This window comes from Nomascus leucogenys, chromosome 3 (assembly GCF_006542625.1).
Source record: "Nomascus leucogenys isolate Asia chromosome 3, Asia_NLE_v1, whole genome shotgun sequence".
In the NCBI taxonomy this organism is placed as follows: Eukaryota; Metazoa; Chordata; class Mammalia; order Primates; family Hylobatidae; genus Nomascus; species Nomascus leucogenys.
In genome coordinates, this window is record NC_044383.1 from 12,078,734 (window position 1) to 12,222,912 (window position 144,179).

The following is a 144,179-nucleotide window of genomic DNA, read 5'->3' on the forward strand; positions in this document are numbered from 1 at the left end:
CGGTTCTTCCACACAGGGTTCCAATAATCATTCTTAGATTTTCTCATCTTTCCTCTACACTCATTTCTTAGAGTATGTGTGTATGGGAGTGTGGTTTGGGATTCTTCCTTAAGGACCCACAATTGTCTCAGTTAACTTGCCTTCTAACTCCCTTTTGCCCAACCTGGGAATCTATCCAGTATCAAGGGCACTCAGACTCCTTGTTCATGCCCCAGTCTGGTCCTCTCAGGTCTAAGCTTTTGAGGTTCCCTTTCCTTCTGCTTTCTGACTTAAAAAATTATTACACACACCAGACGCGGTGGCTCACTCCTGTAATCCCAGCACTTTGGAAGGCCGAGGCGGGTGGATCACCTGAGGTTAAGAGTTCGAGACCAGCCTGACCAACATGGTGAGAAACCCCATCTGTACTGAAAAATACAAAAATTAGCCAGGCATGGTGGCAGGTGCCTTTAATCCCAGGTACTTGGGAGGCTGAGGCAAGAGAATTGCTTGAACCCCGGAGGTGGAGGTTGCAGTGAGCTGAGATTGCACCCTTGCATTCCAGCCTGGGCAACAGAGCAAGACTCCATCTCAGCAAAAAAAGAAAAAAAAAATGGTCGGGTATGGTGGCTCACGCCTGTAATCCCAGCACTTTGGGAGGCCCAGGCCGGGGGATCATGAGGTCAGGAGATTGAGACCATCCTGGCTAACATGGTGAAACCCCCTCTCTACTAAAAATACAAAAAAATTAGCCAGGCATGGTGGCGGGCACCGTAGTCCCAACTACTTGGGAGGCTGAGGCAGGAGAATGGTATGAACCCGGGAGGTGGAGCTTGCAGTGAGCTGAGATCGCATCACTGCACTCCAGCCTGGGTGACAGAGCAAGTCTCTCAAGTGTCTCAAAAAAGAAAAAAAATTATACACACACACTGTTACTAAGATATAGTTTACATATCAAATAATTCACCCATTGTAAATATACAGTTTGATGAGTATTCATGAATTTATAAGTTGTCCAGCCATTAGCACAATCCAGGTTTATAACATTCCCATAACCCTCAAAAGTTTCCTGGGTCCATTCTCTGTCAATTCCACTCTCCTATGGCCCCAGGCAACCACTGATCTGCTTTTTGTTTCTATAATGTTGCCCTTTCTAGAAATTCCATGTAAATGGTATCATATGTAATATGTAGTCTTAGGTATCAGGCTTCTTTCTCTTCTGCTCGGGAAACAAGTTCCCATTTAAGAAGTCTGGCTTGGCTGGGCGCGGTGGCTCATGCCTGAGATTCCAGCACTTTGGGAGGCCGAGGCAGGCGGATCACCTGAGGTCAGGAGTCCGAGACCAGCCTGACCAACATGGCAAAACCCCGTCTCTACTAAAAATACAAAAAAATTAGCTGGGCATGGTGGTGGGCGCCTGTAATCCCAGCTACTCGGGAGGCTGAGGCAGGAGAATCGCTTGAACCCAGGAGGCAGAGGTTGCAGTGAGCCGAGATTGCGCCGTTGCACTCCAGCCTGGGCAACAAGACCGAGACTCTGTCTTTAAAAAAAAAAAAAAAAGTCTGGCCATGAGGGAGGCTACAGATATGATGGTGGCTGGCAGTGGCAAGGGAGGGAGGGAAGAGTTTGTTTTAAGATGTAAGATACTTGAGGGGCTTAAATGCTGACAGAAAGAGTCATTAGAGAAAGGGAGGTTGAGGATCCAGGGTGAGGACACAGATGCAGGTATAGGGTGATGAGCTGACAGCAAGGGGCTTCTAAGATGGGGAGGAGTTGGCTCTAGAACTTGGGTGAAGATGTTCCCCTTGGACAGGAGGACTGTGCCGTCTCTCTTTTGGTAGGAGGGAAGGAGTGAAGAATGGGCAGCTTTGGAGAAGTGGTGGACATTTGGGACACTTCCCTCTAACAAAGGATACTCGTTTCTCCGTTACCTGCTGAAAATGAGGAGGGTGGAGAGTAGGGAGGATGTTTGAACACAATGCCAGTTAGAAATTATTATTATGGAGAATGGAAAGTTGAACTGACCAAGGAGATAGATACAACCGGAGTGCCAGGCAGAATGAAAGGCCCAGGTGGTGTTTGTGGATGTGACTGCAGGGTGACACTGATCTGTTTGAATGTGGCCTTTACTCAACAATCCTGGGTGCACGTGGTGAAGATGAAGCATTGAGTAGATGTGGTATTCAAGTTTCACTGAGTGACAGCCATGGAAGAATAATGGGCAAGGGATTTAGGATGTTGGTAGGAGAAAGTTTGAATAAACCCATGTCGAATATGGAAAGTAAAGATAGGGAGGGAGGGGGTGAGTGAACAGAAAACAGGACAAATAAGTGGAGTATTGGGAGTCACTGAAAGACCAAGCCAGAGGGAAGAGAGGCAGTGATCTGAAAGACAAATATCTGAATCTGTGATTTCAGAGGTGGGGCACTCTGCAGTGAAGGCCACGGGATAGCTGAATGGGAGTGGAGAATCAGGTCAGTGGAAATGGGTGGTCAAGGATTGGAGCAAGCAGGTGTAGGAGTAGATGTTTGTCGCCTCCAAATCTCATCGTGACATGTGATCCCCAATGTTGGAGGTGGGCTTGGTGGGAGGTGCTTGGGTCATGGGGGTGGATCCCTCGTGAATGTCTTGGTGCCATCCTTGTGGTAATGAGTGAGTTTATTAGTTCACATGAGAGCTGGTTGTTTAAAAGAGCCTGGCAGCTCTCTCGCTCCTCTCTCCATGTGATGTGCCTGCTCTCCCTTCCCCTTCTACCATGAGTAAAAAATTCTCGAGGCCTCATCAGAAGCTGAGCAGATGCTGGTACCGTGCTTGTACAATTTGCAGAATTGTGAGCCCAGTAAATATCTTTCTTTTGTAAATTACCCAGCCTCAGGTATTCCTTTATAGCAACGCAAAACAGACTAACACAAGGAGGCTGGTCCCCATGCAGAGAAAGCTGCTTACAAGGCCATAGTGGGGCTGAGGGCAGAGAGGAGGAGAGGTGGAATGACCTCATGGGCAGCTTGGGACAGAAATAGGTGGGGGTAAAGGGTGGAACAAACCCATTTACCTGACAGTGGGGGGATGGTGGTCTGGAAATTTTGAGAGGGTCAAGATGTCCCTGAAAAAGCTGCATAAGGTGCAGAAGGCACAGTTTTCATTTGACATGAAGCTATAATGAGGTTATAGGTGTCACTGGAGTCAGATTCCAGATAGGGCCAACAGATCAAAGCTGGGGATAAGTAGGAGCTTGCGGGCACCTCCTCCTGACTGGTTCAGGTAAACTGGGGTTGAAGAGCAAAAGTCAATCCTAGGTGTAAATTCCCTTCAAAAGGCTGGGCACAGTATAATCCTAGCACTTTGGGAGGCCAAGGTGGATCGCCTGAGGTCAGGAGTTCGAGACCAGCCTGGCCAACGTGGTGAAACCCCCATCTCTACTAAAAATACAAAAATTAGCTGGGTGTGGTGGTGGGCACCTGTAATCCTAGCTACTCGGGAGGCTGAGGCAGGAGAATCACTTGAACCCAGGGGGCAGAGGTTGCAGTGAGCTGAGATCACACCACTTCATTCCAGCCTGGGTGAAAAGAGTGAGACTCTGTATTAAAAAAAAAAAAAAAAAGTAATCCCTTCAAAAATTTCTCTAAAATTGTCAGGTCAGCCACACTTTAGAGCCTGGGGGAGTTGTCTGGTTCTACAGCTGCTGTTCAGAAAAGAATCTTTGGTGTTGCTTTACCGTTCAGTTCTGCCTTCTGCTATTGAAACTTCCTCTTTGTTGCCCTGGATGTCTACAGTGGGTGCTGCTGCCTGGAGGACAGGCAGGTTTAGACAGGACTGCCTTCAGCCAGGCAAAATGGGCTTTTCATTGTCACAACTGTTTGTATAGAGTCATTGGCTGTGATGACTTGTTCTGACAGATGATACAAAATCACTATTGGAAATTCTTTATGAAAGACCAAACAATAAAAAAAAGCTCTTTGTTTTGTGGAGGATAAATGCTCCATGGCATCCACCTAAATGATCTTTGCTTTTGAAAGTTTAGTGCTATTTAACACTTCTGTTTGTCCTTCTTAGGTCAAAGAGCCTTAATCTTTTAAATATGTTTCATAACCTCCCAGCATCTGAAAACACCATATTATCTGCAACTTCTGGGCAAGGGAGAAAGGGCTATGTCTACCACCTTTTATTTAATGGATCCATGTCTCAAAGTGACTTTGCAATGGAAGGTGAGAACCTGCGCGTCCCCACCTGGCTGCCATCCCTGCTCAGCTCTCTTAATGGGGCATCCCGTGCTGAGTGAGATGACAAGGCTTAGAGGTAGGTAGGTATTTGGACTAAATATGATGTTTATTTCATGCTCTGACTTTGAAACCCAAATATTATATGCAAATCCATTCCAATTTTTCTGGAGTCACAGAGATTCCATTGAGTTCCTTCCCATTGTCTTATAGAGGCACACTAATGAGGCTGTTGTATGTTAAAGAATATAGGACCCTTCATTGAGTCTCTACTCTGGGACCAAGGTGACATTGATGGGATTTTCTTCCTGATGTCCCTCTCCCTCATTATCCTGGGGACACCTCCCATCCCACATCTACATAGCTACTGCATGAGCTAACATGTTCTTACATAACCTGCACTACTGGTGAGTTGGTATTGGGTGGCCTCTGACCCAAGCTGGACCAATCAGTCCTTACCTTTGAATGTGAGAACACAGTAGGATGACCAACTTCTCCCAATTTGCCCAGGACTGTCCCAATTTTAGCACTAAAAATTTCATGTCCTGGGAGACCCGCCAGTCCCTAGCAAAGGGAAGTCATTGGCTACTCTTGGCTGGAGAGAACATCAAAGCCAGTTTCTTTCTGGTGACTGCAGCTCTGAGCTAGTTTGTAGTGAGGGAAAATGTGCTGATGTAGAAACCTTGGTAGAGACTGGAGACCAGGAGAGAGATTCTAGCTTCATCTCTGCACTTCCCATGCTCCACGCATGACTCTTCAAAGTCCACCAATCAGTGCATTTCGCTTGTGGCCTGATTTACGTTAAATGGAGCTTTCTTACTTCAACCAAAAGAAGGCTGGTGAGTGGAGCGCTCTTCCTGGAGCTGTGCTGAACCTTCCTTCTCATTTCATCTAACAGCCTGGGAGCTGGACAGCAGTGTGAAACTTTACAAAGAAATGAGGAATCAAATATTTTAAAGGACAGGGTCAAGGCCAGCATGCTACGAAGACAGAGAACTGGGAGTCACACCCAGGTCCAGAGACTCCAAGTTTATGGTCTTATTGTCACACTGCAGCTGCCTCTGCAGCTGCTACCTGAATCTGTTAATATTGGCAAGGTATTGGTCAGTCTGGCATCTTTTCTAAAGACATCAGAAAAGGTCAGTAGACCACCTTATGGTCACTTCTTCAAGTGCTATTTCCTCCTTTTGCTGGGGGAAATTCTTAGCAAAAGCAAATGGTTCTCTCACATTTGCCATGGATCAGCGTCTTATGTATATGAACTTACTTAATCTTCACAGCAGTCCTACAGGGTATGGACTATTACAGCCTTACTTTACAGGCAAGAAAACCAAGGTCCAAAGAAGTTCAGCCATTTTCTAATAAGCAGCAGAGTTGGGGTTGTGAGTCCTGGCTCAGGTCCCTGCACTCCATCACTTCAGAACTTTTAATGATGTTCCCAGAACCAGGCTGGAAATCAAGATGCACCTCACTTTCTCCTGCACTAGCTACTGACTGCTGTGGGATTTTGGGAGGTTTTTCACCAATTTGACTTTCTCCTTTTTTTCCCCATCTGTGAGGATTAAATGAGAATCATGTAGATTGCCAACATGTGGTCCTGGCTCGTGGTGAGTGCTCAGTATATGGGGGTGGATCTAGTTCAGGCCTTCTCTAGATGTATCATTCAAGTTTCAGTTACAGAGAACAGAATCAACTCACATTGTTTAAGCAAGTAGGGTTTTATTTTGATTTTTTTTCCCCCAAAGTGGCAAATGGCTTGTAAAATTGTTCTGAGGCTGAAGAAAGAGACTCAGGCTGACCATTCAAGAAGAAATCCCAAATCTAGAGTGCAGAACTGACCACCCGGGAACATGCGGGCTCTTCTGCGACAAGGAAACCACTGGCTCCTGAAGTCCAGAAGGCACCCTGGGCAGGAGGCCACTACTGCTTCCACCAGCTCCAGAACAAGCCCACATCCACTATGATCCACACCAGCAAAATGGGTGCCCCTGCTCACTGACACTCACAAAGCCGGACACTAACACCTGCTGCTGAGAGGCTAAATGCTCCAAGCCCATTCTTATCAGCAGGGAGAGTCAACAGAATCATTACTTCAGCCTTACTTCCACTTTCCTCATCACACTTGCTTGCATCTGATTGGCTGAGATGAAATCACAGCCATACTGAGATGCAGGGGAGTCTGGGAAATGTAGTTTTTAGCTTTCTAGCCTCTACAACTCACAGAGGCATGCAAGAGAGACGGTAGGACTGTTGTTGGGTACCAATGGACATTGGGCACCAATCCATCAAGCTAGGGTTGTCCCCTAGGCCAGGCAATCTACAGGATGCTGAATGGTACTTCTGGGTAGAACTGCTAATATTCCTGATAAGGCTATTGGGTGCTCGTGGGCATGGCAGGAGGCCAATCTTCATGATCCTCCTCTGCCTGCACGGAACTATGAGTATGGCTGCTGTGCAGCACACACCCCGGGACACATCCTTCTCTGCACTTCACGTGACAGGCGGAGTGAGCAATATGTGTGGTGCGAGGTGCTCTGGACCAAGGTTCTGGTTGCCCTTGTTCACCAACAAGATGTGACATTGAGCTTGCTTCCTCCTTTGTAAACCAGCGGGCTGGATGTGACTCCTCATCACACTTAGCAAGCTCTAAACTTATAAGAAACAGATTCATATGTGGTAACTTCATTCCAGAGGAACATTGAAGGAATAAGGTATTTCTTTTCAGTATCAACAATGTCAAAACCACAGTATCTGGGTCTGCATGGTTTCTGGTAACACAGAGGCTGTTAAAACTCCGTCAGTGCAAATGTGGCCGTAAATAGATAATAAATCTTGATAGGTATATAGGACTGCTATATTTGGACTCAAACTTGTTAACCCTCACAAGATAAAATTCAGTTTGATGGCTCAGCTCTCCAAACTGGGCAAAGGTTCAGAAATGGAAGGTTTGTGGATTTCATTGCTAAGAAAACAGTAGAAGTAGCAATCTAGAATGTCAATATTGAAGCTGAATTTTACGTTGGAGCACAGGCCAAAGTTGGGCCCTTATTTTTTGGCTCTGTGGAGATCAGGCGTGAACTCCTGGATTCTGTTTGCCTGACATTTTAAGGGACTAGAGCCATTTTAAAATGCTGAATATGCGTGCAAAAACTAACATGTAAAAGCTAGCATTTAGACTCTGTTAAAAACTTCTAGGAGCCTGGGTGACCTTCTTAGGCAGAGGTCACCTGTGTAAGAAAGCCCAAATTCAGAAAAGCCTGACTGGTGGCTAATACAAGACTATTTCCCTAGCAAAATCCCGAGTATCTTAGCAGCTAGTTTCGTCCTGAGTTTTACATAAATAAATCTTTTTTGGCTCTCCGGAAATTCATCCTTGATGGGGCATGAAGCCCTCCATACCAGGGCAAAACTTTTCTCTAGGAATGTACATTTTCATGGTTGCCTGTGACATTCATGGTTTTATTTTCTTAGGAGGGTTAAGAGGCCCTGAGGGCTAGAGAGACCTTTTAGTTCACTCAGCTCAGCTCCCCAGTTGCGGGGACAGGTGAGGAATGAAGTCAGTGCGAGAAGGTCTAAGTCAGGGGAGCAAGTCTTGACTGTCATCTGTCAGTCCTATTCGACCCCTCTCCTGTCCTCAGCTGACAGCGTGTCCGGTAGACATTGACGTTCTGTGAGTCAGTCAACTTCTCCTAATTCCCATCTCACCCTCCATTTTTTTCTTGCTTTCTTAAGCAATCTATGTTGTGTTTTCTCATTTTTGTAGCTGGCAGAATCCTTTCAAGATTTACCCAGCGACCAGTATCTTGGACATTTTACTCAATTGGCTTTGACATTGTTCAGCTTAGCTTCATTTCTGAGTCTGATCAGTTCCCAAATATTGATCCGTCAATGACCAAATCCCCTCCCCTCTTCCCTCTACCCTCCTTCCACACCAAATCATGAAAATGAATGACTCTTGGCTAGACTGGGGGGCCTGGGTTACTGTGAGTAGCTTCTCTCCAATAGCACCAAGGATGCCCACGGGAGCTAGTAGCAAGGGGGACAAAGCAGGAACCTGTAGATCCCCAAACCAAAGGAGCCACGACCAGATATTTAAGGCAGGAGACTAGACAATGAGAATATAAGAGAGCAAACTTGAATGCATGAGTTCGGGGCTTGCCTACCACAGGATTTTTTTTTGTGTTAACCAGCGTGAGTAATAGATGGTCAGCTTGGTTTACAGGCCAGCATCCACCATGATCTTAGCACTGTGTGTGTGTATGTGTGTGCTTGTACGTGCAGGAGCCTATGAGCGATAGGAAGCATGAGATATAGTCCTTAGTGACGGTTTACAGTCCATTTGAAAATATGCAACGGGCCCATGCAACATAGCAGGCCATGGATTAACTGCTAAATAACAGTGGACAGAGAACTAAACTGGTAATGAGGATGCCAGTTCCAACCCTCTATCTGCTTTTTAAACTTGGTTGTGTGGGTCTCGGTTTGCCCTTTTGCAATGTGAATGTATCTTAGCTTGGGCTGCTATAACAAAAACCACATACTGGGTGGCTTGGACAACAGAAATGTATTTTTTCACAGTTCTGTGGGCTGAAAAGTCCAAGATCAGGTCCAGCAAGGTTTGGTTTCTGGTGAAGGCTCTCTCTCTCTCTTCTTGGCTTGTAGACAGCTGCTTTGCCCTCACATAACATTTCCTCTGAGCATGCACACACCCAGAGAGAAAGCTCTCTGGCGTTTCTTCTTATAAGGGCACTAAGTCTGCAGGATCAGGGCTCTGCTCTCATTTAACCTTAATTACCTCCTAAATGCCTGCTATGCTCCAAATGTTTGTGTCCCACCAAAATTCAAATGTTAAAACCAGATCCCCAATGCAATAGTATTCAAAAGTGGGGCCTTTAGAGAGGGCAGAGCCCTCATGATTCAGATTAGCGCCCTTATAAAAGAGGCCTAAGGGAGCCTGTTTGTCTCTTCCACCCTGGGAGGATGCAGCCAGGTGCCATCTATGAAGCAGAGAGTAAGCCCTCCAGAGGCTGACTGCTGGTGCCTTGACCTTGAACTTCCCAGCCTCCAGAACCATGAGAAAATAAGTTTCTGTTGTTTATAAGTGACCTAGTATAAAGTATTTTGTTATAGGAGCCTGAATGGGCTAAAACAAAGCCCTATCTCTAAATACAATCACACTGGGCATTAGGGCGTCAACTGATGCATTTTGGGGAGACACAATTCAGTCCATAGCAGAAGGGATGGGACTAAACAATTCTTAAAAAAAAAAAAACTTTAAAAAATAACATGGATACAGGAATGTGCACAGAGCATGTGATTCTCTACAAAGCAAACACTGAGGTCTTTGGGTATCAATACCACCCACGTCGAGAAATAGAATGATGCTCGCACCCAGGAGCCCTTTGATTGCCCTCCTAATTGTCCTCCTTTTCTTTCCTGGGGACAATCAATGTGGTGTACATAGTTTTTGAAATCCCTTGCACATCTAGCATGGGTGACTCTAGATATAACCACCATGGACAGAAGATTCCCACAGCCCTGGGCCAGAGCTGTTAAAAAACTAAAACTCTATGTTATCTAAGCTCTGTAAATCATCTAACAACAGCAATGAGTACTTAGGGCCCAGATTGTTCTTTTGGCCTTCAGAACTCTAATATTTTTTAACAACTGAGGATGATCAACTGCGTTTCCATATCTTCTTTCTCTGCTGAGTACTTGGCATAGTGGTTCTGAGGTTGTTCTGTGGGTCAGAAAATTCCTGCTTTCATCCCAAAGCTCAGTGCCAAGCTACAGAGCTGTTTTTTTCTGGTGGTGCAAAATTGAGCTGGGTGGGTACATCATGGTGCTAAGCTGTTTCTCAGGGCTGCCAAACTGGGACTTGGCTTGTGTACTTATGCCCCTAAAAGGTTTCCGCTAACATAGAAAAAGGCTAAGCATTGTGATTTCACACACACACACACACACACACACACACACACAGCACTGCCTCCAGACCCTGAACCACATAATATGCACATGATGCATCCATTCAAATGATGTTTGCAAAAGGAAATGGGTTTGAAAATTCTTTGAATGGAAAAAATGGGTCCTGGATACTGTTCAGAGACAAATGAGTACACGAGGTTTTACTAAAAAGCTGGTTTCCAGCAAGGCTTAGAATCATTTCGCTGTGGCTTTCACTGTATTAGAGGTTTCTAACCTTGTTCTGTTGGTGACGCAGTTGGAGGAACTTCTGGTGATTCACCGGGGGAGTGAGTGACCTTTTCTTGTCTCTTTTCATCTACCCATCAGCTCAGTCCTGTTGGATCATGCCTGCCACATGCTCCCTGCCTAAGTGCCCAAGCACATTCACTCACGTATATACATGTGCATGCACGTACACACACCCCAGCTGCCCTTACCGTCTCTGCAACCCAGCTATTGCCCTTCTGCCTACCGGTTGGACATGAGGTCATAGCTGGCCTGATCCACAACTTGCAAGTTGGAAAAATGTTGAAGAAGATGGTCCTATGGATTTCCTCCTGACCCCTGAGCCTGAAGGAATGGTGGCTCTGGTGAGCTAAGTGCCCACTCTGTTTCTTCCCCTCTAGGATTTAAATAATTCTCACCACGTGACATCTTCTGCTGGGCAGACCACACATGGAGCTGGAGCAGGTGTTCACTTAGGGTGCAGGGGCTGAGGCATGGGGAAGTCCCCGGCTCCTCCATTTCCCTCTTTTTCTCCATTTCACCTGCCTGTCCAGTGACCAGAGTCCACCTGCTGAGACCCATTCCTGGGCTGTGGAGGCCTTTTGGTCATCAGGAGTTTCTCATTAAGAGGCATGAGCTCACGCCTTCATGGGCTAATACCTAGTAGAGATTAGGTAACACCAGTGAGGAACGTGTGGAGAGGGGTCACAGGGGGCAGAAAGCGGGAAAGGAGGGCCTTTGGGAGAGGGGCAGCAGAGGGCCAAAGACCACTTTGCTTCTTAACAGCTATGGGGAAGACTAAACATCAGAACTTCAGCAGGCAAAAGGAGACATTCTGCTTTTAGATAAGCACTGATCACATCAAAATGGCCCAACAGGCTGAGAGTTTGAGGATTCACTAGTAGAGAGGACTGAGGCCTCTGGTTACATTAGGCACAAATGAAGTTTTAAGGACAATCAGGTTAGCAGCTAACTCAGCTCTGACCTCCTGCTTGTTAATTACTTGGTGCTCCTATTTCTTTGTGGTGAGAATGGACACCTGACATTCTGCATTGGCTTAGCCCCAGGTGTAGACTCCAAGTTTAGGAATACACGAAAGCTTCCTCAGTGCCCTTGATTTGCACAAAGGAACATGCCTGCCTAATACCAAAAGAGTCACAGAGCCCAGGAATTCATCACACAATGGAGCCTCCTGATGTGCATGAGGCAAGCCCTTACAAAAACTTGGAGGTTTTTAAGAGACATAAAAGTAAAGTAGTTCTTGAACGTTGAGTCCATGCAAGACTGCAAATGAAAACAGAGTGAAACTTGATCAAACCTGGTGTTCTCCTCACAGGCTTCCTCGGGGCGAAGGAGATTGCTATAGACTGGAAAATGTAATTTCAAGGGGGCCTGGAGAGAAACAGCAATAAAGACCAATTTGTTTTATTGCACATTTTGAGGCTTAGGAAGTGCCTTAATGGATGAAATGAGAGATGGTTCTAGAAGACAGAGCTTGATAAAAGGTGGGCGGCCCAAGCTGTCAACAGGAGAGATCATGCTTTATTAATTTGTAGAAATCCATGGAAGTTTTACTGTACTTGCCACAAGGTAAAAATTATGGGCTGTTTGAGTTTCCATTTATCGTTGTTGATGAAGCAGAGGTGAAAAAAAGCTGCAGCTAGTTGTCAAATAAACTGGTGTGCTGGTAAGTGCTAACAACAGGCTCTGGGGGTGGAGGAAGGGGTGGAGGTGGGGGAGGGTGGGAGAAATCCTGACCTGTCGTGCTTGCCGATTTCCATGGTGTAAATACTCCCACTGTGGCTAACTTCAAGCTATAAAAGAGGTGTCACTGAACACAGAGTTGGGAAGAAATCTGCACAGTGTGTGTTCTGGTGAGCTAGTGAGAGCCAGGTCCACACAGCCCTGCTTAAACAACCCAGCTAGCTGTTTCTTTGGCTTTGATGTGGGGAACAGGGGGAGGGGAGAGCAGCTGATCTGGTTGTCCTTCCTCAGATGAGACTTGACAGCCGGCTTCAGGATGGCAGGCCAAGCTGTTTTAGGTGGCACAAGACTGGGGCTGGGGGAGGAGAGCCAGATACAGGTCACTTTCTCCTGAAGCCGTTATTTGAAATTCTAATGCTTTAAAATTATTCCCAAGGAATCTGAAATGCTTCAGAGAAATTCCAGTAAGCCCAGAGGATTCTGAATAACACATGATGCTAATGGCAAAAGAATATTGGGTCTGTAGGGGAAAGTGCCCATTATTTGAAACGGACTCTTTTTAATGATATGTGAGCTGACCTTGGGTAACAGGATCAACAGGGGTCGTGGGGTCATCCCTCTTGTAGCTGGTGAAGATTACTTAGAAGGGAATGGCTGCTACTTCCCTCGGAGCTCATTACCCACATTCCACGTGTTTAGCATTTTTGAAAAGACCAGACCTGAATTAAAAAATCGCCTCTCAAAGTACAATCATATTTGCCAGACCAAGTGAACAATGCTTATTCCTGTAAGGATGGTCATCTCCCGAATGAGGCAACTTTTCTTTGAGTGTAGGGTTTCAATTCTTTGGTCCTAAGAGTATTGAAGAGCAGTCCCTCTCCTCTTGCCAGAAGCCGCAGGGAAGGGGATGCCAAGTGAGTGTCCCTTGACCCCTCTGTAGAGCAGCCCTGCATTTTGGATGTCCGAGTCAGACTTTGAGTGAAGAAAGGTTTCTGTAGCTAATGAAAAAACAAGTAGTTAAAAAACCAAAATGCAAATACCTACTCACCAAAACAAAACACGAAACTATACAAGGAAAAATCTGCTATTTAATGGCTTATTCCTGCTTGCTTTTTTTTTTTCCATCGAGCTTATCCCATGCTTACTAGATACTTATGTCTTTTACATTTAAAGACTGGAAAGCCAAGAAACCCATTATACAATTTGATCTATGAATATTTATTACTAAGTGCTAGAGAAATAAGTAAGACCTGGTTTCCCTCTACTCAAGACACTCGTTATTTAATAAGGAATACAGTGACTTGTAGGAGTTAGAGCCTCATTCGGGAGGCTGTGGGAAGCCATGGTCAGCTTGTGACCAGGGCAGGATCCAGTCAGAGCTGTGTTTTTAGAAGGCAGTGTGGGAAAGGAGGGTTGGGAAGAGAGACCATGAGGAATGTAACATTGTCCATGCAGGTAGAGATAGTGGGAAGGGAAGAGGAGATGTGTGTGGGGTCACTAGTTTCAGGAAGAGAAACACAAACATTAAGAGAAACTGTTATAAGGGCCAGACGGTGAGCCCATTTGAACTCTTAGGCTTGAGAGGAGACAGGAAGAAATTGATGTGTTCTCCATGGGTCACTGGTGTTGCTGCACATCTTGTGAGCAAAGGCACAGGTAGCCTTTGTCGTAGGTTGCCTTTTCAAGGATGTTTGTCTAGTGAACACCCTTGGATGACAGTGTTTTTCCATGAGCTAGAAAGTAAGTTTGCAGGCTGGGCACGGTGGCTCACGCCTGTAATCCCAGCACTTTGGGAGGCCGAGGCGGGCAGATCACGAGGTCAGGAGATCGAGACCAACCTGGCTAACACAGTGAAACCCCGTCTCTACTAAAAATACAAAAAATTAGCTGGGCGAGGTGGCGGGCGCCTGTAGTCCCAGCTACTCGGGAGGCTGAGGCAGGAGAATGGCGTGAACCCCCGGGGGGCGGAGCCTGCAGTGAGCAGAGATCGCGCCACTGCACTCCAGCCTGGGTGACAGCGAGACTCCGTCTCAAAAAAAAAAAAAAAAGGTAAGTTTGCTTGTTGTACCATAAAATAAATGTAATATCTCAAAGGTCACACAGGTTTATTTGGAGCCCACTATAAAAAGGAAGCTCATGCTGCCTGCTGTGCTGAGTGCAATGAAATCTTTGGTCTCTGACCCACGAATCTTGTGTCTTCTAACATTCATGAGACTGGGATCAGGAATACAGGCCAGCAATGACAATGCCCTCATGTGAAAATGTATAGGAATTAACTTTTGGCTTTTGAGTAATAGTCAACGTGCACTGAGCTCTTACTGCTTACCAGTGACTGTCCTAAGCATTGTGTGTGTATTATCTCATATGAGGCTCCAATGACTCACCCAGGGGTGATCAGCTCATATTTGAAAGATTATTCCAAAGGGCACTCTTGAGAGGTAGCTACTGCAAGGTATTAACTATTTTTACAATCAAAACCAGAGATTTTTGCTAATAGCATAACAGATGGGAAAAATTTCTTTCTATTGATAAACTATACGTTTAATGTGTGTGGGTTGGCCTGTGATATTATACAGGCATCTTTCTGCTGCATGAGCAGGTAGAAGAATCTATAGGGAGCCCAATAGTTCTACCCTTTGGAATGATGCCCCAGGCTTGATTCTGAACTGACTCAGTCTAGCTAATGTTTTGGAGGGTTCTTGCTGCCTGTGTCCAAAGCTTGAATATTTTGACATTGACCTTGAGTGAGTGACCTTTTCATGCAAGTGCAATTGAAGCATCTGAAAGGACAGCTAAGAGTTTGTCAAGTTTACCGAATAGGTTGTGTTTTTATGCTAGCTTGTTAATAATGGAATCTATCTAGAAGCGAGGTTGTGGGGAACAGACTATAGCCCCATCTGCAACTAATTGTTGCAGACTACGAATATTTACTCAAAAGGACATACTAATTGAAAATAACCAAATTGACTTGTGTCAGGCTCCAACTCTCACATAGGAGGTGAATATTATTAATATCTTCGTATTACAGATGAGAAAACTGAGGCACAGGGAAGAACACTGTCTCCCCAAGGCCACACAGCTAGGAAATGCTAGCTCCAAGATTCAAAATGTCACCTTTACTTGTTCTGCCAAAGCAAAATGTAGGTGTCATTCTTTCCTCATCATGAAAAATTAATTTGCAGCAAGGAAGAAGTGGAGATTATATATGTGAAGTTTGCTATTTAAAATAGATGACTGTCGGAGGTCTGTATTTTTAGAATTCATTGCCAGGGGCAGACAAAGTTGTGCATAGGCCAGGCCCGGCCTTCCGGCTTTTGCTTGTCTCTTCTAGCTCTAGGGGATCCAAATATAGTTTTTAACATGGGTGCCTTTCCCTCGGGCTCATTCTGATCTTATTTTAAGGGCAAAGAACACTGAGCTTGGCTTGGGTAAAATTGGAATTCACCTGCCTGGTGCCTTTTCTTCTTATAAATGTCCTGCTTCCAAGAAGGTAGGTTAACAAGACTTCTGTGGGAGATGCCTTCCCAGAGCAGTTCTCTCTTCTTCCTTGATAAGGTTTCAAACACTTAAGTTTGTTCTAAACCAGCCATGGGAAGTCCATCCTTCTGTGCTGGTGAGTGGTTTATAAGGGACTCTATAACCCAGTCCTGGCCAATGATGGGGAGTAAGTGAGCAATTTTGGACATAACTTTCCTTCTGATAAAAGGTAGAGGGCATTATGAAGAGAAGCCCCTTTTGCTCCCGCCCTCTTCCTTTCTGCTTGGGTGGGACACTGTCATGTGAGGACTCAATGTCCAGTGCTGCAGTAGTCATCTTGTGACCAAGAAGGGAGACTCACCAACACGTGAGGGTGGCAGAGCAGAAGGACAAAAACAGCTGAGGTCTTTGGTGGCATTGTTGAGCTGCCTAACCAACCTCCAGATGGCCAACCTCCAGCTCAACTCTTATGGGACACTAACAGTATAAGCTACCTTCAGTTGGGCATTCCATTACTTGTAGCCGAAAGCATTCCTAACCAAATAAGTGTTAATTAGTAAAGAACAAAACAAGGGAAGAGTGGCTAACTCTCTGAAAAAAGAGTCCACTCTGATGTTCAAGAAACATGTGCCCTGAGACCTTAATTAATCCCATAGTCATAAATCAATGATAAGCCCATAAAATGCAAGAAAGTGTTACTAAAAAAAAAAAGAGACTTTTTATTCTAATCCGGGACATTTTGGTCGTGAGTGAAAAATTAACAAAAGGAATGAAAGTATTAGCCTAGTAAGTGAAAGGTGGAAACATAAGCTTCAGATACAGCTTGATCCAGGACTCAAATTTTGTTATTAAGTCTTGATCCATCCTGTATCACTTAGTTCTGATCTTGTTTGAGTTGACTTCATGTTCCAGCTCTGAGTGGTAGCAAAAGGCTGCCATCAGCTTTGGGGCCACAGCCTTTATTGTCAAGTCCAGCAGTAAAAGAGCAAGTTCCCCTAAAGTTCCCGGCAAGACTCATTATTTCCATAGCTGTGCTTGGGCTCCATGTCCCCAGGTGAATGTGATGCTTTGATTCAGACCTTAGTCACCTGCCTTGCCTTGCCTTGGCACGTGGTAGAGTCAACTTCACCTGAAAGTCCATAGACTGAGGATAGGGAAATAACTTCTTTTTTAGAAGAAATCAGGGACTGTTATTGGAAAGTGGATGAATGTTTGGTTGCAAAATTGGAGATGTTCACTCTGTTCCCTTAGAACAGACTTAAAAAGTCTGTTTTCTGCTTAAAAACCATCTCTTTATTCAAAATTCCTTTTTTTTTTTTTTTTTTTTGATTGAGACAGGTTCTTGTTCTGTTGCCCAGGCTGGAGCACAGTGGCATGATTATAGCTGACTACAGCCTCAAACTCCTAGGCTCAAGCGATCCTCCTGCCTCCAATCTGATGCCTTCCCACCTCTGCCATTACCACTCCCCACATCCCCTCCAGTGGCTGAGACTGTGGGCACATACCACCACACCATGCTAGCTTTTTGATTTTTAGTAGAGAGAAGGTCTTACCATGTTATCCAGGCTGGTCTCAAACTCCTGGGCTCAAGAGAACCTCCCGTCTTGGCCTCCCGAAGCTCTGGGATTTCAAGCATGAGCTGCTGTGCCTTTATTCAACATTCAACATCCATGCACACACCCACGTTTTTAACTTCCATCACAAGCATTAGCAATCAGCTGCCTTTTCAGAATCATTTTGCTAGGAGTTTTTACATACAATGCACAGAGAACACAAGCCACATAGTTATTAATGCAGAGATGTCTGCCGAGACCCTTGCCAGACTTATAGTATACGTGATTTAAATTCATGCCTTGGAGACTTATAAATTGGTGCAGGGCATGCAGCTTCTGGTTTTACTCTCAAGTGGCTGGAAGGACAAGTTGGTGACCTGGCAAAGAACTACAGTGGTGAACATTTTATCAATAGTGACAAAGGGCCTCAGCAGAGAAGAAAGCTGGTGGCCTGACCCCATTTGTGACTTCATTTGCCACTCATTCATTGCAGAAAACAAGGAATGCCTCTTTCCTTGACAGCTGTAACAAGGCATAGGGTGTGTCTGGGAGGGGCCACTCCCCACACACATTTGTCCTCCGGGAGTTGCCACTAAAGACCCTCCCACGAAGCACTGAAGGCAATGGTGTCATTACATACTGCAGTGTCTTCCAGAATGTGGGACTCACACCAGGGGAGAAATACTTTATGGCATTAGGGACAACACAGATAAGCACTTCTTCGCTTGAACAGCTATTCAAGTATTCCTTTGTTTAGATTTATAAGAACTCCACACGGCTAGCACCCCACACTCTGATTTTAGTGCTGTTGTTGCTGAAAGCAAGGCTGAAGCAAATAGCTTTCTGGTATCTGTCTTATGCAGACCTCATTAATCACTGGTGCAGTGCCCAGGTAGAAGGTAGACGCAGTGGAAGTTGCAAAGAAAGACAGCAAAAGGCAGAAGTTTGGGAAACATGACTCCTCAAAATGCTTTTACATTAAAAATGTTGTTTGCCTTTCTATTAGTTTTCTGCTACTGCATAACAAATGACTACAACTTTGATAGCTTGAAACAATATACATTTGTTCTCTCACAGTTTCTCTGTGGGTTAGGAACTAGACCTGGCTTTGCAAGTCCTCTGATCAGGCTCTCACAAGGCTGCAGTCCCGGTGTTGACCAGCTGAGCAGGCTCATTCTCTTCCTGAGCTCAGCATCCTCTTCCAGGCTCATGTGGTTATTGGCAGAATTCAGCTCCTTGTGGTTGTAGGGCTGAGGTCACTGCTTTCTTGCTGGCTGTCAGCTGGGGTCTATTCCCAGAGCCCAAAGGCCACCCACAGTGCTTGCCATGTGGCCCCTGCAGAGGTCCCCTTTCTAACATGGCAGCTAATTTCTTCAAGGCCGGCAAAGTCATCTCCCTCCAGTCTGCTAAGATGAATCTTAAATAGACTAACATAATAGTAGGAGTGACTATCCCATCTTTTTTACTATGTCGTATAAGCTAATCAAGAGAGTGACTCTCTCATTACATTCACTGTTCTCGCACTTAAGGGACAGGGCTATGCAGGGGATGTATGCCAGGGGGTGGGAATCTGGGGACATCTTGGAACTCTGTCTACTGCAACATTTAATTTCTCCCTGTGATAGTTAATTTTATGTGCCAACTTGACTGGACCCTGGGGTGCCCAGATATTTAGTTAAACATTATGTCTGAGAATGTCTGTGAAGCTGTCTCTGGATGAGATTAGCATTTGAATTGGTAGACTGAGTAAGCAGATTGCCCTCCTGAATGTATAGATGGGCCTCATCCTATCTGTTGAGAGCCTGAATCGAATAAAATGTTGAATAGGAAAGGATTCTTTCTGTCTGCCTGCCTGTCTTCAAGCTAAGGCATCAGCTTGAGTCTTTTCCTGTGTTTGGACTTGAACTGGGACTATACCATCAGCTCTCCTGGGTCTGGACTTGTCAGCCTCTGTAATCACATAAGCCAATTCCTTATAATAAATGTCTTTATATCTACCTACACACACAAACATACACACACACACATACATACAGACAGGCATGCACCATGCACACACACCATGCACACACACACACTGCACATACACACCATACACACACACACCATGCACACATCCTATTCTGTTTCTCTGGAGAACCCTAATACTCTCCTATTCCTTTTGTTCATTCACCAAATATCCCTTTGGTGTTGCATATGCCTGCCACACACCATGCTAGCTACTAGATATACAGTAGTGATAACAGAGACCCAGTTCCTACATTTAAGAAGTTTACATTCAATCAGAAGATAGTCCCCAAGTGAGGTTTGTATGCTGGGCCCTCCACACAGGGTCTGCAACAAAGAGGATGAGCCAACTCTCAGTGCTGCCGCCCCAAGCACCTTACTGTGGCTAAGATGTAGGGCAGTAGTTGATGTGTGCTATGGATGGGCTGTGTGTCCATCGTGTATGTGGAGAACTGGGTGCTGGAGGTAATTTTCTGTTGGGATTATGGTGAGAAGGTTGGGGTTTGAGCTGGCAGACACCTCCAGTATGTCAATGCAGGAGGGCCTCAGGGTGGCGGTCTCAGTGAAAGGACCATGGGGACTAGTCTTGATGTACACCCAAAGCAATTTTATGTAGCACATGCATAAGAAGAGCATCGCTTGAGAAAAATGTCTGTTGTCCGTCTCAAAGCACGAGAGCTGCATGAGGAGAGGCTGGTCTGGGTACAGGCAGAGATGCTTGTGGGCAGGGGCCCCTGTGAGTGTCCTCATGGCCCTGCCATGGAGCTGGCTTTTAGAGGAGGTGGTAGTTTGATGGGGAGAGAGGTCAGGAGAGAGGTCTGAAGGAAAATGCGGTTCATCACTTTCCTAGTTTTCTACCTCTCCAAGTCATAATTTGTGCATGATAAAGTGAGACAAAGTCCATCTGGAGAATTTAAAATACACAACTCATACATCGATGTCAGTTCAAATTTGAAAATGTTAATTCTTTGGAAAGGTATATGGTTGTGACCAGAATGGTGGCATTGGCTTTGGGCCAAGGTAGGGGAGAAGAGGAGGCGGTAGAGGAGGGTGGCCCCCAGTCATCCTCGCTGGGAACAGTGGGGGTGAGTGGAGGGATGGACACAGCTTACTTCTCTTTGATCCCTGGAACCTGTCCTCCTTCCTGTGGTTCCTGCCTGGGCTGGCAGGGGCCTACTGAGCCTGGGGACCAGGCCCCTGATTATGTCCCTTCACCCCAGGCACCTTTCTGTCTCTTCCCTGGTATTTGTCAGTAGAGTGCTCCAGCTGATTTCTTGATGACATTTAAAACCCAAGCAAGAGAGAGAGATGCACAGGCCCCTCTTGTTTACTTGGCGTCGAAGGGAAGCCTGGCTGGGCACTTGCCCCTCTGGGGGATTTAGAGCTTGAAGCTTGGGCACACCAGAGAGCCAGTGGGGGGTGACTGGAAGGAGAAAAGTTACTAGTGCCAGAATGATCAGAATTCGAATTCCAGCTCTGTTACTTGCTAACATCTTGGTAACCTTGGTAACCTTGGTTACCCGTGTTGAGCCTCTGCGTCTTCACCTGCCCAAAGGTGGTGGTTTTGAAGATTTGATGAGGCAGGGAACCCAAATGACCAGGGTATTGTCAGCTGCTTTATAGTTACTCGCTGAATGTCAGTCCTCGTTCCCTCTTCTCCACTGGGGTTAGGATATTTTAGATCTTTTAAGCAGTAGCATCCATACTGTACACTTAACTAACACCCTTCATGCAGCTACGAGTTATCATTTCATCTTAGGTTCAGAAAGTTCTTCAGCATTTTATAGTCTCTTTTGCTAGAGGTGGAGGCAGGAGGTCATTGGTGGGAGATGACGGGGAGTCCTGGTTAGTAGAACACAGAATGCCTGAGAGCAGAGAGTCTGCAGTGCCTGGGATTTTGTGGCTTGAGTACATGTGGTTCTGTGCCTGTTTGTGACACATGTGCAAACCTGTGTGCAAGAAAAGTGATGTGGTCTGGCTGTGTCCCCCCCACCCCCCACATCTCACCTTGAATTGTAATAATCCCCACGTGTCAAGGGCAGGGCCAGGTGGAGATAATTGAATCATGGGGGTGAGTTTTTCCTGTGCTGTTCTCCTGATAGGGAATAAGTCTCACGAGATCTGATGGGTCTTAAAGGGGAGTTCCCCTGCACATGCCCTCTTGCCCGCTGCCATGTAAGAAGTCTATTTGCTCTTCCTTCCTTCGTCTTCCACCATGATTGTGAGACCTCCCCAGCCATGTGGAACTGTGAGTCCATTAAACTTCTTTCCTTTATAAATTAACGCACGGTGAGAACAGAAACAACAAGTGTTTCCCATTGGCGTGTGGGCTGTGGGTTGCCTCTCAAGCGCTTAGCTCAGGATGGTTGGGGCAGAGCTGGTTTGTGGTCAGAGGTTTGCTCTGACTCCCTGTTGACTGTGCCCATTTAATTTTATTCTTTATCTTATACCATAAAGTTTTTTCCTATTGCTTTCCTCTCCTGGTCCTTAAACATGAGGTTTGGTTTTGCTTGTTTGCTGCCTCTGGGAGGTGGGGCTTCTGATTGAGCAGCAGCAGCTGGCAGGAAAAAGCTCTCTGGCCCTTGGCCTTTAGCCACTGCATTTATACCTGAGCCTTTTCTTGAGAGCTTGTTTGGAGGTTCTAGCAGGGGAGCATAGCTACTCATATACCCTTGACTGAAGATTGGTCCTCCTCTATCAGGGATGGTCTTCCTCTTGGAGCACACAGCTTCGGGAGGGATGCACATAGAGCAGTGAGGGAGGAAGGGGACACCTGCCTATCCAGTTCGATTGGCCGAATCAACCCTGGAGATCAATGGGGTGACAGATGTTGCAGCCAGATCACCCTCACATCCCTTGAGCCTTTTCTTGAACTTGAAACTGTAGGTCAAAATGTTTGGTCTCAAGAATAGCCCAGAGAATGTTGAAACAGGCAGGTCCAGAGATTTTTCGGTGAAAACTCTTGGAGTAGAAGCAAGAGATCAAATTATGCAGGTGTCAGGCAAATGGCACTTCATGCAGCACACTGGGCAGGACGGAAAGTGTAGAATCAGGCGGCTTCGCAGGCCTGTGACCTGGCAGTTGCCTGGGGCCACGAGAAAAATGAGGAAATGTGTAAAGTAGAATGAGCGTTTTTATCACCTGGAAGTTGAGCACCTGTCTGTGATGGCAGAGACTCCTGGAGTGGTTTCGTGGGTTTGGGGACTCGTCATTGAGGTTTCCTGCCCAGGATTGCTAATTCTGGGTGAAGCAAAGGGAACTCACTATGTACCAAACGCTGTGCTGAGGATAAATAGATGAGTAGGACCAAGAAGTCCATGGCCCAGTGGGGAATGCAGACTCCTAAAGAGAAGAGTATAATATAAAGCAATGTGTTGGGTCAGGCGCAGTGGCTCACACCTGTAATCCCAGCACTTTGGGAGGCTGAGGCGGGCGGATCACCTGAGGTCCGGAGTTTGAGACCAGCCTGACCAACATGGAGAAAGCCTGTCTCTACTAAAAATATAAAATTAGCCGGGCGTGGCGGTGCATGCCTGGAGTCCCAGCTACTGGGGAGGCTGAGGCAGGAGAACCCGGGAGGCGGAGGTTGCAGTGAGCCAAGATCGTGCCATTACACTCCAGCCTGGGCAACAAGAGCAAAACTCCATCCAAAAACAAAACAAAGCATGTGTTGAGCTCAGGAGTTATGGGGTAGTGCAGAGGTGATCTCCAACCTTCTAGGTAAGGGGGTGGAAGAGTAAAGTTACGGGGGACTTCTGGAGGAGTTGATGCCAGAACCAGGTCTTAAAGGACTGACAGAGGTTAGCCCAGCAAAGGGTAGTAATGTAGGTGACTGTGTGTGTGTGGGTGTGGGTGTGGGTGTGGGTGTGAGTATGCTGTGGGTAGGGATGATAATCTAGGCAAATGTAACCATGTGAACAGAAGCGTAGAGGTAAGAAAGCATGGTGCATGAGGGAATCTATAAGCATTTTGTAACTGCTGTAGCAGAAAGAATTTGGTGGCAGCTAATGCTGCTGGAAGGACTGATGACGGAGACCTTCGCAGCTCTGTTTTGTTGATTAGGGCATTGCTCTGTAGGTGGTAGGGAGTTGTCCACGTTATATAACAAGGTAGACTGATTCTCAGAGAGGTTTGCTAACCTGCCCAAGTATGCAGAGCTAATTAGTAGTAGAACTGGCATGCAAGTCCAGGCTTGGCTGCCTCCCAACCAGGCTTGCCAGATTTAGCAAATAAAAATACAGAATGCCAAGTTAAATTTGGATTTCAGACAAACAACAAATATATGTATTTTAAGCATAAGTATATACCAAGCATTACTTGGGACATACTTATACTTTAGAAAATTATTTGTTGTAATCCTAGCTACTTAGAAGGCTGGATGGGAAGGATCACTTAAGGCCGGGAGTTCAAGGCTGCAGTGAGCTATGATTGTACCACTGCACTCCAGCCTGGGTGACAGACCCTGTGTCTAAAAAGAAAATAAAATTATTTGTTGCATATATAAAATTCAAAGTTAACTGGGGATCCCGTGTGTTTGTTAAATCCAGCAACCCGCCTTCTAAAGCCTTTTGCTCTTTCTTCTGTCCCACAATGGTCCTAGTGCTCTCCATCCCAGGAGGGCCTTACAGAAAAGGTGAGGTTTGGCACAAACTGAGGGATGAAGGGGAAAGGAACGTCCAGAATATGCAGAGTTACAATTTAAATAGATATTAAAAAATAAGCCTTTCATGGTTGCCTATGTCAGTGAGATGGGATTTAATGGGACCAGGGCTATTGCTCCACTACCCATTGCCTCCCGAACACTAAGTGGAGGATTCTCCAATTTCACACGCAAATGAGGAGGCAAAGAAGTAGATTCTTTGACAACTGGGATTATTTTGTCTTTTCTCATTCATTATGTTTCAGGAGTTTTAAAATCTTTCAAGACAACTTTGGGGGCAAATGGGGATGTCACTTATACTTTTAGGTGTTTTCTGTGGTGTGGGAGAAAAAGGAATTCCCAACATGGAAGATTGTATTCTCCAGTGCTGTAGCCACTTTAAATACCCTTCAAAGATGTGCCAACAAGAACAAGAATGAAGAGTTTTTAAGTCTCTCTTATTATGTTCTTGCCTTCTTAAGATCTTAACGTGCTTGTGTCAGATCCAAGAAGCTTTTTACTATCATCTTGAAACAGAATCATGAGACATTTACTCTAGAAAAAATGTGGACTCTTTTTTCTTTTTCTCTAAGTAGAAATAACACATTATGGTTAGCACATGTGTCTCTCCCTTTTATGTGCTCCTTTTGATCATGTGTCCTGTCTCTCCAGGTCTTTGCAGTTGAAAAAGTGAGGCTTTCCTTATAAATGCTGGAGTCCCGCAGAAATGGCTTGGAAGGCATTCCCCCAGAAGCGTGTCTGTGGCGCTGCCTGGCTTAGAGTGGTCAGTGCTGTGGCATCAGGTCAGGTGTCTCCAGCGCTCTCACCTCCAGGCTGTGGCCCATCCATCCATCCCTGCTGTATTGCAGTGTGTCTTTTTCCTTTGTTTGGAATTGTTTTCAATCAGAGGAATGACTCTGATTTTTGTTCCTGGTGGTGTCAACTTGAGTGACATTCTTGGCTATTTTCAACCCACCTATCCTCATCTGTAAGTCACGTGTATTACTACCTACCTCTCAGGGTGGTTGTGGGGCCTGAACTCCAAATGCATGTCCAGCTTGTATTTGTTTCCAGGGGCCTCCAGAACAGATTGCTACAAACTTGGCTTTGAACAACAAGCATTTATTCTCTCTCAATTCCAGAGGCTGGAAGTCTAAAGTCAAGGTGTCGGCAGAGCCACGCTCCTCTGAAGGCTCTAGGGAGGAATGCTTCCTTGCCTCTTTTAGCTTCAGCAAGCTCCAGGTGTTCCTTGGCTTGTGGCAGCCCCGGTTCCAGTGCCTCTGACTTTGCATGGCTTCTCTGTGTGTCTCTGGTGTCCTCTTTTGTCTCTTATAAGGACAGGCTCATCGGCTTTGGGAAGTACCCTAATCCAGTAGGATCTCATCTTGATCTTTAATTACCTCTGCAAAGACCCTACTTCCAAATAAGGCCACGTTCTGAGTTTCTGGATGGACCACACAGGTCATAGTGCCATGCTGGTCTTTCACATAATGAAGTTCCCTGTGCCACCTCTGCCATCCGGGTGCATGTTAACTTAGCCAGGATTTTATGTAACCGTCTCAATTCCCCTCTAAAGAATAGGCTATTTACTCAAGGCCTCAGAAAATGTCTTGGAGACTCCCTTGCCAGGTGGTTCCTGCCAGGTGATCTGTGCCAGATGCTAGGAGCCAGGGGCTAGAAGACAGTAGTCCCAGCTCTGCAGGAGCCCATGGTCTAATGGAGGAGAGTGACACGTAAACAAGTAATTACAATACCCCTATTTATTAGGCTGGTGTGCGCCCAGGACTCCATCCAGAACAGTGCTTCCAGCGTGGTTCAAGGAGCCAGTCCTGCCCTGGCGGTGGCTGCCTGCTTCTCGGGCCTCACCCTGCTGGCCTCGGCAGCCAGAGTTGGCAGGTAACTCACAGGTTAATCTCTATCATCACCCTCATCTCGATTCTTGTCTCCTCTGTTTCTGGCCTCTATCTTTATTGGAAGCATCTCAGCTGGCTAACTGCTACTTAATTTTTTTTTCCCCTCGTGATAGATTTCTACACCCCTTTTCAAAAGACAAAACAAATTGTTTGTTTAACCTCCCCAGGAATAAGTGGGGTACGGGTGGCGTGGGAAGGGAAACACACTTATTATTCTTGTGGGCAGACCTTCCTGGGTATTTCCAAAGAGATTCCTGACTGACTCACCTTATTTTATTTTCCCCACGTATTGAAAAAGAACTTACCTCTCTAATTCTTCCTTATCCATCTCCCTTTTTTCTCTTTCTTATTTTCTGCATCCCCACACACTTTCATTATAGAATGCAGCCGACTTACAGATTTATATGGCTTATTTTTGTATTTTTAGAGAGATCGGTGCATGGGATGCAGTAGGCGTGAAAGATGACATTTGTTGATCACTGAGTGAATGTCTTGTCGGTTGAATGGGTTCAAGGGCTATGTTAGAAGCTTGAGCCTGTTTGGCAAGGCTGGGAAGAACCAGTCTTGGAAACAAACTCCTAAGGTTTGCAAAACCAGTGAGTACCTTGGAATCACCTGGGTGGAAGATACTTTCTAGAACTGGAAATGCTCAGTGCCTCCTGAAGCTTCTGATTCCTCAAGTCTTGGGGGGAGGGCTCAGCAATGGTCCTTTTCAGAAGCTCCCCAAGTACCTGACACTTTGGCAGCCTTGAAATTCTGATGCCCAGGCTATACCCAGACCAATCCTATCAATCGATCAATTAAATCAGAATCTCTGGGGTGAGACTCAGGTGTTACTGTTTGGGGTTTTAAATCTCCGCAGGCAAAACCAATGAGTAGTCCAGGGTGGGGAGACCACTGCCCATGTCCTGGCTCATCCCGACTCTGATTCAGCAGGTCTGCATTTGAGGTCTGAAAATGTACACTTCTAACAAGTGTCCAGATGCTGCTGCTGCTTGTCTGAGAGCACACTTTGGGATCCATGGCCCGTCAGCAGAGTGACTTTCCCCTAGGTAACTTGCGGCTCTCGTTTTGTCTACTCTTTCACTGTCACCACCCTCTCCCTTCACCTCAGTCCTTTCTCCTGAAACTGGGACCCTGGCATTTCTTCTTGGTCCCATTGGCAAGGGTTTCTCCACTAGCCTTTCTGCCGCCAGCTGGCATCTGAATCAAGGGGACGTGTAGCTGGATCTACAGGGGAAGAGAGACCTGCATTCACAGCTTGACTTGCATTGGTTTTCTTTTTCTGACTATCACCCTGGGTATAGGTGCAGTGAGTTTCCATGGAGCCAAATCCCCCCTTCCCATGGACTCCTCCTTTCTCCTGGAGAAGGCTGGATGGGGCTGGCCTAAGCCCCTAGGCTCCAATGAAGGTACTGTTAGCACAGCTCAGGGGTCCAATGTGGACATGTGCCAGGAAGCACTCACTGAGCCTAGACAGCTGTGGAGTGCTGACTGCTGGGGAGCTGGGGTAGGTTGGCTCTGGGCTGCATAGTCCACAAATCTGGAGCTTTAGGAAATCAGGAGCACAGGGGGCCTACCACTTGTGGATGTTCTCCAGGTTTTAAGAGAGACATATGGTGATACAATCTGGAAAAGAGAAGGGGACATGAGAAGGGCTCTCTGTCTCTCTGTCTCTCTTTTGTCTTTCTCCTCCCAGGGTTATGAGTTCACTCAGGGCAGACAATTTGCCATTCAAATCTGTGGCCCAGAAGCCACTTAGTTTAAAGGACGTGATCTTGTAGTAATCATAGAGGCTTCTAGTGTCCAACCCACTTTTAGCCTGTACAAAAGCAGTGAATGTCAAAGGCTGTGCTCCTGGTGGAGCATAAGGCCCTCTTTGTTAGGTGCCGGCTTATCTGGGAGCACTTTACAATCTGAGGCAACACGCCCACTGCTCCTGCCTGTTTTTCTTGGGCCAGGCAAGCCTCAGCCCTGGAACCCTCTGTTCAGGAGTTGGGCCCTGCTTGAGGGGATGCCAAGATGAGCTGCTCTCCCAAAGAGGTCAGAGAGGACACTTGGAATGTCTCAAGGCTCCCAGGCCATGGGATGTCTTGCTCAGGTATCGTTTCTTATGGGGTCTCAGTATCCCTTAAGGCCTCCACAACCAGCATATGGCACCCTTGTGTTGGCCTGCCCAGGGGATCTGGCTTTGCTGTAGCAGAGTCCATCTGTCCTGAAGAAGCAGTGAGGATAACTTTTCTGAAAACAGACCCACAGTTTGTCCTCCAGGAGGGCTGGAATTCAGGGGAAATAGCTTCAAAGAGTGTACCTTCTTTAAGAGAAGAGGGTTGTCCCCTCTTCAAAAACACTTCCCCAGCCAGTGAAGCAGACAAATGACTGAACTGCTGTGTGTTTCCTTCCAGTCACTCTGCAGATGCCCGCTGCAGACCTGCTGTGCACTCAGTTTTGGGTTGGGTGCTGCTGATGCCAAGAAAGAAGAAAAGACAGGATCTCTATCCCCCAGGGCAGCAGTTCTCAAACTTTTTAGTTTGAAGACCCTTTTTCACTCTTAAAATTTAGGACTCCTAAGAGCTTTCATTTGAGGGTATTTATCAGTATTTATCACATCAGAAATAAAAACTGGGAAATGTTTACCACTATTTTTCTTTCTAAGCAGTTTTATTGTGTTATAATTGATATAACAAATTATCCACATTAAAAATATATAATTTCACTTTGAGAGGCCAAGGCGGGCAGGTTGCCTGAGCTCAGGGGTTCGAGAGCAGCCTGGGCAACATGGTGAAACCCCCGTCTCTACTAAAATAAAAAAAAAATTAGCCGGGCATGGCGGCATGTGCCTGTAGTCCCAGCTACTTGGGAGGCTGAGGCAGGAGAATTGCTTGGACCAGGGAGGTGGAGGTTGCAGTGAGCCAAGATTGCACCACTGCACTCCAGCCTGGGTGACAGAGCGAGACTCCATCTCCAAAAAAAAAAAAAAAAGTATATAATTTGATGTCTAGTATGCATATATACCCTTAAAATCATCACAACAAATCCACTGCTTCAAGAAGTTTCCTAATGCCCCTTTGAACCCCTTCCTTCAGTCCGTCCATGCTCCCATACCCCTACCAATAACCATGGATCTACTTTCTGTTGCTATAGTTTGTATTTTGTAAGGTTTTATATAAATGGAATCATGTAGCGTGGTGACTTTTTGCTTCTTTCACTCAGTGTAATTATTTTAAGATTCACTAGTGTTTTTATGTATATCAGTAATTAATTTGGTTCTATTGCTGAGTAGTCTTCCCTTCTATGGATACACCAGAATTCGTTTATTCATTTATGTTCTGACAAACAGGCTGTTCCCAATTTGGGGGTTTACAAACAAAGCTGCTGTAAATATTCATTACGAGTCTTCGTATAGACAAACTTTTCTTTTTGGTACAAATCTAGGAGTGGAATAGTTGATCACACAGTAGACATACGTTTAACTTTTTAGGAAACTGCCAAACTGTTTTCCAAAGTAGTTGTACCATTTTGCATTTCCATCTATAGAATGTGTGAGTTCTAGTTCTTGCCTGTGCTTGCCAATACTTGGTATGGTCCGTGTTGGTATGTCCCAGCCATTCTAATAGGTAGTTTTTTCTTATTGTGGGTTTAAGTTGCAATTATCTAATAATATTGTGGATCTTTTATGTAGATTTCATGTATATCATCTTTAAAGTGTCTAAGTCTTTTGCTTGTTTAAAAAAATTTGGCTGCTTGTTTTCTTGAGTTTTGAGAGTTTTGGGGTTTTTAAGTATATATATGTATATATTTATATGCACACACATACGCGTATTTTCTGGATACAAGTCCTTTATCACATACGTTTTGTACAGTTTTTCTCCCAGTTTGTGGCTTGTCTTTCATTCTATTAATAGTGTCTTGAAGCTGAAGTTTTATTTTTGATGAAGTCCAATATATATGTTTTGTTATTTTTTGGATTGTACTTTTTGCTGTCCAAGTTTACAAATGTTTGCCTAATTCGAGGTGCAATGGACTGAATGTTTGTTTATTCTGAATTCACGTGTCGAAATCCTAACTGTTAAAAGTGATGGTGTTAGGAGGTGGGGCCTTTGGGAGGTGATTAGGTCATGGGGTGGAGCCCTCATAAAAGAAACCCCAGAGAGATCCCTCACCCCTTCCTACTTGTGAGGTCACAGTGAGAAGATGGTTATTTAGGAAGAGGGTCCTCAACAGCCACCGACTCTGCCGGCACCTTGATCTAGGACTTTTCCGGCTCCAGAACTGTGAGAAATAAATTTCTGCTATTTATAAGTCACTCATTTTATGGTATTTTGTTATACTGAGTAGACTAAGAGACAAGATGACAAGATTTTCTTCTGTTTTCTTTTTGAAGTTGTATTGTTTTAGGTTTTACATTTAGGCCTATGATCTATTTTTATTTAAGCTTTTAAAAAAGTTAAACTTTTTTTTTTTGAGACGGAGTCTTGCTCTGTCGCCCAGGCTGGAGTGCAGTGGCGCAATCTCGGCTCACTGCAAGCTCCGCCTCCCGGGTTCACGCCATTCTCCTGCCTCAGCCTCCTGAGTAGCTGGGACTACAGGCACCTGCCACCACGCCCGGCTAATTTTTTTTTTGTATTTTTAGTAAAGATGGGGTTTCACCGTGGTCTCGATCTCCTGACCTCGTGATCTGCCCGCCTTGGCCTCCCAAAGTGCTGGGATTACAAGCGTGAGCCACCGGCCTGGCCAAGTTAAACTTTTTATTTTGAAATAATTGTAGGTTCATATACAATTGTAAGAAATAATGCAGAGAAATTCCTTATACCATTTACCCAATTTTCCTCAATGGTAACATCTTGCAAAACTAAGAATACAGGCCGAGTGTGGTGGCTAATGCCTGTAATCCCAGTACTTTGGGAGGTCGAAGTGGGTGGATCAAGAGATTGAGACCATCCTGGCCAACGTGGTGAAACCCTGTCTCTACTAAAAACACAAAAATTAGCTGAGTGTGATGGCACATGCCTGTAGTCCCATCTACTCAGGAGGCTGAGGCAGAAGAATTGCTTCAACTCAGGAGGCAGAGGTTGCAATGAGCCGAGATTGTGCCACTGCACTCCAGCCTGGCAACAGAGTGAGACTCTGTCTTAAAAAAATAAAAATAAAAAAAAAAAATCACATCAAAGATATTGACATTGATACAATCAAAATACATGTTAAAAGAAAAACTTTAGTTGAATTAAATTTAACAGAGTTTAACTGAGCAAAGAAAATTTGCAAATTGGGCAGCCTCCAGAGCCAGAGTAAACTCAGAGACTCCACTGAAGCCACGTGGTGCGAGAAGATTTATAGTGAGAAAAAGGAAAGGTACAGAAAATGGAAATGAGGTATAGAAACAGCTGGATTGGTTACAGTTTGGCGTTTGCCTTATTTGAACATGGTTTGAACAGTTGGCCACCTTTGATTGGCCAAAACTTGGTAATTGGCACAAGAGTAGGCCACAGTCTGTTTACAACTCCATTTAGGTTATAGTTCACAACGTACAGAGAAACCTTTAGGCTGGACTTAAAATATGTCAGGAGGCAGCTTTAGGATAAACTTCATTCAACACACAGGACACTTCCATCACCACCAGGATCTGTCCTGTTCCCTTTTATAGCCACACCCATCTCCATCTCTCTGCCTCCCACCTTAAAACCACGACTGTGTTCTTCATTGGTATAATTTTGTCGTTGCAAGTACGTTACATAAATGGACTTATGCAGTATATAACCTTCAGGAACTGGGCTTTTATTACATAGCATAATTCCCTAGAAATTCATTTAAGTCATTGTGTAGTGTATATCAATAGTTAGTCCCTTTTTCTTGCTGAGTAGTATTCCATGGGATGGATGGATCACTATTCATCTGCTGAAGGATATCTGGGTCATTCCAGTTTTTGTGAAAGAATGTTATAAATAATGCTGCTATGAACATCTATTTGGATGTAGGTTTTTGTGTGAATGTGACGTTTTGTTTTTCTGGGATAGATGCCCAAGAGTGTAATTGCTAGGCCACATGGCACTTGCATGTTGAGTTTTATAAAAACTGAAAACTGCTTTCCAGAGTGGCTCTACCCTTTTGTTCTCCTACCAGCAATGTATGTATGATCCAGTTTCTCCATGTCCTTTCCAGCATTTGGTGCTGTCACTATTTTAGCCATTCTGATAGGTGTGTAGTGATACGTCATTCTATTTTAATTTGTCATAGATCCTAAAGGTTTTTTCCCTATGTTGTTTTCTAGAAGTTTTATAGTTTTGTTTTATCTTGAGGTTCATGTTCCATTTTGTGTTACTTTTTGGATGAGGTGTGAAGTTTAGGTTATTCACAGCTCATTTTTTTGGCCTATGTATGTCCAATTGCTCCAGCACCATTTGTTGTAAAGGTTATTCTTCCTCCATTGAATTACTTTTGACTTTGGTCAAAAATCAGGCGAACATGTTTCTATGGTTTATTTTTGGATTTTTCTATTCTGCTCCGTTGATCTACATGTCTGTCGCCCACACTGTCTTGATTATTGTAGCTGTATAGTAGGATAAAGTGCTTCTTCCCACTTTCTTTTACAAGACTGTTTTTTTAGCAAATTTAGGATCTGTTACTCTTCATACAAATTTTAAAATAAGTTTGTCCGACAGACACATGAAAAAATGCTCATCATCACTGGCCATCAGAGAAATGCATATCAAAACCACAATGAGATACCATCTCACACCAGTTAGAATGGCCATCATTAAAAAGTCAGGAAACAACAGGTGCTGGAGAGGATGTGGAGAAATAGGAACACTTTTACACTGTTGGTGGGACTGTGAACTAGTTCAACCATTGTGGAAGACAGTGTGGTGATTCCTCAGGGATCTAGAACTAGAAATACCATTTGACCCAGCCATCCCATTACTGGGTATATACCCAAAGGATTATAAATCATGCAGCTATAAAGACACATGCACACGTATGTTTGTTGCGGCACTATTCACAATAGCAAAGACTTGGAACCAACCCAAATGTCCATCAATGATAGACTGGATTAAGAAAATGTGGCTTGTATACACCATGGAGTGCTATGCAGCCATAAAAAAGGATGAGTTCGTGTCCTTTGTAGGGACGTGGATGAAGCCGGAAACCATCATTCTGAGCAAACTATCGCAAGAACAGAAAACCAAACACCGCATGTTCTCAATCATAGGTGGGAATTGAACAATGAGAACACTTGGACACAGGGTGGGGAACATCACACACCGGGGCCTGTCATGTGGTGGGGGGAGAGGGGAGGGATAGCATTAGGAGATATACCTAATGTAAATGACGAGTTAATGGGTGCAGCACACCAACATGGCACATGTATACCTATGTAACAAACCTGCACGTTTTGCACATGTACCCTAGAACTTAAAGTATAATAGAAAAAAAGAAGTTTGTATCTACAAAAAACTTGCTAGGATTTTAATAGGAACTATACTAAACATATCAGTCAACTTGGGCAAAATTGTCATCTTTACTATGTTGAGTCTTCCAATCCATGAACACGTGGTGTGTCTCTTCATGTGTTGATTTCTTTTTTTTTTTTTTTTTTTGAGATGGAGTCTTGCTCTGTCGCCCAGGCTGGAGTGCAGTGGTGCAATCTCGGCTCACTGCAAGCTCCACCTCCCGGGTTCACGCCATTCTCCTGCCTCAGCCTCTCTGAGTAGCTGGGACTACAGGCGCCCGCCACCACGCCTGGCTAATTTTTTTGTATTTTTAGTAGAAACGGGGTTTCACCGTGGTCTCGATCTCCTGACCTCGTGATCCGCCTGCCTCGGCCTCCCAAAGTGCTGGGATTACAAGCGTGAGCCACCGCGCCCGGCCGTGTGTTGATTTCTTTTGTCAGCATTTTAGACTTTCCTGCACACAGATCCTATACATGTTTTGTTAAGTTTATACTTAGTGTTACATATTCTTTGGAGTTATTTTAAGTGGTATTGTTTTTAATTTTGGTGTCCACATGTTCATTGTTATATATAAAAATGCAGTTGATTTTTATGTGTTGATTTGTACCCTGCAACCTTGCTGAACTCTTGTATCAGTTCTAGTAGTCTTTTCTGTAGATTCTTTGGGATTGTCTCCATAGATAATAACATCATGTGCAAAGGGACAGTTTTATTTCTTCCTTTCCAACCTGTATGCCTTTTATTTCCTTTTCTTGACTTACTGCTATGACTAGTACTATGTTGAATAAATGTGGTAAGAGCCTACATCCTTGCATTGTTTCCAATTTTAGAGAGAAAGCACCTTTCACCATTAAGTATGATATTAGCTGTAAGTTATTTTTGTAAATTCTCTTATGAAGTTGAGGGAGTTTCCCTGTATTTCTAGTTTGCTCAGAGTTTTTATCATAAATGGGTGTTGATTTTATCAAATTCTTTAATTGTATCAACAGATATAATCATATGGTTTTTCTTTTAGCCCACTGATAGGGCGAAATATATTGATTTTTTTGTTTGAATGCTTAACTGGCCTTGCATACTTAAAATAAATCCCATTCAGTCCTAGTGTATAATTCTTTTTATACATTGCTAAATTTGATTTCTTAACACTTTGTTGAGGATTTTTGCATCTAAGTTCATGAGAGAGATTATAATTTTCTTTTTTTGTACTGTCTTTGTCTGGTTTTGGTATCAGAGTAATAATGAAGTCTCCTAAAATCAGGTATATATTCCTTCCTCTTTTTCTTGGAAGAGTTACATTGTATTAAATTGTTATTAATTTTAGAAAAATGCTTGGTACAATTATTCTCGAGTGAAATCACCTGGGCTTGTAGATTTCTTTTTTTGGAGCTTTGTAAATTACAAATTCAATTTTAAAAATGGTTGTATGGGCCAGGCACGGTGGCTTACGCCTGTAATCCCAGCACTTTGGGAGGCAGAGGCGGGCAGATCCTGAGGTCAAGAGTTCAAGAGCAGTCTGGCCAACGTAGTGAAAAGCCCCATCTCTACTAAAAATACAAAAAATTAGGCAGGTGCGGTGGTGTGCGCCTGTAATCCCAGCTCCTCAGGAGGCTGAGGCAGGAGAATTGCATGAACCTGGGAGGCAGAGGTTGCAGTGAGCTGAGATCATGCCATTGCACTCCAGCCTGGGTGACAGTGTGACACTCCCTCTCAAAAAAAAAAAAAAAAAAAAAGAAAAGAAAAAAAAAGACTGTAGGACTATTCAGGCTATTTCATCTTGATTAACTTGTAGTTTGTGATTTTCAAGGAATTGCTCCATCTCTTCTAAGTTGTCAAATTTATAATTTGTCTGTAGTTTTTCTTATTTTCCTTTTATTGAATCTGCAGGGATATCACCTGTTTTGTTTCAGATGTGATCATTTGTATTTTCTGCCTTTTAATCTTTGTCAGTCTTGCTATAGGTTAATCACTTTTTATTGACTATATATATATATACATATATATGTATATATATATATATATATTTTTTTTTTTGAGATGGAGTCTCACTCTGTTGCCCAGGCTGGAGTGCAGTGGTGCGATCTCGGCTCACTGCAAGCTCCACCTCCTGGGTTCATGCCATTCTCCTGCCTCAGCCTCCCGAGTAGCTGGGACTACAGGCGCCCGCCATCACACCCGGCTAATTCTTTGTATTTTTAGTAGAGATGGGGTTTCACCGTGTTAGCCAGGCTGGTCTCGAACTCCTGACCTCGTGATCCACCTGCCTCGGCCTCCCAAAGTGCTGGGATTACAGGCGTGAGCCACTGCGCCCAGCAGACTATATTTTTAAGAACTAGCTTTTTGTTCCATTGGCTTTCTATTTGGTTTTCTTATTTTCAATCTTATTGATTTGTGTACTTTGTTCTTTCCTTCCTAATGATTGCTTCGTGCTTGGTTTGCTCTTTTTCTTTCTAGTAAGAGTTATGAAAAGGATGTTTTACTTGTAAGAAAGAGTACCTGGGAGGAATAGGTATGTTCTATTTTGGTGGAACCAGAAGTCAGTTGTCTTTTAAAGAGATTTAAATAATAATAAAATCTTACATATTTATACATGTAATAACCGTTTATGATCACCCAAATTCCTTCTGCCTAAAAGACATCTTTTAGCTCATATTGTGGAGCTGTCAGTAATAAGTTCTTTCAGCTTTTGTAGATCTGACCATGTCTTTATTTTGCATTCATTTTATTTTTAATTTTAGAATAATTTTAGTCTTACAGGAAATGTGCAAAGAGTTATGGGGTTTTAGAAAGGAAAATCACACAGGTTAAGTGTCACTTTTATCACATTATATAAAAGTTTCTGATATGGTTTCAATCTGTGTCCCTACCCAAATCGGGCTAAGTTGAACTGTAATCCCCAGTGTTGAAGGCAGGGTCTGGTGGGAGGTATTTGGATCATAGGGGTCGGTTTCTCATGAGTCGTTTGGCACCATCCCCTTGGTGCTGTTTTTGTGATAGTGAGTGAATTCTTGGGAGATCTGGTCATTTAAAAGTGTGTAGCTCTTCTACCCACCCCTTGTTCCTGCTCCTGCCATGTAAGCCATGTCTGCTTCTCCTTTGTCTTCTGTGATGACTGCAAGCTTCCTGAGGCCTCCCCACCCATGCCTCCTGTACAGCCTGCAGGACCTTGAGCCAATTAAACCACTTTTCTTTATAAATTACCCAGTCTCAAGCATTTCTTTATAGCAATGCAAGAACAGACTAACAGTTGCATACTATCCACATGACTTATTACTACTGATGCTGACCTTAATCACCTGCCTGAGGTAGTTTGTCAGGTTGCTCCATTGTAAAGTTGCTCCCCTCTTGCGTTTCCTTCCATACTGTATCTTTGAAAGGAAATTGCTTCGTGAAGTTCACACGTAAGGGGTGGAGATTTATGTTTCATCTCCTTGAGGGAGCAGTCTTTAAGTCTTTACACAAATTATTTGGAATTCTTCTGTTTGGGAGATTTGTCTATTATCCCTCATTCAATTATTTATATCAATATAGATTCATGGATTTTTTTTTTTTTTTTTTTTTTTTTTTTTTTTTTTTTTTTTTTGAGATGGAGTCTTACTCTGTTACCCAGGCTGGAGTGCAATGGTGCAATCTTGGCTCACTGCAACCTCTGCCTCCTGGGTTCAAGCAATTCTCCTGCCTCAGCCTCGCAAGTAGCTGGGACTACAGGCATGTGCCATCACACCTGACTAATTTTGTTGTATTTTTAGTAGAGACAGGGTTTCACCGTGTTAGCCAGGATGGTCTTGATCTGCTGACCTCATGATCCGCCCACCTCGGCCTCCCAAAGTGCTGGGATTAAAGGGGTGAGCCACTGTACCTGGCTGGATATTTATTTTATGCTTTGATTTGTAGCCCAGTTCTATGTTATTTATTTTGTTGGCACCTTCATTTTGAAAGACTTTTTGCCAAATATAGAATTCGGTATTGACATTTTCTTTTAGTACTTTAAGGATGTTGCTCTACCATCTTCTGGCTTGCACTGTTTCAAATGGTAAATCTTATGCCATTTTATTTTTTGTTCCTCTATACATAACATGTCTTTGTCTTTGGTTGTTTTTAAGCTTTTTCTCTTATTGGTTTTAATCAATTTGATTGTGATACATCTTAGTGTAGTTTTCTTCATGTTTCAGATTGGTTGAGCTTCTTGGATTGTGGGTTCATAATGTTTATTAAGTTTGAAAAGTTTGTTATTCAAATATTTTTGTTACTCACTCTGTGTCATCTCCTTTAGGGACTTATGTGGTATGAAATTGTCCCAGAGCATACTGATGTGCTTTGTAAAATAAAATTTAAAAAAATTCTTTTTTTTTTAACAACAGTGTTTCATTTTGGATGGTTTCTGTTGTTATACCTTCAAGTTTATTAATTTTTCCTCTGCTGTGTCTAATCTACCATTAATCCCACTCAGTGTAATTTTCACCTTTAAATGCTTAATTTGGGACCTTAAAAAATCTTGTATGTCTCCATTTTATTTCATATGCTTAAAAAGTTATAATAACTGATTTAATGTGCTTCTGCGATAATTCTAACATCGGTGTCAGCTTTGGGTCAGTTTCAATTGATTGATTATTCTCTGCATTATGGATCATGTTTTCGTGCCTCTCTGCATGTGTGGTAATCTCTGGATGCTAGACATTGTAATTTTACCTTGTTGGGTGCTATTTTTTTGTAACTATAAATATTATTGAGTTTTGTTCTGGAATGCAGTTAATTTACTTGGAACATATTTCATTTGTTTGAGTCTCTTTTTTTGGGGCTGGAGTCTCGTTCTGTTGCCCAGGCTGGAATGCAGTGGCATGATCTCGGCTTACTGTAAGCTGTGCCTCCTGGGTTCGTGCCATTCTCCTGCCTCAGCCTCCCGAGTAGCTGGGACTACAGGCGCCCACTACCACGCCCCGCTAATTTTTTGCTTTTTTAGTAGAGATGGGGTTTCACCATGTTAGCCAGAATGATCTCGATCTCCTGACCTTGTGATCAGCCCGCCTCAGCCTCCCAAAGTGCTGGGATTACAGGCATGAGCCACTGCGCCCAGCCGAGTCTTATGTTTATGATTTGTTAGGTTGGTCCAGAGCATGGCTCATTCCAGGGCTAATTATTCCTCACTACTGAGGCAAGACTTTCCAGAGTACTCTGCACAATGCCTCATGAATTACGAGTTGTTTTCAGTCTGACTGGAGGGAACTAGCACGATCCTTAGTCCTGTGTGAGTACCAGGTGTTGTTTTCTCTAATCCTTTTTATTGTGCTTTCTTTGTCTTGAGTAGTTTTCTTACATTCACGCGCTGATTAGTCCTCTGCTGAATCCTTGAGGACCCTCCACAGATCTCTGGGCTTTTCTTTCTATGCAGCTCACTTCTCTCTGTCCTGCGATCTCTAGCTGCCTTGGTCTTCCTGGGCTGTCAGCCTTGTATCCTCAGCTCAGGGTTTCAACTTCATGATGGCTGACTAGGGATATCACATGTCAGTTCTCCTCAGAAGGAAGATCAAAGTTACTGATGAATGGCCAAATTTTGAGAGGAAAATGGAGGGAGGAGAGCCAGCACCTTGTCGTAGCATTCATGTGGAGAAGCTGGGGTACACAGAAAAACAAAGCAGCAAAAATCAGGCTGGGATTGACCATGAGGAGCTCAGAGCCCTGCAGAAAGGGCAGATGAGAGTGCTTCTCTGTGCTCTCACTCCTCTGACAATCTGCTGAGTGGATCCACAACTCAGGGAGTCTGTGAAGCTCTGCCTCAGTTTCCCTTCTTGGTGCTACATCCTGTGGATTCTCTCAGGGCAACTGCAGGGCTCTCCTTGTTTGTTTCCTGTCTCTCGGGAGTCATGGTTTTCTGTTGCCTCATGCCTGGTGTCATGAAAACTGTTGTTTCCTATATTTTTGCCTGGGTGTTTGTTTCAGATGCGAGAGTAAATCCACTCCTGTTACTCTATCTTGATTGGAAAATCTGTAGAACTTTAATACACACACACACACGCATGTATATGTATATGTGTGTGTGTGTGTGTGTGTGTATAGTCAGATCTCAGTCTTGGGGATTCTGAATCACTAGTAGCTCTGAGATGAGTGGTGAATACACCCAGGTTTCTGAGTTTAAAAAACAAAAAATCGTAACAACAACAGTAACCAGCATTAGTGATTCTTATGCACTGGCCAGACTCCTCTGCCACAGCAACTGAGAACTCTGACTATAGCATGATAATAATTGTTATTACTTATTAGACATTTCCCATGCAGCACACCCTGTGCTAGCTATTTTACATGATTTGTGTAATTTAATTTTTGTAACAAACCATTGGTCAAGCTATTCTTATCAGCGTATCACAGAAGAGAAAACTGAGACAGAGGATACAGAAAACAACCAAAACAAAGATAGCCTTTAGTTACCTAGGGCCAGTTATTTTTAGCCCTGCTGAAGTGTCCAAAATATCACCCATCTGCAAAGTCCTCACTCTCTGATATTTGAACAAAGCAGGCAGCTGCTTTCAGAATTATTTTTATTCATTATAATAATTTACTGGGTTTTACTAACTCTGTCCTTGTGCAATTACTTTAGCATTTAGGGGTAACTTTGCCTTTCTTGATTATATTTTTGTTGTTTCAGTCCTTTTAAAGAAAAATTTAAAAATCAAATAGTAAACACAAACAAAAGAACATTTGTTGCATGTGTAGGAAATAAAGACTGTCTGTGTACCCACTAGCCAGCTTACGAAAAGAGTTGAATGCCTTTTTACAGCCATTTCAGGTGAAACTGAGACTGAGGTGCTTTGATTCAGTGCACACACCTCAAACAACACCATTCCAGGCCTCCAGTTTTGCTCATCTTTATTCTGAGCAAGCTCTCCAAAATGTTTTATTTGATAAGGTTTGGAGATCAAGGCCCCTTGTGAACAGGGCATGCTACCTCACATATTCCAGGGACGAGATGTTCTCAGAGGAATCATTTAACTGTTTGCAAAAGAAGGGGGGCACTTCTGGCTGTCACATTGCAAGATGCATAGTTAATAAAAATGGAAGTATCTCTTCAGGAAGAATGGAGCATATGTTACAGTCTCATGGTAGCAATAACTCATTTTCTAGACCAAAAATCAGAAAGTGTTATGGAATTGCATCGGATACTTCTTTCCAGTGTTCTAGTCAAAAGTGAAACTGTCCTTGACCGCCACCTTGCTCACAGAAGGGAATGTGTGGCATGTTTTATTTTTCTCTCCAAAGAAAGTTACCTGCAGGCATCATAAGCAGAGCTACAGGTGTGTTAGTTTGAGGCTGGCACCCTTTTTCCAAACTCAGTGGTGAATTTTCTACCTATGTGCGGTCACTGCACCATCCTAGAGATGGTGATGGAGAGTCTTGGGGTAAAAAGAATCTTCGAATTCATACGCACACCAAACCCCTGCATACACAATACCACTAGTTGTTCAGTATGTGTAGGTGCTTTCAGGATTGAAAGCGTGAATCAACACAGTTTCTGAATTAATAAGTATTATATATATGTGTGTGTGTGTATGTGTGTGTGCATGTGTGTATATAATTTTTTTTTTCAATTAAGAGATAAAATGCTATTATAGGCTGGGCGTGGTGGCTCATGCCTATAATCCCAGCACTTCAGGAGGCCAAGGCTGGCAGATCACTTGAGGTCAGGAGTTCAAGACCAGGCTGACCTGACCAACATGGTGAAATCCCGTCTCTACTAAAAATATAAAAATTAGCTGGGCATGGTGACGCGTGCCTGTAATCCCAGCTACTCAGGAGGCTGAGGCAGGAGAATCACTTGAAGCCAGGATGTGGAGGTTGCAGTGAGCTGAGATCATGCCACTGCACTCCAGCCTGGGTGACAGAGCAAGACTCCATCTCAAAAAAAAAAAAAAAAAAAAAAAAAAAAAAAAAAAAAAAAAAGCTTACCATAAAGGGCATTTGTGAGGTTTTCTGACATTAACATGGGTCCTCTGCTTAGAGTTGAGAACCATTGACGATATCATCTAGTTTTGCTTCCTGCTTGAATTCTCATGATTCTGTGACTTTTGGGTAAGTCTACTGTATGTCCTGGGCTTTTTATGTTTTCAGTGCTAAGGAATCTATCTCGTGTAAAAATCTGTTTGTTTTTTTTTTATATTTTGAGAAGAGTATGTCCATGGATTGTAAGCAAAGGAGCTTTCTCGAAGCTCACAGTTGGTCTTTGTTGAAGCTCTCATGCCATTTTTGAACCCCCCTTGGGTATTTCTGTGCTCAGTGCTCCACTCATTGCTTTCATAATCTCCTAATTCCCTGACTGTAGGATTATATCCAGCCTGCTTCAGTTCATCCAATGATCTCTGAACCAAAATTATTACAGTCATTTATCTTCTCATATTAAAACTCCTATGTCCTTAGTCCAAACAATCTCAATTAGCTAGGGCTTGGGGGAATGCAATCTGATTTAATTAAGTTATACAAATCCAGGAGTGACAGTGACATTTAAGTTCTCCTCCCTAGGTTCACCCTCTCACCCCGACTCCCTCTCTTCTTGCACTTCAAAATGCTGTAAGTTTTCACAGGTGCCAATATTTTTCACAGTACGTAGTTTTCACAGTATGTGGCTCACAAATCAGGGAGAGCAGAGGGAGAAGAGAAAAGCTGTAGGTTGTTGACACTAGCTGATTTTTTAATAAGATAATTTGCTTGTGAAAGTCTAGGATCCCTTATTGGGATGGGGAAGAATCATAATGATTGCTTATAATCATATAAGTTAATATTGAAAGATGGCTGTGGTTTATATTATTACATAGTTGTGTTAATAATTATAATTGTATTAATTCAGGAGTTTTCTGGAGCTCTTTCCTACTCTATGAAAACAGTGAACCAGGTAGAATTGGTAACAGAGCCTGATTCCTAGATAGTGTTTATCTATCCAGTTGTGGGGTTGCATGGCTAGAAGTGGGAGGCAGTGGGGAGATGTGAGTGGGCTCCTCTGCAGCAGGGGGCCAATCCAGAGAGGCAGGGGTGCCCAACATCTCGAATCCTTGCCTACAAAACAGGGTGCAGCTTCCACCTGAGGTGTGAGGCCTGGATTCTAGTCCCTGGGCAGTGGATGGAGCATTGCAAGCTGGATTCCTTGTTTTAATAAAATACGGCTTAGAAAATTGGAGAAGCTTGGGCTAAGGAGCAAAGTCAAGGCTCTGTGATTAGGATGAAGAAGCTATGGAGGGGTTGGGGACAGGGATATTGGAATCCCAAGCATTAGAACTGGAGTCCATATCCTGGGTCGGCCTAATGGGAAGCATGACCCTAATGCAAGCCCTTGTGCATGACTGGCTCAAAAACAAAGGTACTTTTTGTCGCTACTCAGGTTTGGTTTGATGAGACTCTTGGTCTCCATGGAGCTTAGAAGTCTATTTGGGCAGCCAGCAGTGTAAACAGATGTTCAGAATGCAACATGGTAAAAAGTGCTAGAGCATCATTGCCAACTACATTTGGAAAGTGGTGGGAGACCAGGAAAAGATAAGGCTAACTCTGCCTAGAGGCTGTTGGGAGAGGTTTTCATGGGGAAAATACTCCAGGAATTGAAAGAACAAAAGAGAGCAGGTGAAGGAGAAGACATTTTAGGTCAAGACAGGGGAAGAATGAGGAGCAAGTTTAGGAGAAGCCGGGTTTGACTATGGATGGGCTGAATTTCCTGGGGTGAAAGGTTATAGCTCTTTTATCGACTATATTGGTTCAGGAATTTGTGTCCTTTCCTACTCTATGGGAGACCATGAGGAGGATGAATTTAAGCAATAAAACATTGTTTGTACAGAAAACTCATGTTGGAAGCATCTTGACCAGCACACAACATCAAAAAACTTTGATGTGAATAATTTTTAATTATAAAAATTAAAGTGCAGGGCGTGCAGTGGTGCAAATGCAAACTCCTAGGCTCAAGCAATTCACCCGAGTAGCTGGAACTATGCCACCATGCACTGTTTGAGCTGCAATACCAAAATGCCTTAGACTGGAAAACTTTACACAATAGAAATTTGTTTCTCACAGTTCTGGAGGTTGGGAAGTCCAAGGTGCTGGCAGTGTCTGGCGAGGGCTCATTCCTCACAGATGGCACCTTTATACTGTTTGCTCATATTGTGGAATAGGGTCACATAGTTCTCTGGGGTCTCTTTTATAAGGGCACTAATCCCTTTTATGAGGGAACAGACCTCATGACCTAATCACTTCCCCAAGGCCCCACCTTCTAATATCAGCTTGAGGATTAGGTTCCAATGTATGAATTTGGTGAGGGGTGGAGGGGGCACAAACATTCAGATCATAGCATCTTATAAGTGGAATAATACAGTATTTATCCTTTTGTGACTCGCTTACTTTATTTAGCATCATACCTTCAAATTCATCCATGTAGCATGGGGCAGGATTTCCCTCTGCTTTAATCCTGAATTATATTCCATTTTCTGTATGTACCACATTTCGTTTATCCATTCATCCACTGATGAAGATTTGAGTTGCTTCTACTTTTTGGCTATTGTGAATATACTGCCATGAACATGGGTGTACACATGTCTGGTCAAGTCCCTGCTTTGGTTATATACTCAGAAGTGGAATTGCTGGATTATATGGTAATTCTATTTTTAGTTTTTTGAGGAACCACCATACCAAAAGCCCTATTCATTTTTAATGTAGGGTTTTTTTTGTTGTTGTTGTTAAATTTTAAGATGTTGAACTAATTTTAGGCTTTCAGCAAAGTTGCAAAAAATAGTATGGAGAGTTTTCATATACCTCTCACCCAGTTTTTCCTATTGTTAACATCTTACATAACCACAGTGCAATGAACGAAACCAGGAAATTAACATAGGAACAATGCAATAAACAGAACTGTAGACTTATTGGAATTTTACATTTTTCCACTAATATCCTTTTCTGTTCCAGGACCCTATTCAGGATCCCACGTTTTTATTTTTTTTTTTCTTCCAACTTTTATTTTAGGTTTAGGGAGTATATGTGCAGGTATATTATATGGGTAAATTGTGTGTTGTGGGAATTTGGTGTACAAATGATTTTGTCACCCAGGGAGTGAGCATAGTACCTAACAGGTAGTTTTTCTGTCCTCATTTTCTGCCCACCTTCAAGTAAACCCCAGTGTCTATTGTTTCCCTCTTTGTGTCCGTGTGGACTCAATGTTTAGTTCCCGCTTAAAAGTGAGAACAGGTGTAGGCCGGGCGCGGTGGCTCACGCTTGTAATCCCAGCACTTTGGGAGGCCGAGGCGGGCGGATCACGAGGTCAGGAGATCGAGACCATGGTGAAACCCCGTCTCTACTAAAAATACAAAAAATTAGCCAGGCGTGGTGGCGGGTGCCTGTAGTCCCAGCTACTCGGAGAGGCTGAGGCAGGAGAATGGCGTGAACCCGGGAGGTGGAGCTTGCAGTGAGCCGAGATTGAGCCACTGCACTCCAGCCTGGGCAACAGAGTGAGACTCCGTCTCAAAAACAAACAAACAAACAAACAAACAAAAAACCAAACAAAAGTGAGAACAGGTGGTATTTGGTTTTCTGTTCCTGCATTAATTCACTTAGGATAATGTTCTCTAGCTCCATTCATGTTGCTGCAAAGGACATGATTTCATTATTTTTTATAATTGCATAGTATTCCATGGACTATGTGTACTACATTTTATTATCCAGTCCACCATTGATGCGCATCTGGGTCGATCCCATGTCTTTTCTAATGTGAAAAGTGCTGCAGTGAACATACATGTGCGTGTATCTTTATGGTAGAATGATTTGTATTTCTTTGAGTTTATACCCAGTAATGGGATTGCTGGGTTGAATGGTGGTAGTTCTAAGTTCTTTGAGAAATTTCCCAAGCTGCTTTCCACAGAGGCCGAACTAATTTACATTCCCACCAGCGGCGTATAAGTGTTCCGTTTGCTCTGCAACCTTGGCAACATCTGTTTGTTTTTTTTTACTTTTTAATAACAGCCATTCTGACTGGCATAAGATGGTATCTTATTGTGGTTTTGACATGCATTTCTCTAGTGATTAGTGATGTTGAGCATTTTCTCATATGCTTGTTGGCCACATATTTGTCTTCTTTTGAGAAATGTCTATTTGTGTTATTTGCCCATTTTTTTTAAATGGAGTTGTTTGTTTTTTGCTTGTTGATTTGTTTTAGCTCCTTATAGATTCTGGATATTAGACTTTGGTTAGATGCATAGTTTGCAAATATTTTCTCCCATTCTGAAGGTTTACTCTGTTGATAGTTTCTTTTGCTGTGCAGAAGCTCTTTAGTTTAATTAGGTCTCACTTGTCAATTTTTGTTGTTATTGTTGCAATTGCTTTTGAAATCTTCATGAAATCTTTGCCAAGAGCCATGCCCGTAATAGTATTTCCTAGGTTTTCTTCTACGGTGTTTATAGTTCTGGAGTTTGTTTAAATCTTTAATGCATCTTGAGTTGATATTTGTATATGGTAAAAGGAAGGGTTCTACTTTCAATCTTCATATGGCTAGCCACTCATTCTAGCACCATTTATTGAATAAAGAATAGTTTTCTCATTGCTTGTTATTGTTGACTTTGTTGAAGATGAGATGGTTGTAGGCATGTGGCTTTATTTCTGAGTTCTCTAACCTGTTCCATTGGTCTATGTGTCTGTTTTGGTACCAGTACCATGTGTTTTGGCTACTGCAACCTTGTAGTATAGTTTGAAGTTGAGTAGTGTGATGCCTCTGGCTTTATTCTTTTTGCTTAGGAATTCTTTGGCTATTCAGGCTCTTTTTGGTCCCATATGAATTTTAGAATAGTTTTTTTTTTTAATTCTGTGAAAAATGACTTTAGTAGTTAGGAATAGCATTGAATTTATAAGTTTCTTTGGGCAGTACAGCTATTTTAACAATATTGAGTCTTCCTATCCATGAGCATGGAATGTTTTTCCATTTGTTTGTGTCATCTTTGATTTCTTTCAGCAGTATTTTGTAATTCTAATTGTAGAGATCTTTAACCTCCCTAGTTAGCTGTATTCCTAAGGATTTTATTCTTTTTGTTGCAAATGGGATTGCGTCCTTGATTTAGCTCTCATCTTGGACATTATTGATTCTACAACTGTTATTGATTTTTGTACATTGATTTTTGTATCCTGAAACTTTGCTAAAGTTGTTTATCAAATCAAGTCTCTGCTTTGGGGCAGAGACTATGGGGTTTTCTATGCATAGAATTATATAATCTATGAAGAGAGTTAGTTTTACTTCCTCTCTTCCTGTTTGAATGCCTTTTACTTCTTCCTCTTGCCTGATTGCTCTGGCTAGGATTTCCAGTACTACGTTGAATAGGAGTGGCGAGAGTATGCACCGTTATATTGTTCTCGTTCCCAAGGGAGGATCCTGTGTTTGATCCAGTTGTTATTTCTCTTAATCTCCTCCAATCCCTGACAGTGTCTCACTCTTTCCTTTCTGCCATGACCTTGATACTTTTGAAGAGTACTGGTCAGTTATTTTGTAGAAGGTCCCTTCATATGGGTTTGTCTGATATTTTCTAATGGTTACAAAGCTATGTATTTTTGGAGCAAATACCACAGAGATGCTGCTGTGTCCTTCTAAGCACATCCTATCAATATGCATCCTGATGTCAATATGTGTTGTAACTGGTCATAGTAACTTTGATCACTTGGTGAAGGTGGTGTCTGCCAGGTTATTCCACTTTAAAGTTACCATCCTTTTTGTAGTTGGTAAGTATCTTGGAGTGATTCTTTGAGATGAGGCAAATATAGTTTTTCTTTAAACTTTCACTTGCTAATTTTAGCATTCATAAGTGCATCTTACCTGTCACAATTTTTGCTGTGATGTTTGTCTAATGGCAATTTTCTGTTTCTCTCTTTTCTTCTGTATTTATTAGAATTATTCTGTAAGGAAGAGCTGACCCTTCTCCTTCATTTATTTGATTACTAATATCACTATAGACACATGTATTATCTTATGGGTTAAAATCTAATACTGTATTTTTTATTTTGCTCAAATTTTTCTAGCTTTGGCCATTAGGCCCTCTTTCAGGTTGTCTCTTGTTTTTTTTTTTTTTTTTCTGACAAGTCACTGTCTTTTTCTTTGAGTACATCCTTATTTTCTGATATCATAAGATATTCCAAGCTCATCTCATACATCTCTTCCCTCAATCCTGGAACCAATTACTTCTCTAAGGAGCCCTGGTTTATTTCATTGGAAAATGATGTTTAGAAACCAATATCTGGGTGCTAAGTGTGCTCATTGCTACTAGAGTGTCTTTGCTTCTGGGCCTCTAAACAGAGCTAGGAAGTATATGTATGCTAACCTATGCATATACATGCATCTGTTCTTCTGTATTTATCTGTGTCTTTGTATACATAAAATAGTCTCAGCTTACTAATACCTCTGATACCATTCTAACAACATGAGGTTTATTCTAACTTTTCATTTTTTCCTTATTTGTAATTTTTTTCTCCAACAATGATAAACCTGCCTTTCATCTACTATATGCTTATTTATTTGCTCAATTCTAACATACACATAAAACAATTTGAAATTGCTAACCCATACCTCTCTGAGAAACACATTCACCAACTAGATCGTAGCATTTCTGTACAGTTTTGTCTTTAGCCTTATAGTTTCTTTTTTTTTCCTTTTATTGAAGGAGTCTTGCTCTGTTGCCCAGGCTGGAGTGCAGTGGTGCAATCTCAGCTCACTGCAAGCTCTGCCTCCCGGGTTCACGCCATTCTCCTGCCTCAGCCTCCTGAGTAGCTGGGACTGTAGGCACCCGCCACCACACCCGGCTAATTTTTTGTATTTTTAGTAGAGACGGGGTTTCACTGTGTTAGCCTGGATGGTCTCAATTTCCTGACCTCATTATCTGCCCACCTCAGCCTCCCAAAGTGCTGGGATTACAGGCGTGAGCCACCGGGCCTGGCCTAGCCTTATAGTTTCTAATGAAGATACTGTTTTCCAAAGTTATTCAGGGTAGTTTTCTTCTTGCCTAGCAGCATGGTTATGTAACACGTATTTGTAATATAGCTAGGCTCATTTGTTACTGTTTATATTCAGTTTTGGATTCCTTGTACATCTTGTCTGGTTTTGTTTATTTTTTTCAGCAGGAGGAGGCCATTTGAAATAGTACTGTGGTTCTCAGATTAAGTGCTATATCAAAACAAAACAAAAACAAAATCCAGAAATTTCACTTCTTCCTCATTCCTGGCAAACCAACCCCTTGACCTCTTTTTTCCTACTCTGCTCTCATCACTGGTTACCAGGCTCTTTGGCTTTTGGTTTAAACCCCTCTTGCTTACTATTACTTTTTTTTTGTTTGTTTTAAAACAAATAAGCAGATACATGAGCAGCTATTTTCTTAGTCTCATTTATGGGTTGAATTGTGTCTCCCTCCCCATTCATATTTTGAACTCCTAGTCCCCAGTACCTTAGAATATGACCTTATTTGGAAATAGGGTCATTGCAGATGTAAGTAGTTGACGCTAGGGTAGGCCTTAATCTAATATGACTAGTGTCCTAATAAAAAAAAGGGGAAATTTGGGGCTGGAGTGTGGTGGCTCATGCCTGTAATCCCAGCACTTTGGGATGCTGAGGTGGGTGGATCACCTGAGGTCAGGAGTTCGAGACCAGCCTGACCAACATGGTGGAACTCCATCTCTACTAAAAATACAAAAAATTAGCTGGGCATGGTGGAGAATGCCTGTAATCCCAGCAACTCTGGAGGTTGGGGCAGGAGAATTGCTTGAACCTGGGAGGCAGAGGTTGCAGTGAGCTGAGATCGTGCCATTGCATTTCAGCCTGGGTGACAAGAATGAGACTCCATCTCAAAAAAAAAAAAAAAAGGTGGGGGGGCGGGGAAATTTGGACACGGAGACATGCACACAGGAAGAACACCATGTGAAGACGAAGGCAAAATCCAGAAATTTCACTTCCTCATTCCTGGCAAACCATCCCCTTGACCTCTTTTTCTCCTACCCCTCTCTCATCCCTGGTTACCCTGGTTTTGAGCTTGAAACTGACCCAATAGTCTTATAGACAGTACTTTGAGCTAAACATAGAAATTGACCCTTCTGGTTTTTTAAAGCTGGAAACTTATACTTGTTTTATTTGAGTTCCTTCCTTAAGAAAGGACCCTCAGGTCTCTCAAAAAGTATCAAAAAACTGAAACTCACCAGGTTACTGCATCCTGACTGTCAGACTCCAGACTCCTCATTTTTGTCCTTCACCCCTCCCGAATTCCTGCTTTCCCACAGATTGTTGCATTTCTTCCCTGCTATAAACCCCGAAGTTTAGCCTGTCAGGGAAATAGATTTGAGAGAAATCTCCCATCTCTTTGGCTGCAGCACCCGATAAAGCCTTCTTCTTTGGCAAAAATCACTGTCTCGGTCATTGGCTTTCTGTGCAGTGAGCAGCAGGACCTAGACTGAACCCCTGATACTTTGGTAACAAGATCAGAGTGACACCTCTGCAAGCCAAGGAATGCCACAGATTGCCAGTACACCACCAGAAGTCAGGAGAAAGGCATGGAACAGGTTCTCTCTCACAGCCCTCAGAAGGAACCAACACCTTAATCTCTGACTTCTGGCCTCCCAAACTGTGAGCCAGCAAAGCTTCGTTTATATTTTACAGCCACTCCCCATCCCTCACATTACTGCTTGAGCTCTGCTTCCTGTCAGATCAGTGGTGGCATTAGATTATTTATTTGTGATTTTGTTTGCAAATACAATTCTCATAGAAGCATTAGATACTCATCAGAGTGCAAACCCTATTGTGAATTTTGCATGCAAGGGATCTAGGTTGTGTGCTCCTTATGAGAATCTAATGCCTGATGATCTGTCACTGTCTCCCATGACCCCAGATGGGACTGTGTAGTTGCAGGGAAATGATCTCAGGGCTCCCACTGATTCTACATTATGGTGAGTTGTATAATTATCTCATTATATATTGAAATGTAATAATAATAAAAATAAAATACACAATAAATGTAATGCGTTTGAATCATCCTGAAACCATCTTCCCTGCCCCCAGTCTGTGGAGAAATGGTCTTCCACAAAACTGGTCCCTGGTGTCAAAAAGGTTGGGGACTGCTGGTTTAAACCAACCAGTTTGCAATATTTTGTTATAGTAGTTATAGCAAAAATGATACCCACCTTCTCTCTCTCTCTCTTTTTTTTTTTATGATGGGTAACATGTTATGGGTACTTTTTTGCTTTTTGCTTTTTTCTTCTTGACAGTATGTCCTGGAAATCATTCTGTATAGAGAGATCTTTAAAAAAAATAGCTGCATAGTACTCCACTGTATGGATGTACCATGGTTTATCCAGCTACTCTTTTGTGTATAAACATTTAGGTTGTTCCCAGTATTTTGCAATTACGAAACATGCTGCAATAAAGAGCTCATGCATACATACTTTCAGATTGTTGACAGTGTATCTACAAGGTAGCTTTCTAGAAGTGGGATTGCTGGGTAGAAAGGTAAATGTTTATGTTGCTTTATTAGGAATTGCCAAATTTCTCTCCAGATGGGTTGTACGAATTTGTACTCCCACCAGAAATGTACAAGGAGGCCTCTTTCCCCACAGCCTGACCAAAAGGATATGTTGTCATAATTTGAAATTTTTGTCAGTCTGATAGGTGAGAAATGGTGCCTAAGAATGTTTTAACTTGAATTTTTCTAATTATAGGTGAGTTTGAACATTTTAAAAATTTGTTCAGGGGTCAGTGTTAGAACTGTATGTGCCTGAATTGTCCATGGTTTTTCTTTCCCTTTTTTTTTACATATTGGATTCTAGACCTTTGCCCACAAATTCAAAGAGGTCTTCATATACTAGAGATATTAGTCTTTTGTCCATGGTATATTTTGTGAATATTTTCTCCCAGTTTGTCAGTTGACTTTACGTAACAAATATACCCTAAACAATTTTTTAAACTTTTCTGTATCCAATTCTGTGAAGCTTTTCTTTTATTGCCTCTTGATTGGAATCATAGGTAGAAAGCTTTTCCCCATACCAAGATTAGCCCTGTTTGACCTCGGTTTAGATTTCCAGATAGGCCATCAACAGTCTGGATTAGGTCATTGATTAGGAAATGGATTGTACCTCTCACTGTTTCATGGGAGTCATGCAGTGGTCTGGCCAGCCAAATGAAGCACACACCCAGTTGTTTATAAACAAATTTTATGATAGTCTTCTATTTGCATACCCAGTGGACAACTGCATATGATCCACAATTGCTCACTTAAGAGACTCCAACACGTTGCATGAAACCCCAAGGGAGCACAATTGCTTGAATTAAAAGGCACCTTTGGATTTTGATGTTAGAACATGTTCCTAGAGAGTGGATAAATGTGTTCTCTTCCATGCAGATGAGAAACTGAGGCAAAGGGAAGATTAGTTGACTTGAAACAGGGAGAATACAAGGATTTTTTTTTAAACTTTTAGTCTTTAAGTCTGGGTTCATAACCCTAAGAATATAGGTTGGGCTTTCCTTAATAAAGAAAAAAAAAAGGAATTTGATCTTGGCACTTGAAAGCCAGTATTCTTTAAAGCCCGTTTCAATCCTCTAACCATTTTCTGCTTCCTCCTTCATCAAATTAGGGAACCCAGACAGAGTTTCAGTGATTATATTGAGTGCATTAGGTCATTTGTACAGTTCATTCAGCCATCCTTATCAGGACTCACTATCTTGCAGGCAATTTTGTTTTAAACTGATGCCTGCACCTCATTCACATCCAGTAAAAATCTCTAGGGATGGAGCCCAGATATCAATATTAAACAACCACCACCAAAACTTCCCAGATGATTCTCATGTTCCCAGATTCTAATGTGTCTACAGATCACACAGGGATCCTGCCAACATGCAGATTAAACCTTGATAGGCCTGGGGGAAGACTTGAGATTCTGCCTGTCTAACAGGCTTTCAATGGAGGCAGGTGCTGCTGGTCCATATACTTCACTTTGAGTAGCAAGGCTAGACTTAGACCATACCGCAAAGCAAGTTCGTGGATGTGTTTGTTGAATGGCTTCAGTTGTTAGGACTGACAGAGTGGTTGACCTGAGGTGAGAGGACCTGTTCCCTGGAGCCATGTCTTTTTCACTGTGTGTGTGTGTGTGTGTGTGTGTGTGTGTGTGTGTGTGTGTGTGTTGAGACAGAGTCTCGCCTTGTTGCCCAGGCTGGAGTGCAATGGCGTGATCTCAGCTCACTGCAGCCTCTGCCTCCTGGGTTGAAGTGATTCTCTTGCCTCAGCCTCCTGAATAGCTGGAATTACAGGTGTGTACCACCACACCTGGCTAATTTTTTTGTATCTTTAATAGAGATGGGGTTTCACCATGTTGGCCAGGCTGATCTCGAACTCCTGACCTCATGATCCACCCGCCTCGGCCTCCCAAAGTGCTTGGATTACAGGCATAAGCCACTGCGCCCAGCCTTTCACTGTGTTTTATTTTATTTTGTATTTCAAAAGCTGAGGAAGGCCTTGCCCATGAGGTCTGGTGCTATGGCACAAATCCTTGAAATCCAACTCCATAGCAAGGTATAGCTCAACTGTGTAATACACACTGGTGCTTCAGCATGTGCTTTTCAGGGATGATAGATACCCTGTTCCCTTTTGTTGTCTCTCTCTGCAGAATGTGCCCTGTGATGAGCCATGTAATTGCAGGTTGGAAGATACCTTAAGTTATCCAGCCCACAGAACAGAGCACACGCTTAGACCCTCTGCAACACCCTCCATCCCCCTCATCAGCAACAAAAACAATGGAGGTTTCAACATGAAACAAACCTGGGGCTGCCCTATTTGATTTTTCAGGATAACCCAATGGCAGCCCCTTCAAACAGCCTGGGAGCTGTTCTGCTAGTTTTGATCCAAGGGGTGATTAGTGGTTAATGGGCCCTGAAAGACATCTTTCTTTATTACTGTTGCAGATCACTGTTGTCTTGATATTGATCTTTTCCAATTTTCTATTTTATCCTTTGAAATGCTCAGAACACAGCCTGGCAACGCATTGCCTGCAGCATTCACTTTGTTTAAAACTCATTTCCTTTTGCAATTAATGCAGGGTATATTTCATTGTTGTTATTTGGTTTGCTTTTCTTTTAGGCCAGAGGCCTGAAATAAATGAGGACATGTCATTTTAAAGGCAGGTGGCAGATAGATGAGAACTTAGTTTGAAAATAAGTTCAAAACTTCTTGATAAGATATCAGTACCAGGCTCAACCAGTATATTTACCAAGAAGTTGTCATTCTTGATATAGTAACACAGGAGAAAAAAAAGAAATGTCAGATTTGGGAGCTTCAGAAAGTTGATGTAACCAATCAGGTGAATGATAATTTTGTTGATGGGAATGTATATAATCTAAAGTATTTTTAGGAGGTCTGTATTTTTGTTCAGACAAGATGAGGTAAGTAATGTCATAGTTTGTTCAATGGGTAGTGTTCATACCTTTGATTGCTTTGCTCGCTTTGAGGCACCCACTGTTACTACTTATGCACTTTGAATGTGCTGGGAGCTGACAGAGGGGTGAATGAGAGGTCCCTGGGTTCTGGGGACTCTAGGTGTAGGGCAGGAGCACCCTAGTTAAGAAAGGAAGCCATGTGTCAGAAGTGGGGGAGGTTCTGAGGTTAGATCACAGGCAGCTGCATAAAATCAAAACATGACAGAGCTCAATGTCTTTGCAACAGGACCTGCCCAGCCCATGATGACTCCGGCACCAGAATACATAGCCTGTCTTCCATTTATTTACACTCCAGTTAGAGAAGTTGTCTTGTGTTTGGGGCCATGCAGTTCCAAAGGTACGTGTGTTGGAACTCTAGAATTATTCCCAGAGAGGGAAGTTGCCCACAGGACAAGGGTATGGGAGTGGCAGATTGGTGCATCTCCCCTAATGCTCCCTCTGAGGCCTGTTTGCAGCAATTGAACTGGCAGGAGGAATTTCCTGCAATATTTCATTGTTCTTTGTCTCATGAGTGAGTATATGTACATTTTGTTTGTTGCCCAGAGGGAGAGGTAAGTTATTTGACTTCTGTTGTGATTCTGCTGCAAAGCCAGGCAGGCTTTATAGATACACAAAGAAAGGTGTACCCAAAGGGTTAGGAGAGTTTAGGGAAGGAGGAGGAGAGATTCAGCCCCACCAGAAGGGGTTGGGGCAAGTCTCTTTGAGACAGTGAGCATGGGGATTGGGCCTTGGAGGACAAGTATGGCTTGGACAGGTATTGTGTGGGGAACTTGAGAACCAGGTGGAACAGCTTGAGAAGAGGCACCAAGGATGCTAAAGCTAGGCTTTGGGAAGTGGACGCAGAAAAGTGTGGGTGCATGCAGAAGATGACACTGTGTGACTTTCCAAAGGCCTTCCTGCCGTCTTGGGCAGTTTCCACTTTACTCCGGAGGCCGTATTAGAGTGAGGACACAGAATGATGGGATTCTGCTGGAGCGGTAGAGATGAGATGGGCTGTGAGTTGTGAGGCTGCTGTGGTGCACATCTGCTGTGGTGCATAATAGAATAGAATGGATACCGTGGGTGTTCAAAACAGTGTATTCAATATTATATCATTTGATATTTGAAAACCTCCCCCCAAAATAGATTGTTTTAATTATATGAACAACAGGAAGTAAAATGCTTATGCCCTTTTGGCTGGGCAAAAAGGCTCTGCTGAGGGAAGGGGGCTAAGTTTGAGATCAGAGAGAGGACCAGAGAGAAACGCTGTGTGGCTGTACCAGAGACTCCAGTGGGGCTGAAGAATGCAGAGAGATGACTGCTGCCTATGCAGCTGAGGTTGCACCCTAGGTCTGTTTGGTGGAGAGTTCTTAACCTGTATTTGTGTGTTGGACCCCCTTAGCAGACTCAGAATAATGTTCTTAAGTGCATGAAATAAAGTGCACAAGGTGACATGAGAAACTGGTTATATCCAAACAAAATTACCAAAAAAAATTAAAAGCACAATATGTGGGGCCGGGCGCGGTGGCTCACGCCTGTAATCTCAGCACTTTGGGAGGCTGAGGTGGGCGGATTGCCTGAGGTCAGGAGTTCAAGACTAGCCTGGCCAACATGGTGAAACCCTGTCTCCGCTAAAAATGTATAAAAAAATTAGCCGGGCGTGGTGGCACACACCTGTAATCCCAGCTACTCGGGAGGCCGAGGCAGGAGAATCACTTGAACCTGGGAGGCAGAGTTTGCAGTGAGCAGAGATCGCACCACTCTGCAGAGTGGCGGCAGAGTGAGACTTCATCTAAAAAAAAAAAAAAAACAACCACAATATATGTCATTTTATTGAAGACATTAAATAAGAGCTAGAGGCAGGTCAACTCATTCATGTAATTTTGGAATAGTGATGAGTACAAATGAAACGTGGATATCTGCAACAACTGTCGTGTGATATGAAGTAATTTAGATAGCTAATCTTACTAATATTGTCGTGGTTTGCTGCTTATTTTCATAATGCAGGAGATGCCAATTTTCTGTTAGGCATTGGGGAAGATACAGATGTAATATTTTTGTCATCCAAGTTCATGGACCCTCTGAATTCTGTGAACTCAGGTTAAGATCCCCTGGAATCCCTTAGCCAGCCTGCGCCTTTTCTAGACTTTGGAGGTTGGGAACAGGGACAGAAAAACAGTGGTCAGTGATCCCTGCTGACGGCATTACTCAGATAAATCAAGAGCAGTACTCAGACTCTTCTGGTCCATTATAAATCATGGGAAGATGGATTCAGCATAAGTTTGTGTGGGAGTGAGGGGAGGACCTGAGGGAGAAAGCTCTAGGTGACAAATGAAAGGAACTAGAGTTTAGGCAACTCATGGCAACCCCATAGACCCTAATGGCTGTGGGACAAGAAGATGTGGAGGTATGCCCTAATGCATGTAAAGTACGCTGTAAGGCATATGCGTTTATTATAAGGCTTCTCATAACATTTGCTATGGAGAAATAGTATCGGTGAAGCATTGCATCTCTGGATTTTTGAGATGTCATTGAAATATCGTTCGATGACAATGTTCTTATTTAGAAACCTCACCCACAGTCTATTTTGGGTGAAAAAACATTGTCCACAGCTTGAATGTAGTTAAAGTTTCTCCCGCTTAATAACCCGGCACTTCATTAAGGATATGAAAATATATCAAGAAGACACTACTTTTAAAAGTGTTTAGACTATAAAACTGTAATCTCTGCTGTTATGACAGGCGACCGTGGTCACCAGAGCCCTTTTCTGTTGACTTTCCTACACAGGATGGTCCTATGAGGCCTTATTCCAAGTGAGAATGATAATGGTCATTTCCTTGATAACCCAGGCACCAAACACAGTAGAGCCTGGGGCGACTTCAGCTGTTTTCTTAGGAGAGAATTTCAAGTGGGCCACATTGTTGGGCGGTGAAATCAGACTCGTTTTCCTTTTTTTTTTTTCTGACAGCTTGAGGCTCAGCACAAGGTAGTGATATTTAAACATGTGAATTTGCTGGAATTCAAAGGCTATCTGAAAGTATTACGACTATGACTAAAGACGTCAGAATGTAGTGTGAGGAAAATGTGTCACGGTGCTTACAAATAATTGTATTTACCCCCTTTTGGTCTGGAGAGGAGATGGCATGAAAGATCCGTGTGCATCGGTGCTGCATCTTAGCAGACAGCCTCATAAATCAGACTCTTCCTGTGGCTGTTGCCTAGCCCTTGAAAACAGAGCCCCAAACGATACAAATTGTAACCGTCTTGTGCAGAAATTGCAAGTTCTTTGTGAACCGCACCCTTTCTGTTGTGTTCTCCCTCCTCTTTGGGAGTCTAAAGAGCAGAATTACTGGCATTCTTGTTAAGAACCAGCTGGGACCTAAATTGTTGAGCTGGATGCTGCTTTCAGTGGTTTCGTGATGAAACTTACAAAGTTCCTGCGCTCTGAGATAGTTGAGTATTTGCTTCCTGACGTGGCTGCAACAAATTTCCACAAACTCGGTGGCTTAACACAGTATAATTTTATGTCTCACGGTTTTGGAAAAGAGCAGAAGTCTGAAATTAAGGTGTTGGCAGGGTTGGTTCTTTCTGGAGGATCTGAGGGAGAATCCATTCCTGGCCTCCCTCATGGGATTCTGGTGTTTTTTGGCTTGTGGCAACTTAACTCCAACCTCTGCGTCCACCATCATGTCATTCTTTACATGGCCTTCTCCCCTGTGTCTGTGTCTGTGTGGGACAATCTCCCTCCCCTTTTGCTTGTAGGGACACTAGTGTCTGCATTTAGGACTCACCTAAATCTAGGATGATCTTATCTAGAGATCCTTAATTAGAGCTGCAAAGACTGATTTCCAAATAAGGTCATATTCATAGGTACCAGGGGTTACTAGGGGTTAGGTCTTGGAACATATTTTGGTGGGGGGAATACTATTGAACCCACTTATAAGCACCCCACAAAGAAGAGGCAGTAAGGTATGGGGCAAGGAGCATGGATTTGGAATTAGAGCAACCGATCTGAATCCTAGCTCTGCCACCGTGAGGCTCTGCGAATTATTTACCCTTCCCAGCTACCATGTTTTCATCTATGACTCGAAGATAGGAGGCTGAACCTATAGGTTTTTGTATGATTAAGGAAGAAGAGGTAAAGCATGTGCCTAGTACAGAGCCTGGGACATAAGGGAGCCCAATAAATGGTAGCTAGTCTTACTGTTTTCAAGGCCAGATACAGTGTGGGGCAGCCAGGGTTTGGTCTTCTCTGTCCTCACGTGAAGGTACTGTGTTTTGACTTGATATGGCTACGATTTGGGTGTGTCCAGTAGGTTATAAAATGGAACCACTCTGTGTCACCTGGATGAGGAGACTCCTTCCCTCTCTGTTATTGCTGTCCCTTCTGGTGCCTTAGGGGTGGAGCTGACCTCGATCGTGCTCTGTCCTTGGCCACAGCAGTGCCTGAGGCTTGTGCTGATGTAGATCTAAGTCTGGAGATGGTCACACATGCACACACCCACACACACACACACACACACACACACACACACACACAAAGAACATGTACTCTAAGGTACAGGCAGGAAGGTACAGGTCAGTGTCAGTATGCTAAAACTCAAATCATCAGTTTTGGCCAACTTTCTATAGTATCCTCATGAGTAAAATACTAAAGTTCCAGTCAACAGCTTAACCTATTTAGTTATAGCTCAGGGTGGATGGAAGGGATGAGTGATTTTGTAGTTAACATCCTGAGAGGATCAGTGAGATTTTGCCAGCATTACCAGCGGTGCCACCTGGACAAATGATTTAACTTCTCTATACCTCAGTTTCCCCATCCCTGATAGAGGGACAGTTATAGGACCTTCCCCATCTGATATGTGGCTTACATGGTTAATGAAGGTAAAAAGCACTGGGCTAAGGCCTGGCACGTAGCAAGGGCTCTCCATGTGCCAGTGAATGTTGTTAATATTGCTGTTACCATGATTATTCTCCCGGGTGTCAGGACCATGGAGATCTTTGCATCTTTGGAGGGAGGATTTCTTTGGTTTTAAAAAGTGAAACCAAGGTTTTGTGTTTTCTCAAACGCCTTTCCCATAAGCCACTTATTCTGTGGGTTGAGCATCTTCAGAATGGATGATGGGGCTTTCTAGACTAGTTTCCAGGTAGAGGGGATAGGCTGGGGTAAATAGGGTAATTGTGAAATTTGGGGCTGAGGTGACTAGAAAGTAGAAATTATAATCAGTAGAGCTATTCCTTTTGCTTTAGAATGGAAGACAGCAGCATTTAACTTTTAAAACTGAGCTTTAGTTTAAGCTTTAAAACACTCAGACTTTATTATTCTTTTCAACAGAAATAAGAGCACAGAAAAAAACAAAACAGTCACCTACATACCAACATCAAAAGTAATCATGATCAACTTTGGGAGGCAGAGGCGGGTGGATCACCTGAGGTTAGGAGTTCGAGACTAGCCTGGCTAACATGATGAAACCCTGTCTCTACTAAAAATAAAAAAAATTAGCTGGGCGTGGTGGCGGGTGCCGGTAATCATAGCTACTTAGGGGGCTGAGGCAGGAGAATCACTTGAGCCTGGGAGGTGGAGGGTGCAGTGAGCCAAGATCGCCGAGGTCACGCCACTGCACTCCAGCTTGAGCAACAAGAGTGAAACTCTATCTTAAAAAAGAAGAAAAAGGCCGGACGTGGTGGCTCACACCTGTAATCCCAGCACTTTGGGAGGCCGAGGAAGGCGGATCATGAAGTCAGGAGGTCGAGACCATCCAGGCTAACACAGTGAAACCCCGTCTCTACTAAAAATACAAAAAATTAGCTGGGTGTGGTGGCACGCGCCTGTAGTCCCAGCTACTCGGGAGGCTGAGGCAGGAGAATCGCTTGAACCAGGGAGGCAGAGGTTGCAGTGAGCTGAGATCACACCATTGCACTCTAGCCTGGGCGACAGAGCAAGACTCTGTCTCAAAAAAAAAAAAAAAAAAAGAAAAAAGGTAATCATGATCAAATTAGTTTCTGATCCCATTAAAGGGAAATAAAAAACAACATACTACAGATATAGCTGAAGTTCAATCCTTTATCTACCCTTTCACGGTCAGCATGCTATGTCAATACCAGGTAGTTCTTTAACTATTAATACTATCACTATTATTCGCCTCCAGGCTACAGTTCTACCTCTTGGACTTGATATACATCATTCTTGTGTATGTTTCTTTTTTTTTTTTTTTTTTTTTTTTTGAGACGGAGTCTCGTTCTGTCGCCCAGGCTGGAGTGCAGTGGCGCAATCTCGGCTCACTGCAAGCTCCGCCTCCCAGGTTCACGCCATTCTCCTGCCTCAGCCTCCCGAGTAGCTGGGACTACAGGCACCTGCCACCTCGCCCGGCCAATTTTTTGTATTTTTAGTAGAGACGGGGTTTCAGCGTGGTCTCGAGCTCCTGACCTCGTGATCCGCCCACCTTGGCCTCCCAAAGTGCTGGGATTACAAGCGTGAGCCACCGCGCCCGGCCTCTTGTGTATGTTTCTAACTGTACGTGTCTATGTATCCACAAGCAATAAGTATTCATGTGTTTTTAAACTTTACATGAATGATGTTGCTATATATAAGTCTAGTTCATTCATTTTACTTGCTAAATGGAATTCTATGATATGACTAAAATATAGTCCGTATTTACCCACATACCTTCTAAGCCCCATAATCCAAAATCCAATTGGTATGACTTTTGAATGTTTTCTTATTTATTGCTAAGATGCTAAATACCCCCACATGCTTTGTTAAATTCTTCCAGTGTTTGAGGCACAGCTTGGTTTTGTTTTCCTTTGCTCAGAGCTGTGATGAGCAGCTTCGTACACTGCACGTGGTGGTGCATGTGTGTGAAACTGTCTATAGAAGCGGGATACTTGGAGTGTGGGATGCGCAAGGGAGAACATCTTCAACTTTATTAGGTGTTGACAAGTTGTCCTTTAAAATGGTTTTGCCATGTTTCTTCCTTTAGACCAAGAGCGTGGTGGCATTCAAAAACAACCTTACAACCTGGGCAATATAGTGAGACCCTGTCTCTAAAAAATAAAAATAAAAAAATTAGCCAGGTTTAAGTAGTGCATACCTGTAACGCCTGTAGTTCCAGCTGCTTGGGAGGCTGAGGCAGGAGAATTGCCTGAGCCTGGGAGGTAAAGGCTGCAGTGAACCGTGATCGCACCACTGCACTCCAGCGTGGGTGACGGAGCGAGACCCTATGTCAAAAACCAAAAGCCAAAAACAACCTTAAATATTTTTGTGAAATGAGTTGGTGAGACAAGCATTTAGCAAAATTTGAACAGAAACATTACAAATCTCACATTTTTGAATTTCAAATAACATCTGAACTTACTGCCAAATGTAATGTATGCCCCTAGTTTTATACCATAGCTTTAATTTTGCTAGGCCTATAATAAAAATCTCCAAATTAGTATGAGTTTTTGAATGTGTTTTTCATTTCTTTCTAAAATGCTAAATACCCCACATACTTTATTAAATTCTTCCAGTGTTTGACTTCAAAGAGAGAAGTGCTTCGTATTAATAAAACAAATCCAGACTATTGCAAAGAGTTTAATCTTTTACAGCAAAGCTGGAGGAAGGGGAATAGTATACAGAGCCCAGCTAGGTGGAAGACATTTCAAAGATGGCCAGATATTGTTTCTCCTTTTCAGCAATTTATAATCTATTTGTGGGTAATAGACTATTTGACATAAAATGATTAAGCAACAGCTTCATAGCAATGTATTAACAAGTACATGGGAGGCATGTTTTCTATATTTTATGATATAGAGGAAATAAGAAATAAGAAAGGTAGAGCAGAGTAGAGTTAGCTTGAAAGGGTCTTGTGGGAAATTAATAGCCATAGAAGGAAACTCATATAGTATAATAGGAAATGCCATTTATTATCTTCACCTTCATTGATTAATAGGTTCTGGTGATGTTGAATGATTCTAAACCTGTACGTTCTTGAAGGAAGGAAATAGAGCATTGCTGGTGTTGACTACATTTCAGGGTGACTCTTACCTTCTTTCACTTAGTGGAACCAATGGGCTGGCTATAACCAGAACTTTTTTTTTTTTTTTTGAGACAGAGTCTTGCTCTGTCGCCCAGGCTGGAGTGCAGTGGTGCGGTCTTGGCTCACTGCAACCTCTGACTCCCAGGTTCAAGCGATTCTCCAGCCTCAGCCACCCGAGTAGCTGGGATTACAGGTGTATGCCACCACGTCCAGCTATTTTTTTTTTTGTATTTTTAGTAGAGACGGGGTTTCACCATGTTAGCCAGGATGGTCTTCATCTCCTGACCTCGTGATCCGCCTGCCTCGGCCTCCCAAAGTGCTGGGATTACAGGTGTGAGCCACTGTGCCTGGCCTATAGCCAGAACTTTTAACTCCCCTTTCCACCCTGGGGACCAAACTTCCTGCTAGTGAGTTACTGCTGGGGCATCTGAGCCCATCATCAAGACTGTGTGCAAACCTGAAAGGGTTTCCTGCAGCTCATGTTTTCAACAGTCTTAGGCAACCCATGGGAAGCTCAACTGTCACTTACAATTGGGAAGCAAAGCCACCTTTGCCAGCGGAAGATGGCCAATGGGCCAAGAAGTAAAGTGAAGCCAAGTGGTCTATGGCTGCAACAAGTTTGGGCTTCGGTGGTGCCTATACTCAGGGATATTTCGGGGATGGAACTGTGGCCCTAAGATGTTTATAGGATTTCTTCCAGAAGGAGAACAAGTGTTTTTGCTGGCAAGTTCATGTTTCAGGGTGATAAGTGATGAGTTTCACATCATATTTTGCTTTCCAGTATTTTTGCCACATCATGCCATTTCTGCAATTGAATCTCTTCATTGTTTTTCCAGTACTCGTAAAGCGTCAGCACTATTTGACATTTTCAGCCAGAGAATTCTTTGCTGGGATGGGGGTCTGTTCTGCATGTCGTAGGATGTTTAGCAGCATCCCTGGTCTCTACCCAACTAGATATCAGTGGCACCAACACCCCCCAATTATTATAAAAGAAAATGTCTCCAGACATTGCCAAATGACTCCTGGGGGGCAAAATTGCTCCCCAGTGAGAACCACTGACTTAAGAGTAATTTCTGTAGTCCTTTCCACAGCCAACAAAGCCTTTAGCTTCCTCTTTGACTTTTCTTCCAGCTGTCTCTCCTGGTTCATTACATCCCTCTGTTCTTTGAGCCAAGCTCATTCCCTTCTTAGTGTTTCTGCTCAAGGCAAACAGCTCGGCCTGGAAGGCCCTTTGCTCAGATCTTTGCACGGCTGATGGTCTCCTCCTTATCCTTTAGGCTCATGCCAAAGACCTTCCCTGCTCTTGCTTGCTATCTAAAGCCACCTACCTTACTAGTATTGTCTGTCTGTCTGCCTTTCTTTCTTTCTTTCTTTCTTTCTTTCTTTCTTTCTTTCTTTCTGGGTCTTCTTATTTATTTCCTTTATCATGCTTATTCTTACTAGAATAATCTAGTGTATTCCTCTGTTTTCTTGTTTATTTTCTGTCTCTTACTATAGTAAATTTAAGTAATTTACCATATAGGAGTAAGCTTCTGAGAATAGAAACCATGTCTATTTTTCTTTTTACTATATCTGAAGTCTTACACCTTATTGGCACTCAATACATTTCAGTTGAATGGAATTATGAAAAAAATGTTGGCTAAAGTAGACCACGTAACAACATCTTATACCAGGTTGAGACTTCACTGAAGGATGGTGCTGAAAATAGACCACTGATTGAATGGGGCAGACTCACCTGGATGATTTTTAGGTAGTGACTTGAAGATTTTACAAAGCCCTAAATTCCAGCATACCGTGTGTGTGTGTGTGTGTGTGTGTGTGTGTGTGTGTCGCCATAGCTCATCGGTTTTTGTGATCATGCCAGTAGATCTCTAACATACTGTAGTCCTTCTGGGAGTCAGAGGTCACTCATGAAGCCCAACTCAACCTCCACTGGTGAAAGATTTGCATGTGGGGCAGGTTCCAATTCCTTCCCAAGCTCGCCTTTCTCACTGATTCTTTTCTGCAGGTAATTCCCTAAATGAACTTAAAGCGTATAATGCAAAGAGCAACAGAGTTGTTTTTGTCTGCTGAGCTCTTAGCAGTTCCAACACAGTCAGCATTTAGAGGCTGTGGTGCAGGCTCTCATTGTCAGAGAATGCTCATTAGTTTCAGGTTGAGGTGCAGAAGTGGGAAGGAGAGTCACGTGAATAAAAGCAGCAAAAATGAAACTGCAGCATGGGGCGGTGAAAGAGTTGGATTTTATTTTGTTTTCACACATTAGGTTCTGCTTATAGCAGACAAGTACCAGTGAAAATGCTCTGAAAAGAGGCTTTGTGTAGGAGCTGGACGTTGCTCCATCAGATTTGTCATTTCAGGAATGTCGCCAGATGTATTGACTTACTAGCAATTGCTTTGGTGCCATCTGGCCTCAGGGAGGCCGTGTTCGGGATGGAAAAAGCTGAACAGAAGAAATGAAATTTGTTCATCATGCCATTACTCTTGCTGGTTGTTTAAAGAAGGGAAAAAATGTAACTTCTTGGTGGGGGGTTGGGATGCCATTTGAAAATAGAAGGTTTTCAGGAGTAAGAGTTCCAGAACTCCGAAGTCAGTCGTGATGTTTACATAGAGGCTTGAAGGCCAGCCCCCTGCTGTCATATTGTGTATATATATTTTGTTCAATGTAAAACTCTTTGAGACCCTACTGTTCTGCATGGAAAAAAGTTAACCCCTTGGATCCTGGCCACTTGAATGACCTTCCTTTTAATGTCTCTTGGAATGTCACCAAACCCTAAGCTTATATTCTATGATAGGGATTTTTGCTTAACTCCAGCTTATAATAGTCCGGTTGTCACCTGGTACAAACTGTTTTCCTGCACAGAGGGGCATGTCCAGGAAAATCAGATTCAAACTGCTTTCTCTCTCCATGTCCTCAGGCCCTCCTCACTTCATAGTTATTTTTTCATTTTTAAGCATTGCTTCAATCAACTTACCCAATGTAGGGGGTGATGAGGCTGTATAAGTATCTCAGACATTTGAATTAATATGTTTTTCAGGCATAAGGGGAAAAAGCATCATCGTATATTCAGAACCATCTATGTAATTTGCAGGGCCCAGTATAAAATAGAAATGAAGGGCCTCTTGTTCAAAAGATATTAAGCATTTCAAGATGGCGACAGCAGAAAATGAAGCCAAGCATGGTACCTTCTGAGCATAGAACCCTGTATGACTGCATAGACCACACATTCATGAAGCCTGCCCTATGTATTTGTTCATTTTCCACCCTTACTCCTCTAGGAAGAAGCTTCCAGGACCCATCCCCGCCCCTATCCTTTTCAACCACCCTACTGGTTGTGGCTCATTTAGCCTTCAGGACTCAGCCAAATTGCCCTTTTTCTCTGGATCCGTCGCCCCCAGCCCTATGCTTTCCTTTTTCATTATACATGTAATTGTCATTTAAAAAAATTACATTAATATAAAACTTTACTACTATGTGCTGGGTACTGGGGGTTCAGAGGTGTTATTTTCTTCATTCATTTCCTCACTCATGCATTTTTCTCTTTTATTTCACTCCTGTCTTCCCGATATCCTTACTATACTGACTCAGCTAATGCTACCTGTCCAGGAGGGAGAACGTCTAAAAGCAGGGCCTGAGCCAAAATTACAAATACATAGCTGAGAAAATAAAAGCAACCATCAACATTCTGGAGTGATTTGTGTACGTACTGTTAGCTAACTAAGAACTTAATCCATTGAAGGGAATTGCAATGTATTCTAAATTTTGGATTTTCTAGTTCAATTCTTTTTTCTTTCTTTCTTTTTTTTGTTTGTTTGTTTGTTTTTGAGATGGAGTCTTGTTGTTCTGTCTCCCAGGCTGGAATACAGTGGTGCAATCTTGGCTCACTGCAACCTCTGCTTCCAGGGTTCAAGCAATTCTCCTGCCTCAGCCTCCCGAGTAGATGGGATTACAGATGCCCACCACCAGGCCCAGCTAATTTTTTTGTATTTTTAGTAGAGATGGGGTTTCACCATGTTGGCCAAGCTGGTTTCAAACTCCTGACCTCATGTGATCTTCCCGCTTCAGCCCCCTAAAATGCTGAGATTACAGGTGTGAGCCACTGTGCCCAGCCTCAATTCTTAATAGTAATTATTATCATTTTATAAATGAGGGAACCAAATCTCAGAGGGGGAATTTGCTGTAGGTCATAGAACTACAAAATTCAGAGATAAGATTTGAGTCCAGGTCAGATTGACTCTAAAACTCCTGCTCTGTTATCTGACCTAAATCCTACAATCTGAACATGCGAAAATGGATGGAGGGGTGGAGGGTGTCCCAGGGGCAAGGACAGAGTGAGAAAAGCAACTGGGGAGTCGGGTATAGGAAATGTTTCTTGCTTTGTACTTTATCTCACATTAAGTTATATTTATTATCTCTTGTTCTTCTTATCTCAATCCTTTGAGGTATGTAAGGAAGGCATAGTTTATTGTCTTATTCCTGCAGCATTAGTCCACATCCCAATTTATTTGGAAGAGTTCCAGTGTCAAATATTCTCCACTGCCTCCCCAGCCTCATCCATGCTTGCCAGACAGTGTGTCCCTGCTTTTGGTTCAGGAAATCAGTCATCCTAGGTACACAGGCAGGACATTTGGTGTCTGGGGCTCAGTCTCCTCTCCCTGTAAAATAAGCCCTATGATCTCTCCTTTCAGCGCTCACATTCTAACCTTCTAGGGAATACAGGGATGGGCTATAGAAGAAGTTAGAAATAAGAGAAGACAAGGAACTTTATCAAGTGTTTTGGCATTTTTATTTCTACAGGAGAAGAGAGTGAATGACTTGTGGTAGATAAGTGAGTGGTTTTCCTTCCTCCATAGTTTATTTGTAAAACTGTCCCTTGCATTTGATTTGAACCACAGATGTCTTCTAAACCCAGCTGGGCAGACTTCATCATGAAAGACAGGGACCGAGAACCATCACTCTGGCAGAGGGGCTAGACTTCTTTATTTACTGCAGTGCCAACGGACAAAACCAGAACAAGTGGGTGGAAGCTACAGGGAGACCGTGTTCGACTTAGTAAGGGATGAGAGGCCTCCCCGCAGCAGCCTCTGATGGCGGAAGTCACCTTGTGTGAATGTGCGTGGTGCTTCAAGCACCAGGTAAAGATCTGTTGTTAAGGACGTTAGAAGCTTTTTTTTTTTAATTTGCAGAGGGAGCTTCAAGAAAGCTATAGGGACAGGAAGATACACCCTCACTCCTGCTAGGAGTTCTAGAACTCTCCATATGTTTAAAGGCTGACAAGTATTACAAACTTCTGTAACAAAGAGCCCTCAATAAGCCCCTGTATTAGTCTGTTTTCACACTGCTGATAAAGACATATCTGAGACTGGGTAATTTATAAAGAAAAAGAGGTTTAATGGACTCACAGTTCCACGTGGCTGGGGAGGCCTCACAATCATGGTGGAAGGCGAAAGACACATCTTACAGGGCAGCAGGCAATAGAGTTGAGAATCAGTGAAACGGATTTTCCCTTATAAAGTCATCGGATCTTGTGAGACTTATTCATTACCAGGAGAACAGTATGAGCGAAACTGCCCCGGTGATTCAACTATCTCCCACTGGGTTTCTCTCACAACACATGGTAATTACGGGAGCTACAATTCAAGATGAGATATGGGTGGGGATTACAGCCAAATCCATATCAGTCCCCCCACAACATGAACACCAGCAAAAACAAATGCTGAAAAAGTCAGACGCCTGAAAATGTCAGATAAACTAGAAAAACCTCCTTTCTGTTTAATTGTTCTAGAGTTATGGTCCTTTCTCTCCCCATATCAACCCCATTCCATCTTATGCTGTCTGGTCCATGGTGGGAACTGTTTGGGAAGGGAAGAGAGAGGTTGTACCTCTTCCAAATCTTTTCCCACCCTACATCCTATTTGCTCCCGATACGTTTTTTGTCTCCTGATACTCTGTACCCATTTTAGGGTTCCTCTGGGAAGAAATTCATGCTTCTGGCTGGGACGTAGAGCCAGGTTTCCTTGGCTCTGCAACACAGTTCTCAAAATGACAACAAGACATTGCACCCTTGATCATAGCAAAAAGCATGGTGGCTGAGACACTCGGGCCTCACATCTCAGGTTCAAAAAAAAACAGAAATCCTTTGTGTGTGTTTGTGTTCTGGATAATCACATTCAGATACCTCTGCTGGCATGATGATGGTTAAAGTAAAAGTCCTTGTTTGGTGACAGAGGCCAGACCTCATTGGCTGATGTGTGAAGTCACATGGACATGCCCAGTGCATTGTGAAGTGATCGCTGTGAAGGTCTTGGGGTAAGGGGGCTCTCAGTGATCTAGCCTTCTAGGGGTCAACCAGGAAGCCTTCAAAATTGTAATTCTTGTTGGAAAACTGTTCTATGATTGTCGAATCTTTCCTGATGGTACAGTGCTGTGTAATGAACATGATGAAACTTAAAAAAATGTGTTCCTCCTAGAACTTCTTGGGTATCAGTTTCTGTTGTCTTTAATGGTAAACAGTGCTCAGGACGTGAACTGAACAGACCTCGGCATGACTTTTTTGAATGAAACCTTGTCACTACTCCAGCATGGAGGTAAGTGGGAAATCTCTGGATAAATGGTTCTGAATCCTGGCTCCTCTACTAACAAACTACATTTCTTTGGCAAATTACACATAAGCTCTTTCAGCTTCAGTTTCCTCATCTGTAAAATGGTACTAATAATTCTACCAGCCTCACAGAGTGATGTGAGGACTTAATTGGGCACCTGGTACAGTGTTTGGTGAAGGTTCAGTGCTCAAAAACATTCATGATTTCATTATCAGCCTGTTGCTGTTGGTCACCCTCAATCCCCCCTGCCTTTTCAAAATTTTTTTGAGATGGAATCTCACTCTATCACCATGCTGGAGTGCAGTGGTGCAATCTCAGCTCACTGCAACCTCTGCCTCCCAGGTTCAAGTGATTCTCCTGACTCAGCCTCCTGAGTAGCTGGGATTACAGGTGCATGTCACTGTACCTGGCTAATTTTTGTGTTTTTAGTAGAGTTGAGGTTCCACCATGTTGGCCAGGATGGTCTCGAACTCCTGACCTCAAGTGATCCACCTGCCTCGGCCTCCCAAAGTGCTGGGATTACAGTCATGAGCCACTGTGCCTGGCCAATCCCCTTTTAAATGAAAGCAGTGTACAGGTAAGAAATTATGTAAATCAAGAACTTGGGTTGTTAGGTTCTAGGGAATCAACGTGGTGGTGAGGACCTTCTTAAAGCCCTCTTGATGCCATCAGAAGAGAAGGGAGGAGAGAATTCAAGGCTGTGCCTGAAGAAGGCCTCTGGAGATGGCACTGACAACCTCAGATAAATCTCCATTCTGCGAAACTGGGCTCCTGGGAGCGCCTCACACTTGAGCACATCACATGGCTTTTATCTAAACTCTTGGGTATGCAAATGGAGCTTTGATTTCACAAGAAGGCTTTCTGGAGCTTCCTGCTCCTGGTCTGGGCAGCAGCGTGAGAACAGGCCTCCCTGTGTATTTTGGCAGGGGTTGGCCGGAACAGGGAAACAGGGCGACATGCAGAACTCAAGAATAATATCGAAAGAGTGAAGTGATACTTTCGGAATCTCAAATTTTTTTGTTTGGGTTCATTTCAAATTTTGGGCAAAGAAATGGTTATGCTTCTGCATGAAGGGCGAATTGTGGGGCATTATAGTTGCACAACCCTCTCATGTGTTAAGTATACTCCTCCACGCAATGGGTATTTCATTTTCATCTCTTTCTCTCAGTCTTTATTTGCACCCCCCCAAAATAAAATCCTGAGTACCAGTTAGAGTTTCCTGTATTTCCCAACCCTCTTAGGATTTCCAGTGAGGGTTTTCAAGGAGACCTATGTTTACTGAATGCAGGTGTAATTTTGGTCTTAGGAAGTGACTGACTCATATGATATACTTTACCTTCATAGAGAGCCCAGTTGGGATAGCATGAACTAGGGACAGGTGCTGACCTTTAGGATCAATACATTTGTGGTCCAGTGAGTTACTAATATTTTTAAATGAAATCAGCTAGACGAAACAAACTTTATTCCCTTTAGAGTGAAGCAAAGAGCGACTTTGTTCTTTGATTTCTCCCTGGAATGTTCTAACATTATTCCTGATAGGATGGCTATCCTCCGATACCTTTTGATTTTTTTTATTTTTGAGATGGAGTCTCGCACTGTCGCTCAGGCTGGAGTGCAGTGGTGCGATCTCGGCTCACTGCAACCTCTGCCTCGCAGGTTCAAGCGATTCTCTTGCCTCAGCCTCCTGAGTAGCTGGAATTAACAGGCATCCACCACCATGCCTGGCTAATTTTTGTATTTTTAGAGACAGGGTTTCACCATGTTGGCCAGGCTGGTCTTGAGCTCCTAACCTCAAGTGATCCGCCCGCCTCTGCCTCCCAAAGTGCTGAGATTACAGGAATGAGCCACCACGCCCGGCCTGATACCCTTTTAAAAACAAAATTCCATCTACCAATTCTCCTAATCAAGTTTATCTGAAGGAAACTTTTGTTGGAAATCTAAAGATAATCATGTTTTATCCTGGGGGCCTTATCTAAGTTTGTCAGATATAACAGTTGTGAAATGTTTTCTGGAGTCTGAAGACAGGCTTTCACAGATATATTCAGCTTTAAAAAAGTATTTAATGAAACAATGAGAAAGTGGAGTCTAAATTAGGTTTCTTCTCCCTGTATATACCACTTTCAAAAGCTTTTTGGATAAAGTGTAAATGAATTCTTTTAAATATTGACTTATCCTTTTCAATCAATGTTCTGGATTTCCAAGGATTAGAATACTGGGGGCTTCTTTTGGTGATAAGAGAAGAATGCGCCTTTTGATATTTACGGCACACGAGTGTGTTGAGCACCTACTGTGTACTAGGAAGAGTGCTTATTCTGTTTACTCTATTGAGAATGTTTTCTTCCAACTCCTGCATTAAATGAATTTCTTTTTATCTTTTTTTTTTTTTTTTTTTTTGAGACAGAGTCTCAGTCTGTTGCCCAGGCTGGAATGCAGTGGTGAGATCTCACTGCAACCTCTGCCTCTGGGTTCAAGCGATTCTCCTGCCTCAGCCTCCTGAGTAGCTGGGATTACAGACATGCACAACCACGCTCAGCTAATTTTTGTATTTTCAGTAGACATGGGGTTTTATCATGTTGGCCAGGCTGGTCTCGAATGCCTGACCTCAAGTAATCCACCCGCCTCAGGCTTCCCAAAGTGCTGGGATTACAGGCGTCAGCCACCGCACCTGGCCCGTTCTTCCTATCTCTTTAGAAGGGCACTTTCTCTGAGAAAGTGCCACACATCCCTTTCTTGCTTGTGTGTGTCTTTGAGACCCATTTGCACCTCAGGTTCTAGTGCCTGCAGGCTTCTTGTTAGTTTGGGGTTTCTGTTGTTCCCTAGGGCTGGGGACTTCTTAGAGCAGGAAGTTTATCTTTTCTCTGCTGCTGCCGCCGCTGCCTCCTTCTCTTCCTCCTATTTCTCTTCTTTGTTTTTTTCTTCTTGGTTCTCATGTTGTACTTCTTGGGTACTCAGAATATGTTTATTGAATGAGTGTTGAATGATCTTCCAAACAGGCATTGAATAATTGGATTGTCACCTCTTAGGATGGAAGGATGCTCTTAACAAGTAAGAGGATGAAGGCTCACACTGGGCCAGGTGCTTCGGCTGCCTCTGGGGAGTGCCTGGGTCCACAGCCCTCCTGGGTCTGGCGAGGCAGCAGACCAGCAGCTCTGAGACTCGACACACACGCCCAACACACATATCCAACACACACACTGCCTCTTGCAATGGAGGGTGGTCTGCCCGCTGTTACTCTTGGTTTCATTCAGTTTGGCTGTGTGCTGAAAGAATTAGTGGTTGAGTTTATTTTCATATTGGGTGGTCTGCAACACGGATCACCACAATCTGTAAAGCCCCACCAATGAAATCAATGGACGCCCCGGCAGTGGTGTGAATTATGAACCTAGAAGCGATTCCTGTCTTGGCTTTGCATGTTCCCTTTCCAATGAAGGAGGCTCATGTTAATTTCAGTCCCGTTTCTGTCTGAATTATCCTGGTTCTTAGTAAGCAGAATCTGAAGTAATGACATTTTACCACATGCAAAACAGATAAAATTGACAGTCAAGGGAGAAGGAAGAAAAAAATGACCTTAAAAAGGGAAAAAAAAGTTCCTCTTTTTTTTTTTGTATTTTAATTTTTAATATATCAGGGCCTGTTGAGGGTGCGGGGGGAGGTAGGGCATCAGGATAAATAGCTGATGGGTGCAGGGCTTAATATGTAAGTGATGGGTTGATAGGTGCAGCAAACCACCACGGCACATGTTTATGTAACCTGTGCGTTCTGCACATGTATCCTGGAACTTAAAAAAAAATTTTAAATTTAAAATTTTATTTATATTTTTCTGTTTACATGACATTTACAAAAGGATGAGAAAAAAGGAATATATGGCTTCCTGAAGGTGCTGTGCTGTCTGCTTCTGAGATCAAAGTCCGCTCCTCCCAACGTCCCAGACCCATTTTTTGAAGGCTGCCAGGACATTCCTGAGACACCTACATGACCACTGCCTGACCATGAAACTGCCCCGTCACTGTGGGTGATGGGCTGATCCTAGGTTCTACTCAGATGCCCACTGTGGTCAGTTGTGACCTCCATGGCGAGATTTTAGAAATGGGGGAAGTTCTCACCCTCCCAAACAGCCGTATTGGCCCATCAGCTTCCAGAACAGAAGCACATCCTTCTCGTGGCATCTGTGGGAAATCCAGAGCCAGTCAAGGGCATTAGGCAAAGTGGTCATTCCCCTGGAAACATTCCTGAGCTGACCAGACCATTGCCCATGCACTGCGACCTGACTCCTGGCGTTGGCCCTGGTACCTCAAAGCTCTCAGGCTTGGTAGACAGTGGTCCAGGGTTTCCTCAGAGAGCCTCAGTCCAGAGCTGCCTGAGCAGTGGCCATAACAGGAGGAGCTTTGCCTTCACGTGACAAAGGAGAATGAAGTCTCAGATGAAATGCTGTGTGTGTATTTATAATAGTTCTGATTTTAATCATTGTAAAGATCTTCATTATATATGTATATATGCACACATTTTTGAAGTACAGATACATGGCTTCTGAGTGAGATTTTATTTAAAGAAAGACTTCCTCAGTTTTAACAAAGAAAAATTCAAAATCACTGTTATATTTAAAAGGGCTATTTATTAATCTATTTACTTTTTATTCGTTCGTTTAACAAACAGCGGTAGCTGGGCTCTAAGGGTGTCACAAATATAAACTCATTTAATTTTCGCAAACATCCCGAGAGGTAGGTACTCCTATTATCTCCATTTTGCAAATGAGGAAACTGAGGCAAGAGAGGAAATAGAGCTCCGGTTTGTGACTGAGCTGGCCCTCACCCTGTCTGGCTGAGACTGCACTTCTACCCCCCAGGTGTCACAGTGGTCCCCCAGGTCAGACCTTCCTGGGCTGTCCTGGGACAAATGGCTTCATCCATCCTGTTTGCCACAGGAGTCAGTTCTACCCTGTGATCTCCGAGGTCCCAATCAGCACTGACGTCTGTGACTCTTAATTGAAATGACTGGCTGCTTGACTTACTGTGCATTTGACACTGTGGCAGCCAGTGAGAAGGTCACGAGGGGAGAGATTCAAAGATTCAGAGAAGTGCAGCAGATGTGGGTGTCAGGCCTCAGGCTTGACTTGAGACAGCACCTGACAAAGGCCAAGCGGCTATTAGATGGTAATGAACGTGCGCCACTGTGGACCACGAGCAACCTGAACCAGATGTGACACAGCTCTTAGAAACAGAAGGTCTGCATTCCATTGCCTGTCAGCAGGGATGGGAGAGCCGGCAAGTTAGACTTTATCTGAACTGCAGCTTACCATGGTTACGCTTCCATTGGACTGTTACACTGAGCAACCCTTAGAAATAAGAAATGATTTACTAACTGCTAAGTAGTCAGTTGTAGTCATAAGCTGTCTGAGATTTTATTAAAAATTACAACAGATTTTATGAATATAATGAAATAGAGGCTAAGTAGAGAATCAATAAATGTCTCAGCCATTTTTCCTACGTAAGGGATCACTTATATTGTTACACTCAGGTGCTTTCCTTATGGGCGGGGTGGGGGGGAAGATTATCCTTTTAAGAGGCACAAAAAGCTTTCAAGTGACTGTTTCTGAAGGCTGTAATGAAAAGAAATATGTCTTAAAATGCCTTCTACATATTCACATTTTTATGATGTTACTTCAGTACAGAGTTACCCAGAGAATGGTTTTTAGTCTAGACAAGCATTGTACCATTTTCTGTGTGACTCCCAGAAAGTTTGAAGTTGAGCTCCAGCGTAACTTAGGGAAGAGGGTTGCGGGGCTAGACATAAGGGAATTTGAGGAAAAGAGAAATTTGACATTTTCTCTTTAGGCTGAAATCTCTTCCATGGATGGCACTGGTGTTGTGCTGGGCCCATTTTTACAGGAATCTGTCAGGTGGCACTTGGGATTCTACAGAGCCTCAGTGTGGCTCAAGGAGCCTGGGCTCGGAGCTAGCAGATGGGAAGGTGCCCTGCAGCAGCAGTCCCCAACTTTTTTGGCACCAGGGACCAGTTTCATGGAAGACCGTTTTTTCACAGACCGGCAGTGGGGAGTGGGGGATGGTTTTGGGATGATTCAAGCGCATTACATTTAAGGTGTACTTTATTTCTATTATTATGACATTATAATATATAATGAAATAATTCTACAACTGACCATCATGTACAATCAGTGGGAGCCCTGAGCTTGTTTTCCTTCAACTAGATGGTCCCATCTAGGGATGACGGGAGACAGTGACAGATCACCAGGCATGAGATTCTCATAAGGAGCATGCAACCTAGATCCCTTGCATGTGCCCATCACAATAGGGTTTGCGATCTTATGAGAATTTAATGCCGCTGCTGATGTGTTGGGAGGCAGAGCTCAGGTGGTAATGCAAGCGGTAGGGAGTGGCTGTAAATACAGATGAAGCTTCCCTTGCTCACCCACACTCACCTCCTACTGTGTAGCCCCATTCCTAACAGGCCATGAACCAGGACCAGTCTGTGACCCAGGAGTTGGAGACCCCTGCTTTGCAGGGCTGACCTACACGAAACAGACTAGAGAGTTTGTGGATGGGCAGGGGATGGTGTGTGGACAGAGGTTTCCATGTGGAGAGCAGGATTTGTGATATTACCATCCAAAGGGGAGGTGCTCCACAGCCACTCAAGAGCTGAGCCTTGGGGCCAGATATTCAGTAAGGAGGCTAAAAATTAAAAAAAAATAAAATGATTGTAACAGAATATGAAAAGCACCACGCAGGAGTAAAATAACGAGGAGGGCCATGGCCAACTGGGATTTGGTGACCCAGGAAATTGTTCATAGGGCAAGGAACATTTGAGCTGTACATGAGGGGTGTGCAGTGGTTTGAAGGGTGACCGGGATAGTTAGTGAAAGGCATCCCACCTTCAAGTCTAAGCCCCAAGGATTTCTTTGTAAAGAAGTGAGGGAAAGGGCCATTTGATCCTTCAGGTAACTTCTGGGCGTGGGAAATGGAGTCGGATGAAGGGAATTCCATGATTTCCCAGTTATCCTTTTTCCTTTGTCATTCCCTCTTTCCTCTCCTTTTTTATTTTTATTTGTTTTTTTGAGACAAGTTTTGCTCTTGTTGCCCAGGCTGGAGTGCAGTGGTGCAATCTCTGCTCACTGCAACCTCCATCTCCCGGGTTTAAGCAATTCACTCGCCTCAGCCTTCCAAATAGCTGGGATTACAGACGCCTGCCACCACACTGCTAATTTTGCATTTTTAGTAGAGATGGGGTTTCATCATGTTGGCCAGACTGGTATCAAACTTCTGACCTCAAGTGATCTGCCTGCCCCGGCCTCCCAAAGTGCTGGGATTACAGGCATGAGTCACTGCACCCGGTTTCTCCTCTCCTTTCTTACAAAAGTATTTATTGAGGGCTGCTGTGGACCACAGCTGTAGGCCAAATCCTCATCTCACGGGGTGGAGCAGTTGGCCCCCAATGCCTCTCCTCCTGTATTCACCACAATGTGTGGTCTCCTCTCACACTGTACCAAGGCTGGTCTGTGGGACCAATACCACATGACAGAGGTGATAGAATGTCACTTCTGACATTAGGTTATAAAAAGACTGCAGTTCTATCTTGGGTGTGCTCTTCCTCTCTCAAATCACTTGCTCTGGGAAGAGGCCGCTGCTATGTCAAGAGAACATTCAGGCAGTCTCTGCAATGGTACACATGCAAGAAATGAAGATTTCCTGTCAAAATCTCGTGAGGAGCTGAGGCCTGCCAACAAGCCCATGAGTGAGACTGGAGGTGGAGTTGTCTTCCCTTCCCTTTTTGGGCCTTCAGTTGAGACTACAACCCCAGCCATCAGCTTAACTGAAACCTCACGATAACTCTTGACCAGAATCACCCTGCTAAGCTGCTCCCAGATTCTTGACTGAGAGAAATCTGATATAATAAATGTTGATTGTTTTAATTTGATAAAATTTGAGATAATTTGCAATATAGCAATAGATAATGAATATAAAGTCTACCTTCTCTTATTGTCATTAACTTTCTTGTTCCTACTTTCTAAAGTCCACAGTGGCTAATCAGGTATTTGGTTGCTTAAAGTATTGGCCTTGAATTTGGGCAAGAGAAGTCTGGTCCCAGTCCCCAGGCTTTTGTGAGCCTTACTCTGGCCATTCTGCTGCCATGCCTCTTTCCAGGGACTGAGAATCTACAGGGCAAAGAGGACTGCAGCCTGTCCTGCCTGATGTACCCCAGCTGCTAACCATCCAGGTACCTGGATTCTTTGCCCAAAGGCAGCCAAACCTGCTTCCTGGACCTGGTGGTGTCATCTCTTGGCTTGGCCTTCTGAGGATGAACTATGCTGCTGGTGGCAAACCCAGGTCTGTGGGTGGTAAAGGATGACTGTTATTGTAGATGTGGGCAGATCTGGGATGTGTGAGCTAGGGCATCCAGTGTGTGAGCACCATGGTGTGGATTGGTGATGCAGGGAGGAGAGAAGAGGGCAGGCTTCAGGTCTGGTTCCTCTTCTACATTCTGGCAAGAAACTCAGAATTTTTTTTTTTTTTTTTTTGAGATGGAGTCTTGCTCTGTTGCCAGACTGGAGTGCAGTAGTGCAATCTCGGCTCACTGCAAGCTCCGCCTCTTGGGTTCAAGCAATTCTCCTGCCTCAGCCTCCTGCATAACTGGGACTACAGGCTCATGCCACCATGCCTGGCTAATTTTGTATTTTTAGTAGAGATACGGGGTTTCACTATGTTGGCCAAGATGGTCTTGATCTCTTGACCTCATGATCCACCTGCCTCAGCCTCCCAAAATGCTGGGATTACAAGTGTGAGCCACCGTGCCTGGCTGAAACTCAGAATTCTAAATTCAAACTGGGCCTTCTAATTCATTATGTAGGTATAGTTGTCAAGGGAAGACAGAATGGATTTTATTTAACAATTTGTTACCATCATTTATGACTTTTAAGTGTTTAGACTTCTGGAATTTGTACCTCCATTTTACTCTTGTTCTGAGCCCTATCAATGTTACAGTCCGTCATATCCACTTGGTGTCAAAGGGATTTGTAGAAAATAGTTCTTTGAAACTGGATCTAGTCAGTTTCCAGGTAAGAAACACATTTCTACTTCTCAGAATCTGGGAGAAAATGGAAATGAATCAAGCTTGCATTTTTGTCTTTAACTCTGCATCTGTCTACATAGCTAGTTATTTCTCTATCTGTCCATTCCATCCATCTATCTATTCACCCACCTAACCTGCTTACCTACCTATCTATTTAAATGCACCTTTCTCTTTTAGGACAATTTTTTCTTCTAAGAAATTTTCTCTGTTGTATACATACTTTTTATTTCCCTTATAGCCACCTCATCTATTTCCTTCAGAGCATTCTTCTTAGGGATTGCCTTTTAGTATTGGGCTGGCCAGCCAAAGTCATTAGGCACATTGGTGACTATGTGGGATTATTGGATTTATGAACTCAGTATCTCTGCCATTTCCAATTAGAAGAAAACTTCTGACATCTCCATCATTTTGTATGCTGGAAAAATGCTTCCTTCTTGACTTGATGATTTCCTGTGTCCTGTTATATATAGACTCTATGTTCCTTCCAGTCTAGGAGTTGACACATTTTAGTGGTCAAAGTGATAGGATCTATATTTCTGTTTATATTTTTTTGACTTGTGAAGCTCTTTGTTTAAATTATTTGTATGTGGCATTCTAGCCACCAGGAAAAAGATAGAGGGAATTATTTTCCATTCCAACTGGAACTGGGATCTTAAACATAAACCATATTGCACTTAAAAATGGCCCCTCGAGCTTTATCATGCTCACAGGAATCTTATCGCATTCTTGTGTTCTAATGAAAGCCAAAAGACTGGCTGGCCATTAGTAAAATCAGTGACCATTAAACAATGCTCAGGTTACCCGACCCATATCTTTCCTTTCCTAAAGTATTCGATAGCACCATTTTAGTAAATATGATACAGGAGAGCAATTTTCAAGTTATTTCCTGATATCTAAAAGCATTTAATAATCTACAAGTTCAAGATTATTTTGTAGTTTTCTCAGTGTGTGTGTGTGTGTGTGTGTGTGTGTGTGTATGCATATATGCACACATATGTATTACTTTTTCTTTAAACTGATTTTTTTTTTTTTTCCTGAACTCGTCCCACGTGCCTTCTGGCCAGGTCAGAATGGGCTTGTCTATGAGAAATGCTGGTTCCGCAGCAGTTGTGGCATCAAAGTCAGCACAGAGGGAGTGTTCCAAGTTATCAGCATAACTCTAAAAGACACGTTTATTTAATCCTGACTCATAGGACTTAGGCCATCAAGACCCTCCTTCTCCTTTGCCAGCAAAGTAATTGCTACCACATTTAACTCTAGGAACGTGGTACCATTTCCCTGCAATTGTGGTTAACTACGGAGAAATCCTGAGACACATAAACCTTGGTTTCTCTGAGACATATACGTATGTCATTGAAATATGAGCACTTGCCTTTACAATGGTATCCTTTTAGAGAGCCAGGGTTGTCCGAGTCTCCTTGGAATGGTTCTTAAAAGACTTTGGCAGTGCTGCAAACTTTTTTTCTTTTTTTTTTCCGGAGGAGTGGGGGTACAGATTAGGGAGGGAGAGAGGTGAACAGGTGGGGGTGGGGGGACGGGTTATTATTTTTTGTCAGGAATCTGGCATTATTCAGTGGAAGCCATTTAGGCCCATTTTTAGGCAGGGGCCTTAGAGTCTGACCACAATTGAAACACTCACCCTGTACACGTTCCAATTTGTTGGATGGGTTTCCAGGGGGAATGTCTTCAAAGTGTGGCAACCGATGACAAATCACTGCCTTGAGATCAAAGCTTCAATGCTCTTTCTGTTGACACCTGAGAACATTATCAGAGGGAATATTGAACTGTCAGCAGCAGATGTAAAGGAATTATTTACTGGAGACTCAGTGAATTATAGGGAGCTAAAAATACAATCATCCATAAAACCAGCTTCTAAACTTCTAATAGCTTCAGTCTGGCCTTCCTTGCAGCCACCATCTTGGATTTATAGTTACAATTAGGGCATTGATTTGTCTCTTTCATGGCGCAGTTGCATGCATTTCCTCTGGGGGATGCCAGTGGAGCAGCCATTTCCACATTCAATTCACTATTCATTTGAGTTTCCAAAAGAACCATAAAATTCAGGAAGTAAACAGACACTACGGAGAGTATTTCTGCTCCAACATACACATGTGTATGACACCACATCTGTCTGACCATATTTTTCTTTTGGAAATTTGGAAAGCACATTAATAATAAGTCAGTTCTTCCGCGTGTCTCAGAGTTTCCCAGTAAACAAGCACAAGTCTGTTCTGTGCCTACATAAGGTGGGCTAAGTTTGTCCTCCTTTTAAATGTGCAGGGTAGGAAATTGAAATGGTCAGAAACTACCTGTTTGATAAAGTGGGAGAAGGTTAGAGCAGAGAGCAGGGTCTGAGTGACTGAGGGCAGCTTTCGGAAGCTGTCATTGATTCTTCCATTCTACAATGTTCACTGAGCACCTCTGTATTAGTCCATTTTTACGCTGCTGCTAAAGACATACCTGAGACTGGGAAGAAAAAGAAGTTTAATGGACTTACAGTTCCATGTGGCTAGCAAGGCCTCACAATCATGGTGGAAAGTGAAAGGTACGTCTCACACGGTGGCGGACAAGAGAAAGAGAGCTTGTGTGGGGAAACTCCCATTTTTAAAACTATCAGATCTCATGAGACTTCTTCACTGTCATGAGAACAGCACGGGAAAAACCTGTCCCCATGACTCAATAACCTCCCACTGGGTCCCTCCCGCAACGCATGGGAATTCAAGATGATATTTTGATGGGGACACAGCTAAAGCATATCAACCTCCTATGCACCAACTCCTGGGATGAACAAAATCGGCAAACTCCCAGATTTTGCAAACTTTACATTCTAGTAGGGGTGACAGACTTTAAATAAATAATCAGGCAAATGTGTAACTATAAACTGTGGTAACTGCTATTAAAGTTAAGTACAGGATGCTCCATAAGAGCAAAACTATGAAACCTTACTTAGATTCTCAGGATTTGGGTGAATTTAAGGACCACCCTTCCAAAAGTGGCATTTAAATTGAGACTGGAGTGTGTAAGTGGCCAAGGAAGAGAGGGAAGAACTTTTTAGGCCAAGGGAGGGGCATGTGCACAGGCCGTGGTGTAGGGGTAAACTAGACCTGTCGAAGGTCTTAGCTGGATCCCAGAGTGAAAGATGCAGAGAGTGAGGGGCTGGGCCAGGATAACAGGAGATTGGCTGTGAGCAACAAGTCTGTCCCAAGCAGAGACATTTCTCACTTGCTGCAAGGAAGAGAATGGGACCTCCTTTCAGTTTCTGTGAAGCTTCTCACCCAGTTTTGGAAAATAAAGTGCCCTTAACACAATTTAATACAAATATTTCTTTCTCTACGGAAGCTGACTGGGAATACCCAACCCACTGCCGATAGAAATCACTGCAGTGTGTGTGTGGGGACTTCTGACTTATTGTTGCAGTTATTCTATGTCTGCTGTTGATTGTACTAGAATAGCCCGAGAAGAAACAAGGCTTATCTTGGAGTTGACCTTCTGGGAAAATTTGCAACAGACCTCATTCAGTTTGGTTTAGATTTCTTCATGTCAATAAAATATAAAAATTCCTTCAGTTATTTTGAAATACACAGATTTCAGAAAAAAAATATTTTTGCTCATATCCTAGGGGCCAATGCCATTCTCAAACTTTTCAGACAGAGGCTTTCACGGAGACCATTACCAAAGACATTCCAAGTAAGAACATAGGAATAAAATGAAGCTCCACATATCTCTCTTCCACCATTGTGGTCAGTTCTCCGGGAGCTTGGCCAGATCACCTTGGAAGAAGAAATCACTGGGAGATTATGAGTAAAGCAGCAATCTGACCTTGATTCTCTGAGTTGTCTACTATGTGAAGGTATAAAAGAAAATTTTACTCTGCCAAATGTCCTACCAAAATGCTGTTTAAAAGGGCACAACACTGGCCGGGAAGAACTTTCCATTTGTCTATTCAACAGGTATGTGGTGAACTCTGCCATGTGCCACATACACAGTTTTTAAGAAAAAATGAGTTCATAGTACTACCAAACTTTTATTTATTTATTTATTTATTTTTTCCTGAGACGGCGTCTTGCTCTGTTGCTCAGGCTAGAGTGCAGAGGCACTATCTCGGTTCACTGCAACCTCTGCCTCCTGGGTTCAAGCAATTCTCCTGCCTCAGTCTCCCAAGTAGCTGGGATTACAGGTACCTGCCACCGCGCCTGGCTAATTTTTGTATTATTAGAGGCGGGGTTTCACCATGTTGGCTAGGCTGGTCTCGAACTCTTGACCTCGTGATCCACCTGCCTTGGCCTCCCAAAGTGCTGGGATTACAGGCATGAGCCACCGCGCCCGGCCAAAGTACATGAAGTATTTCCGGCTTTTTTTTTTTTTTTTTTTTTTTTTTTTTTTTGTGACACAGAGTTTTGCTCTGTTGCCCAGGCTGGAGTGCAGTGGTGCGATTTTGGCTCACTGCAACCTCCGTCTCTTGGGTTCAAGTGATTCTCCTACCTCAGCCTCCCTAATAGCTGGGATTACAGGCATGCACCACCATGCCAAGCTAATTTTTTGTATTTTTAGTAGAGACAGGGTTTCACCCTATTGCCCAGGGTGGTCTCGAACTCCTGAGCTCAGGCAGTCCACCCGCCTTGGCCTCCCAAAGTGCTAGAATTACTGACGTGAGCTCCTGCGCCTGGCCATAACTTTTATGTTTTATGTGTAATTACATATTGTAAAGACTGTTTCACAGCCTGAAATGGTCTCTGAGAATATCATTTTATTAGATGCAGAGTGTTCTATTGAAAGGATGTGCCACAATTTCCTTTTCTAAGGGACCTCTCCTTCACTCCCCCAAGAAAAGATTCCACCCTGTGTTTACAGAGCTTACGATCAAATGACATAAAACCCAACTTCTTCCACCCAAAAGTTGGATTAGGTAAGCATCACATTGATAGTTCAGACAGAAAAGAACCAGAGTTCGCATATTCCCATATTGCATATGCGTAACTTTTAGGATTAGGAAAAAGCCTGTAGATGAGTGTAAAACCAACAAAGATACAACCCCTAAGGCACCCATCCCTCCTTCCCCATCTAGTCTGTGAGTTTCTCATCCACAACAGTCTGTTCATTGTATCTGTAGTAGTCAATCCCTCATTCTCAAAAAGTCATTTTCCAAATAAAATATGGGCTCAGATGTAGAGATGAGTGGTAGAGATGCAGTGGGCAAGGGGAAATGGTGGGGCAAGGGGGAAGAGGGGAGGAAGGATTGGCCGGAAGGAATGTCAGGTGAGGGCTCATGGGCAGGCATGGAGGAGGGAGGAGAAGAAAGAGACCATGGTGGAGACAGGAACACAGCATGGTCAGGGGTCCTGCGTGGGGAAAACCATGGTCTTATTTAATGAGGGTCATCTGAGCCCATATGTTATTTGGAAAATGACTTTTTGAGAATGAGGGATTGACTACTACAGATACAATGAACAGACTGTTGTGGATGAGAAACTTGCAGACTCTGGATGGGGAAGGAGGGATGGGTGCCTTAGGGGTTGTGTTTTGTTGATTTTTACACTAATCAGCGGGCTTTTTCCTAATCCTAAAAGTCATGCATATGCAATATGGAAATAGAGAAAATACAGAAAATTATGAACAGGAAGAATAGCTCAAAATCCTGCTGTTCTGGGATGACATCTGTGGACACTGGATTTGAGTATACTTATTGACACATGCATGTGTGTATTGACATATGTACATCATTTTTAAGAAAAAATGAGTTCATAGTACTAAAACTTTATGTTTTATGCTTAATTACATATCATAAGCATTGTTTCATATTCTGAAATGGTCTCTATAATATTTTAATAGCTGCAGAGTGTTCTATCAAAAGGACATGCCACAATTTCTTTATTCATTCTCATTTTGTTAGGTATATATGTTTCCTTCAAACTTTTGCTACTATACATAACCATGAGATAAATACCCTGGAACATAATCCCTCACTGTTTCCTTAGAATGAATTTCTGGATGTGTAATTACTACCATTATAAACATGTTCCAGGCTTTTGGTGCACTATATTAAATTGTTAGGGCCCGACTGATGACCTGTTTGTTCTTAGATGGGAGTAAAAATTTCCTCATTTGGTAAGCTTGCTTCTACCATAGGGATACTGTTTTTATGCTCTTCTCCCAATTTCCCAAACCAGGAATAAATTCCAATGCTCGAAAGTATGGCTGTCTTTGCACTTTTAACAGATCATAGAATAAATCTACCTGGTATGATGGATACACAAAATGTGGTACATCCACACAAGAGAATATTATTTATCCATAAAAAGGGATGAAGTTCTGATATGCTACTATGTGGATAAACTTGAAAACTTTATGCTAAGTGAAAGAAACTGGACACAAAGGTCATATATTATATGACTCTATTTATATGAAATATCCAGAATAGGCAAATCTACAGAGACAGAAAGTAGATTAGTGGTTGCCAGGGGCTGCAGGGAGGGCCTCCTGGGTAGAGGGAATGAGGAGTGACTGCTTGATGAGTATTATTTCATTTTGGGGTGAGGAAAATGTTTAGGGGCTAGGTAGCGGTGATGATGGCACAGCATTGGGAATGTGCTAAATGCCACCAAGTTCTGTGCTTCGAAATGGTTCGATGGTAAATTTTATGTGATATGAATTTTATCTCAGTGAAAAATCTGTTGTGTGTATGATTGCTCAGGGAACCACAGCAGGGAACATACGAAGGATCGATCATAAAGGCCCTTTTTATCTGGCTACTACCATATCCAGTCGAGAGCCATGGAGAAGAAAAGTACATTCCTTTTGGAAACAGAAGAAACTAGATCAGTACTTTTATTCCAGTAGAGGACAGTTATTTTTCTAATAATTCTCCAGGTAAATTTAAAGATAGCGCATTTCTCGTAGCATTTAATTTGTCTTCAAAGAGACTTTCTAATAGGACAAATCTAATTTTCTCAAAATGTTTTTTTAAAAGCAGCCAGAAGTGCCAACATTTCAATATGGTCGTAGGGTGCTGTTATGTAAAGACTCCCCCAGAGTCCATGTTACTGATTTGCTTGTAGAAGTTCATCTTTGCAAAACCTCTCCCTGATTCTTTAATGGCCTATTTCATAAGGGAATGAGTTACCAACTATAAACTTGGCTAGAGAGAGTCTCTGGGAATTAAAACCTGAGTGTAAATTAATAATTAGCTCACCTGGCCTCAATTTTCAGAAGCAAAATATGCTCGCACATCTCTGCAAGAGTTGCCAAATAGCTTGCTCATTGGAAATCTCGTAATTATAGGGAAATGGTATTAAATCTTTCACTATCTCTGAGATCTAAGGTTTTTTATGACAGTTTTGGCTTTGGTTATGCATTAGAATTAGTGTTTCTGAATGTTGAAAGTTATTGACATAAAATAATAGTATTTTGCCTGAAAAAGTGAATAAAGAAAGAAATACCTCTAGAAAATTCCATTAGAAGGTAGCGATGGTGGAAATGAAATTTCCATTAGTCTTATTAACAAAACCTAGGGGACTTCTGAAAGGTGTTTTAATAGAAAAATCTAGCTCGGGAGACTTACAATTAAACCCTAAAGATGAAAAAAAATTAACTCCCTCATCTTTATAGTCACTAGATTTGTGATGAAGGAGAACCTGTGTGAAAGATGAGCCCTCCTCAAACAAGGACTGAGTCATTCGTTTGCACCTTCATTTATTCAGTAAACATGTTCTGCGCAGCATCCATCTGCCTTACATCATTCCAAGTTCCAATGATCCAAAGACTGAGAGAGAGTTTGATATCATGGTTCTTATTGAGAATTCAAGGGACATAGTAGTGGTGATACACAGCAGATAGAAATGTGCCCTATAATTAGCATAAGAAATCCTACATAAAGGGCAAATGTATTTACTGGTTGGGGAGATTGGAGAAGACTTCTTAGAAAAAATGACCATGGAGTTGTCCCTTGAAGGGTAGTTGGTCCTTTAGCAGGCAAAGATGAGGGAGAGTATTTTATGTGGGGAAAGTAGCAATGTATGCAAGTAATGACAGTAAGTGGCAGAGATTCTGGTCTGCTTGAGGCATGATGGCTACTGCCATCTGACTGACATGGAGCTCCTGAAAGGGCAGAGTGGAATATGAAACCAGATATGTAGAGGCAAAATGGGGCACCAAACAGAAAGCAGGGGTGGCTCTGGGTCATGAGGCAGAAATCAAGTTACGGGCATTGTTTTGGGAGGGGCTCATCAGATTGGCTTCTGAATGTTGCTTCTCCTGTGGGGTCTGCTAAGGACACTCACTGTTCCCTTGGTCAAGCCACTTTGTTGTACTTGCTTCTCCTTCCCCTCTGACAAAAATCCCCTTACATGGAGGAATAAATATGACATGTGTGAAGAGCACTTGGAAGTCTTGGACTTAAAAGGCACTTCTTTTATTTAAAAATAAAACAAAGCACTTCTCATGTTATTTGGGGCTATGATTCTGTGGTGAGCTGAAAGAAGTAAACTATTCTCTGGCAGTGAATTCCCCTCCAGCATCTGATGATTTAAAGCCAAACAAGGGAGAGCTACAATGACACCGGGAAAATGTCATCCAAGCACCTTTATGTTTTTTGGAGGGGGGTCATGTTACACATATTACTCAAACTGGACTGGGTGGTGAAGATGCACATTGGGTCTTAGAGAGGGTCCTGGCGTAAGAGGAAGAAGGCTTGAGCAAGGGGGGGCAGAGAGAAGCACCCAGAAGATATACCAAAGGCCAGTCAAGCCTGAGCAGGGAGGACGACTGGCCCCAGGGGTGGCAGCAGGAAGAGCAGCAAAGCAGGTGCCACCAAGACTAGAGACTTTCCTTTGTTTCCAGAAAGGCCTCTGTATGAACTAGGAGTCTTCAAAGATGGCAGTGTAAATTGTGTCAGTAATTGCCAATGAGTGGCTAGCGGAGATTCAGATTTGCAGTTTAGTTTTTCCTTGGTCCACATGGGAGTACTGGGTCTGTTTTTAACCACACTCAAAAATTCTCATTTGCCATCCACCTATCAATCCATTCATCTGTCTACCTATCCATCTCTGAACACTGTAGGTAAAATGCTGTCTCCAAATGGAAGTGTCATTATATGCTTGCTTATTTATTGTCCTTACTCTTCCACGTGTACCATAGATGATAACTTCCATGAGATTTCAGGCCCTATCTGTCGTATTCACTCCTGTGTCCTCAATACTGAGAAACCACCTGGCACATAGTAGATGCTAAATAAATATTCCTCAAATAAAGATACTATTAATAACTCATTATTTTATAAGTCATTCATGAAACATTATATACCACTATGTTCTAGGCTTTGAGTTAAATTCTGGGCATGCAAAAATGAATGTGATGTCCTTTGCACTCAAGAAACTAACACAGTAACAAATATTTTCAATGGTAGTGATATAGATAGGAGGAAAGAAGAAATCACATTTATTAACTACCCCTATGCACTAGATACTGTGTTTGTTGTCTTCCATGTGGCGTATTTTTCTTGTACCACTCTCGTAAGGCATGAAAGGCATGATCCCCATTCTATAGGTGAAGAAACCGAGGCTCAGAGAGATAAAGTGACATCTCCATTGTTAACAAAAAGCACTGTAAGAATTCAGAAGATGATGTGGTTCATTATACTGGAGGAAGGGATATAGAACTAGTCAAGGAAAAACTTTCATAGGAGGTGACAATTGCACTGAGACTTGAAAGAGAAATAAGCAAGATGGCACCCAGAGGAGATGGAGGAGGAGATTCTCTGGCTCTTCATTCCAGCAGAGAGGCACAAAAGAGCAACACCAGTTTCAAAAAGGAAAATCGAGAGGCCGAGGCGGGTAGATCACGAGGTCAGGAGATGAAGACCTGGCTAACACGATGAAACCCCACGTCTACTAAAAATACAAAAAATTAGCCAGGCGTGGTGGCGGGTGCCTGTAATCCCAGCTACTGGGGAGGTTGAGGCAGGAGAATGGCGTGAACCCAGGAGGCGGAACTTGCAGTGAGCTGAGATCGCGCCACTGCACTCCAGCCTGGTCGACAGAGCAAGACTCTGTCTCAAAAAAAAAAAAAAGGAAAATCAGTGAAATATGTAGACCATCAGGAAGGAGGGGCCCTACCAGCTAGTGCACCTGAAAATGAAAAACAAGATGCCTGTTCCCTACATACCTAACATTCTGTTTCCATGGTGGTGTCTTCCAAGAAATGACTGACTTTGCCACTGGACTTCTTTTTAAGGACAGTAGTGATCACGGGGAAGGGGAAGACCTGTTTGTCTTCCCAGAAATGGATTATGATCTTAAAATTAGCAGGCTGAGTCAACATTCTCAAGTGTTGATGCCTGCAATCAACAGATGAGATTTCCCTTAAAGAAATCATTATCTTTCAGAATAGAAGAATGCACAAAACACTTTTAACTCATTAATTTCTGGTTGTTCCATTCCGCCGTAGACAGTAGTCTTTGTTGGGTATATAACCATAAAATATATATCCAAACAATCTCCCCCTCTTCCCTCTCAAAATTATGTGGGTCATTGCCTTGCCCTTAACTCCAATTTGACAGGCCCACTTTGGTGTGAGAAGAAACTAACAGTATCAGGTTTCTTGGCCTTAAACAGTTAATTCATCTCACATGGTTGAGCGGCTCATTCCCAGGAAGTGCCTGCCCAGGCTCAGAACAGGGTCAGACTCAACTGTCACTGGGGGTGAGGGCTCTGGGCAGTAACAGATGCTCCCCCTTCCTGCCTCTTCCCCTCTAGAGAACACCAAATAGTCAGATAATTAAAAATGTTTCGTGTGTTCATCTTCCATAATCGAAATACCTGATATACCATAATGTTATTAATTAAAAATGTGGAGCTGATGTTAATAATCTGGAGAAACTTCAAGAAGTCATATTTGGGGGATGATTTCCCCAAGTTTAAAAGAGACGAGTCAATCCAGAGGTTAAAAAACATGTATTGTCATTGGCAGATCGGAAACAGGTCGGGCACGGCGGTTCACGCCTGTAATCCCAGCACTTTGGGAGGCCGAGGTGGGTGGATCCTGAGGTCAGGAGTTCGAGACCATCCTGACCAACATGGTGAAACCCTGTCTCTACTAAAAATACAAAAAATATCTGGGCACGGTGCCGTGTGCCTGCAATCCCAGCTACTCGGGAGGCTGAGGCAGGAGAATTGCTTGAACCTGGAAGGCAAAGGTTGTAGTGAGCTGAGATTGTGGCACTCCAGCCTAGGTGACAGAGTGAGACTCCATCTCAAAAAAAAAAAAAAAAAAAGAAAAAAACCAAAAACAAAAAGCAAGCCCATCTTTACGTCTTGCTCTTCAGATTCCAGCTCCGGGTATCAGTGTAGATCCTCACATATCTTTGTGTTCCCGGCAGTGGCTCAAATGTTACAGTTGTTTTACTGAGGTGTCCATTGGTATTAAACCCTTCTGTATTTGATGATTTTGATTGGCTTTCTCCTTCTGAGCTGTGTTTCTGTAACCAATTTACAGGACTCCATATTCAATTTCAGCTGCACCACGTTGTGGCCAGCAGAGCCCAGAGTTTGAGATCTGGTAGGGGCTTTCCCTTCACCATCAAGTTTGCTTTTGTGTTATCACCCCAGGAAGCCCCCTGGAGTCCACCTAGAGTCACTGTCTTGGGATCTGTCCCAAATAATGGGAAACAAGTTGGCAATACTTGAAGAATAGATCAGTCCTGCAATGAGCTCTCCCCTTGGCCCTCAATTTTCTGGGTAACCAGAAAAAGCAAATTGACTAGTTTTCTTTTAGCAGGAATTTTGTAACCTGTCAAGATACACACATGTATGTGTATATACATATATCTATGTGTACTATATGTATATATATCATTTGTCTATGTATACATGTGTATCTATTTTTTCCCTCTCTATTAAAGACATCTTTGCCGGAAGAGAAACTCTTGAGAAAATCAATAATGCATTGATTCCTGGTTAACAATGGGGATTTAGAATGCTTTCAGAACCTATTGACTATTTCCAACTCTAAAATTTGTAAAAATCAACCCCACCAGCATCTGTCTTGAACCTAACGTGAATCTTCAAAAAGCATTTCCCAATAAGACCTCTAAAAGGGGTCATTTTATGACTTGCATCCTCAGCCTTCTGGCTTTTTAGTGATTTGTCTCCCTTTCCCATAGGCTGGTCTCACCCCATTCAAATTCTTCTCCCCCCACTTTTATAAACCTGCTGAATGACAATGGGAGACAAAGTGGACTTCTGCCCCCTCCTCCACTTGTCTTTTTCCACTGTCAGGATTTGTAGCTCTGGGCAAGAGGGGAGGTAAAGTGGAGTAGCATTTTGTGTCCCCTCCTCCCACCTCCAAGCTGCTGCCTAGGAGGGCATAATGTGATAATAAAGACACCACTAACGTTTAACCCGTTTGATTAAACAAGTGCAATGGGATGAAGACACCAGAGGACTTTATTTAAAAGTCTACCACTGGGACAGGGGCTTTAGGACAGGCTGGCCCTTTTCTTGTCTGATGCTCAGTCCTGGAGAGAGGGTGTTGAGCTGTTCGCAGCATTGTCTCAGTGAACCTAAATATTCCTCCTCCAGCATTATGTGAAGCGGATGCCTGAGCCTTTCAGAGACTGAGAGGCCACTGAGGGGGGTTGGGGGATTTGCCACTTCAGAGGAAGGGGAGGGAGTGAGCCGGCTCTGGGAACAATGGGGCTGGGGGCTTTGTAACTCAGAATCCTTTGCCCCTCTGAACTCTCCTCCTCTGACCTCCCCAAATTAGAGCAAACAATGGAATTGTGGGAATGCCAAAATCTAAGCAGCTTTGCCAGGGTTTTTGCATTTCTGCTTGAAGTCTTGTTTCCAGATGGAAGAAAGTCAATGAAGGGAGGGGGTCTTCGTGTAGGGTAATCCATGTTAGGCCACAAGAAATGGGGTGATGGCGCTGTCAGCAAGTGGTGGTCATGATCCTAAGAGTTTCTGATTTTCTTTTAGTCTTTTGAGATCACTGCCTATTCCTGATTCCACAACAGTCTAGGAAGGACATTGCTTTGAAGCAGACTTAAGTCTGCAGATCAAAAATGCTTTCAGTCATCATTCAATATTGGCAAAATTAAGGAGTGCTGGATAGCCCCTAAATCAGTCTTATTAAAGAGCTGACAAACTTCTCCCAGCCAAAGTATTTGGGAGTGTTGGGGATGGGGGGATCCTACTTGGTTATCAGTGTTTGGATTTTCAGTGAGTTTAGCTTTACTCTCTTCACATCAATTTCTGATTGAAGAAATACAGAGAACTGAAGTTTCAGATTAACTCCATTCATGCATTATAATGGTTAGTGACGGAAGAGCTGCAGAAGTCTAGCTTTATTTGGAGAAGTAGACCCTGAGACTTTAAATGTTTCTGCCTGCATAAAAGTACCCAACCGCAGTGGAAATTGGGATGAAACCTATAGCTTTGCTTCTGATGTCTTTCCATAGCTGCGGGGTTTGAATTGAACAGAAAATCTAGAGCTGTCTTTTTAGAGGACATATACTTTCACTTTTCAGTTTTTTCCAAGCTAGGGAAATGCCCACATTTTCCAACCTCAAAAGGATATTTTGATTCAGGTCTGCCCAAAATTTGCTTGGGGATGATGAATTTCTTATCTTTGAGGGTTTTGCTACTTTTCGTGAATATACAAGTAGTTTATTTCAGAGCACTCCATGCTGATTATACTGATTGCAGGTGACTGATAGCAAACTGTTTAATCCCAGTTGACGTGGATTTTCTGCTTCTGGGCGGTGTGTGTCTGTGAGTACATGCTCTGAGACTTGAGACAGAAATTTCTTTCTGATAGCCTAAACCAAGTGGGATTTAGAAGATAAGTCACGTTGAAAATAAACCACACATTCTGTCCCCGCTGATCACTGATGTTTTTAAATCTATTTTTGATTCCTTTCTGTTCTAATTCTTCAGTTTTCTTAATTAAAATTTGATTTATAATTTCAGTTACACTTTCTGAAAAAGGTAGTTGTGTTTCGGGGGCAAGTTTGGAAACAAACCTGACTGGTTCTTTGGTTGAATATATTTGCTAAGGGTGAGGTGTAGTCACTGAAAACAATAAAAAAGAAAACTCCAAAAAGCCAGGAGAGGACTGGATGCTGGGGGTAGAGAATGTCTGCTCTGGGCTTGCCAGGCCCCATCTGGCTTAGCAGGTACCACGCTGGGAACTGCATTTAAAGAGGAGCTGTGCCAAGTCAGAGTTGGTGACAGAGAGGGGTTTCGGCCTCCTGGTGCTTTTGCTTGACCTGCAACAAGATTTACATATTGAATGTTTTTCACTAAGCTTGGACTCGCAGAAGTCCACGCTCCTCCCTGTTGCCTTACACCCAGTGCTTGTCACTGATTGCTATCACCTGCCTGACATCCGAAGGCATTTGAGGTTCTGCTAGTTACAGTTGTAGGCACTGGGGATATATAATTGTGGACAAGGCCCTTGGCCTTGAAGTGTTTGTTGCAGGATGCAAGACTGAAACCGAACAACCCAGCAAATAATTACCAACATCACTTCTGATAGTGCTATGTGCTCTCTAGAGACTAGTAGAGGGTGCCGTGGGAGAGGATGACAAAGAACTTTGCGTGGCATGGTGAGGGAGGGTGACATTGAGCCAAGCCCCGTGACAGGGAATGGCAAGTGCAAAGTCAAGCAGCTGGAATGAGACTGCAGAAGTCCAGTGTGACTGGAGCAGAAAGAGTGACAGGGAGAACAGAAGGGATGACAGTGACAGTGCAACAATGGTTGCACTTGAAGTCTGCAGTCAGGCTGTGGAAACCACAGGAGGAATCCTGAAGGGGGTTCTGGGTGTGGTACCCAAGGTTGGACCAGGTGCCTGTTGACATCCCTTCTAAATCTGATTCTGAAACTCTGACTGATGCTTGCATGGCCTGTACGGAGACTGGCTGCCAAGCTTTCCATAAAATGAGAGCTTGAGTCTTGCAGAGTTCCTTGGAGAAATGATAATGATAATAGTAATAATGGCGGCAGGAAGAAACGAGAGGTGCTGTGTTTATGGCCTTGATGGTGGTAATGGTTATCCCCAAACTCATCGAGCTGCATAATCAAATATGCACAGCCTTTTACATGTCAGTTGTACCTCAACAAATGGTTAAAATGAAAGAAGAAGAAGTAATGTGGCTGCAAGCAAGAGCTCCAGCCCCGTTTTGCACACAAAGAACGAGTGTATGCAGAGGGTAAATGAATTGACTCAACTGGACAGTGGGCAGCACCTGAAATAAAGCCCCACTGTGCTGGCTCCTTGTGCTCCAAGTGCCATACCACGTCTTCTCCCCTGTATTGCCTCATTATTATTCACTTAAGTGGGTGTGATCTGAAAGGGAGCATTGTTTCAGAATCAATAAGGGGCTGAATTTGTGTAGTACAGTGAATGTCTACGCTTCAAGCACCTCCTTATCACCAGCACACAGTAGAGGATAGGTCCAAATAAAACACATTATCAGGCTTTGTTGACTTTCCAGGCCCAGCAGCTGTATTAATGGAGCTCTTTATATCCATTCTCTTTATGAACCGGGTTTTCTCACTTTCATTTCTCTGGGAACTTCTAAATAAAGCTCTTGCTGAAGAATGACAAGGGTGTTGAGTTGAACAGTTGAACAGAAACCATTTGCTCGCTGGAGTTTTCATACTTGGAAAACGGGAAAAAAATATATGACAAAAGACCACCCCCATTTTAAGAAGGAAGGAGGGGTTTAAATGTTTACTCTGTGGCATTCTGTATCATGTTTAAATTGACCATGCTAGGCTGATGCACCGAACACTAACTTCATGAGAAAGTTTTCTCTAAATGTACATGTCTGAAATTAAAAACTTAAAAAAAATTCACAGATGCTTTTGCACATGGAATTCTACTAATTGTGTATCAGATTTAGCCTATGCATGGATATGGTGCTATAGTAATTTTGGAAAGAGGTAGATTATCAGTATTATGCTATTAGGTAAAACTTTTAATGAAATTCTTACTCTTACCTACTTTCTGAATAGGTTATTGTTATTACTGCCTGGTGGGCACTTTCAAGATGAATGTAGTTTCAAATGGTAACAATTCTATCAAATTCAAAATGAACCTGTTTAGAAACTTTTTTAAAATTCCATTTTATGGACCCATAAGCCCGATCCTTGCCTTCTGTGTTTTGCTTGGCTTATATATCGTTTAAATATCTTAGGAGTCAGCATAAAAAAGCAATTTTAAAAGTAAAAATCTGGGTTTCTAGCTTCCCTTGAAATATCAAAAGATCTAGCGACACTGGGTCTACCCAGGGCCTGTGCTCTTTCTGAATCTACCATCTCCACCACTCCCTATTGTCTCCCTGACTCTGAGGCTGTCAGTTTGTAATTTATCATAACTCTTGTTTTTCTTAGAGAAATATTTATCTTTCTTTACCAAAAGTGAAAATATAGAAAATTACCCAAATGAGTGTATGCTTAACAAAATGTGGAGCGTGCTGTGTTTCATATGCCAATATCTGATGGCCAGGCTCATTTGTAATTCTCCCTGGGTCCCTGAATTCATTTGTATTTGTCACCTTCATACCTGTGTCCTTCGTGCTTGAAGTACTTTCTCCTGCCTCTTCCTTGAGTTCTCGACTGAAATGTCATCTCCCACCCCCACCTTCCCTGATTCCTGTGAGAGATTAGTTGGCTCTGCACGTAGAGCCTGCTACAAGGTATTTGCCACGCCTTCTTGGAATTTCGTGTTTACACATCTGTCTTTGACTCTAAGTTCAATGAAGTCAGGAACTTTCTTTTCATTGTCATAACCGTGGTTCTAGGACATATTTGATATGCAACAAATATTTTAAAACAGCATTGAAAGATGTTATCCTAGTCTGGATTTTGAATAAAAATGTAATGTTATTTCATTTGAGTCCTTATAACAACCTTTTAAATCAATTCATCGTAATTTCAACATGGAGTGACTGCTTCTGGGAAGAGGACTTTTCCTTCTTTTAACTCTAGAGCAGAAATTGGTCTGAATAATTGTCGTACGGATAATATCATTTGTGCAGTAAGTCAGTGGGTACTATTTACTTGCCAGGTGTTGACGTCAAGGCTACAGATTCTTGGTCTCATGAAACCTTTACTAGTGAGGCAGAAAGATGCAGACAATAGCGTGTAAAAAACATGATGTGTTCAGGTCTTGATAAACACTGAAATCTAAACAGGTAGGCAAACTAGAGAATGACTTGGGGAATTGGCAGGGGAAGGTGGAGATGAGAGGCTTCTGTAGCTGATGCTGTCAAGGAGTGCCTTTTCCCTACTGCCTCCCACCCGCCTGCTATGAACTGAGATTCCAATGGTAAGAAAACACTGCTCTGAGGAAGATCTGGGGAAAGAGTGGTCCAGGCTTAGCAAAGAACAAGTGCAAAGGCCCTGGGGTGAGAACACACTTTGTATATTTGCAGTAGCTTGAATTTAATGAACAAGGAACTTGGTGTGAGATGAGATTGGAGGAGGAGGTGGGGCTAAAGCAGGCAGGATCTTATGGGCCACATGGGAGCATGGATTTTTTTTTCCCTGTTCCAAGGGATGCTGGGCTTTTCCCAGACATGCAGGCTCCACATTCCTCTTGGAAGACTGAGTGGAGTCCTGGAGGAATTGTGGGCTTGAGAATTAAACAGACCTTGGCTTGAATCTCCTCTCCACCTTCTACCAAGCATGATCTTAAGCAAGTCTTTCATTTCTCTGAGCCTCAGATTCCAGCTGTAAAATAGGATTAATGCCTTCAGTTGGATTTATTCATTCATCCCACAAATACTGATTGCATTTCTACTATGTATCTGGCCCTGGATGTCTATCTGTGAACAGGACGGATGAGGCTTTCCCTGCAGTCATGAAGCTTATGGTCTACTTGGAAGTGATAGTCAGTTAATGAAAGCATTATGAATAAGATAACTTTAGGTAGTGATAAGTGCTATGGGGAAAAGACACAGAGCAGTAGATAAGTAGTGACTGGGAAGGAGCTAGCTGACCTACTTAGTTGTCCCCATTTTACTTTTAAGGACACTAAGGACCAGAGAAGTTAAATGATTTGCTCAAGGTCACAGAGCACATAAGAGGCAGAACTAGAAATCAAAACCTGTCTTCCTGGTTCCACAGTCCTTATTCTTTCCCAATATTACTTCATTGATGGTTTTACTCTCCATGAAGTAGAGTAATAAATTATCTACCTTGTTTGGATGACTTAAGAGAATTGAGAATGCTAGACCATCCGGGTAGCTGCTTGATGCTGTATTCTACAGTACATATGCTGACATAGGGCTTCAGTGTTTCTCTGGAATTATGTAGTCACTAACATGACTGGGACGGAGGAGTCAGTTTACACTGACTTTCTGTTCCCAGCCTGAAGTCCAAGCATTTCCCTTGCCCCACAACTTGAAAACAATCACAGTGACCGACTTCTGTTGTAGCCTTCATGGTTTCCAGGGCACGTTTATGACCAATACTCTGATACTCATGCCAACCCTCTGGAAAAACATTATCCTGTTTTATAGATGGAGACCATGCGGTTCTGAAGAGTAGTTAAATGACTGTCCGAGCTGCGTAGATATCAAGTGGCTAGAATAGGACTTGAATGTGGTCTTCATGGTCTAAATCCTGCTTATTCCACCCACCGTCCCCCTCTTAGTGTCCTTCCCACCTCCAGCTACTCTTCTCCTTACACCCAGGCCCCTAGAAGAGTACTTTACATCCTTAATAACTGCAGTTTGATTTGATGGGTTTGTTAACCACAGGGTGGGATCTAATCTTGGAACTCGATGCCCCCCATGTGAGTTGAATCAATGCCTCACCTTTCTTGGGCATTGTGGACACTTTAAGCATCCTCTGGTAAGTGAGAAGGGCTTTTTGATTCGGAAACCTTTCCCTGAACTTCATCTAAACAGCAGGTTTGTCCTGGTCTTAAGAAACTTGCCTCATTCAGAGCTGTTACTACTCTTGAAAGAGTTACTATTAGTAATTTTTTTTTCACAACATAAAACAAGTGAAGAGGATTCTCCAATGTGTGAAGGGTGGATTTGGGGAGTGGGGTGGGTGTCCCTAGGATTCTAGGCTCAGACTCTCTCTGGGTTCCCTCCTTGCCATCTACCTGGTCTCCCCTGGCTCTTGTGAGTTTAATCTACTCCCTGGCCAGGAGATGTCAAGTTTTGAAAGGCTGTGCCAGACTCTTTTTGTCTCCTCACTCCCTCTTCTTTCTTGTAGCATCCCATTCATGGCCACAGCTGCTGTTACCTCCTCTGAGCAGGGGAGTCACAAACTTAACTTCGTTCCATCAGAGTTTGCCTTTTGCCTGAATATCTGATTATCTACTTGGTATTGTCTCTTTGATCTCTTGAAGGAAACTCACTCAACTTGTCCAAACAGATTTTTCACTCCCCAAACCTGTTGTTCAGCTAGTGTCTTCTATCTCAGTGAATATCACCACTATTCATCTCATTACATAAGCCAGGAGACGGGGAATTCACCGTTGACAACTTTCTCTTTTTTATCTATCCCTCATATTGAATCCAGCACCATTTTAGCTCCTAAAGAGCTCTGGCATGTGCGTGATTCTCTCTCTCTCTCTCTCCCCCACTACACCCTAGTCCGAGCTACTCTGGGAACCATCTTCCCTCTGTTCCCATTCACCACACAGCAGCCAGAGTGGTTCTTCCAGAGGATAGATTTGATCATGTGACTCCATGGCTTAAAACTCTCCAGTTGTTTCTTATTTAGAACAAACATGGAATTTATTGACTTGGCCAACTGGGCCCTGTTGAGTCTGGCCACTTCTAGCCTCTGTAGCCTTGTCTTAAACCACCCTTCCCATGCCCTCTCAATTCTAGCCAAGCTGATCTTCTTTTCTACACCACAGGCTCCATGCACCCCGTTCCCCCTGTCTAGACTCCTCATTCCCTTGGGTGAGTCATACTCATCTTGTAGTTCTAATTCCTTATTACTGCCCAGGCATGCCTTTCCTGGCTGGGCTGAATCCTCCCTTACAGACTCTTATAACATTGCACTGCCACTTTGTAGTTCCTCTTAAAGTTACAATTGAGAAATTTTATGTATGTGATTATTAATCTCCCTCTTCCACTAGCCTGTGACCTCTGTGGGAACAAGAACCCTGCCTACTTTTGCCCTCACTGCCAGTATAGTAGTTGGCATTGTAGATTGAGTAGAGATCTCCTTATTGGGGGCAGTCAGAAGTTGCTAATTTCCTCTGCACGTTTTGGATGGTGTGGTAGACTCAATCCCAGATAACTCAGTAGGGGTAACCAGTCTGAACTACCACCACCATCATCACAACCATGGGCACCTTCACCAGCATCTCATCATCATAATCACTACCACTGACACCATCACTATCATCATCATCATCATCATCATCATCATCCTCGTCATTACTACCACTGGCACTCCCACCACCACTATCATCATCATCCTCATCACCACCATCACCATATCATCATCATCATGGTTATTTTAGCCCTTGTGTCACCGTAAGACAAGTTGGTATTTTTGCATTATGAAACACAGCCAGTCATTTATTAATTTCTTGGGAATATCAGAGTTCTGATAAGGTTTATCTCAGATATTGATATTACAATGTTTGTTGAATTTTTAACTAAAAAAAAAGTGCTTTTGTTTCCTGTCTCATAGAATTGGGTCTTCAGATTGGAAAACATACAAATCCTTCCATGATTAAGACTTGGGATCTCATTCATTCATTAAACAAACATTGACTGAATGTCTATCATGAGCCAGGCACTGTTTCAGGTGCTGGGAATACAGTGCCCTCATGGAACTTACAGAAGGAAATGAGCAACAGACAAATCAGAAGACATGTTAGGCATGTAAATGTTACAATAAAAACAAAACAGAGTGATATAACAGAGCCTGAGGAGGGTTACTTACAATTGCATAGTATGTTAGCGTTTTTGCTATGTGACAAGTGACATTGAAAGCTCAGTGGCTTGTGGCAACAAGGATTTATCTGAGGGCTTCTTGTTTATTTATGGGCTCCTCATTCACCTTAGACAAATGGTGACTGGTAAGTATGTGAGCCTGTACTTCTCACTGTGGTTGTCAGCAGAGCAAGTGGTTGAGTAGGACCATGTAACAGCTCTTAGGACCTCAGCTCAGACCTGAGCTGAGGCCCAGTGTCACTTACACCCATGTTCCTCTGGCCAAAGCAAATCACATGACTGATATTGACAGAGAGAAGCAGCTGCTCTGCTCAAGGGGACAGGCACTGCAAAGATATCTGGCAAGGATGTGGATGTCTTACTGGGGAACAAAGAACTGTGACCTATAATCTAGTGTATTTCAGAAGGCTTGTGGAGCCCTCAGAGTTGGTGGCATTCAAGCTGACACCTGAACAAAGAGAAGGAATCAGCCCTGTGATGATCTTGAGGACTAGTTCCAAGCAGAGGACTCAGTTGGGAGAAGGTCCCATGGCAGGAACAGACTTGAAGGAGTGAATGAAACAAAAAGAATCAAGTATGACTGGATGGGACTGAGCAAGAGGAGGCTTGGAGAGGTAGGCAGGTGCCTGGTCATATGGTCATGGTGCTGAGGTCTTGTAGGCCACAATCTGGGGTTTGGGTTTTGCAATGGGAAGAATGGTGGTGGGGGGTGGGGTGACACATCTATTTGTATTTTCAAAACTCTGGCTGTGTTTGATGTCTGTTGCTAGCAGGTAAGACAAACAGGGCAGGCCAGCTTTGAAAACCTACATGAAGAATGACCTTAAACCTCAACGGCTTGTCTTTCTGAAAGATTTAAAGATGATCTTAGTAAACTGCAAGACAGTCTAGCCCTGGCTTTAGTCCTTCTTCCTGTTGCTGAGTGCGGACTCTGTTTCTCAGGGCTGGCCCTCTCCATGGGCCACTTGACTTGTCCTGGAGAAAGAGTGAGTTCAGGGTGGGCCCCAGATACGCTGCACACCACTCTGACACGACCTCCTTCTAATTCAGAGCAGAAGCCTCAATAAGGAATCACTTTAGAAGAAAGGCTGTGCTTTAATTTATTGTTTTTTTCCCTAAAGTTTAAACATTCTCTGCACTTGAGTGGCTGTTGCTTATGCATCTGACTTATTTAGGCAATTTGCTATTGTGTGTGTGGTCCAGTCCAGCCTGTTTCAGTAAAGTGTATGTTAGATGCTTGGAAATTCTCCAGGGAGCATTTTGTGTGTGCATGTGTGTGCATGTGTATGTGTGTGTATGTGTGTGTATGAGAGAGAGAGAAGGAGGAGAAGGAGGAGGAGGAAGGGAGGGAGAGAAAATGGATAGAGGAAAAGAAAGAGGGTGAGAAGAAACAGGGAGAGGAAGTGAGGGGAGGGGGGAGAGGGAAAAGAGGGAGATAGGAGAGAGAAAGGGGGACAAGGAGGGAGAGAGAGAATTCTAACTAGCATCTCAAGCATGATGTTCACAGTTGAATAGTACACATTTAATTTGAAGAAACGATTCCTTGTCTTAAATTTTGGCTATTGTCAGTCATATTGCAAGCACACTGACATGGTTTAAATTAGCATTGTGGAAGCAATATACTGCAGAGGAGTGCGTGACTAAATTATTAAGAGCGATCTGTGAGGATCAAGCACGAAACCATCTCAGCAAATAGAAAAACTTTATATGGTGCTTTTTGCCAGCTGTGTCCCTGGTCATTGAGCACAATGTGTAACAGTTTGCCCGTGGACTATTTTGGGAAAAACAGTCATTTCGTCAAGGGTACGGCTTGGGTTTGAAATGTTGTTTGGATCACTTGCCAAGAAATTGGCTTCCAAAAATCAAATATGAAAAATGTTAAGAGAATTGGAAACTAAGGCAGGGAGCTCTGCTTGCCAAATTTTAACTATTACTCACCTGTTAAAAAATATGATCACAGGCCAGGCGTAGTGGCTTACGCCTGTAACCCCAGCTACTCGGGAGGCTGAGGCAGGAGAATCGCTTGAACCCGGGAGGCAGAGGTTGCAGTGAGCCGGGATTGCGCCACTGTACTCCAGCCTGGGGGACAGAGCAAGACTCCATCTCAAAAAAAGAAAAAAAGAAAAAAAATACTATCACAGGTACAACATAATTTGTTCATGTGCTACAATTTCTGTAATGCTCTTATAGATAAGAAATATCAGAAGATTTAAAAGTAAAAGGGCTAAAATGAAGTCTTGGCTTTGTCACTTGGCTTTGTCACTTGGCTTTCAATGGTGTGGACTTGGGCAAGGCATCTCACCTCTTTGTTAGTTTATTCTTCTGTCAACTGAGAGTGGCAGTGTGTACTTTCCAGGTTTTTGAGGAAAATAAATGAGATCATCTTTGTGAGAGGCCTCTTTAAACTTTCAGGTGTGTGCAGATATGTATGATAACTATTATTCATGATATCAATGAGCAGAAGGTCATCTCTGAGCACTGTAATTATAGAATTAGGAAATAAGAATTTCAACATTTTTGAAAATCCCTGGGATTATTTAATTGAATAATCAAAGAAAATAGCCAGGGCAAATGTGTCAACTCCAGCCCTTGGGGAGTGACGGGAAGATGGTGGGAAACAGATTGTAACCAAAAAAAAAAAAAAAAAGAGAGAATACATCTGCATGAAGTTTAAATATGACGTAGTTTTGAATCACGTAAACCAATAAAGTACTTTGAACCCTCATCTTATTTTCATTTCTACATGTTATAGGTCCATCAGCTTGTGATAGAGAGTGAAACACCAGGTTAGGAGCAGCTATAGGTATGGGGCGCTGGGAGGGTGCTTGCCACAGACGGGGGCGGACCTGAGGCAGGTGTGAGGCCTCAATGTCAGATATTCCCTGTATCTCAAACACGCAAGAGCCCGCCAAAGCTCCTGCCTCCCAGCACGATGTAATCACTCAGGATCTGTTTATTGCGTTGATGAACAAATGAATTAATGGAGATGAAAGGAGGAGTTGGGGATCTAGATCAAAATCTGCTCATCCCTCAAGTCCCAGCTGACGTCCCACCTCATAGGTGTGCCCATTCCACCTGGTTGGTGTCCTCTCCACCCTGATTCTCACAGCTTCTACCACTGGCAGAATCTCTTGGGATATTCTTTACTTTATTCGGCTCATTTTTAAGAGAAGAGATTTTGGGTATTTTTTCCCCTACGATGTCAGTTGCCCTTTGCACTGAAGACACAAAGGAGAAGGAGCGGCATCCTCCACTGTCATTGAGCTCACAGCCTCGAGGGCACAGAGGGTGTAAAGCTCAATAACCAACATGTTCCAATGTTATACAAACGCCCAACAAGCCCATGAAAAGATGCTCAACATCTTTAGCCACTGACAAAAAGTAAATCAAAATCACAATGAGGCCGGGCACGGTGGCTCACACCTGTAATCCCAGCACTTTGGGAGGCCGAGGGTCAGGAATTTGAAACCAGCCTAGCCAACATAGTGAAATCCTATCTCTACTAAAAAAAAAAAAAATTACAAACATTAGCTGGCTGTGGTGGCACGCACCTGTAATCCCAGCTACTCGGGAGGCTGAGGCAGGAGAATTGCTTGAACCTGGGAGGCAGAGGTTGCAGTGAGCCAAGATCACACTACTGCACTCCAGCCTGAGCAACAGAGTTAGACTCTGTCTCAAAAATAAAACCATAATGAGTAACTACTTCATACCCACTAGTATGGCAATAATAATAATTAAATAATAATAATAAATAATAAAAAGGAAAAAAGTGCTGGTGAGGATATGGAGAATTGGAACCCTCACACACTACTGCTGGGAATGTAAAATAGTGCAGCCACTATGAAGAGAGTTTGGAGTTTCCTCAAACATTTAATCATAGAATTAGCCTGTGATCCAGCAATTCTGCTCCTAAGTATATACCCTAAAGAATTGAAAACAGACATTAAAAAATACATGAATGTTTACAGCAGACCTATTTACAATAGCCAAAAGATGTGGACATCTCAAATGTCTATCAACAAATGAATAAAAATGTGGCAAAGCCATACAATGGAACAGTATTCAGCCATAAAAAGGAACAAAGTGCTGATACATGCTACGACATGGATGAACCTTGAAAATACTATGTTAGGTGAAAGAAGCCAGACACTGAGGGCTACATATTGAATGATTCAATTTACATGAAATATCAAAAATTGGTACATCCATGGAGACAGAAAGATTTGTGGTTGCCAGAACTGGGGGCAGGTGGGAATGGGGAGTACCTGCTTAATGGCTACAGAATTTCCTTTTGAAGTGATGAAAATTCTTAGAATTAATGGTAATACATGCACAACATTGTGAATGTACTTAATGCCATTAAATTGTAATTTTTTTTTTTTTTTTTTGAGATGGAGTCTCACTCTGTCACCCAGGCTGGAATGTAGTAGCGCGATCTCAGCTCACTGCAATCTCCGCCTCCTGGGTTCAAGTGATTCTCCTGTCTCAGCCTCCTGGGTAGCTGGGACTACAGGCGTGTGCCACCACATCCGGCTAATTTTTTGTATTTTTAATAGAGTTGGGGTTTCACCATGTTAGCCAGGATGGTCTCGATCTCCTGACCTCGTGATCTGCCGGACTTGGCCTCCCAAAGTGCTAGGATTACAGATGTGAGCCACCGCGCCCAGCCTAAATTATACATTTTAAGTGGTTTTATATTATATCAATTTTACCCCAATATATTAGTGAAAAAAAATATGGACAACTGCTTATGGTTTAATGAGGACTATATGAGATGTGTGGTCCCAGCACTGTAGGGACATGGGTGGAGAGAGACTGCCCCTGTCTAGGGGTGTTGGAAAGGACAGGTTTGTGGAAGGAGAGGACCTCATCTGAAAGGATCTTGAAAGAAGGGTGCTCCACATAGAGGGAGGTGTGAGTATGGAAACGTGAATAAACATGATTTGTTTTTGAAACATGAGACTTCTTATCTCTTGCAAGGTTGGCAAGTAGAGCAGGCTAAAAATGGTATAATGAAATTAAAAGAGCAAACTAATATTTATTGAGCATCACTATGGGCCAGGCAGCATGTTAAGGACTTTGTGTCAATTAGGTTAATTCTCCCAACAATTCTAATTTCTTTTTTTCTTTTCTTTTTTTTTTTGAGACAGAGTCTTGCTCTGTTGCCCAGCCTGGAGTGCAGTGGCGTGATCTTGGCTCACTGCAACCTCCACCTCCCAGGTTCAAGTGATTCTCCTGCCTCAGCCTCCTGAGTAGCTGGGATTATAGGATGCGCCACCATGCCTGGCTAATTTTTGTATTTTTTAGTAGAGATGGGGTTTCACTATGTTGGTCAGGCTGGTCTCAAAATCCTGACCTCGTGATCCGCCCTCCTTGGCCTCTCAAAATGCTGAGATTACAGACGTGAGCCACCGTGCCCGGCCAACTTTGTTTTTCCAGTTTTCATTACTAAAGTAGCTGGTGTGAGAGAAGGCAATTTGTCCAATGTTAGGTGGAATCTTCACTTGCACAACTATATCTAAAGAGCACACACAGAGGTGGGTGTTTGTAAAAAGATGAGGATGAGGTGTCATCCCTTCTGCTTAATGCCCCTTTATAAATTCCAACCTGTATTCAGGGATGGCAGCAGAAGCTTAGTTCTTAGAACCAAGTATAAATGTGTGTGTTATTGATCTCCTGTGTGTTAGGTTATAGGAGACAGTTGTGAGATGGTGTTGCTTTTTATTACAGCTGTAAAAATAGTTAAAATATGTTTAAGCAGACCTAGACCAGACTTCAGTGGGTCACAGGTTCAACAGAGCACAGTTTGGAAACCACTGCTCATGTTGTTTTATCAGACACTATTCAGTCTTGTTCAATCATATCATGTAAGTTTGTGAGTAGATTACAATCTTACTGTGGCTCACATATGAGTCATTTCTCAGCATGTCACCTGTAGTATGTGTTCAAAAATTTGTTCAAACACAGGGTTATTTTTTTGTCCTCAGGACTCCTGGGAGTCGAACCTGATGAGTTGATCATTTGTCCAACTCATTGTATACTTCTGTAATATCTCTTTATGAGCAATTTCACTTTTGACCTTTGTAACTGCTGGAAGATTCTTTATAGTTCTCCTATATCCCTCATATCATCTTTAAAATGTGTTTCATTTTAGAATGATTTTAGATTTACAAAAAAATTGAAAGATAATAGAGTTCCTGTATACCTCACACCTAGTTTCCCCGTTATTGACTTTTTTATTTTTTTTTTGAGATGGAGTCTTGCTTTGTTGCCCAGGCTGGATGGAGTGCAGTGGCATGACTTCAGTTAACTGCAATATCTGCCTCCCGGTATCAAGCAATTCTCCTGCCTCAGCCTCCAGAGTAGCTGGGATTGCAGGCATGTGTCACCAAGCCCAGCTAGTTTTTGTATTTTTAGTAGAGATGGGGTTTCATCATGTTGGCCAGGCTGGTCTCGACCTCCTGACCTCAAGTGATCCGCCTGCCTCAGCCTCCCAAAGTGCTGGGATTACAGGCATGAGCCACCATGCCCAGCTGACATGTTTTATTAGTGTGATACATTTGTCATAACAAATGAATTAATATTAATACATTATTAAGTCCATGTGCTATTCTGATTTCCATAGCTTTCATCTAATCTCCTTTTTTGGTTCCAGAATCCCATCCAGGATCCCACCCAGGATCTCATATCACGTTTAGCTGTCATGTCTCCTAAGGTTCCCCTCGGCAGTGACAGTTTTTCAGACTTCCCTTGTTTTTGATGACTTTCCTCATTTTGATCTGAAATACTGGTCAAGTATGTCATAAAATGTCCCTCAATTGGGATTTTTTTTCTGATTCTTTTTTTCATGATCAGGGTAGGGTTATGGGTTTGGGGGAGGTAAGGTGCTATTCTTATCATACCGTGTCTAGGGTACATTCTATCAACATGACTCATGGCTGTTGATGCTGACATTAACTGCCTGCTGAGGAGTGTTTGCCAGGCCTCTCTGCTGCAAAGCAGGTTACTCCTTTCCCTGCTTACATACTGTGCTCCTGGGAAGGAAGCCACCGGGTAAGGTGCACACTGGAGTGGAACGTTATGCTCCGCCTCCTTGAGCTTTAGACCAGGGGTCCCTCACCCCTGAGTCACAGACCAGTACTGGTCTGTGGTCTGCGAGGAACTGGGCGGCACAGCAGGAGGTGAATGGCAGGTAGGCGAGCATTACCATCTGAGCTCCGCCTCCTATCAGATCAGTGGCAGCATTATATTCTCATAGCAGCGCGAGCCCTACTGTGAACTGTGCATGGGAGGGATCTAGGTTGCACCCTCCTTATGAGAATTTAATACCAGTTGATCTAAGGTGGAACAGTTTCATCCTGAAACCATCTCCCCACCCCTCCTGATCTGTGGAAAAATTGTCTTCCATGAAACCGGTCACTGGGGCCAAAAAGGTTGGGGACTTCCGCTTTAGACCATCAAAACATTTTCTCCTTTCTATTCTCAATGAAGGAGGGCATTTGGCCAGTACAAAGGAGAAATGTCTACCTGGGAAGTGGGGGCTGCTGTTCACTGCATCACTGACCTCTGTGTACTACATACCATTAGTGCCCCCTGCCTTCAGATGGGACAAAAGTGCCCCAAGACGTTTCCAAATATCTCCTGGGGGGCAAGATTCTCCCATCTCTAGCCTCTGGTTGAGAACTACTGCCTTACAGTAAATCATGGTACTGAGATGACACTGCAAAGGAAGATCTAAAAGTTACATATATGGTAAAATAGAATATTTCTTCCCCAGGCACAAAATTGGGGAATGCCCCCATTCATGAGTTAAACTTGACAGAAAACTCAGGAAATATATATATTTATTTAGTTTCAAAGTACTGCCTAATTCCAGGGACATAGAACACAGAATGAATGGTTGTGTTTTCATGCATGCTGTTCATAGGATATAGCATGAATGGTGCCACCTGCAGTTGTGCAAGGCAATGGCCCTGAATTTTCAATCCTAAAGACATTTCTAGCATGCTTCTCCCTTTATATTAGTCAGGAGGGATAAGGTTATGCATGTTAACAAAGATTCCCCACATTTTAGTGGCTTAAAACATCTAAGATTTCTCATTCAGGCTACATATCCTATGAGGGTCACAGATGATTCTGCTCCTTATAGATATTCAGAAACCCAGGCTGTTGGAGGCTTGTCTTTCATGTTATTCAACAATCTTTATAGCAGAGAAAAGTGTGTGCTGCGGTGTATTACACTGATAATTATATCTTTCTGGAAAGGACAGTCATCAGACTGCACACTTTTCATTGGTCAAACCAAGCCACAAGGCTATGCCTAACTTCAAGAAACCATGAAAAAACAATCTCACCATGTACCTGGAAGGAGGTGACTCAGGGTTCTTGTAAACAGCCCTAATAACCATCACAGCTTTGAAATACAAAACATGGTTCTATCATGACTAAGCTGTTATGGAATAATCAATATATAAACAATTCATTGGATGCCATCCTGCCTTCATGACAAGACCTCAAAAATATTTGTGGAATAAAATGGGCATCTCAAAACATCCAGAATTTTTTCAGGGAGAGGAAAGTTACAAAAGGAGTCATCAGCATAGCAGATGTTTCAACCAAGTCTAAACCAAGATTCGGGGTTTGTTTGGGTTTCAACTTTGCCATGACTTAATATCCCACGGCTAAATATAATGTCTTAATATTTATCCCCATTGGAGAAGGTGGTGGAATCAGAGTTTTGTGTGAAGGTTTCTGTACGTGTGTCTTTGGGAGGAAAGTTGGAGATGGTAGCGACCTGCCCCCTCCTTCCCAGCCTGCCTCCATGGACCATGAGGTCTGATCCCTGGTGAGAGAGAAAGCTGCAAACGAAGAGCTGAAGGAGCTGTTTCAACAAAGCACTTGTAAGATTCTGAACATCAGTAGTGTGGCTTAGGTGCCTTGATGGTGATGGACCACTGTAGACTGGAGAAGAAGAGTCACCTCCTCATTCCTCCGTAGATATGCAATTAGATCTCTCAGGGTGGGTGTGACATCACCCTGGCAGTGAAGGGGAAGGCATGACACATGTGCCTTCCTTAGGGAGAAGTAGGAAGGCTGGAATGAGGAGGTAGGTGACATGCTCCTGTGGTCTCTTAGAAATAACTGCAGAAAACCAAGGCAGAGGGCTGATTTCTTGCAGAGAAGCAGGTGAAGTTTAAGAGTCAGCAGAATCTGGGCATTAATTTAATATAATCTCATTTATATCCAAAGGCTTATGAAGCCTGGGGAAACTCCAGTTATGAGACAATTAAAATCAGATTTTAAAGAGCACATGGAAGGAGGGGACTGGGCTAAAATGTTGGCTGATAGGAAGCTCTGTTAATGGGAGCTCAGTAAAAGGGTTATTTAGGTGTTTTAGGTTTTGGTTCTCCTCGGGCATGACAGCTTTTGCCTGCTATTGAATCCCAGCGCTTATGATAATATGGAACTTATGTTAAAAAAATGAGTCTAGGGGAGTTTAAGTACTGTATTGTCAAACTAAAGTATTGTTTAGAGACAGTATGTGTGTATATGAGTGTGTGGGTGTGTGTGTGTAGAAACACATATAACTACCACTGAGGTATGTTTGTACTGCAGTATATGTGTGTGAAATTATCACTATGGGCATGTCTTGGCTTATGCATATTTGCTTAATGTGTACCTTTCACTTACAACCCTTCATAAACATAGGTACCCTGCTGTTTAGAAGAGTGTGGTTTGGGACGTGGGGCAGCACCCTGGGCTATCATCCAGTAATGAAGTGAGATTGCTTGTCTCCTGGGAATGGTGAAACATTCCTTTCTCACCCGCCAGGTTTCCAGGGCTAAAGTGTTGTTTGTGATGATTTGATGTTTATTCATGTGGTAAGGTTTATTTGTGTTAATTGCCTGTGAGTCAAAAGCTATATCATACTCTACCAGGAGAAAGCAGCCCACTCTCTAGCATATGTCTTTCAAATTTACTTAGGTGAAGAAGGAAGACCCCAAAGAAATGTCTTTGAAGTCATCCGCCTCCAGAAGAAAGACTGATTGATGTTTGTCCTCAGAACTACCATTGTTGATGTGCATAACAACCCAAAATAAAATTTGCAACATAATGAACCTAGGATGATGGGCTAGGAGAAGAAGGTGAGGATAGAGGCAGGTGGGGACAGGCACTTTCTTTGTTCAGTGAAAGATTAAGTATTGTTAAGATGAAGAAATAGATGGGGAGAATGTAACTATGGATCTTAACAAGTTAGGAGCAACTACCAGAAAACAAAACTAGAATGTATAAGTTTCTAACAGGTGAAAAGTTTACCCAATGGAAAGCAAGAAACAAAAAGAAAAAAATACACAAAAGAAAGTATAATAAATTGAGAAAAAAGTAAAATGGCAGAAGTAAATCCTAATGTAACCATAATTGCAATACATATAAATTGACCCATCAAAAGACAGAAGTACTCAGATTGGATACAATATTAAGATCCAGCAATATTTTGTCAGTAAGAGAGTAGTGATGGAGGGCAATCTGGTTAGGGTAATAACAAAAGGATGAAAAAAATACAGTTGACCCTTGAACAACATGGGTTCGAACTACATGGGTCCACTTATGCACTGAATTTTTAAAATAAAAGTTACACTGAATGTGCCTGCCTCCCCTGCCTCCCCTCCCTCCCCTGCCTCCCTGCCTCCCCCTCCCCTGCCTCCCTTGCCTCCCCCCCGCCGCCTCCCCTGCCTCCCCTTCCTCCCCTTCCTCCCCTCCTCCCCTGCCTCCCCTTCCACCTTCTCCACCTCTTCTGCCCCTTCTGCCTTTTCTGCCTCTGAGGGGCAGGACCAACCCCTCCACTACCTTCTTCTCCTCAGCCTATCCAACATAAAGATCATGAGGTTGAGGAATTTTATGATGATCTACTTCCATTTAATGAATAGTAAATATATGCTCTCTTCATTTTCTTAATAACATTTTCTTTGCCCTAGCTTAGTTTAAGAATGCAGTGTATAAAACATATACAAAATATACATATACAAAATATATATATATATACACACACATACACACACACATACACACACACAAAATATGTGTTAATAGCCAGTTTCTGTTATAGGTAAGTAGGCTATTAGTAGTTAAGTTTTAGGAGAGTCAAAAGTTATTTGTGGGTTTTTGACAGCATAGGGGGTCAGTGCCCCTAATCCCTGTATTGTTAAAGGACCAACTGTAGTAGGGAAATGTGAACCAAAAGAAAGCCATGATAGCAATATTCATATCTGATGAAATATTGTTAAAAACAAAAATCATTTAAGGGCAAAGAAGGATGTGACGTATTTGTAAGTGTAGCAATAGAATAATATATAATCATAATGAACATAAATGTACCTGATAACGTTGTCTTAAAAATATGTAAAATGACAGTCAACTATGGGAAGAAACAGGTAAGTCAACAATTGTGGACAGAAATTTTAAAACAGCTTTCTCAAACTGATAGGTTAAGCAGAACAAAGATGAGCAAAGATATAAAAGATCCAAATAATACAATAAGTGGAGAAACCAGTAGATATGTATGGAATTCTATGCCCAACAAACAGTAAAGGTACATTTTATTTTGAGAATGATTATTCATAAAACATTTACAATTTACTAGGCTACCAAGAAAAGTTCTATATTCCAAAAAGAATCCTGTTTAATGCATCATATGTTCAGTGATAAAGATGTAGTAAAATAAGGAATCAGCTGCAACAGAAAGCTAAAAAGTAACCCATATATCTGAAACCCAAACAACTGGGTTAAACAATGATTAACAGAAATTATGAAATATTTAGAACTAAACACAATTTTTTTTTTTTTTTTGAGATGGAATCTCGCTCTGTCACCCAGGCTGGAGTGCAGTGGCATGATCTTGGCTCACTGCAACCTCTACCTCCCGGTTTCAAGTGATTCTCCTGCCTCAGCCTCCTGAGTAGCTGGGATTACAGGTGCACACCACTACCCCTGGCTAATTTTTGTATTTTTAGTAGAGATGAGGTTTTACCATGTTGGTCAGGCTGGTCTTGAACACTTGACCTCTTCATCTGCCCCCCTCGGCCTCCCACAGTGCTGGGATTACAGGTGTGAGCCACTGTGCCTGGCCCAGAAATGTTTTAAAAGCTATCAAAATTTGTAAGACAGCTAAAATAGTAACCAGCGGAAAGATATAGCTTTAGACACATTTATTTGAAAACAACAAAGACCAACAACAAATTATTTGTGTTCAAATGAAGAAGTTGGAAAAGGAACAAACTCCCCCAAAATTTTGTTCCCCAAAAGGAACAAAATTTATTATAGAGATATAATAAATTTATGATAAAATTTAAGGTACACTAAAAATAAAGATTAATAAAACCAAAATCTAGTACTTTGAAAACATCAATAAGAGAAGCATTTTCTTTCTGGCAGGACTGATCAAGAGAAAGAGAAAATAAAATTACAGAATGAAAAAGAGGGAAATAAAATAGACACAGCTGAGAAAAATATTATGGAAGAATATTATGAAAAACTATCCAATATATTTGAAATCTACATGAAATGGAAACTTTCATGGAAAGTTTTCCATGAGAACTATATTTCTGGAAAAATCTAAAATGCCAAAAAGAGTGAAAAAGAAACTGGAAAAATTTAATAAACCAATAAGCAATAATGAAATTAAAAATGGTGATAAAGTTCTTTTCTTCCACAAAAGCCCCAGATCCAGTGGTTTTATAAGTAAATTCCACCAGTTTTAGAAAATAAACAACTCTGGGAAATAGAAAAATGATGAAACATTAGAAATTATTTTATGAGATTATTGTGTTTTTTATTGCAAATTCTGCCAAGGTCAGTACAAAAGGCCAATGTGACTTTTGAACATATAGGTAAAAATGCAAAACGAAATATTAGCTAATGAAATTTTAGAAAGTAAAGTAACAAACATGATCATGGAGGGTTTAGCCAAGAAAAGCAAAGATGGTTCAACCTCAGAAAATGTATTGCTAAATTAATCCACAAAAGAAAAATATCCTGATTATCTTAATAGGTGCAGAAAAAGCATTTTTATAAAGTTGAACATCCATTTATGTTAAAAGCCTCTTAGCACACCATGCCTAGAAAAGGACCTTTTTAATGTGATAAAGATTAATGCCCCTAACCTACAGTAGACAACATACTTTAGAATTTGAAATCTTCTCCTTTAAGACTAGAAACATATGCTGCTGCTACTTAATACAGTATCAAAAGCCCTGGACAATTCTAAGATAAAAACAAAACACTGTCAGTCTAATGGTTGGGAGGAAGAGTATTAAATTGTCATTTGCTGATGATATGATCTCAATGGAAATCTGTCAAAATCAACAGAAAAAGATTAGAATAAGAGAGCTCAGGAAATTTGCAAGACACAGATCAACTTGGAAACATTAGTTACATCTCTCCATACCACCAGTAACCAATCAGTAAATAAAAGACAAAACAAGATGCCTTCATAATGGTAACAAAAATTATAAAATATATAGAAATTAACAAGGAATAATATGTAGTATCTATGGATAACATTTTAAGAAAATATGAGTAAATGGAGAACTGTACCATGTATATAAATGGGATGCTTTAAGATGATAAACATGCCAATTCTCTCTAAACTAATGTACAGTTTCAGTGTGATTCAGAGCAAAATTCCAGTGGATTTAGGAATGAATGTGAGAAGGCTATTCTGTATACAGAAGAGTATAGGTCCATGAATAGCTAAGTTACTTTGGGAAAGAAGCAAAAGAAGGCAAATTTCTGTGATCAGATATTAAGATATAGTATGCAACTATAGAAATAAAAACTGTGTGCTAGTGGTACAAGAACAGAGAAGTAGACCAATTGAACAGAAATAACTTATACCCAGATACATGGCAACTTGAGATGATAAAGGTCAATGGGCAACAGGACACATGATTTAATAGAAAGTGTTAAGAAAATTGGCTCACGATACGAAGAAAAACAAATCTAGAGCCCTACCTTACACCATATACAAAGTAGATTCTTGATGGATGGAAGAACTAAATGTGAAAAGTAAAACCAGAATGCTAATAGAAGAAAATATGGGACCTACAGGAAAAGCAGAACTTTAACATGACCTGAGTAGAACAAACCATTAGGTGAATAATTGATGATTCTGATTACACAAAGTGTAAAGACTTTTGTTTTAAAAAAATAACATAGAAAAAGCTAACAGACAGATGAGAGATTAGGAAAATATATTTGCACTGCCCAGGACCAATGAGATATCAATATCTAGAATGTAAGGAACTCTGCTGATTCACAAGAAAAAGAGAAAACTTAAATTATGACCAAAGGATATGAACAACAGTTCCTAGAAAGGAAATGTGAATGGCTAAAAATATATATAAAGAGATGCTTAAACTCAGTAATACTCAGATAAATGCAAATTAAATTAAGAATGGGATAACATATTCTACCTATTTTAATTGGTAAAAATTATATCCAATTTATATCCATGGGTTAGCAGTATGTGGAATAAAAGAAACCTTTGTGTCCTACTGGTGGGAATGGGAACTGATCCAGTATTCTGGAGAGCAACTGAGGCAGGGCTTACTTAAATGATTGTTTCTGCTAAGGACTCAGAATTCCACTTATGGGTAATCTCAGAAAAAAAAATCTTTGCATAAATCTAGAGGAAGACATGGATGCACATGTTTGCTGCTTACTGCTTGTGTCATAAAGGAAATAGAGTTAACCTGTGGTCCATTTGAAGGGAAATCATTCAGTAAAATGTAGTGGGTGGGCATCATGAAGTAAAACCCAGTAGATAATGGCAACAGGGACAGATCTCTCAAGCATACCACTGAATTTAAAAGGGGAAAAATGTGATCCTTAGTCCAATGCCATTTATATAAATTAAAATATATATATATATACACACAAAACAATTCTACATTTTATAGGGATACCTACGAATTTGAGGATACACATTAAATGCATTCGAACTGTTGCCTGTGTGGAGAGCAGATTGGGAGTAGTGGATTAGAAAAAAAAAAGCCAATACACAAGTAAAGTAAGAGAGCAAACTTCCCTGGACCAATGATGATACTAGGCCATAAACCCAGGCATAAGATAAACTCAGTCATCTGCATTTGACATCTAGAAAGCAATGACTCTACATTTGTATATTTCTGTCTATGTATATTCTGGTTTTTTTTTTTTTTTTTGCCACCAAACATGGACAACTTAAAATGAGAGGTTTTTAAACTTTGAAGTCATTATTGAAAGAACTAAATTTCTGGTGGTTGTAATTTGGAGGAAACGAGTGGTCTACATCCTTCATTTAGAGAGGTCAAGTCTAGTGCTCATCACCTGTTCCCAGCACCTGGTTTTACTTGGCCTCCCATTTTTCCTACAGAAAAATTCCATGGAGACCTTCTGTTTTCAGAATCAAGGCTTTAGAGCTGGCACTCCCACCCCCACCTCACCTCACCTACACAGACTTTCTGACTTTGATTGATGCTTTTCCTCTCATCAAGCTGCATCAGTTATATTAGCAACTTTATGGGCTGATATCTGACCCCCTGGCAATCCCTCCCGACAAATGTATGTTGTCACAGGCAACCAGGTCCTCAGACAATGTCCAGGTTTCCCAGATAATAACTTCTGAAGATTTATTTTTTTTCATTAAGAGTCTGTTAGTTTCCCTAAATTTTATTTGTAATATGGTAGAAAGCAGATAATTGAAAGTCAGTGACTTTCTCTTCTGAGATGGCCTTTATCCCTTCCTAAAGTAAAAAAATAAGTACTTATGGGGCCTCTGATAGGCTAGCTCTGCTAACTCCTGCCTTAAGCTTAGGCTGCAATTATCCCACTGTCCTATTTTCAGAAAACCCTTGGACCTAATATTTTCCCACCTCCATTTGGCCCCCTCATGAGGCTGCTTCCATTTTATAGCGACCCCACATCCTCTACCCTGCAGGTTTCAGCTTCGGTTATTATTTTGTTCTGTGAGGACACAGAGCATCTGGAAAAGCACCTTTGTTCAAATAAATGTTCATGGTCCTGAAGCCTACTAATAGTTCCCCAAGCAGTCTTTATTTCTTTCCCTGATCAATTTCTGTTATATCAACTTTGCAAGTGATGATACTACTGTGGAAGGTTGTAATTCTAGGTATTTAGCAGATTTTCTAATAACAACCCCATTCGTTACTGTGGGCACACATGGAGTTTGTCATATATACTGCATCTCAAGAACTCAATGTTTTTCTTATAGGTCTGGTGTTGACTTAGCCTCCGTCATTTAACTAAGGTCAGTAGCAGGAGATGCTATTTCACAACAAATTGCCAATCTCCTGAGTAGTAGAAATGTGTCAATAAGGCAGAATACTCCATCTATTAAAGTATTAAACTTTGTTATTTCTCACTATGTCAAGTTCAGGGGTTGTAGAGGTCAGAGCCTTTAGTAAACACACGTGTTATATGGGCCTTGGGTAGAGTCATTGAGAATCTTGATAGTTTCCATTTCCATTTATCATAAGCACATCTTTGTATCTAATTACATTTATAAAAATATATAGAGGAGAGGGTGTTTGAAAGGCACCCTCTCCTTTATTCAGTTGGGAGGCTTTGAATAAGTTAATTCACCTCTCTAAAAAGACTTAGTTTCCTACCCTATGAGATGAGAATTCCCTCATTCATTTAGCAAGCACCTATTAATACCTACTATGTGTGAGGCACACGGTAGGTGCTTGGAATGGAATTGTTAACAAGAGAAGCAAGGTCACTTCTGTTGTGGAACTTATATTCTTGCTAAAATTTAAAGTAAAAACAAAACAGAAGGCTAGGCACGGTGGCTCATACCTGTAATCCCAGCACTTTGGGAGGCCGAGGCAGGTGGATCACGAGGTCAGGAGATCGAGACCATCCTGGCTAACATGGTGAAACCCCGTCTCTGATAAAAAATACAAAAAATTAGCCAGGTGTGGTGGCAGGCACCTGTAGTCCCAGCTACTCAGGAAGCTGAGGCAGGAGAATGGCGTGAACCTGGGAGGCAGAGCTTGCAGTGAGCCGAGAATGCACCATTGCACTCCACCTGGGCGACAGAGCAAGACTCTGTATCAAAAAAAAAAAAAAAAAGAGTGATACAGTGCAAATATAATAATACTTAAAGTGCAGTTATAAAACTTATCCAATGGAGATGTTGCAAGGATCAGAGACACGCACCTCTGTAGTTCTTGGTACATAGTATGTGCTCAATAAATGGTAACTACTTGGGTTGAAAGAAGAACCATAGTCAAAGGCTGTCACTTTTTCCATCCTTGTTGAGAGACCAGTGGGCATCATGGCAAGGATGCAGCCAATAATCTTAAAATGGTGCTGGCGTGCCCATTGAAACTTTTTCATGGTAAAGTGTTAGGAGAGAAGCTCTACTGCCCATTGGCTTCCTAAGACAGAGTAAGAGTGAGTGGGGACAGATATGGAGGTAGGTACAACTACCAGTCTGTGTAGTAGATTCCACTTGGCACCTACCCTCTCACCCTACCTACTGCACTGTACCCAGAGGAGGCACTGGGATTATTTCCCAGCAAGTGTCAGAACAGTGCGTGGCCACGGTTTGAGGCTCACTTATGATTAAATCGATGCACGCGTGCAGCAGGGTGGGCAGGAGGGAGAACAGGGAAGCATCCCCTGGGCCAGTGCCCTTCCTCTCAGCTCGCTGAGAATCGTGGGCAATCCATTTTATCCGGCCCAGCCTCTGCTTCCTGGAGCTAATAGTGGGGAATCTTTCGGAACTCCTCCAGTTGAGACATATTACAATTCTAAATTCAAGGAGATTCTCATCTTCATCCCTGTAGGACTCATGCTTTGGAAAGGAAAAAAGCTCCTCTGATGATTGGGATTGAATGGGCCTGGCCATTCACCATGGCCTGGACCAGTCTGTCTAGAGCCTTGACTCTTCCTCTGCATTGTGCAGAAGCTTGGCTCAGGTTCTCTGCTTTATAAAACAACATCCTTTGTAGCCACTTGGTAGACTGAGTCTATCTCTGTTTGCCACGCTTTGTGGTCCTTTTGGAAGTGACTGTGAAATAGGATTGAAAGGCACGTAGAAGGAAGAAAAACAGAGGTGGCGTGGCTCCACAAGTCAGCAGAAATCAACTTTGAATTTCGGAACTACTCAGTGGAGCAAAAGCCAAGTAGTTGGAAATAAATCAAGATGACTGAACACATTTCAATATTATCCTTATTTAAATATTTGTTACATTCATTACAGCACCGAGGCCTATTGACATTTTCCTGGGGACGCTGATTCTTGGGTTGTTGGCTTTCGTTTCCCTGACATAAGTAATCACTTGAACTCCCTGGCATTGCTCTTGGCCATAAAGCTCGCAGAGTAGATATGTGGGGGAGACTAATGCCTTCCCCGGCTGCTGATCTGTGCCTGAGCTGGCTAGGTCTGTGAGCTTCAAAGGTCCAGCAAGCCAACACAAACACGCTGATTCCCCTGAACTCATTAAAAAGAGTTTGGTTGGGTTAGAGAGAATTCCAATTATTGCTCCTGGAAAACACAGCCGGGTCTAACATTTCAGATATGTCACAACAGACTGGAAGCGAGTGTTCCTTTTTAAGAGAAACAAAATGTTGACTCCTGTAGGAATCCTATGAGAGATAGATTTTTAAATACTCGGCACAAAAGATTTTCAGGTTGAGTATTCTGACCGGTACCTGGGATGTGAAGCAGGTAAATTCATTAACCAGATTGTATTTCAAGCCAGAAGAGGAATGTCCTGCATGAACATGATTTAACAGCTCCATCGCCTGGGGCCACGTGGACTTCTTGAAGCAGCTGTGTCAGACATCCGAGTCAAGTTGGGGCATGAGTGACCTCTCAACATCTAATGGAGCATTTACTCCTTGTAAGTTTATCCTCTAATTTTTACAAAATAGTGTTTGCCGACATACAGCCTTCATTAAGCTGCCAGAGACTTAAGATAATCGCAGGAAGCTCTGCACAGATAAACCCAACATGGTAGTCAGGGAAGAATGGCACTTAGTCAATTAAATCATTAATGGATATTTGAAATGCCTTCATAATGGGGCGCCAATGCAGTCCACACATTAAAATAAAGGAGAAAACATCTTATCTCATTCCATGGTTCTTGTTGGGGCCAGAAGATTCTCCCTTGAACTTAACTCTGTTTATAGATGGCAAGGAGCGAGGTTTATTTGAACTGGTTTTGTTTTGAGTTTGTGTGGGTTTTTCCTCTCAGCTACAGAATGTATTCTCTGAGTTTCTGCATCTCTGAGCCTGGTTTTTCCTTTCTGTAGCAGTGCCAGAGTTTATCACCACTCACTTCTGGATAGTGTTAATGCTGCAGTCACTTCCTGTCTGCAAAACAATCATTACATTCACCAGAGTTCTGGGTGTTACAGGCCACGTGGGGGATTGTTACGCTGGGGGTTGTTACCTGAAATGGCTAAAAAATGTTTGTAAAAACTTACCGTAAGATGCTCACACTGTTTGGAGAGAAATATTGTTCTAAGTTAAAAATGTGCCCATCAAATAAATGGGAAAAATAAAGCAGACCTCTCAACACCAAATGGGGACGCTCGATTGTACCTAAGAGTGCAGTGTGGAGCCATCTCTCTCTGCCCCACTGCAGTGGGAATTAGCTTATAGATAGTGGGTGTGAAATAACAAAGGAAGTCAATTAACATAAAGCAATGGTTCTCATATTTTGGCAAACATCAGAATCACTGGGAGAATGTATTACATCTTGCATTGAGCACCCAGTCTCCCCAGAGTTTCTGGTTCACTTGGGCATGGGTAGGATGGACTCAGAGAATCTGCATGTCTGACAGCTTCCCAGGTGATGCTGCTGTCACTGCTGGTCCAGGGAGCACATTCTGAAAACCACTAATATTACATAAAAGGCACAAAGGGCCTTGTCAGTTGAGGTCAAAAGGGAAGGGGATCGAAATTCCATGCTGGGCATAATACTTCGATTCTCTTGTCCTGTTTGAAGGAGAAAATACCTTATGAAAGATAATTTTGTTGTTGTTTTAAATGTGAATGCAGACATTCCTGGCTTCGTGGAAGAGAACAAAGCGATCTCTATACAAATGAATCCTGTTTGCTTCCTGATCTTTGCTATAAAGTCAGGGATGTATTCCCTTAAAGTGAAATTCCCTGGGAGAGCAAAACAGGAAAACTTAGGTAAGAAAGAGACTTAACGATGTAATGCTCATGGCAGTCTGGTGCAAGATCCCAGGGTTGGTCCATTATTTTCTTGATACTGTGACCTCTCCTTCCAGCCTCTTGATGCCTGTTTATTCTGCCTCAACACTTGCCACTTCCCTTATCAATAGAAATTTCTCCTGTTTCTGTAGATTGATTCTTTATGACACATCTTAGAATTTAACTCTTCACTTGTCTATGAGTTTGTGAATGCCTAACACTAGTAGACATTTAATGGATGACTTCATTTGTAGAAAACGGCACCTCAGTCTTTGGCCACTCCTTGAGAATGCTTTAAATTTAAGTCCTCATATTATGTAAAGTAAACTAGTGCCCTGGGTTATCAATCCCCAAACACAAAATTGTCCAGAAAATGCATTTATGATTAAGGTGAAACTTGTGGGAATTTTCACTTGCCAGTGTTTTCAAGTAAGAACAAGTAAGAAAATCATGCAATGGTGAAACCAACAGATAATTGTACTGCTTAATTATCTTTTTTTTTTTTTTGAGATGGAGTTTCACTCTATCGCCCAGGCTGGAGTGCAGTGGCGTGATCTCAGCTCACTGCAACCTCCGCCTCCCGGGTTCAAGTGATTCTCCTGCCTCGGCCTCCCGAGTAGCTGGGACTACAGGCGTGTGCCACCACGCCTGGCTAATTTTTTTTTGTATTTTTAGTAGAGACGGGGTTTCACCATGTTTGCCAGGATGGTCTCGATCTCCTGACCTCGTGATCCGCCCGCCTCAACCTCCCAAAGTGCTGGGATTACAGGCATGAGCCACCACGCCTGGCCTTAATTATCTTTTTAAATTGATACTCAGGAGTTCCACTGGGAACAATTTGAAACAGGAGTTGTCTATGCTTCCAAAATGAAGTGGGGGGATGGGAGGGGAGGAGGGAGGAAGGGAGGGCACTTATGAATTATTTCCTTGAAAAAGTTTGAAAGGAATTCGCAAAATATAAATGATTCATTATCTTAGTGATCCAAAACATGTCAGCAAGTGTGTCAGGAATACATATCATATTCCGAAGTTGTCGTTAAATATTGGATTGAGCTATAGATAAAATCACGCGTCTCTGACTGAGGCTTAGCAATTGGAAAGGAGGAAGAGTCAAATATAGTTGAGGGTAACTTTTCCTGTGCAAGGGGGAAAAAAAAAGGAAATTAAGTAAGGCTTTTCTGTCACTTCAGGGTTCCCTCTTTGGCCTGAAAGACTTATCAGCTGCTGGCACTTCTAAAGATGACAGCAATTGTCATTTTCCTCCCTCCATTGTTATTTGCTTTTTTATCTCCTTTTCATCCCTGCCTCTTCTCTGCTCTGTCTCTTTTATAGAAGGGCTGCCATGAAGCTGGCCTCCTGGCTTTCCTCCCCTATCCCTGCAGGGAGCCACATGTGACAATCCTCCCTCACTGCCCTATCCACCTGTTCTGAATAGTCTCACCCATAACGCCTTGGGCTCCCCTTGCTTCCTCGTAAATGTGCTCAAAAGGATAATTGTGGTTTCTCAGTTACAAGCTCGATATGAGGTGACAGTTTAGTGGTCAGTCCAGCTGTATTGGGAGTTAAAATTATCCACGCTTGTCTGCACTCGTGCTTACCCAACTGTACAGCTCTACCTTTTTCCGGCTGATTTAGCCTTCTGTCCCCTGTGGAGTGTACAGCCTGAATCCCTTGGCCTGCTCAGAAACTGGCTCCTTTTGCCTTTAGGAGTTTGTTGGGCCGCAGGGATAATGAAGAGGTCTGGTGTGGTCAGATTTATGTCTTTGATGCATTGCAAGAAACCATTGTTTTTAATGTGACAAAATAACTAGTTGTTCCCCTTGTAGGAGGAAAAGTATTTTTAAATTATATTCTTTTCTCTGAGTGAGTTCCTTCCCTATTTGACCTCCAAATTTTGCTCGAGGTAAAATTTCAATCTTTGAATGAACCTTGTTGTGTAATTATTATCTGGTTAAGAAGAACACAGGAAGAAATTGAAGTATTATTAGGAGGTCTATGGATTCGTGAAGGTATTAGGAACTTTGTGGTTTCCAATACTGCCCTTCAGATTCCAAGAGTGATCATGCTTAGGCTTAAAGTACAGTACTCTCTCAAAGATTCTTTGAGGAGGAATATTTTCATAAGTTAGAGAAGTGCAGACTTTAAGCAGCTTCAGTGTGTGCCATCCAAATGGGTTCCCTTATCTTCCTCATTCATCTGTTCAACTGCACTTTTCTTCTGGAAATCCAATGTGAATTTTAATCAGGAAATGAGAAGTGGCACAGGGTGCAGTTTGTGGATTAAGCCACATTGACTCCCTGGGTAGGAGAAGCCTTTGTGATTTTGCAGAATGTATTTTCGCTATAGCTTTATTAGGCTTTGTGTGTAATATCCTGGAATCTCTGGATGAACATAGCCCCAAATCCTTCCAAATGTTTTCCAAGACAGCAGTCCTCCAATATTTTCTCACTTTCTCAAGAAAAGAAGTCAAATTGCCTTGTGTGATATTCATTCTGTTAGTCATAAGACATACCATGTGTTCAACATTGTGCTAAGCAGTGAAGGTACAGGAATGAGTCAGACAGTTTCTACCTCCAAAAAATTTGCTTTCTAGTGTTCTGGGATGCAAGATGGAAGGATGTACAGGGAAGGGTTGTCCCTTTCCAAAGAGGAAAGGGACAAACCTAGTGTGAAATGTAAAAGTTGGGTTGGAAAATTTCCTAGAGAGGCTGATTATGTCATGAAAGATGAGGAGACAAGGAGACAAGGAGTGGCATTGCCAAGTGAAGGGGCAGGATGAGCAAAAGCCTGGAGCCTGAAGTCCCCTGGTGTGTGCAGGGAACAGCAGGGAACCTAAAATATTGGATCATGTGTCTATTTGGTGAAGGTGGCTGGAGAAGTAGTGGGGGGTCAGAGAGTGGACAGCCTTGGATGCCATACTCGTGAACATTTCTTACTCTGTAAGTTTGAGCTGCTGAAGTGGCAAACAATTATTTGTGCACTTAGTGGAAGAAGAAGAAGAAAGAAGATTTTCCTTCCAGTAGAGATCTTATGTCCTCTTTGGCTCTAATGAAACACACAGTCTATTTTAGGTTAATCTATAAACTAGAGAAAACACAATCAAAGTCAGAATGCATTGCATCCCTCTCCTCCACACACACTGGAATTCCAAAATAGAAGTTGCATTTCTGTCGGATTCTCTGTGCTTCCAACGCTGCCTGTGTCAGGAGTGAGAACTATGTAAAACTGAGAGCAGTGGCTGCAATTATAATGGAAGCTGATGCATCCTTCATGGGCTTGATCTCAACGTGCCTTGATGGGGCCAAAGCCAGTCTGTTTCTACACATAGTTAGAGCCTGGCTCCAATTCTAGCAGATTTAATAGCTCTTCATTTATTTTTCCAGTCTTCATCAACATGCTTCTATGTAATTGTCTTCACATCCCATTACCATTTTCTTGAATCTTCCCTGAAGAGAGAAACGAATACAACAACCCACCATTCCGGCTAAACATTGGCAGATGTCTTGTGAAGTTTTATAAAACATACATTAAGCAACTCAGCTGAAAACCTGTTGTAACAAGCTTTTTGATTTTAATGAACTATCCCCACTGAAGGGGTTCTGTCATATTTACACTAGGTCTTTCACTAACTAGTCTCTTTGTAAGTCCAAAAAAGAAAAAAAAAAGAAAAGGCGAGTCACTGCCCAGGAGAAAGACAGAAACACAAAGGGCAGCATTCCTTGCTTGAAGCTATGCACTGTATACACAGTAGATGAATGAAGAGAGGCCATGTGAACCCTCAAGTCCAAACTCTCTGTCTGTCAAGAGTACTCTCATGTTGTTGAGGATTGGCTGGGCCATGGAACCCAACAAGGGATGCAACCAGAAACAGCACTGATGCTTGCCTCATATTAGTGGTCTTTCAATGTTGGTTTGATACTTTATCGTAATTCGCTGTATATGAGAAAAAGAGTCATTCAGAAGTTAAAAATCACGTTTTGAGTTTTTTCTTTGACAGTCTCCCTGGAAGCAATATTATTCCATCCATCACTCAGTTATTAGTCATTAGCAGCAGAATCAATGGTCTAAACCTAGTGACTCCACACTCCTGGGGTTGAATTCAGCCTAGGGATGGGTTCATTATTTACATAAAAAAGCAGTGGTTCTGGAGTGGGCATTGGTCATGATTCTTATGTTTCCTACCAAGGTGTGTATCTTAGCAAGAGTTGACTCTCTTAGCAGGAGGCCATCAGTCTCTTTCTAGTTTATACAAGGAACAACATTCCAGGCAGGCAGCCAGTTGAATAGGGGTCTGTGTTATACATGGTCTCAGCACCCAGGGAAGCATTTGTGTATATAGATGTAAATTTCTGTACATATACACAAACTGTGCCTTGGCCTTAGTGTCCCTGAAAGTAGACCCTGAGACAAAGATTTGTATGCAGATGGCTTATTGAAAAAGTGGTCCCAGGGAGCAGAAGGGAAGGATGGAGTGAAAAAGGGTAGGAAGGCAAGTCAGTAAAGAGATACATGTTACTGAGTTGATCACCGTGTAGTCAATGGTGACTGAGGCACCATCCTAAGGGGTTTCCTAAGGAGCCTTAGGAAGTGTGCTAAAAAATGTCTGCAGAAGCAATGTGGAGGGATGCATTGGCCTACCAGCTCCCCATCTGGCACTAGCCAAGGTGATCACATGGGCTCTAACTCACCTGCAGTTCCTGGATATTCATGCATGTGCTGGGTCCCACCCCAGGGCATCAGAGAAGTACTAAGGCAGAAAGAGGTATCAGGTGAGGGAACGGTTAGACACCATTAGGCTGCCTCTAAGTGCCAAGTGGACTGAGCCTGCACTGAACTGGTCACTGTGGAGGCACCTGGAATAAGCAGTTGAACTAAGAAGATTTCAAGAGGTTCGCACTCAGGAGGTGTCTGACACTTGCCGTAGTCTGTCCAGTGCCTTTCAAGATGTGCAGTAACTGGGATTTGTGGTTGGTTAATGTCATCATTATATCCTGCCTTGGTCTAAGACTGCAAATTAATTGAAGAGAAACGCCCTGCCACCTCCCCTGGTCTGGATGAGGCCTTTGTTTTCTGGTGAGATTCTGTTCTCTAAGGTTATAAGAGCTCTCTTAGAGATCTATCCTTAGTCTTGGCCTGAAATAGAAAAGATACTTTTTCCCCAATGCTTTTTAAAAATGGAAGTATAATTTACATTTAGTGAAATGCACAGATTCCAAGTATTTAGTTCTGTCCATTTGGACAAATATGGATACTCATGTAACCCACACCCCTAGCAAGATATAGAATATTTCCATCAGTCCAGGAAGTATCCCTGTACCTTTTCCCAGTCAACCCACTACCCACTCTGGAAGCAGTCATTGCTTTGATTTCTATCACCATCTATTAATTTTCTCATGTGAAAAACTCCATATAGATGCAGCCATCTGGTATGGACTGTTTTGTGTCTGGCTTCACTCAACATAATGTTTTCACTCAGCACTCAGTATAATGTCTTGGGAATTCATCCATATTGCTGCATGTTTCTGCAATTTGAACCTTTTTATTGCCGTCTAGTATTCCATTGTATGAATCTACCACAATTTGCTTATCCTTTCTACTGTTAATTGACACTTGGGTGGCTTCCAGTTTGTAGCTGCATGAATAAAGTTGCTATGAACAAGTCTTTTTGTGGACATGTGTTTTCATTTCTCTTGGATAAATACTTAGAAGACTTCTGGGTCATAGGATAGATGTCTATTTAACTATATAACAAAAGTGTTTGTAACATTTGACACTCCCACCAGCAATGAATGAGAGTTCTGATTCCTCCGTGTCTTTGCCAGTATCTGGTATTACCAGTCTTTTCCATTTTCGCCATTACTGCTGATTGTGTAACAGCATGTCATTGTCATTTTATTTTATATTTCCCTAATGACTAATGACAGTGAGTATTCCTTCATGTACTTATTGGCCATTTGAATATTTTCTTTGGTGAAAAGCCTACTCAGATCTTTTGCTTATTTTTTTATTGGGCTGTTTGTCTTTTTATTACTGAGTTGTATGAATTCTCTACATATTCCAGAATCAAGTTCTTTATCAGATGTATATGTTGCAAATGTTCTCCTCCAGTCTGTGGCATGCCTATTCATTTTTTTAAAGTGGTGTTTATTGATAAGCAAAAATGTGAAATTTTGACTGTGTTCAATAATTGTGTTTTTCTCTGATGTGTATTGCTTTTCTGTGTCCTCTCTAAATGGTATTTGCCTACTCCAGGGTCGTAAAGATGTATTCCTAATTTTTCTCGTAGGAGCTTTGTGTTTTTATGAGGCATATGCTGGATTGTTTTAGATTGTCTATGCCAATTTATTTTATTTTTTTACCAAGAAAAGTTGGTAGTCACTACTTGTATTACTCATGAACACTGATGGAGACATTACCTCCCAGATTGATACATTATGGAGACCTGTGCAAATCCCAACTAAGTTCTTATATTTACATTAAGATCTGTCCCTGGATGGTGTATGAGTTGGCTTTAGGATGGGAGGGAAGGGATTTCGATATGTTCTTTGCATTTACATTTGGCGATGCTGTTTAATCCCAGTCCATATGTGCATGTCACCATATGCCGGGTCACTGTGCTGTGGAAACCTGACTTATGTTAAATGCCTGTGTTGACACTTCTTTTTCTAAATGAATGGGCTTTTTATTTAACTGGTGGCTGCTGACTTTGTGGGGGCTGCCAGGTCATTAAAATGATGTTTGTTTGAATTTGGCAGAATGAAAAATTGGAGTTATATTTACTTTTTTTGGTTCCCAAATCTGTTCTCACCACTCACCCTTAACAATACTCTTTTGATTTCATGAAGAAGCTTTTATACAAAAAAATGATATGCAGCAGAGGTTCTTGGTATGTTCTAGGCTTTGTTGGTGTGTTTGTCTCTCCATTCTCCAGTGCCTGCAAGTGAAGAAGGTAAAGAGGCCCTGGATTGAACAAAGAAATTAAGAACAAAAGTATGTTTTCTGGCATTGGGTATTAATTGTACAGATTGTCATTGAATACCAGCTGGTCATTAATTTATGCATGCAGGCAACAGCTTAACATTTGGGTCGTAAGGGAAAGAGCACTTGAATCAAGAGGTTTGAATTCTATTCTCAGTCCTGCCTTTTAATAGCACGATGATTTTTGGCACGCCATATGTCTTCTTTGAGTCTCAGTTTTCTTATCTGTGAGATGGAAGCAATCATAGTAGTGTGATAGAGCAAGCTAAGCTATACCGCAGTAACCGATACAATTCCAGATCCTTGTGACTTAGTCACAAAACCTCATCTTTTTTCCTTGAGAAAAATTTATTTATTTTATTCTTGAGCCACTCATGCTTGTGTTCTGCAACGTCCCTCTTCCATCTGGTGAGGACGATCAGAATCTAAGTCAGAGATCAAAGCTCTCTTTATCTTCTTGCCATCTCACCAAGGGGCTTCCAAAGTTACCCTGCCAGAGAAACGGGAAGATAGAGGAAGTATGCTTCCAGTTATCTGCCTGGACTTGGAAGTGCCGTTCACTCTTCCTGCTCTCGTTCCATGTCTCGCAAGGGAGTCTGGGAAATGCAAGGGAGCCCGTGGGCTCTCTGGTGAGCACTTCCTGTCTCTGCCACGTGTGTCTTACGTATGTTCTGTGATACCCAAATGAGGTGACAGATTAGAGCACATTGTAAATAATTTATGAGAATTCTAACAGGATTATATTACTTTATATCCTATTCAAGATCTGAACTCATTTAGATATGTTTGCTGGCATTTGTACACACTCACCATTTTTTGTTTCCCGGCTTTGAAGTAGAAGGAGCAACCTTTTTTGGGGGGGTGGCGGGGGACAGAGTCTTGCTCTGTCGCTCAGGCTGGAGTGCAGTGGAGCGATCTTGGCTCACTGCAACCTCCGCCTCCCTGGTTGATGCTATTCTCCCGCCTCAGCCTCCCAAGTAACTGGGACTACAGGTGCCCGCCACCACACCTGGCTAATTTTGGTTTTGTATTTTTAGTAGAGATGGGGTTTCACCGTGTTAGCCAGGATGGTCTTGATCTCCTGACCTCATGATCCGCCAGCCTCGGCCTCCCAAAGTGCTGGGGAGCAGCCTTTTTTTTAAGTCTCGGCAGCTAGGTTCTTTACTCTTCACCCTTTTGCACCTAAACAGCATGTCAGACAACATTTGATTGGACCAACAGAGAACAAACAATTGGAATGAGTGGAAGATTTCAATATAGAAGAGTTTTAAAAGAAATAAAAGGGTCTATAGACATTCGAACCACTGCTAACAAGCCTTGCCAGTTCTGCTTTAAGGGCGATTAAGATGCCTCCGTAAGGAGCACTGTCGTTTGCATGTAAGCTGTGTGTTGAAGTCTCTCTTGAGTGGCTTAAACGTGACTCCCAGCAATCTTGTTTGTATTATTGATTTGTTCAGTGAAACCACCACTCAAAGGGAGTACAAAGGCAGGCTTCAATGCAGCCCAAGCCAAATTATTATAATTCTGGAATGAGTGGAATTTGAAATAATGAGGTTTAATTTTACTTTACCCTGGAGGTTTCTATGTAGCATTGTGAGAGAAAAAAAAATATTTGTTTTATTTAAAAAACACACAACTTTTATTGTGTTCAAACGTGGAGTTCAAAAACAAGTCAATAAGACAGCCTCATGGTACAATGAGAGTTGTTCTGTTGTTAATTTTACTGTTCAAGGCATTTAACTCAAAAGCGTTGGCTTTTTTTCTCCCTCACTATTTGGCTCATTTAATTTTGAACTCGTTGCTTATAAACATAACCGCAAAGTCACTGTCTTTGTTATTAATTTCTTGTTTGATTTTCTAAAGCTCTGAACCATGGAGTTTGTGTGCGGTGTGTATACTGGAAGTCTTTATGAGGCAGGGTGATTCATGTATTAGTGGGCATGAACACGTCCGTAACCCAGAGAAGCCTCCGTAGACCAGTTATAACTATTGCTCTTGTTTTCTTTTTACACCACATCTATACAAAACACGGCACACGGAACATGTGTTCCCGGGTGTGGACAGTGAGGGGAATATGGGTGATCTTCCTGCCCCGCTATCCATTTCTTCTTGGAGGTTAGGTGGCATCCTTCCTACCTTATGTGTGGGCTTCGTGGGACTGTCAGTTGGGGGACCCTGCCCTCTCTTGGCCAAGATACGAGCACATAATAATTCTAACCCAGTCAGGATGATCTCTCCTGAGAATGTGCATATTGACTACAAGGACGGAAGCTGTTTGAGTTGATTCTTTTTGACAGTTGCCCCCTAAAGAGGCTGTTGTTATTTTCTTCTACCTGGACTCCTGACGGTATTTTGATTCTGCCTTCTCGGATGCCTGGCATTTCACCCCTTTCTTCAATTCCATGTGTTCCCCCATATCTTCCCAATAACTTATCTTTTTGCTTAGATTACCTCTAGTTGCTTTCTATTACCTGCAAGCAAGAATCCTGTTTTAGTATATTTATTTGCATTTGCCTAAGAATTACAGAATTTCAACTGGCTAGAACCTTAAACCCAAAGTGCATTTAAAATGACGTCTGACTGGTTGGTCAAGTTCTTTTACTGTATTATAATTTTGTATATTAAAAGTGGTCAAAAGAACCATTAACTGAAGATTGAAAACATTATCCCCCGGTTGTCATATTTAAAGTAGAAAGGATCCTCTTCATTGAAGATTTATGGACTCAACTACTTAATAGACATTGCCATGATCCTATCTCAGGGGCCTCAGACCCAAAATGCCCAAAACATGATTCTTAATTTTCCCCAAATTTGCTCCCTAGGGACTCAAACAGAGGCGAGTTCAGGGTAAGAAATAAGTCCTTGTTTTCAATCTGTTGCAACTTCTCACCTGGTATCCTTACAAGAAAGGTGACATCCAATAGAATAATTTAGGGCCATATTTTTTCTGAAAGCTTCTAAAAGTTTCTATCTATCAATAATTTTCTTCACTGTAATTGCATTATTAAATTTGGAAAAGAGGAAAAAATCATTCTTAATCCTAGCACCCAGAGATAGCTCCTGTTTTGGGGTGATTCCTTTCCATCCCAACTTTTCATTTTGCTTTTCACTTAACATTGTAAACTAATCGGTCTCTGTTTGGCAATACAGTCTTCATAACCATCTTCTAAAGAGCTGCATATTATTCTCTTAAGTGGCTGTTCTATATTTACTCAATCGTTTTTCTTCTGGACATTTAGACAGGTTTAGTAAATATAGAATACTCAGATTTTATACTTACACTTGCCCTCGTAGAAGAAAAATTTAGACAGAACTAAGACTTGCCATAGTGAGGGATTTGCAAAGCATTTGCAGTTTGTTTTGGTTTTTTGGCTACTAGAGACAGGATTGCTCAGATACAAATGGTAATTACAAAATAAATATCTATACTCCCCAAATAGTGGGAAGCTTTTAAAATCCAAATTTGATGCTTACCCATGAACATTTGAAAGGATAATAGATTTCTTTGTGTGTGTTTCTCCTAGCCTCTAGAATTGGTAAGATTTTTATATCTTGTCTTTAATTTCTACCATTGGGTTTATTGGGTTTAAGTTTTGGATCTCAATCCCTTTGGATTTACTTCTGCTCCTTCCCCTATATTTCAGCAGAAAGTGATTGTGTTTGGGTTTCCATTCTTGGAGAGCTATCCTTGGTCTGAACTGTTTTCATTTATTTTATTTAAAAATTACAAAGACATTTCTAGTTATATTTGGTTTTGCAATTCATTCCTCCCTCTGTTTTACAAAAACCATAAAACCCACATTGTCTAAAAATGCTGTGTTGAGCAAAATGGATTCAGTCGTCCTTGGAGAGCAGAAAAGGATGGAGCCAGTACGTGTTATAAACATTTCCAGGGAGATTGTGTCTTTCCCAGAATTGATTTTAGTCAAAGGCTGCTGACCAGTTGTGCGATTTCATTTGGGGTCACTGACCCCGGGCCCTACTTGGACTTGACTCTGGATGTCATGTGGGCATCTGCCCTCCTCATGTCTGCACCCTCTCCCCTCTCAGCTTTGCACCCTCCACTCCTGCTGGTCTGGCCCCTGCTGTTATTTTTTAAGGACCCGAGCCATAAAAAAACCAACTCTTTGGATTTCTGAATGAACATTTTTAATGTTAAACTTGGTGGTTTCCTGTCACAAAAGCACAGACTCAGTGAATTCTGATTGCTCTGCAATGTGGATCTATCTTTTCCGGCTAGTTTAAACATCCTCATTCCCTCCTATTGCAACATTTAATCTTCCATGTTCAGAATCTGCAAATTCTCCCAACAGTTTATTTTCAGCAGATTATCACTGACTGGCCTTTTATTTTTCAATCTGAGGAAAACGAAGTGGAAAGTGTGGGTTTTCTGGAGATTCCCCCCACCCCGCCCATTTGCCTTCATATTTAATTGAGGACTGTAGTAGACAGAGCTGAGTGAGATTTTCTCATGCAAGCTCTTGCTTCTGGTAGGCACTTATGCTCTCAATGATGTTGGACAGAATCCTACTTTCACTGTGTTAAATTTACAGGTGTTACCATCTGGCTGCAGGTCAATAGCAGTTGTAGTCCCAACCCAAGACTTAGGAGAGAATTTTTACAGAATTTGAGTCTTGCCCCCTCCACTTCACAATCCTCCTTGCTGTCTTCTACCTCACTTTCCCTGCCCAGAGTTAGGGATGGAGAAAGAGAAGGAGGAGAAACCTATAGGTGTGTTGCTTACCACTGTGGTATTCATGAGTTGGAAACTATCCATGCCTAGCGGGCCCTTAGGTGACAATAGGGCATGCTACTCCTTTGGGAGACACCTTTGAAGACTGAGCACCAATTTTGTATCACCTGTAGTGCTTCTCACAGTGCTCTGGTGAATGTTTCCTAAGCCTGCCCTTTTCTGCTAACCCATGAACCAGTGGAGGATGGAGAGACATCTCTACCAGCAAATGTTTGCTGTGGGAATAAATATTTTTTGAGTCATGCTGAGTATCTCCCACTCACCCTACACTAAAGAGGAAACAGGGCCTTCCTGGTTTCCTTTGAGGAGCTTCCCGGACATTCCATGGGCCTTCTTTCCCAGCAGCCTCCAGTGTCATTTTCCTAGGGCGGCTGCAACACATCACACAAACTGGGTGGCTAAGACAATGGAAATTGATCCTCTCACAGTCCTGGAGGCCAGAAGTCCAACATGAAGGTGTTCTCAGGGCCACTCTCCTTGCGAAGGCTCTCGGGGAATATCCTCCCTTGCCTCTTTTGGCCTGTGGAGGCTCAAGTGTTCCTTGACTTGCACCTGCTTCACGCCAATCTCTGCCTCTGTCTTTACATGATCTTCTCCTCTTCTCTCCATTGTCTCCTCTTTTCTGTCTTATCAGGGCACCTGTCATTGGATTTAGGGCCCATTGGTATAATCCAGGATGATCTCATCTTGAAATTATTAACTTAATTATATCTGCAAAGACACTCTTCCCAATAAGGTCACATTTGCAGATTCTGGGGATTGAGATGTGGATGTATCTTTTTGGAGGCCACTATTCAGTCCTCTGCATCCCCCATGTGAGTTGTGCCGAGGGGCCTGAGTTTCAGAGGTTCACAGTCTCATCGGAAAGACCACACCCTTGGTTGGATTGGATTTGGGTTCCGCCAAGTAAACATTCAAGGATTAGGACTGTCTCATGATGCCTCCTCCAATTCCAACTGCTCTTTCCTATTTGTGAAGAGGAGCTGTAAGACTTTGACTTTTCATCTGCCTTTGTTTCCAGTCAATGCCACTAGTTCTCATGTGGAGCCTCTTCCCCAAGAAACAGGGCCAACCAAGTCAAACATCTGAAGTAGTTGCTAATTACAAGTGAATATGCAACTGAAAAAAATGCCTTCTTATTTAATAACTCATTACTTAATAACGTGCTATTTATTGATGTATAGACAGTTTTGTAAAATCTCTTTTACTTTAGCCAGTATTTGAACTGGCCTAAACATCGATGAAAGAGTGATATCCTGCTCTTTTTCAAAGATAGTTTTTATATGTTTTATGTTAAATCAAGTCTCCTTCAGCAGTGAAATTCTAAGTATACCACAGATACAAGGTGGGCAGTTTCTTTGGAGAAGCTATTATCTTTTACTTGTTTCCCTCATCACTTCAGTAATTTTTTTTGTTTGGCCTAAGTCCCAACAATACTGAATCAACCATTAAATGGGTTTTCAAGACCGGGTTCGTGAAGAATTCCCTGGAGCTACCTGCTTCTTGCCCTAGAAATACATAAATTTGAGTCTACCATCTCATTCTCACTTAAAAATCTGGGCTTTTGTTCTTTAGACTGTAAAGGGAGAGGTGTAACTGATGAGAATTGTAGGATGAGGGTCCCAGCCTCTTTCCTCACTGGCTAGTGACCTTAGATACGTCATTTCAACTGCTCTGGGCTTCAGTGTCCCCATCTCGCATTGGTCTAAAACTGCCAACATTCCTCTAAGTCTGAACAATCAAATGCTTCTTGTGACTCTAAGGTGCATTTCTAGCTCTAAAGCTGTTTCTGTGATTGATATCTTGATCTCAACTGCTTACAAAACTAGTTTGGAGGTAGGCAATTGATAATCTGCAAAGTTACCCACCATTGTTCATGTATTCGGCCCTTCTCCAGAAGTGGAACTTGTTTTAGAGTGCAGTTTAGAGCTTCACATGGCTTCAGGTGGGAAAAATCTTGGGTGTCCTTACCCAGATCTTAGCTAATCTACTTCCTCTGGATTTGTCATATATGAGATGGCTTCTCATAAACAGGAAGTTGTCTAAAACTTTAGTGGGAAGGCTGTATTAATCAGTATACTTCATGTTAGCTGCTTTGATAATAGTCCCCCAATCTCAGTGGTGTAACAATAACATTGTACAGCTTGCTCACACAAAGTCTAATGTAGATATTCCTGGTTGGTTGACTCTACTGGGGAGAGTTCCTCTTCTCTGAGCTGTGCCCAGGCTTCTTCCATCCTTTGATTTCACCTCACAACCCATGCTTATGGCCTGAAAGAGGGAAGGGAAGTGGGGCGGGGAGTGAAGAAAATGGCACTAAAATTCGTGCGGTCTCAACCAAACTGCAAAGGATGTTGGGAATGCAGGCTTCCTGGGTGGCCAGGAAGAAGACGCAGGTTTGGTGAGCATGCCATATTATCTCTGCCACAGAAACTCTGCCTCCTACTTTGAAGGCAGGAAGAGGTAGAGGCCAAATGATTATCTTTAGCCTTCGTGGTATAGCTGGATAGATTTCAGAATAAAATTTGTAATTTCCATAGTGCTCCTGAAGACATTGATCCAAGCTTGCCCTGTCATCATTCTATACCACAGTGACATTATTTAACCCAAGACTGTGGTTTTAGTCCTTAATTTGCATCAGGTGCTCCCAGTGCCTCATGGGAAATAAGTTGGGTGACTGACAGGCCCTGCTCGCTGAGGGTTACACTTCCCTGTAAAAGGGCAGCCAGCCACATTGTAAGAGGTCAGAAGGATAATAATTGTGATAATGGTCAACATCTCTTAAGTGCCTACTACATGCTTGGCACCATGGTAGGCATGCTTTAGACCAACCTTATTTAACCCTCTCATTTAGTCTTCACCCTTCACTCTTACTGAGTAGCCTGGAAATGGACTATGCAGGGTGACTTCTAAGTGCTTTTGAGGAAAAGAGCAATTGTAATTCCTTTAAAAGCGATCTCTTTGAGAACAGCCATTATTTGGATGAATAAGTTCTGACAGGTTTGTGAAAACATTGGTCACATGATCATTGCATCCCATCTCAAGTGACTTGGTGGGGGCCGGGGGCTGGCCTGTCATCACTTCTTTGAGCAGATGGGACTGTCCATCTGCTCTACATTTTCATCGTTGCCTGCTCAGCTGGCAAGTTTGCAGGCAGAACATTGTGGGATGGCCCTGCCTACCTAAGTGGACAGAACTGCCTGTCAAAAATCGAGGATCTCAGAATTCTCCTGGGATTTTCATATTTTAGGGAGCTATGCTTTAGGGGACCCTGCAATGGCTGGGAAGGGTGGTATTAATGGGCTGGATGCTTTCATAGATGAAATTAACACAGCTCTAAATACGTTTCCTTCTCCTAGAAGAAGGTCTGGCTGGGTCTGAAGCTTCTCCATCAATAATGTGGGCTCCATGTTCATTTTATTCAGATTTATCCTACATGAATGTATGTGGTTGGGAGAATGTCCTGAATCCTTCCTTCTGCCCTGCACAGCTCTAGAAATGGCCCAGGGAATTTTGTGGGGCTGCAGTGGATTGGAGTTAGAGGGCATCAGCTGTTGGAATGGACACCTAGTCTTTAGATAATGGGCACCTCTAGTGCAAACAGTGTCCTTATTTGGGGTGAGCACTCAAAAATAATTTTAGAACAGCTCTCAACCAGAACTTTATGCCACCAAGATAAGGGGAGATATTTCCTCGCATCTGAGAGCCCTGTCTCCATGATAACAAAAGCCCTAGGATTTAGAGTTGAGGTCAGAATCTGGGCTAATAGCTTTATTAATTACAACTTCTCAGTAAGTCATTAGGATTTCAGATGAAAATGGGCTAAAGCAAAAAGTATTTAAGATGTACAGTCATGGCTTTTAGTTTCTGAAAAATAGATTAAAAATGTCTTGGTTCCATTCAGTTGTTCAAGGAGGGGAGGGGAAAGGCAATATGGCAAATGCTTTCAGGTCTTTGCAGGAGGATACGCCAGATTTGAGCACGTGCACCAGACTGCATACGTACCTATTCTCCCAGGGCTTTTTGCTCAGCTCCATGAATGTTGCCACAGTGGCTTTATGGTTCAGCCTTGGAAATGGAGCTGCCAAAGGAGACAAACTCCATTTTCTATCCCTTCACAAGGAGCCAAGCTGCTGGGCTGGGTGTTGTGAGGAGCCAGTCAATCCCAACAAGACAAGATTAAAGAAATGCCATAGCAATTGACATTCACTCTTTCTTAAAGAAGGAAGTTGGTGGGCCACCATTTTACTTTTTAGGGACATAAACTCTGTGAGTGACATAAACCCTTCTCTCTGTTTTCTGATCATCATCCAGGTTCTGTCCTTGGTCTTAGCCTCACATTCTTCTGCTCTGACACCACCAGGGCCAATTTCCCTGCCCCCAATATATGTTTTGGGCCTGATGTTTGTAGGATAATCAAATAGAACCATGAAACAACAATAAAGCGTGTCAGTAAGGTTGTTTGACTTGAAAGTGTTTTGCTAAATAGCCATAGTAGCCATAAACTGCTGGAGGTAGGCTAATGAGGATCATAAAATTTATTATTGAACGTATCTATTATCCTCCCAAGAAATGCCTTCTCTTTATCATGGTCGTGCTGATTACATTTCCATGGTTAAAATTTCATTATGGCCTGTGTTTTGCTCAAGGTCCCACAACTTGTGCAGAGCTGAAGACTGTCAGCTGGGAGCTCCTTTAGGGAATTTGATTTTATTAATACTTTACGGTTAGTGGCCTTTAATTAATGTTAAATGAAAATGGGATTCTAAAAGCATCGCAGAGGACTTTTCACTTGGGTGTCAAAATAATTTACAGTGATTAATAAGCCTTAAATCACCATTACTAGAGATGGTTTGAATTCCATTTTGATCATGAGGCACTGACCACAATATATTTACAATTTTTTAAGAAATGAGAAATGTAGCACTGTGCTGAACACCCTTGACTTAGAGACACTGTGAGGGGTGACTGTTAGAACAAGAGCTGTGTTGGCCACATCTGTGTCATTATGGGATGCCTGATTAGGCTTTATTTATCCCTTTTTTCCTTCTATCCACCCTGTTCAACACACACACACACACACACACACACACACACACACACACACACTACACATACCCCTACTCTGGAAAAAGGTGGAGTAGAAACAAACAAACCAAAGCTATTTAGAGACATCATCTCATCTAGTTCTCACAATAACTCTATGATGTAGGTCTTATTATTCTCCTTTTATAGATAAGGAAAGTAAGGCTTACAGTGGTTAGTGACTTGCCCAAGGTCCTCAGCTGGAAAGTGTCAGAGAGGAATTTAAACAGGGGCTTGCTAGTATCCAGACCCAGTGACTTGTATTGTTTTTCACGGGTTAGCAGATGAAATTTCAAAACCCTGCTTTCCTGATTACAAAGGTCACAGTGGCCTGAGATTCAAGGTGGGTCTCCACCTCCATGAGGAACTAGAGGCAGGTAAAGAGATTAGGGGAGACGTCCCATGAAACATATTGGGCAAGCCCAGTGGAGACAGAATCTACATCACCGCGGCCACTGTGGCACCCCAGTAGCCGGGCACCCCTCCCTCTCCCTCTCCAGTACCCACAGGCTATCGGCTCTAGGAGTCAATGCTAACTGTTGGTGGTGGACTTTTTCAAATAAAGACAGAAGTCCTGATTCCACCAAGTCAGGACTGGATAATCTGTTGTAAAACAATAATTTCTTAACATTCTTCAACATGGCCACTCTAATGTTCTCCTTTCTATATTGTCAGATAACACATTTTAAATTGCTCTAAAGTATCAGATAGAAGAGGAGATTCGAATCAGTTCTGGCTTATCCTTTCCTGGATCTGCCATGCCAAATTTTTGCCCAGCTTGCTTGGCTCCTTGCCCTGCACCCTCTCCCTGGGGTGTTTGGTCCCCTCTAGCCTTCACTGCAATTCTTTTCTCTCTGAGGGATGTAGATCTCTTCACTGAAGACCTGAGCTCAAGCATAACTAGGACACTAAATAACATGAAAGCAACACCAGACACTTTTATTAGGCAGCTTCTAGGTGCCAGGCACACTGCTAGGTGCTGCAGGTTCATGACCTTATTTATTCTTCATGGTAGCCTGTTTCTCCTATGTCTGTTTCTTCTGCTAAAAGCACGCAAAGGCATCTATGGTTACAGCCGCCCTACCCTACTCACGTGATCATGAGTTTTTAATGATCTTCGTTCCTTCTCTCCAAGATTTTGGAGCTTAGAGAGGTGGATGACAAGAACAATGAGGCTAACGTAACTGGGTTTCCCTGTGGGCCAGGTCTGTAGGTAGATGTGTCCTATCCTTCCTACCTGGTCCCCAGCATCCCCACTGCTGCACAGGACAGGGTGGTATGCCAGAGAAATTGACATTGCCAGAGCAATTGATGGTGTTGCCCCATCTCACTCTGTGATGGAACTGGGGCTGTCGTCACAGTTGTCATTTCACATCCCTTTGTGTGATTATAGGATGAACGTCTGCCTTCTCCTGTGACAGTGACTGTAGGATCCAGAAGGACAGGGACCTTCCTCTTGGTTCATGGATGTGCTCCCAGGGCCTAGGGACATCTGTGGCTCTTGGCTGGCCCTCAGGAGTAGTTTGCCGAGTGCATGCATGTGTGAGTGAAGGAGTGAACGACGGGGTGGTCCCTGGTGGTAGCTGTGCTTGGGCTCTGGGCGGATTCTTTCCGGGCACCTCTCGGGTGCTACGTGAGGTCAGCTAATGTCATCTCATTCCCATGCCTGTTCTTTCTAAGACAACTCAGTTATCTGCAGAGAGTAATGCAAAGAGATTACGGGGCTTTGGGTTCGCGGCAGACTGACCACAACTTGCAGCAACAGCGTATCTCCCAGGACATAGGAGCTGCAGAACTTCAGAGCTGAGTAAAGTAAACGTCTCCATAGAAACTGTCTGCTTAATTGGTTGAACTTTATGATGGGTGCTCCTGAAGAGCCCTTGTGATCACAAACTCTATTCTCTCAGGTCCTGGGAGCTGGGGGTTGGCCGTGATGGCTTGCTCTGTGATATTCCCAGCTCCTTGCCACGCAAAGCACACGCCTCCCTCTGCCTGTATGTGTGCAAGTGCGTGCATCAGTGGGCATGTGTGTGCATCTGTGTGTATGTCTTATGTGTGATTGAATATGAACCTGTGCCTATGTCTGTAAGCATGACTGGGGAGATGTATGTATCAGTGTGCACACAAGTGTCTGTGTGTGTGTGTATTTGGTGTGGCTATATGTGTCTCTATGGGTGGGTGAGTGTGTGTCTCTCTGCATGGGTGAATGTTTCTTTGTGTGTGTACACATAACTGTGTGCATGTGTATTTGTGGAAGTGTATGTATCAGTGTGTGCACGTGTGTCTTTGTGTGTCTGTGTGAGTATATGTGTCTGGGCATGCGTGGGTGAGTTTGTGTGTTTGAGGGAGCATGTGCATGTGTGTGCCTGTATATGTAAGCATGTGTGTTGGTGTGTGCTCGTGTGACCCTATCCCCTGCCCCCACCGCCGGGGAGGGGAGAGAGGCCAGTCTGTGCTCCCCATCTCTCCACATGTTGATATTATCGCCTCAGCTTCCCAAGTCTGGCAGGAGACGCAGAATTAAACACAGACGCTCTGGTGCCAAAACAAAATTGTGAAACATTTGAAGCCCCCATTCCCTAAACTTGCAGCCTATCAAACTGGGAACAAGCCCGGCTTTGTTTTATTTCCTGCATGGAACGGGGGTAGCACAGTCTGGAGCCACATTGGTTCTGATAGAGGAGCTGACTCCAAGCCAGGGAATTTAAAATTGCTGAAACCCAAAGCAGAATGGAGACAGCAAGATGCGATGGACAGAGAAGAAAGCATCTGTGAGGGGGAGAAGAGACGCCTGAGTTAGGAAGGAGGAGGAGGTGGCAGCCAAATTTCTGAGAAATATAGGCGTACAAAGAAAACAAAAAAAAGGGGGTCCAGGAAAAGGAGCCAGGCAGAGGTGGGCACTGACCCGAATGCAGAACCAGCTCGGTGGGTGGTGAGCACAAATGAACAGAGGTAGAGGAATGGGGTCAGATGAAAAGTGTTCTCATATCCAACCCTTAATTTTGTGGCTGGGGAAATGAAAACCAAGCCGGGAAGCCACTTCCCCAAATCACAGGGGGATCTGGGCCCAGCGGCCCCGTGCTTGAGTCTCACACTCTCAGGCCAGTTCTCCCCTGCACGTTGAAGCCACTTGCGGGAGGAGATGACTGGCTTCTCCTGGGTTTCCACGTGTGTCCTGGTGCCTTGCTGTCTCATTACTTCACCTTTTGCAAACAAGTTTTCCTCTTTTCTTTGGAGCCTCTGCTCTTGTATCGGCCTTCCCTGAGTTTTCTGGTTTCATTTTAATAGTAGTGTCGGGCACGGTGATGTCAACCCAGGTTATGTATTCACCGATTTTGACTAGAGTTTCTTTTAATTTTTTCTCCCCATTTGTCCACCCAGAGGCAGTTGACAATAGTTCTCCAAACCTGCTGATCCCAAGGTGGCAGGCTTCCCGGTCAGCCGTGGCTCTGAAGTAGGGGGGTTTGCAGGAGGATCACACACAGCTGTAGAAAGAACAGAATCAGAGCTGGAGAGGGAGAATTGCTCCATGGCCGTGAGTGGGTGTCCTCTCAAGCGGAGCCCTGAGTCCAGTAGAACTTGAGACTTTTCGCCAACCCATGAAGTGCAGATGGTAACGCTTGCTGTTGTGTCCCTGAGACTATGTAGGGTGTAGTGTCTGGTTTATGCCCTTGCACTGGGTCACTCTCACCCTGGAATCACCCGGCTGGGGACTGAACCTCTCCTGCCACTGCTCCAACTCCTCCTGAGACACTCACCTCCCGAGACACTCACCTCCTGGAAAGGCCACATCTGTTTGCCAAGGACAGAGGCACTTTCTTTTGTCCAGAGAGCTGCAGGCTGTGGTTTATTTCGCTGGCAACCTCTTCATCACCAGGACTATTCCATAGAGTGCTGTGGTACCCGTGAAAGCCAAACTTCTAAGCTTCTCAAGTTCAAATGATAACTTCTCTCTGCTACCTTTTGTCAAGAAAACTTTGGATTATGAATCTCATTTATGGGGGCTCATAAAATGAATTGGGGTGCATTCATAGAGTGGGAACACTCTGGAGCCACTGAAAAGAATGTGGCAAAGCTGTAAAAAGGAAAGCTGTCTGTGATATCATCTTTATTCTTTTATGTTGTTAAGTGACAAAAGCCAGCTGTAGAAGAGCATGAATTGTTTTATTCCATGTTTATTACATAATGAGTGTAGTGTCTGGAAAGCCATATACCAAATTGTTCACAATGGTTATCTTGGGGGAGTGGAGCTTGGGAACTTGTACTCTTTGCTTGGTGCATCACTGCTTTGTCTCTCTCTTGAATCAGCATGAATAATTTTTTAAATTAGAAAACCTTCTTATTAATATGGAGGTAAATATTGGGGCAGTCCAAGATGGCAGCGATCTCATGGTGAGGCCCTTGTTTTATGGGATGAACATGAGGGTAGGAGTTTAAGAAACCCGATTTTTCTCTTAACCAGGGGTTTTTCTTATTTTTTTGTGCCATGATCCCTCAGGACAGTGTGATGAAGTTTTTGGCTCCCTTCTCAGAATAATGCCTTAGGGGCATAACGTGAAATATATAGAATTACAAAAGAAGCCAAATATATTGAAATATAGTTATCAAAATACTTTTTAAAAATTTTATGATATAGTAATATATGTGTATTAAAATATAAGATCTGGCTGCAGGTCTAATAACTATTTAATTTAAAACTAGCCATGAACATGTGATATTTTGAGATATCTGCAACAGCTGAATATTACATGAAAATGTGACTTCTGGTGACAAAGTCAAATGTGCTAGTACTACTGTGGTTTGTCACCTTCTTCATAAATGAAGAAAATGCTAGATTGTAGTTAGAGGTAGTGAAAATAAAGATGTAATTTCCCATCCAATATCACAGATCCCTGTTTAAATTTCCCAGCCTAACAACTACTGTTCTTAACTGGCTGGGAAGTGTTGAATAATATTGTTCCCATCCTCACAGTCTCAACTGTTTCATCAGTAAAACGAGGGGCTAAGTGATGGCAAATGTGTATCATCTTACATGTCAACTGTGATTGATTGGTAGTGACTTGGTGAGGCATGTTGAGATCACCTCTGAGTTCAATTGGAAAGGATGCCAATTGGAAAGGATGAATGATTGGCGATGTCTGCCATGGGTACTAGATGGGGGAGAGAGCAAAGAGTGTGCATGGCATACATGTCCATTCCTTGACTAGATGAGCCTGTGGCCCCTTCCAGCTCTGATATTCTACTACGCATGAAAGTAATTATTCTCTTCTGATTCTAATTTAACATATCTCCTGTCCAACAACAAAAGCAACAGCACAAGCATTGGTTAGCCCTTCCTGGGGGCATTGGCAGTACCAACTCTACCCCTGTGGACTAAGTCTTCTGATAGACTTTTTATTAAGTAAAATTGTAAGCATTACCTCCAGTTTCAATGATAGAATGGTTACTGGGAACAGATTGTCTAGAAAGAAAACACAAATTAGTAAACACAGTCTTACAAATGAGCCATCTGGAGATTTATTTACATAAGAAAAGAGGAAGGCCTTGGTATTTTCATGCTGGGGTTTGTTTCTCTTGCAAGTAGCCACAGGGGTGTATTTATCATGAGCACACATTGAGCATTTTAGTGAAGATCACTGAAAGCATGAAAAAAAAAATGCTCATTTGGTTGGTTATTTGGGAAATGGGAAGGAAGAGAAGGGAGGGAGTAAGAGAGTCACACATCCACACATGCACACAAAGTTTTTGAATGAATTTTAGCATATAAGATTTCAAAATAGTTACAATATTTCACACCCTGCTTTTGAAATTTTATAGTATTCCCAAAGTGCTAAATCAGAAACATTTTTCTGAAACAATGTCAAAGGTGGAGGCATTCAGCTATCACGCAAATATAGAGGGGCCACGAATAATGCTGAGGGGACCAAAACCTTGACACCATTTGACCAGCAGTGGGAATAGTGATCCTTTGACCTCAGAGAGCTCCCTGGGTGTCAGACCAGCTCTGCAGAACCACTTAACCCCTCCTGCACCTTGTCCTTTTATCCACTAATACCAAATGCCAAAAACTAAAAAACCCAAATTTGTGATACAGTGATATATGTGCTCTTTCAATGCATTAAAATACAAGATCTAGGTGTAGGTCTGATAACTACTATCATTTAGAATTAGCAATGAGCATAAGTGTTATTTTGAGAAATCTGCAACAATTGAATGTTATGTGAAAACATCTGTAGTTTCTACTGGTAATAGAGTCGGATATGCTACTAATGTGCACAGATATGCTATTGCACTGTGCACTTACTGTGGATCAGTGAAATAGCATATCTGTAAGTGCACAGTGAAATAGTTCTCCCTTCTTAGGAATTTCGGCTGCGTAACGTCTCTGGCTTTACGCTGGTACCAAGCCACCAGGAGTATTCGTTAGAACAAGGAAAGGAAGATAGCACAGAGAAGATAAAAGAGGGACAAGGAGGATCCCATAGGTGAATGAACTCACCAAGCCCACTCTTTTCCCTCTACCCCTGCGCTAGATGAAACCACACACGTTCAAGTCGCGTTGCCTGCCACACCTGCAAAGGGACAGCCTGGGTAAAAATAGCCCCACTGTATCTGGGCAAGCACTCTTTGGCCAATAAAATACTAATAATAAGACAACAGTTGGACTGACTTTACAGAAAGATAGCTTTCTGCTCCTGGACTGGGCTGGGTTGTAAAGTATCTTACCTTATTGCTCTGGAAATTGTATAGCTCAGGGCAGCAAATCTTTATAGGGGCAAGAAGAGGCAAGACGGAAAGGGCTGAGCAGGTCTGCTGCCTCAGGGCTCCTGAAGTCAGAAACAGCTGCAAAGAGGACAGGAAGTGAAGTTGGAAGTTTGAAGAGTGAATGTAGCTAGAAGGCAGTCAGCAATCCAGAGCCATCAGCACGGAAGATAATTACCTGCTGACAGGTCTCTGATGTGTACCTGGATGGGTGTGTGTGTGTGCGTGCACACATGTGCAAGCTCTGGTTAACTGTGTCTCTGCAGGTAACTTAAGAGCATATTCCACACCCTGTGTCTGGGCAGGAGGCAGGAGGGCTCATAAAGAAAGATCCAGAACCCTAAATCATTGTATTGTGAACAAATCTTCAAAACTTGAAAATGCGGAAGATAAAGTGAAATATGGGACATTTTTGGAAGAGATAGAACCAGAGAAGTGCTCTGTGTCAGTGCCTGGTTTGGGGATGTTTCTGAAATGGTCTGTGCAAGAGTGCATGACGAACAGAACAACTGATGAAAGGGAATTATGTAAGAAGGAAAACAGGCAGTATGGATGGCAAATACTTGACCAGGCTCTGAGGCTTAGGCCCTCCATGGCTCTTTCACTGTAGAAACTCAATGGGGACCCATTTTTCAGATAAGCATCCTGAGGCTGAGAGCAGGTAAATTGCCTAAGGCTGCACAGCTAGTGAGAGATAGACCTGGGATTTAAACGTACATAGCGGGGCTCCAAAGTCTGCCTTCATAGCCGTTGCTTAAGCCAAGGTCATCTTGATCTTATGGAAATGACAAATGTGTGATAAAGTAGAAGGGGAGCTGGAGGAGGAGAAGACCTCAGCTCTTGAACCTAAGGATCTCCATAGCATTGGGAAAGTCGTTATTTCTGTATGCTGTTCCTGACATTATCATCGTTATTGTAATTGTCACCAAGCAATGGGTCCCCTGCTCAATGCACATAGAATCCAACACTATGGCACTGGCTTTTGACAAAAGAGAAAGCTGTCTTGCAAGGTTGACCATCAAGGAGACAGGAGGAAACCTCAAATCTGTCTCCCGGAGCTGGGGTCTGGGGACAGGTTTTATAGGCAGAGAGTAATTATAAGGGAGCTAAGGAAATGCAAGGAGGCATGACCCGATTTGGGCTATGCAGAGAGGTGGTGCCCAAAAGGGTCCTTGACTTTTAAGTTCATACTGCAACAAAAGGGGGCACCCCTCACTTCTTAATTTGGTCCCCACTCCTGGGTTCGGTACTTACATTTCACATGTGCTTGAATTTTTCTTTCCAGCCTGCTCCAGGGTCACTAATCAGGCATGCTGGGTTCATCGGCACATGCTCAGGTTACTGTGACTTGTTACCTGGGGGGTCTGTTGCAGTTACATCATTAGGAGGTATCAATACCAATATGTGGAACAAGAATAAGAAAACTGTGGCATTTTGTTTCTCAAACTCTCTAGAGGATATTTCTGGAGCCCTGAAAGTGACTTCAGACAATAATGAAATTTGATGGCCTCCTAGCTCAGTGATTCCAAACATGGAGGAACTACTCATAATGTCACAAAGTTGTCCAGATGCTCATGGCCTGTGGTTGTAGGTTCAGTACCCAATGTTGATGAAACCTATAATGTCAAAAAGCTACTCTAAATGAAGAAATGCTTTTAAACGAATTTGTATGTTACTGTTAGGATGTCATCTATACATATTTGAACACAGTCACGTACACATGGAAGTGATGACATGATTTTTCAGATCATGGTCTCCTGCTTCCTGGGCAAGTGAACCCTAGAGGTTAGTAACCGCCCTTTCAGGTATATTTCAATCTTAAAACAAGAGAGGAATGGATGGTTTTAAAGTAGGGCAGGTGCTTGTCTCTTTAGCCTCAAAAGCGCCTATTGACTTTCTGTATAATCCGACCTTTGACCGTGCAACCAGTATGACTTGTTCAGGAATAAAAGTTGAGCCAGAGGAAATAGTGGTCTAATTTAACTATTAAGGATGTCAGGCCAAGAGTCTGGCTCTCAGAGGAGGTAACGGATACTACTTGTTCCATTAAAGTCATTGCAGAAGACATGGTTTCTGAGTCAGGCAAGTGAAGAAATCAGTTTGGGACCTCATTTTCCACTCGCAGTTCCTATTATTGAGAGCCTTCATTGGTTATCTTATGGTAATTGGGAGAAAAGTAATC

General features: G+C 42.7%; 1 protein-coding gene across 1 annotated transcript; it reads right to left on the reverse strand.

Annotated features, from left to right (window-relative positions):
* Window positions 1-1,221: 1,221 nt before the first annotated feature.
* LOC115832529 (putative uncharacterized protein encoded by LINC00269) lies at window positions 1,222-89,068 on the reverse strand. Its single transcript, XM_030804182.1, has 5 exons — window positions 89,045-89,068; window positions 78,169-78,249; window positions 72,276-72,338; window positions 59,448-59,498; window positions 1,222-1,347 (listed from the first exon to the last, which is right to left on the reverse strand). The coding sequence occupies exons 1-5, from the start codon at window positions 89,066-89,068 to the stop codon at window positions 1,222-1,224; spliced, it is 345 nt and encodes a 114-aa protein (XP_030660042.1).
* Between the last annotated feature and the right edge of the window lie 55,111 nt (window positions 89,069-144,179).

Bases quoted from the DNA above. Each gene is read 5' to 3' on its own strand.
- LOC115832529 (XM_030804182.1), bottom strand. From the start codon at position 89,068: ATGTATATACACATACATGTGTGT. The intron at 78,250-89,044 runs ATCTTGACAGGT...AAAAAGTAATAC, and splicing joins ATATACACATACATGTGTGT to ATATGTGTGCATATATGCAT. The intron at 1,348-59,447 runs AACCTCTGCCTC...TTAGTAGAGACG, and splicing joins GTGTGATCTCAGCTCACTGC to GGGTTTTGCCATGTTGGTCA.